Source organism: Crassostrea angulata, chromosome 8, assembly GCF_025612915.1.
Source record: "Crassostrea angulata isolate pt1a10 chromosome 8, ASM2561291v2, whole genome shotgun sequence".
NCBI lineage: Eukaryota > Metazoa > Mollusca > Bivalvia > Ostreida > Ostreidae > Magallana > Magallana angulata.
The window spans coordinates 24,419,919-24,564,097 of NC_069118.1; the positions used below are offsets into that span (position 1 = coordinate 24,419,919).

Here is a 144,179-nt window from a genome sequence, read left to right on the forward strand (position 1 = left end):
CCTAATATTGTCCGATATTCATGCCGATATGGATTTTTGTTTTTGTTTGTTTTTGTTTGGTTTTTTTTTTCCCGATAGCAACAGTTTGTTATTAAGACTAAGAACTCTGTCTCTTGTTGTTAAACTGTGTAGATAGAGCTAAAAGGAATATATGTCAAACAAAATCGTCTCAAGCCATGGTCCGGTGTCCGTTTATATATATATATATATCTCCACCATGATCGTTCATGTTGACCGTGGTTTGCTAAGATTGTCAAACCAATACCGGCCGTTTATGTTATATTTCCGGTAAATCGCTTCAACGTTAATTTATTTTGAGAAGTCATGATAATTAACTGACAGCACAATTATGAGCAGTTTTCATATTTTTATCAGACAAGTCGCGATCAGTGATTATTTAATTAATTCAACTTAACAATAACTTTTCTTAAACTTGCAAGATTAACAAAATTATGATTAATAAGCTACTTATCTTGATTTGACAGAAAAAAATATTGTGTTCAATACAGATACAAACACTACACAGAAACTTTTTCGTGGGTGTGTTTAGGGAGTATTGGACATTTATGACGCATTCGCCGGCGTAACGAGGAATCTTGACCCGGGTTGAAATTTGACCCGGATATCATTTTTCAACGTTGAAAAATTGATACCAAAAGTCGTGAAATTATACCTGGGGTCAGTTTTCAACAGCTTGAAAAATATTTTTCAAACTTCTAAGGACATCGACACGTTGAAAACTGACCCTGTTGAAAATTGACTCCGACTTCAGAGTTTTGAACTGTCTTTGAACAGAAGTGTAACTTCCTCTTCACAGTTTAATTGTACATGTGTGTACTTAAAAGTTTCGGTTTCAAAACTTTAACTCTTTCATACTATCCGCTATATTTGCCGTCTTGGGTAATTTGACATTTCAAAGGTTGATTTTTCTGACTTCAATCAGCGGCGTAGCGTGACCCAAATATAAGTGTAGGCAAAAATTGAAGCTAAAGGCTTCATTGACGCGCGAAGCGCGGAAGGGGGTAGGTGCGGGAGGGGGTACCCCCAGGGTAGAGCAGGGGGGGGGGGGTTAGGGGGGCCTCCCCCTAGAAATTTTTTTTAAAAAGGACGCAAAAATACCACTTTTGAGAGTAAAAAAATGTTAGTTTCAACAAATTAGTTATGAGTGTTTTTATGGAAAATCGTTAATTTTTTGCATTTTCCCTCGAGTTTAAATGAAATTAAATCCGAAGTATAATTCTAATGCTAATTAAAGAACCGACCCTGTGCAAGTATGACTGCTTTCGATTTTTTTAAATGATTTTTTAACTAATCAAAGTTGATGACAAATTTAAAATTTTGCTTTACAAAATTATGTGTAGGCAATTGCCTTTTTGCCTTATAGTACGCTACGCCACTGTCAATCATTTAATATTTCATTTGACTGAAAACGTGGTATGTAGCAACCTCTTTTATTATACTTTCATGTTAAATACTGAAATCTGATTGGTTTAGACGCAGTTGATAATTTGTTCTATTACCCTCAGCGTTAGCAACACACTTGGCAACGGGTAACACAACGAATTGTTACATGCGCGTAAATTATGCGCGTACAGTTCGCCGTAGAATTCACGTCATTTCTATACAAAAACAGAAAAATTTCTTTAAAATTAAGACATTCAGTATAATAAAATAAATAGTGCCTATTTGGGAGGATAACAGTTGAAATTGACACCCCTCGAAAACCATTGTCAACCTCCGCTTCGCGTCGGTTGACAATGGTTCTCTCGGGGTGTCAATTTCAACTGTTACCCTCCCAAACAGGCACTATTTATATAATCATACACTGTCCACTAACGATATAATGTTGCATTAGTGGACAGAATGTTGACCACTAATGATATAATTTTATCAAACCCGGGTCAATTTTCAACCCGGGTTAACATTTTTTGTTACACCGACATAATCACCATTGTTGAAGTAGTTTTAATTCAACCAACATTATTTCATATTCTTTGTTGTTCTAAGGTATAATTAACAAACCCACATATTCAACTTAACAATAAATTAGTGATTCAATTGTGCTACAGACCATAATAGCAAATAGTCTTGTGTTGTCTATGGTTTAATTTTAAAATTCTTCAGAAATATTTTTTTTACAAGCTAACCACTTTGAGTTTAATATACCCGGTAATCATTTTTGGTACAAGTTAACTATATCTGGTCAATCACTCACTTCCTGTCAGCCTTACTGACCAGTCCGGTCTCACTTTGTCAATCGTCTTCAATCTTGTTAGATGCGTGCCTCGAACCACTAAGTAAGTCTTTTTTATTGAAGTAATTGCTCAAATTTGTTAGTATTAAATTGTATTTTTGAAGTATAGTTACAGATGGAAATTTATTTTACAGATAAAACATTCTTAAAAGTATGGCACACCATTATAGTCTTTAAAGTAATTTACAGTTAAAGGTATAAAGTTAAATTCTATATTTTCCTATTTAGTAATTTGTTATTTCTATTTGTTGTAGTTTTTTACCAATATTATTCATGACGGCAACGTTTCCACACAAAATAAAATATGAAACCCGTGTGACTTTTGTTTGCGTTGTGCAAGGTTAGCTATCTGCCTGCACCAGGCAGAATAAGTCTTATGAATTGGACCTTTTTCATGTTAATAAAATCCCGCTAAAAGTTTATCAATAATGTTTTAATATCGTAAAATTGCTTTTCTTCAAACTTTCTTCAACTAAAAATATTTAGCACAACTCCTTTTTGATTAATGATAATCAATTTGGATCTTCAAGTAAACAGACGAAGTCATAAATGGTATGTATTTTGTCTGTATGCGACTATTTCAGTTCAAGTAAAAAGGCAAAATATCAGGGTAATGTCAGAATGGTGTATTTTAAAGGACAAAATACATGTATATGATCAAATAACGCCCCCCCCCCCCCCCCACCAAAAAAAAAATTAACCAATTCTTATGCAGTATCGTATGAAAATCAAATCAAATATATATATATATAATTTTATATTAAATTATATCATATTATATCATTAAAGGTTGCAAATCCATCCACTAATGCAATTAAAAATGTGTGCAAATGTGTATCATTAGTGGTCAAGGTAGTCCTTATTTCTCATTTGTTTTCCATATCATTAGAGGTTACGGTTTTTGACCGCTAATGATATAAATCTAAAATTATATCATTAGCGGACGGTTAGGTTGTTCGTTAATGATAAAATTATATCATTAGTGGTCAACATCCTGACCACTAATGCAACATTATATCATTAGTGGACGTTGTATCATTAGAGGTTGCTACAGTGCCCCTTCTAACATTGTATTTCTAACATTTCTTGATGATTTTACTAAGTACATTCGATATACATACCTTTACAACCAGTAAGACAACTCTGCTGTACGTATATGTTCGATAACTCAATAGATATTCGGAAATCGTTTATTGGTAGCATTATTGTAATATTAGGAATTATGGAAGAAAAAACATTGACTTAGCCTGGTATTGTTTATTTGCTAACCATGGCCAATATTCATCATTACATCTGGCTTAGTGGTATCACTAAAATTAACATATCAATATATTATATTACATTATGAATAAAGTTAGGATTCTAACCGCTGTTGCACCGTTCAGAAACCAAATTGCAAAAATCTCACATTTCCATACATTCGCGTTTTATCTCAGCTAGACACATTTGTCATAACTTTTTCGAAATGCCCAAATACTATAAAAAAATCATTTTCATTTCGATACATATGAATTTATAGCAATATCTGAGTAATTTGTGGCTTGCTAACGTTCAATTACTGGCCTTTCGGTGATCGAGAATCGAGAATAATCTTTCTGTATTTGCTGTTTTCTTTTCTGGAGGTCGTTGACGGGCAAATGTTACACTCATTTGAATACTAAACAACTACCATCATGAAGACCCCCTGGGTAATTTGAAAATTGACTTGAATCATTAAAAACTGCATGCACATCACGATGATAAAATCCATGATATTACTCTGTACATAACAATAAGTAATGCACACTTTTATCTAGAAGGCAAAAGACAAACCAAATACATGTATTACAATTTAAACACATGTACTGTTTAAAAGTGCTATGTATATCATATCCACAACATTTTATAATTTTGCTTAATTATTCGATTTTTTATTACAAAAAATATAAAGGTCAGAGCTAATAAATTAGTTTAAAATATAGTTTATAAACAATGTGTGATGAATTCAGTGAAAAACACTTAATCTGATAAACTATACCAAATAAACGATTGATGCCCCCGGCCTAATTTTTTGACGATTTTATTTAACATTTCAATGTTAAAGCACTATGCACAAACCTGGGATTGCCAATAATGTATCCTAGCGGTTTACAGTAAAAATACATCATCACTCATAATCAACCTTCAAGCATTCATTTTTATGTTATTTTGCTTTTTACAAAGTGCTGTGCAACGGAGGCTTCCAGAAAAAAGCCAAATGTTGACGACGGTGCAATCTCTACAGCAAACCTGTCACGTTCAACACAGATAAGAGTATTGTAACGATCAAATCCTATTTTACTGACGGTAAACTTCTTTTTGGTTTAACATGGATAGCTACATGTACTTGTTGCTATTTTTAAGCCTTGTGATTTTCACTAAAGGCAGTGAAACTCTGAACAGTCAGGACCGCTGCCATGGAGATGTGAATTCAAATGCAAAATTACAATTGGACATCGCAAAATTGTTAGATTTTTCGTCTAAATTAAGATCCGTGTCGGGGACTTTATACGGTGAACACTTGGCTTTGGTATCTTCTGCGGTGACCTCAGTAGGTGTACCTGGTAAGGCGCTTTATTTCTTTGACAAATTAGACAATAATCCATTCACATTTATTTTAACCTAAAATTTATGATATGATTTCTCATTATTTGAAATTCTGTAAAATATTGATTTACGTATTTGAAGCATCTGACAATTAATTTTAACAGTTATTTTTTCATATTTTTTGCTGTATATCACAAAGATGCATAGCGGATATTGTGGTTTTTTGTCAGTTTCAAAAGTACAAGCGGTATGTCGTGACCACCCATTACTGGTATTTCCTCATGCGGACGAATGTCAGCTGTATTACAACTGCTCCTTGACGTACTCCGATGTTCCTCCTCACTTAGAGCAGCACATGGTGGAATGTCCATATCCATCTCTGTTCTCCACCAAGTCTTTAAGATGTGAGAACTTTACAGAGGTATGCTGTGGAATGAGAAAAGAGGTGAAGGATAAATGTAAGCATTTAACAATTTTTGACTTGTTGTTGTTGTTGTGAATCTATACACATCTCATTGCTTGTGCATGTATATTTTTATGTATTAGTCAAATCACAATGCATACTTATAGGCGAATATAGGATTCATTCGGGGAGCACCTCCACATGCGAATGGCAATATCCAAGCTGTAGAGGCAAAGCGGACGGTTATCATCAAGGTTACCAAGGTATCAACGCGTATTTCAACTGCTTTCAGGAGAGATTAATAAATACGGGCACGTGTGAAGACGATAGTTTGTGGAACATTTACAAGATACCGTATCATGGCCAATGCACCAATCCGTTCGAAGTTCCATTCCAAGATGGTGGATTCCTGTCAAGTTGCGAAGGAAAGGAAGACGGGAATTACCGATTTGAACATGATAGTTATTACAGACAACAAGGAGATTACTTTGGAGTCGGGAGACAATGTGATGCTTATTATCGTTGCCAAAGAGGCGTAGCGAGCGCTGTAAAATGTCCAAATGGAACCGTGTTCGAATCAGTAAGTAGAAGTTGTAAGCCTGGAAACCACTCCATTGAGTTAGGGTGTCAGCTTTATTGCAATCCAAATTTTAAGATGTGGAACGGTTTTCCAAATAATTTAGCAGAGTGTCCGTATCCAGAGCAGTTCTCTGACGTAACTCATCGATGTGAAAACTTTACAAAGGTCACGTGTGGATCGCGTCCACAAGTCAAAGACTATTGTGAGTACTTATTACATTTTATAATTTCTAATTGCAAACATATTATTTCGCTCTGTCGATCACATCATGGACAAACATTTTATTTATCAATTACTTTTTGAAATAAGTAATGCTGAAGTCATGTACATACACCCTGATAAAGTTACAAAACATAAATGAATGGATAATTTATTAGTCTGTTGTTTTTCATTTTCTACGATACTGTCTGTGTATTTTTAATGAGAAAAACCTTTAAAGTCTTCTATCTTATTCTAAAATGTATATGTATTTAACAAGGCAAGTACTGGGTTCAACTCTTCATGAATCGACATATGGGGAACTGTCAGGCTTATCACTTTAGCTGCGCAGGCTTACCTGACGGATTTAATGAACATCCGGTTAAGCGTCCTGGTCCTTTTTACATCATCTGTCTCCAAGAAAGAGTTATAGCTGAAGGAACCTGTCCGAGAGACACCGATTGGCAGGCGCAAATGTTTCCTTACAACGGCAAGTGTACACATCGATTCGCTATTCCAATTTCCTGGTTCAACATTGGACTTCTTCCGGACTGTTCCGGAAAAGCTGACGGACATTACCAATATCCTACTAGACCTTGCGACACCTACTACAAATGTGAAGGCGGGGTTGCAACCGCGGTGAAATGTCCACCTAATACAAACTTTGACACATCCACTAGAGTCTGCAGTGTCAGTGCGTCTTGTTCCTCAGCACAATTATGATATCGATTATTTTGATTGCAATAAAACACGATGTAGAGTTTTAGGAGTCGCCAATTCCACTTTGTCAAAAGCAAGGAAATGTTATCAAGATAGCATACTTTACAGGAGGGGTGTGGGTGATGGAGAGAGGTCCGAGGAATAATTGTGTTTTCCGGGGGGGGGGGGTCGGTACCTATCTTCGATAAATTTATCCTGTGAATTTAAATAAGTTTGAATTTTCATGGGGAGGGGCTTTTAGTGTTGTATAAAAACATTAAATCACGATGACTTTGTAATATATATTTTTTTAAAATATTCACATACTTATGGTAAGCATATTACATGTAAAATAAAAAAATTAATGTTCAAGAAGAGGACATTAAGTTTGATAAAACACATTTTATTATGTGACACTTAAAAGCACAACCAGTAAACTTAAGCTTATTATTGTAAAAGTGTTTTAAACAAGAGGCCCATGGGGCCACATCGCTCATCTGAGCAACAATGGGCGTTCAAAAGATATTGTGCCATATGGCCCTCGGTAGAATAACAAAAAAATAAATATTGTAAAGTATTCGAATTTTACACTTATTTTTGCATACACGTAATCTTTGACATTGTACCTTCATGAAATACTGTTTTTACACAGAATAAGAAAATCATACGCAAGATATAGAACTAAATATTTGGTAGGGGTACACTGTTATATAACTTTTAATTCCCTGTATTTTCGTTCTGCCCCCCTCCCCTACTTGATAAAGCGATCAAAATATATGAGAGCATATAGGTACATTTTCTTCCTCAACTACTTACTAGTTATTGTATTTTTTTTTTAATATAATAGTTATTGTATTTTATCAAAAAAATCCTACATGTATATAATTTATGTGAAGAAGAAAATTGCACCTCAATGCGCTCAATTTCTCAAAATAAATATATTCAATAATTTAATTTGTCTTCTCCATTATAATTAAATGACTGTTGTTTACCTCGCGTAAACTCGTGACTTTTATAACTTTATTCACACTTGATTGATGAATACACTGGAATGAAAAATGTTGTCACGTGACATGTTAAAGAGCTATAAAAATCAATGTTACCGTATTGACAGGCACATCACTCTAATTTACTATGGCCCACCCATTATTTTCATTTTTATTAAAAAATAACAAATGGCTACAAACCAGGATAATTTTCCGCTGTAACATTTTCTTAGGAATAGCGATAATTCTTTTATCCCCGCAACAGAAATGTTTCAGAATTATGGAAACTGTTTTAACGATGTCGTTTTTATTTACTCACATTTCACATTATTCATTGTATAAAGAGGGGGCCCCAGAGAGTAGTTATATACAGCATATCATTCTTTATTTTTTTTGTGTACAAGTATTTAACATACTCTTATTCATATAAAATTTCTAATGATCAACCAAAATTTCAGCGTCAATCGTAGAATTATAAGCAAGATGAGCTCAAAACTTTGCTAGGTTTGAGTCATATTTTGTTCACATGAGTTTATTACATTCATGCAGCTTAAAATTTTTAACTTGGTATTTCCTATTCGGCATTTAAAATGGAAAAAAATGAATGGCCTCAATTCTGTGTACAAACATTGAATTGTGAGGAAATCTCTGTATCTTGCATATAATTCAAAGCTTAACACTCAAATATGGTAAGTAAATAGAAATTGTAAACAACATGCACTATAACAAATAAAGAACACAATTTATTTTTCAAAATGAATCATATACATGTATATACCTACATATTTCCGTCAGCGATATTAAACTCTTTCTAAACTGAATAAATTCGAGAAAATGTCGAGTATCTCAACAAAACATATTGCATTATTCTAACATTACGCAGAAGATTATACCGAATTAACGATAGCCTGAATGAATTGCATTTTAGTTCTTTCTTAACACATCAGATGTTGCTTTTGCGCAGGTAAACAGTAAACTGTTTGATTTACCGAAGTCACTGTTTGATTTGATACATAAAAATCAGGAAATACAAGCGACAGTTCCCAGGTTAACGCAAAGCATAAATGAAAACGAAACGAAAATCACAAGCTTAAACCACCATCATATGTGAAAACTGTCAACGCATTGAAATATTTAGCCTCAATTTACTTCACAAAATCGGCACCAATGTATTTTGCATGTTTCAAAGATTCCCTTCGTACACGAACTGTTGCACAACAAACAAATTCATCATTGTCAGATCGACCCGTTTATCATATAGTGTCATGGGTGCTTTAAACAAAGAACCTCGTTTTAGAATTATGGAATACGAGGTAAAATGGGTATGCAAACCCGGGACGTGGCTAAATAAAAGCCGGGGCAGATCGGCAATCGTCAATTCCAAATACGCATTATTTCGCAGCAATATTTACAGCGAATACAAATATACTGGCCCATCAAATGTCCTGAAATTGTAATGAGATTGGCAGATTAATAACTGCCAATCTTTTGTTTTGCCCAGGCCAAGTCTTGCCTACCCATTTTACCGGATGCTGAACCCGAAGCTATTAAACTGATTGAAACACGCCTTTCCTTTATTATTATTTTCGTAATAACTCAGATTTGAAACAGACTTATCATTTTATTTTTGCAATTTATATTTTCCTTCCCATATGGATTATTCATGCTAAATTACGTTGAATATGCCTCAGTAGTTCTTGAGAAGAAGATTTTTTAAAATGCACCCCCCCCCTTCTTTTTTTTTTTACAGTTTTGAGGTTTTCTCCGCTTTCAATGAAAATTTTTCTTTCATTTCTGCAATTTATATCCATCTTTCCATATGAATGCTTTGAACCAAATTTGGTTGAATTTGGTTAAGTGGTTTTAGAGAAGAAGTTCAAAATGTGAAAAGTTTACCGACGGACAGACGTACAGACAGACAGACGGACAGACGGACGACGGACAAAATGTGATCAGAATAGCTCACTTGAGCTTTCAGCTCAGGTGAGTGATCTGATGTTTGGTGCATACTATAGAAAACATGAAAAAGCTGTCAAAGTGCGGCAAACCGGATTTTCATTTGTGTGAACAATATCCATAATCCAATAGTCAACCCTGAATTGATAACACTACTATTCAGAAAAATTCGGTACTCTATATGCAATATGCAATATTTTGCCAAAAAATAACTTTAAAAAGTTCAACGGTGGTATATTTTTTCATAAATTAACAAAAATAAAAAAAAGTAATACGCACATCTCTGATATAGGGGTATCCTATTTGCAATACTATGCCAACAAATAACTAAGTTCAACAGCTGGTATTTTTTCTGAAATACTAAAACATCAAAATCCAAATAATATGCACATCTCCGATATATATATACAATTGATCTCCAAAAACAACAATCTCCTATCTTTAATACTGTAGGAGGAGTTATCCACGCAATCGAGGTACTCTGATTGTAATTTTATTCCAATAAATGACCAAGTTCAACAGGTGGAATTTGAAATGAAATTATCAAAAATCAAAATCTTAGTAATATGCACATCTCTGTACAATTGATCTACAAAACAACATCTTACTATCTTGAAAACAAAGGAAGATGTATCTGTTCAACAGGGGTAACGTTTTGGTTGCCACCCACCCATCTGCCATTTTTACCATTTCAATAACCAGATTTTTCCTTTGTAGAACCCTGTTAAAATATGAATCTTTTATGTACACTCTGTGTCCTAAATTTTGTTTAAATGAGGTATTCTGAATGTTAGATTAGATCAGGTAAGGATGGCTCACTACACATTGAAAAAGTTTATCAAATCAGCAGAAAATTACTTGACTATGAAAGATAACATAATGAATAAGAAGTATAAGAATAAAAAAGGCGAAAATATGCAATTTGGGATAAAAAAGTTGATTAAAAAAATGATTCGGTAAACCAAGGCGGATTAGAAGTTGCCTTGGTGTAGTGAATTAGGCCTATCTTAAAGTAATAGAAAAATTGATTGGCAACGATTTTCGCGACACAGTCATGTAAATAAAGGAACTTTGATTTATCAGCACTTATCCTTTGTTGAAAATACAAAATTCAAAAATGCATTTCTTGTATTATATATACAGTCATGTATATAAAACACAGTTTTCCGTTACTGTACAGATGATTTCTGTGCTTTTAATTTTACACCGGCAATCAAATAGATTACAATAAATTTTATATATTGCACTTAGTCTAATATGTTCTGTCACACACACGCACATACTAATGTATTCAGTGTGTAAATAAATTGGCAATTCTCTCAAACTACATGGATAAAGAACACACTCAGGTAGAGATCCAAGATTTTTTAGCTTTGTCTTTTGAAATTTCTGATGAGTTCTAATGTATCAAGGGCCGTAACTTTAATGAGCACTCGGTATGTAACAGAACTGCCTCAGGTGCGACATGGGTTGTCGGCGTAATGGGATATTCTGTGTTCTTTTCACCACATCTTTGCTCATATAACTTCAGAAAAGTTAACAGTGAATTCTCTCAATTCATTTTCATCTGGTACTGCTGGATGTTGATTATTAGCCTCCCCGATTTTAACGTTTACAGGTTGCTCTTCTTCATTTTCTTTACCGCTGTATGTAATAATTGCCTCCATCTCTTGGGCTGTTTCCGAATGAGAAGTGTTATTCGCAGCAATTCCAACTGCAATTACATCTGATACAGAGTATGTACTTTTGAAAACGTTTATTAGTATAATTTTTCAACTTTCTATTTAGTTCTTTGAAATATTGTTTTTAAAAATTAAATATAACAAAAATCAGTTATGTAAAAGCAAACAAAATATGGCACATAAAATCCCAAAAATGAATACACGTCTAGTATTTCAACACCACTAGTGTTTTCAAACTTTTTATAAGACATTTCATTAATAATGAGTTCTTTTTCTTCAACAACCTGTGATAGGTTTTCATATCTTTCCTCACATTGCTTCAGCATTTGTACACATTATATTCCGCCACATTTTGAAACATTAAAATGATTAATTGTTCTGTCATACACTGTTTATTCCTTTCCATTACGTTATGGACATGCGTGCACACTCTGCAGTGAATTTTGATTGAATTATACCATTCAGAGAGTAGGGTTTTCAGGGATAAACTCAGGTAGGGCACAATTTTTCAGAAATATTTTGATAAGGAGTGCATACAAAAATTGTTTTCATTTAAGTGCTATGCAATACATCAGAAACATTCAAATCATTGCCTTCACATATCAAGTCTTTAGTCTGCACCATGTAATTTCACTTTCATGGCGGTATATTACTTCTGTTTCCTGCCAGAAATATGCATCTCAATAAAACATAGGAGTCACAGGTCTAAGATTCTGGAATATGCAAATCAGCACAAGAACAGCAGCATGTGGCCAAACCGTGGCATGACAAACTGAAATAATAAAACAGCATACCGAACATATTACAATTTTGGTAGAATAGCAAATACCTGTAAACCGTGAAACCGAGTATATAGCTATTTCAGAATATAAAAGACCATCTATTCTGATAGTTTTCTACATATTCGGTAAATGGTGTACAAAGAAAAACAAAACCTATTTTCAACAGTAGTAAAATAACAACAAATATATCACCAATGTTTTACATTGCATAACAATGTATCTGATAATCATAATGTACATCAAGGTTATCAAGGTACAAGATGTCCTCGGTCGAAGAGACACACTGTGCCTATCCTATCTAGCTCTAATGTAAGATAGATCACCTAGTGCTTGCCCTATACTGACTACTGAGAGGCAATACAAGGAAATGTAACAAAGTACTCGGAAAAAGATATTTTCATACTCATCCATCATACTTAATTAGTTACATTTCACCTTTTATCCTAGGGCAGTATTGAATCATCATATTTTTAGAATAAAGCACCCTTGAAGAAAAGTCATCGAAGGATATTCATTTTTAACTTATGATTCACTCTTTATAACATAACTGATGTAAGTGAACAATCGCGTTTGAGAAAGATAACGACTAGATTTGAATGTACCAATTATTTTGTTTTAGTGTAAAATGAAGAAAAGAAAATAACAAAAAATTGAATATCAACTTGAGAATTTGTTTGCATGTATATCAAAATAAATGAAGTACCCGTCTAACGCATATTGTCTTCAAACAACGCTTTACATTTTCTATCAGTAAAGATATGTATCTGTCATATAATTATTCAGATCTGGTAGAAATTGGGAAATCATAATAGTTACACCAATAATGTCTTAAAGATAGATATTACATAATGACTTTGAAATTATTCGTAGCTTGGTACAAACTATAGTATATTTTAAAATAATTTTATTTAGAATATTTAATTCTAATCATGATTTGTATGAACTTATACACTTTCAATTACACCGAAATTTAATTTGATATTAATTACACTCAATTACCACTACAAATAACAATAACCCAATCCCTGATTATGAAGTGATCACTATGGTCGAGCGTGATGATATTTAAATAAATCACGCCCGACCATAAACCCGACAGGGTATTTTGTTGACCTATATTTATCTGCAGGTTACGATTGAATTCAAACAATACTGATTAATCAAACAATTAATTATCTAAATCTTACTGTTTAAAATCTTAACGTTAACCCTCAACAACCTCCAAACATTACAAAATGAATACGAATAAATTTTGAATACAGTTTTGTAAATGTTAAGTACGGTACACATATATGGTTCATTCGTTGTTTCAAATGTTTCCCTAGAGAGAAATGAGAGATTTAATGGATATTTTATTTCGACAGAGTGGATTTCCAAGAAGTATTCTGGTAACTCTAATATCTTGTTTTAATAAATTTCCAAGGGCAGTCCGGAACACCAGCCACTCCTCTAGATCCGCACATGTTAAGAGTACATTTAGTTCAAGCTGTAATAAAATGTAGACTTCATTCAAACATGTACCTGTGTTTGCCTCGTACTAATGTTTTACAACAAGAATTGGAAATACATTCAAGTACTGAAAAAAAAATCCATTTTGATATTTATTAATCATACTAATATAAGTTATATTTAAACTACTATCATCGAGCAGAAAATATATTAACATGAATGGTTAATACAACTAAATGCTTAGTAATCATACTAATTATATTATACAATTATATTATATTATACAATTATATTAAACTCCTATCCTCGAGCATAAAATATATTAATATGAATGGTGAATACAAGTAAATGTGGTTTAACCCTTTTATTACGGCATCACTCCATCGTATATATAAGTAGAAGTGATTATGAACATTAGTATAACGTTAGTAGATGACAAACGCAATGTTGTCGAATCACTTGTTTATGATTCTCCTCTCCATTTGTATTTTAAGTTTCATTTGCAAAACTGCTCATGGCCGTTGTGAAGGTAAAGGTGTTTGTGAATGTGATCAATCCAGCGATTGTGGTGAAAATACCAATTGTATAGAGCGACAATGTGTATGTCAGCCCGGGTTTTACGACTTCCCTCCCTTGACTGAAGCTGTTTCGGACGGCTGTCTCGGTGAGTTATTTTTTTAAGAATACAAAATATGCTTAAATAAACTGATCATTTTTTAAAATGTTACGTTACATACATTTTTATGAACAAAAATGAGATAAGTAAGGCTAATAGCTCTCTCTCTCTTTCTCTCTCTCTCTCTCTAAAAAAATAATGAGTTTGGTGCAATTTTGACTGTGTAACTATGAAATAGAGCACGATGATGAAAACGATTTTTCACAAAAACTTTTTACCTTGAAAAAAAAAAACAATAAAAAACTTTGGGTTTTACAGTTCATACATGTAGTTCGATCTGAATATTTTAGGTGAGTGTGATCAGTTGGGAGTTACAAATCAGTGCGAGGGAATTACAAAGTGTACCCTATCCCCACAGGGATTCGGAGTATGTACATGCCCTGCGGATACCTTTGGACCACCTCAATGTCTTGGTAACGTTTTTTCACTTAAGTTAGATATCTCGTGTTTTGCTGAAATACGAGAATGTATTTTTCCTTTTTACTATTTTAGATGACTGCGAATCGAATCTACAATGCAATTTCCGTGGTAACTGCGAAAAAGGCAAATGTGTGTGTTTTTCGGGATTTCAAGGGAAAAACTGTGAACTTCAAGGTAGAATAAAATAGTCTTGAATTGGTTTATGAGTTCATAGATTTTTCTTTCAAAGAATGCTGATGAATTAAATTAAGTAATTAAAAAAACATAAATGATGCTGATTCTCGTTAGTCTGAAATGCATCCCATTTAAAATTTTTAACACAGGATAAAAAGTACAATTTTTTAAACGTATACGAAAATGCATTCAGACTTACATATCAAACACAAATATCTTAATCTTTTATTGTTTTGGATCGGGCAATGCACAGAAATATCCCAGTGAAATGTAATATAATACTGCATTAAAAACGACATCGCATTTTCCAATGTTTATTTTCCATGTAATGATTCAGTATGCATTATTTTACAGAATCGCTAACTACTCCAGAAAGCGTAACAAAGAAACCTTTGAAAAAGTTACCCCTGTTGATTGGAGCTCTGACTCTTCCTCTCTTGCTTCTTTTACCTGCTGGTTTGGTTAGCGCCATAACGTCGGTCTAATAAATATAGAGGATCATTGCACGAGATATGCAATAGCATGTCTGCAAGGAATAAAAATGAACAAAAATACGTGGTTGTCTTTCATTCAATTTTTTTTTCAATATTCACATGCATAATAGACATTTACAACAACAAAAAGCCTGAATAGATAGTGTTGCTAATAAATAGACCAATATCAATTTTAGTTAATGCATATCTTTTTCTTTTGATGATCATTTTTTTTCATCACATAAGAAGAAGAAAGCAAACCGAAGCAGAAAAAAAAATCGCAACAATATACCCCCTTTCCATCAGAACAGGTTATGACTGAAATGTATAATACATGTACATACCAGTTTTTATATATAAAAAACGATTCATGACAGGATTATGGTATGGAAAATCTAAATAAATTAGTTCTTACATCTAATATAAAATATTTATTATTGAAATGATACCAAATAGAGGTCTGAATAAAACTCCTAGGGTCAAAGGTGAAATTTTGCTTTTGCACACCCTCCACCACAGTTAACTTTTTTTAAAAGTGGAAAACCTTGCAAAATTAGAAATTCTTTCAACAAATTAAATTTTGATTATATAACACAAAGTTAAAGTTGATATCCTAGTGGGATTTTTATTCTTTTCCGGTGTAAACAAGTGTTATAAAATGCAGGATTCCACAAAATATAGATGTGTCTCAAATCCATGGTAACCCTGTTTTCAAAGTCATAGGGTTTATACGCGATTCGAAGCATTGTTAGTGTTCTAAGGGAGGATATTTAAATACTGAAAAAAGTGAGGCTGGTAAAGTCTATATATAACTAGGTTACAAATCTAGGTTTGCCGTAGTGGGAGACTAATCTGTAAAATACGTGACAGCCAATCAAAACATCATACACAGTAACCATTAAAAATGAGAAACAGTTCGTGGGGAAAAAAGATAAGATAAGTTTATTGATAAAAGGCAAAATAAAATCAATTTGACATATGTCAATGCTATTCTAGAGGTAATTGTTGCATTTCCTGCAGATATATATATGTGAAATATTTAAATTCATGGTACTAATATATACATGTAATTTATAGATGCCAAAGGTCGGTAAGAACGTCGCGTCCATCCTTGCTCTGATGAAAGATTGCTCTCCTTGTGTTTTGCTTTGAACTAATATACATACATGTACATTTTTTATAATCACTGTCCACGTCCGATCAATTCTGATCTAACTTCTTTGATTCTCAGACAGATCTTTTCTGATACTCATCTTTCAAGCCAAGCTGCATTTAAAGTTTTAATCTTAAAGTAGAAAAGATTCACCAAGAATAAGAACAAGCGACCAACAGATAGGAAACGTAATTATGATACGAACATCGGATGAGTTCTAATGTATCAAGGGCCGTAACTTTAATGAGCACTCGGTATGTAACAGAACCGCCTCAGGTGCGACATGAGATGTCGGCGTAATGGGATATTCTGTGTTCTTTCACCACACTCTTTGCTCATATAACTTCAGAAAAGTTAACAGTAAATTCTCTCAATTCATTTTCATCTGGTACTGCTGGATGTTGATTATTAGCCTCCCCGATTTTAACGTTTACATGTTGCTGTTCTTCATTTTCTTTACCGTTGTATGTAATAATGGCCTCTATCTCTTAGGCTGTTTCCAAACGAGAAGTGTTATTCGCAGCAATTCCAATTGCAATTACATTTGATACAGAGTATGTACTTTTTAAAACGTTTATTAGTATAATTTTTCAACTTTCTATTTAGTTCTTTGAAATATTGTTTTTAAAAAATTAAATATAACAACAATCAGTTACATGTATATAAAAGCAAACAAAATGTAGCACATAAAATCCCAAAAATGAATACACGTCTAGTATTTCAACACCACTAGTGTTTTCACACTTTTTAAAGGATATTTTATTAGTCCCCAACCGGTTTCACAGGAGGGGACTATAGCTTTCCTCTGCGTCCGTCAGTCCGTCTGTCCGTCCGTCCGTCCGTCTGTCTGTCTGTCTGTTCCACTTCAGTTTTCCACGCTTTTTTCTTTATGCGTTTGAGGAATAACATGAAATTTGCTGAACAGCTTCAAAATATCAAACTACAGATCAAGTTTACATTTTTGAAGCGTCTGGTTGACATATTTTCGAGAAAATTAATTTTTTATATTCCAATTTTTTAATGTTCGGGTTCGGTATCGGGTTCGGTGTGTATTGAATAAACAAGGAAAGTAAGTAATAATATTATGCATTACTTGGACCCTTCCTTTTTATTATTTCTAACAAACAAATAAGTTCTATAAAATAGTTTCAAGTATTGTGTGGTTAATTTAATCGACAGGGTTTTTTGTATAATTACAATCGGGTTCGTTATCGGGTTGGTCTGTTGATTCGGGGTACAGAAGACGGGAAGAATGATATTCTGCATAAAAGTGCATTGTTTTCACAAATTTCTACAAACCGGTATTATTCAGTATATAAAGATCATTTATTCTGATAGTTTTCTTCATATTCGGTAAATGATGTACAAAGAAAAACAAAAACCTATTTTCAACAGTAGTAAAAAAACAACAAATATATCACCAATGTTTTAAATTGCATAATAAGGTATGCCTATCTGATAATTATAATGTACATGTATAGGCCTATGTATTTGTTATCATTATTCATGTTTTTAATAAGAAACACCCAAGACCTCATGGAACATCTGTCAGGCATTTGCTCTCCCCACTTTATCTTTCTTTCTTATTATATAAAGTATTTCATAACTGAAATGCTAATTCACTGCATCTGAATTCATAATATATTGTTGTGTTAAGATATGTGTTAAAATATTGTTACATGTAACCTATATGTTGTCTGTAAATATAAAACAAAACCTTGGTTGAATGATGCACATGAACACAAAACATTATTGTTTTTTTTTTTTTTTTTTTTTTTACATAGAACTGTATGGCGAGTTTAAGATAATATCTAGTTATCAAGGTAGAAGATGTCCTCGGTCGACGAGACACGCTGTGCCTATGTCCTATCTAGCTCTAAGGTAAGGTAGATCACCTAGTGCTTGCCCTATACTGACTACTGAGAGGCTATACAAGGAAATGTAACAAAGTACTAGGAAAAAGATATTTTCATACTCATCCATCATACTTAATTAGTTTCATTTCACCTTTTATCCTAGGGCAGTATTGAATCATCATATTTGTAGAATAAAGCACCCTTGAAAAAAAGTCATCGAAGGATATTCATTTTTAACTTATGATTCACTTTCTATAACATAACTGATATAAGTGAACAATCGCGTTTTAGAAAGATAACGACTAGATTTGAATGTACCAATTATTTTGTTTTAGTGTAAAATGGATAAAATAAAATGACCAAGAATGACCATCAACTTGAGAATTTATTTGCATGTATATCAAAATAAATGAAGTACCCGTCTGACGCATATTGTCTTGAAACAACTCTTTACATTTTCTATCAGTAAAGATATGTATCTGTCATATAATTATTCAATCATAATATTTGCACCAATAATGTCTTAAAGATAGATATTACATAATGACTTTGAAATTATTCGTAGCTTGGTACAAACTATAGTATACTTTAAAATCATTTTATTTAGAATATTTAATTCTAATCATGATTTGTATGAACTTAAACACTTTCAATTACACCGAAATTTAATTTGATATTAATTACACTCAATTACCACTACAAATAACAATAACCAAATCCCTGATTATGAAGTGATCACTATGGTCGAGCGTGATGATATTTAAATAAATCACGCCCGACCATAAACCCGACAGGGTATTTTGTTGACCTATATTTATCTGCAGGTTACGATTGAATTCAAACAATACTGATTAATCAAACAATTAATTATCTAAATCTTACTGTTTAAAATCTTAACGTTAACCCTCAACAACCTCCAAACATTACAAAATGAATACGAATAAATTTTGAATACAGTTTTGTAAATGATAAGTACGGTAAACATATATGGTTTATTCGTAATTTCAAATTTTTCCCTAGAAAGAAATGATAGATTTAATGGATATTTTATTTCGACAGAGTGGATTTCCAAGAAGTATTCTGGTAACTCTAATATCTTGTTTTAATAAATTTCCAAGGGCAGTCCGGAACACCAGCCACCCCTCTAGATCCGCACATGTTAAGTGTACATTTAGTTCAAGCTGTAATAAAATGTAGACTTCATTCAAACATGTACCTGTGCTTGCCTCGTACTAATGTTTTACAACAAGAATTGGAAATACATTCAAGTACTGAAAAAAAATCCATTTTGATATTTATTAATCATACTAATATAAGTTATATTTAAACTACTATCATCGAGCAGAAAATATATTAACATGAATGGTTAATACAACTAAATGCGTAGTAATCATACTAATTATATTATACAATTATATTATATTATACAATTATATTAAACTCCTATCCTCGGGCAGAAAATATATTAATATGAATGGTGAATACAAGTAAATGTGGTTTAACCCTTTTATTATGGCATCACTCCATCGTATATAAGTAGAAGTGATTATGAACATTAGTATAACGTTAGTAGATGACAAACGCGATGTTGTCGAATCACTTGTTTATGCTTCTCCTCTCCATTTGTATTTTAAGTTTCATTTGCAAAACTGCTCATGGCCATTGTGAAGGTAAAGGTGTTTGTGAATGGGATCAATCCAGCGATTGTGGTGAAAATACCAATTGTATAGAGCAACAATGTGATTGTCAGCCCGGGTTTTACGACTTCCCTCCCTTGACTGAAGCTGTTTCGGACGGCTGTCTCGGTGAGTACACACAGAAAGTGGATATTAAATTTCCCTTTCAGAATTTCAGAGTTATTTTCTTAAGAATACAAAAATATGCTTAAATAAACTGATCAGTTTTTAAAATGTTACGTTACATACATTTTTATGAACAAAAATGAGATAAGTAAGGCTAATAGCTCTCTCTCTCTCTCTCTCTCTCTCTCTCTCTCTCTCTCTCTCTCTCTCTCTCTCTCAAAAATGCGTTTGGTGCAATTTTGACTGTGTAACTATGAACTAGAGCACGGTGATGAAAACGATTTTTCACAAAAATTTTTTACCTTAAAAAAAAAAACCAATAAAAAACTTTGGGTTTTACAGTTTATACATGTAGTTCGAACTGAATATTTTAGGTCAGTGTGATCAGTTGGGAGTTACAAATCAGTGCGAGGGAATTACAGAGTGTACCCTATCACCACAGGGATTCGGAGTATGTACATGCCCTGCGGATACCTTTGGACCACCTCAATGTCTTGGTAACGTTTTTTCCCTTAGGTTAGATATCTCGTTTTGTTGAAATACTAGAATGTATTTTTCCTTTTTACTATTTTAGATGACTGCGAATCGAATCTACAATGCAATTTCCGTGGTAACTGCGAAAAAGGCAAATGTGTGTGTTTTTCGGGATTCAAGGGAAAAACTGTGAACTTCAAGGTAGAATAAAATACTCCTGTTTTTGTTTCTATTATCAGTCTTAAATTGGTTTATGAGTTCATAGATTTTTCTTTCAAAGAATTCTGATGAATTAAATTAAGTAATTAAAAAAAACATAAATGGTGCTGATTCTCGTTAGTCTGAAATGCATCCCATTTAAAAATTTTAACACAGGATAAAAAGTACAATTTTTTAAACGTATACGAAAATGCATTCAGACTTACAGATCAAACACAAATATCTTAATCTTTTATTGTTTTGGATCAGGCAATGAACAGAAATATCCCAGTGAAATGTAATATAATACTGCATTGAAAACGACATCGTATATTCCAATGTTTATTTTCCATGTAATGATTCGGTATGCATTATTTTACAGAATCGCTAACTACTCCAGAAAGTGTAACAAAGAAACCTTTGAAAAATTTACCCCTGTTGGTTGGAGCTCTGACTCTTCCTCTCTTGCTTCTTGTACCTGCTGGTTTGGTTAGCGCCATAACGTTGGGCTAATAAATACAGAGGATCATTGCACGAGACATGTAATAGCATGTCTGCAAGAAATAAAAATGAACAAAAATACGTGGTTGTCTTTCATTCAATTTTTTTTCAATATCCACATGCATGATAAACATTTACAACAACAAAAATCCTAAATAGATAGTGTTGCTAATAAAAAGACAAATATCAATTTTAGTTAATGCATATCTTTTTCTTTTGATGATCATTTTTTTTTCATCTCATAAGAAGAAGAAAGCAAACCGAAGCAGAAAAAAATCGCAACAGTATACCCCCTTTCCAATAGAACAGGTTATGACTGAAATGTATAATACATGTACATACCAGTTTTTATATATCAAAAACGATTCACGACAGGATTATGATATGGCAAACTAAATAAATTAGTTCTTTCATCTAATATAAAATATTTATTATTGAAATGATACCAAAAAGAGGTCTGAATAAAACTCATAGGGTCAAAGGTGAAATTTTGCTTTTGCACACCCTCCACCATAGTTAACTCTTTTTAAATGTGGATAACCTTTCAAAATTAGAAATTCTTTCAACAAATTAAATTTTGATTATATAACACAACGTTAAAGTTGATATCCTAGTGGGATTTTTATTCTTTTCCGGTGTAAACAAGTGTTATAAAATGCAGGATTCCACAAAATATAGATGTGTCTCAAATCCATGGTAACCTTGTTTTCAAAGTCATAGGGTTTACACTCGATTCGAAGCATTGTTAGTGTTTTAAGGGAGGATATTTAAATACTGAAAAAAGTAAGGCTGGTAAAGTCTATTTATAACCAGGTTACAAATCCAGGTTTGCCGTAGTGGGAGGCTACTCTGTAAAATACATGACAATTAATCAAAACATCATACACAGTAACCATCTGCGCATTAAAAATAAGAAACAAATCGTTGGGAAAACGGGATAAGATAAGTTCATTGATAAAAGGCAAAATAAAATCAATTTGACATATGTCAATGCTATTCTAGAGGTAATTGTTGCATTTCCTGCAGTATATATATATGTGAAATATTTAAATTCATGGTACTTGTATATTCATGTAATTTATAGATGCCAAAGGTCGGTAAGATACGTCGCGTCCATCCTTGCTCTAATGAAAGGTCGCTCTCCTTCTTGTGTTTTGCTTTGAACTAATATACGTACATGTCCATGTACATTAATTATAATCACTGTCCACCTCTGATCAATTCTGATCTACTTTGATGCTCAAACAGATCTTTTCTGATACTCATCTTTCATGCCAAGCTGTATTCAAAATTTTAATCTTCAAGTAGAAAAGATTCACCAAGAATAAGAACAAGCGAAGAACAGATAGGAAACGTAATTATGATACGAACATTTCTCGGAAAGTCATAATTTTTTTTTATTTTTACTTTACATGGTAGTTGATAATACATGACGTCAATATATGTACGATAGAATCATCCTGTGCCCTGCAATCAGCTTTTTTTTTACAGTAACAGATAAAGATTAATTTTGTGGGTCATGTCAATGAAGGTATCTGCTACAAAAACAAAAAAAAATAACCATGTTAATGTCTTATGTTAAGATGAACAATGCACTTTTTTGGAGTCGATTTTAGTCATCAACTCTCCTATGCAGTTAGTCTGGCAAAACGGAAGTTAAATCGTTGGACCTAAGCACAAATCATCACCGCTGACAAGATTTAGTACTTGAAATAATCGTTAATTTCGATGTAATGTATTCTCTGAGAGAAGCATTGTTTTTCAAGAAAACTTTTAAATATGTAACATTGAAAGTTGTCAGATTTTAAATGGTACGAACTATTTAGATATTTTTGTAGTCCTATGTATATTCCTACACTAGTAATTCGCTGTCACAGTCGTAACTACTCGGACATTTCCGCTGGCGAAAAATAACGTAATTATTCAAATTATATATATATATATATATATATATATATATATATATATATATATATATATATATATATATATATATATATATAAAAGAACAGACATGACTGGTTAACTACATGCACGGCACCCTTATCAGACATAAAGAGGTGCGTTGGATTGCCATATATATATATATATATGTTTTTGGGGTGACTCCAAACTTATCATAGGGTTGGAGAGCTTGGGAAATTAAAGTACATTAATGAGTTACATGTACACTACCCATTGCTGTTTTAAACAAAAATTTGTAGAGAGAAAACTAATGATCAGTCCTTTGTGAAACAAAATACCTCTTACATCTTAATGTACTTTTTCATTCTTTTCCCTAAATTGATGTGAAAAACAGACCATTCCAAACAATCACGCCATTACATATGCAAGAGTTTTTCCATCTAGTACATGTAAGTCAAACAAACAAACTCGAATGTTTGAAAATCGAATGTAAACTATTGTGGATTAAAATATGTGCACTGTCTACAAGTAGGTCTTTCAACAAATAACCCAGCGAGATTAGTTTAAACATATTGATTTAGACAAACAAATCACGAAAATAATTGTTTTTATTTTCAGTTTACGAAGACAAGTATACAGTTACTAGTTTAATGTCTATAAATTAACCATATACTCAAAAGCTGTCTGAAGTCCAGCGCGTACGTTCAAATAGAAATTATTTTACTCCCAGAAAAGTACGTGTAGAATCCACCATGGAGATAATTGGTTGGAGTTTGAAAAATCTTTATCCATACTTTATTTCCCTTTTTGAGTTCGTAAAGAAGATGGCCTGAACTGTTGATCCATTTGCTCTTTTGGTTGTCTATGCAAGTAAATGCGTGATTAACATCGTCTACGACAGCAGCAATGTACACTGTACTCCCAGTTTTCGTCAGGATTGACCAGGCAAACGAAAATACTCCGTCCTCAGGAGCAGTGAAGACCTCCTGTTTTAGGATCGTAACCGTTTCCTTTGTTTAACTGAACATTTTCGAATTTCACTGCTGAGCCAACAGTAAGGTTTGTAAGGCTAGTTTTTAGATTTGCATGAAAAGCAATAACGTTGTAAGCAGCAACACAGTCTGAAAACCAAATTTATAAATAAATAGTTTGAAAATATTTTTTTTAGATACTTTATACAGGGTTATTTTCGCCAAGTGTATTTTTCGCCCTTATTCTACACTTGGAAACAGTATCGCCCAATCTTGAATTCGCCCAGGCACAGTTGTGTTTAAAAAAAAATTAATTGAAGACATCTGAATTCGCCCGTTAACAACGAGGGCGAAAGGGGCTAAAATAAAACTGGGGCGAATATTTTCCTGTACATACAGTAATATAAATATCAAGAGAAATAAATATGAAAATAAACATAAATAGAAAGACAAAGTTTGTGGAACAAAAAGAATATATATTATTCTAGTTTAACGTCTACGTACCTTGTTTTGGTTCCCAACCTATCGACCTGCATGCACTTCTATACCCAATAATATCGTCCATAAATTGGGATGGAGATGTCGCATGAACGTCGTGCATGAGCACATAAATGCAAAATGCGTATACTATGTGATTTAATACGCCAAACATTTCTCTGCAACATCAACAATTATTTTAAATACATAATATCTTTAGGGTTGTAGATACATTCAAACGTGGTTCACTATGCATATAGTTTACCTGTAGATTTGTGTAAATCGCAGTCTAAACTCCTCTGATATTGTCAAACGCCTTCTTTAATAATTTAAGGTTGAAGACAGAAAAACTTTGAACATCAATATTGTTAGTAAACGAAATTGTTTGGTATGCTAATAAACCTAATGAATACGTTTGTATGGCTATGAATATTAAAAGTATTTAAAGCAGTTTTCAAGTTTCCTAATGTACAGATTTAATGTTTTATCTCTAAATTTCGTAAAACAAATAGAGGAGGTCTGTATAGGTATGTCTATATCTATGAATGTTGATCGGTAGATTGTTTCATAATCAAAGGCAATGCCATGTTTTCTTAAAAAAAACATTTATAGTCGTACAACTCTATTGATAATATAAAATAAACGAAAGAAAGAAAAACAGCCTCCAAGTTAACGATAAGTTAACGGTAAGGATTCAAATAATAGTCCCTACCTATATGTCGATTGCTTCTTTGATTGCTGAAGGTGGTAAATGTTGGAAAATATAAATGTATACCAAATATAAATACCGTTATTTCTCATAGTTAACAAATCACCTTAGAGAATAATTACCATATTTTTTAACAAATGCTACACAAAAATGCATCACGCATAAAGAAGATGCATCAACCAATTTTTGTTTTTTAACAAATGTTACACAAAATGGCATCACGAAAAAACGAACATACATCACACGAAAACAATGTTATTTGCATACTATTAATAAACAAAACAAAATGTATGTATTATTGTATGAAATAAATGTTTTACTACGTTTGTTTAAAAATATCAAATATGCAAACAATTTCATTAACTAATTGATCGGTTAATGCATGTAAATGCAGGTGGTGTTGTATTAATTTTCCTATAAGCGACTTTCAGTAAATTGGTTGTTTTGTTCATATCTAAATCTGAAAATGAACATGTTAAAACTGCAAGATTGTTCATAGAATTCATATCTTTGGAAACATGAGAAAACTCGTAGCAATTCTTAAAATTTCAAGATTTTCATAGAATTTATATCTTTTGAAACATGAGAAAACTCTTAGCAATTCTTTAAATTTCAAGATTTTTCATAGAATTCTTTTCTTCGCGTGAAGAGCAGATAATTATCCCGATTAAGGTATCCAACTCCTTAGTGTTCTTGTACATGTATCAAGAATTTCTTTAGAAGTACATCATTGAAATCTGTAGCTAAGACATACTAGAAAAACACAAAGATAATGGGAGGTCAGTGTTTATCCCTCTGAGTTATGGCTGATTTAATTTGACATATTTGCACTTAAAATGCGATTTCATCCGGATTAGAATTTGTTGTCAGTATTTTTTTTTTTTTTGTTGATTTTTGATACTTTTTTCTTGAAATATCATTTTTGATAATGCACAACGGTCACATTGAATAGAGGGATTACGAGAAAAAAATTACGAGGCTGCATATTTTTTGTGTGACCTTTTTGCACTTAAAATAGAGAAATTCTATAATAGTTACAATTTGATTTGAAACAAAAACATTTTGAATATCAAAAATTTAATAAGATTAATCCAGTTTTGTCTAGATATGTTTTCAGTATAATTTCAATTGACATAATAAAACATTGGGGTCGCTGTTGTCAAATTTTAGATTTAAGACTTCAAAGGTTAAAATCCCGCAAAATTTGGCTTCAAAAAATTCAGACGTTTTCTATATATTTGCAGAATTTATGCTAAACCTCTTTCATTCTCTCAAAATTTAGTTTTGTACAAGTCCCACAGGGCCTATAAAACATGTCACAAAATTACCAACTTGGGAAAATAAAGTCAAAATTAAATTCTCAAATCTTTTTACTTTAATCAATGCCAAGTGGTTTTCAGTATTAAGAGTCTTCACCTCAAACCGAAGCTTGAAAAAAACTTGAAAAAAATATGGCGGAAATGGAACCATGGAAAAGGCATAAATGAGGGGAAAATCATTTAGCAATTTTATTTACGTATCATACACAACAGTTAGTTGAGTTTGATAATTTGATTTGAATAAGATATAGATGTTTCCTCCTTTATTTTTGAATTAAACAAAATGATTATAAAGGGATTATGTGAGAACCGAGTGCCTGTAATGCATTTAAGTGGTATACAAAACAAAATATGGTACACACATCATCACTCATAATTAGTTTGCAAGCACCTGACTTTGATGATCAAAGGAAGCCGCAGGCAAACTATTGTTGACAACAGTGTAATTTTTATACAATTTTTCTTTTTCATACAAGTCACTTTTAAAAATATCTCCACCAAATTTTTTGTACAACCTTTTCGCTTTTCTATAATTCTGTCGAGCATTCTTACAGTCCCGAGTAAACCATGGTTTCTTATATTTGACATTGAATGTTTCACTTGTATTAGAAAGAACTGGCTTTCTACCGAATACATTTTTGGCACTTTCGACCAGTACAACACTAATCTTTTCAACAATATTATCAATAAATTCTAGTGATATGTTTTCAAGCATAGTGTTACTTAGTTCATTTTCTCATGATTTTACAATGTCTACTTTATCTTCTATATAGTTATGATATACTTCAACTTTTTCGGGATTCCATTGTTTACCAATTTCTTGTGTTGGCTTTTGTTGATATATGGATTCAGTGCTGTGCTGTCTTTCAAGTGCCAATACTATCTCTATAGGGTTATGAACATCAGATAAAAATGAGGAAAAAGGTAATATTCCCACATTGTGTACATATCTTAAAAACTCAGTGTTTGAAATACAATAATCTACGACACTTGATTGTTTACATGTAAACTCACCATTTTGGTCACCCATGGATCTACCATTAAGTATTATAATGTTACAATGTTTACAAATATCAATAAGTTTTTTTCCATAGCAGTTAACAATGTTATCTTTAGATTTCCTTTCTATGGAAAAACCATATGTTTCAATTGCTTCTAGGTCTATTTGATCAACAGCCAAATCAAAATTACTGTTATTGTCAGCACTGTTACAAAAATGTGATAGAGAATCATCAACATCAATATAATCTCTCAATGTGGATACTCTACTATTAAAGTCACCTAATAAACATATACAATCATTTTCTTTGGACAAGTTAAAAAATCTCATTCTCAATATCGTCAAAAATTTCAACTGATGAAAATCTGGAGTTTGATGGCGGTATATAAACAGTTCCCATCAAAATATGTTTCTTAATACTAAATGTTTTATAATTACCTTCTATTCTAATCCATAATATATTGTCACTTGCGTTATTAATAATGCTACAGAATTTGGATAAAGAATCTCTAATATAGACTACAATACCACCAGACTTCCGAAATGACAGATTTGATCTATGTTTGCTAAATACACTGAAATTTGGGATATCAATATTGTCAGCTTTATCTGTTTTTGTCTCTGTGAGGCAGATTATGTCATATTTGCTAATAACATCAACAAACTCAGGATTTCGGAGCTTAGAAGCTAGACCGCAAACATTGATAGAAACAATCCTCGCATAAGAAGTGTCTGAAGATGTGAGAGAGTTACATTCGGTGGTTTCGTTCTTGAAGAAAAATGCTATACATGTTGGATACGCTACAGTGTTGACTATCCCAATAATAGTTGGTCACTAATTAATCACGCTGCCCGTCGTTGGGCCTTTTCGGTCTTAGCGGCCTGAGAGCTGGTACGTGTGAGATTACTAGACAGATCATGCAGCGCATTTTTCTGTTTACAGGTTATCAAAACTGATAGCCCCAAGCTGCAGCAATATACTCTGACACGTGCTGGTCTTCTAGGCTGCATTTTACAAAAGTACTTACGACTAACGACCAAATTAATGAATGCTAATTAATCACAAACAAATCAATGTTTTACTCTCGTTGCGTTCAAATATTATCATTGACATCAGAATATTTGAATATATATGGTTTTGTGTAAGTTTTGCTAATTAAACATCATTCCGTGACACTAAAAATATTTACGACTTTGTCGTAAGTTCTTTTGTAAAACGCAACCCTGAACCTTTTCAGGTTGTGTTTAAGGAAGATCTGTTCGCTTTTGCAGTTACTAGTATGTTGTGAATGCGCTTGTTCCACTTTAAGGTGTTACTGATGGTAGTACCCCTGGGTACTTGCTTGAGTCAATCAGGTCTAGTTGATGGTTATGCAAGATGTACTTGACGCTGATGACCATTAGCTTAGAAGTCACCTGGATCCTCACACACTTCTTAGGATCAAACGACATTTGCTACTCCTATTCCCATTCTTCAGAGATGCGATGTTGTTTTGTAGAACTCTGTTCTCATGTGGTAGGTGTTCTAAGAGGTCATCTGCAAATAGTCCTGCGTCTGACTTTGTCTACTTCTGGCAGATTATGATGAAGGTAAGAAACACATTTGGCCGGGGACTGTCCCCTGTGGTAATCCAGATAAGACATCAACTGTGGATAATGCATGATCATCTTGAACGACTCGTTGTTGTCTGCTGCCAAGGAAGTCCTTAAACCATCTTAGAATTATATCCAAGCTTGTGCAGAAATCTCTGGTTGAGGATTTTGTCAAATGCTTAAGAGAAATCAAGTAGAATGGTGTCCATGCTGATGGGCTGTCGGGATCTAAATCTATGAAGTTGACATTCGCCTAGAATTGTGTGGCGGACGAAATGGTCAATTTTCTGGTTGTAAATCATATGTTCAAGAAATTGAGGTACTTGTAAGGGATTGGAGGCCTGGTGTTTTTGACTTTAAATGATATAAAACTTACGTTCAAAGTTTTCTTATATATGTAAATAACGAGATCATGCAAATTATGCTGTTGAATTTTAAGTTACATGTACCATAAAGAATATATATACTGTATTTATTATAAGTGATAAAACTGTATACTTTTTACACCAGTTTAAAACAAAAACTTTCAATATTTTGCTTAATTATATATAGGTGTATTCTAAAAATCAAGGCGCACAAATCATCACTCTTAATCAGTCTACACGGAATAATTTCTTTTTCTCCTTACATTTTGTTCATCAAGAGAGACATCAGACAAGCAATCTATTCATAAAAAAGAAAAAGAAAAAAAAAGAACTAGTTCAATTTGAAAAACAGCAAAGGTGTCATGATTACATTTAAAATGGTGTAGCTATTTTATTGTATGTTTAATTGAAAAAATGAACAGGTTAAGATTATTTATTCTATATGTCCTTATTTTCTTCAAGGACGGATTTTGTAAAAAAATTCAAACAGTCAAATCCAAGGCAATGGTGATGTGAATTAAAGTAAAAAAAACGCAATTGAAAATTGCAAAACTGTTAGATGTTCTTCTAAATTAAGTTCTGTTTTGGACGCTTTGTACAACGAATACGTGACTTATGCTATATGTTACATCCGTGGTGACAGACAACAGTTAGTGTGCAAGATGAATTTTTATTGATCTACAATGAAAGAAACTATAGGCTATTTCTGTATCTTTTATGATATTCAATGGGTTGTAGATGGAAAAAAATATATATTAACTACTAAATCCACATACACAAATATATGTCTAATGCAATATGACGGTTTATAGTAATAACATTGCACTGTATCGCAACTTAAAGAAGAACCTTAACATATTGAGTAACTTTTGCATAGTGCATGACTACATTGGAACGTTGCATGGCATTATGTGTAAGACGTATGTAGACAAAGAAACTTGTTTATGTTTATGGTCGTTGTATTACAACGTGTTTATATATAAAAAGAACAGATATGACTCGATAACTACATGCACGGCAACCTTATCTGGCATATGTTTTGGGGAAGATTCCAAACTTATCACAGGGTTGGATAGCTTGGGAAACTAAAGTACATTAATGAGTTACATGTACACTACCCATTGCTATTTCAAACACAAGTTTATAGAAAGAAAACTAAGGGCCATTCCTCTGTGAAACAAAATACCTCTTAAATCAAAATGTATTTTTAAAATATAATTTGTTTTCAAATTGATGTGAAGAATAGACACATTCAAAACAATCACGTCATTACACATGTATAGTCAGCTTTTCCATCTAGTACATCAAACAAACACAAATGTTTGAAAATCGAATGTAAACTTATGTTGATTAAAATATGTGCAATGTCTAAAAGTAGGTCTTTCAACACCACCATTCGTTAAAAATTAACCAAGCGAGATCATTTTTAAAATATTGATTTAGACGAACAAATCACGAAAATAATTGTTTTTATTTTTAGTTTCCGAATACAAGTATACAGTTACTAGTTTAATGTCTATAAATTAACCATATACTCAAAATCTGTCTGAAGTCCAGCGCGTACGTTCAAATAGAAATTATTTTACTCCCAGAAAAGAACGTGTAGAATCCACCATGGAGATAATTGGTTGGGGTTTGAAAAATCTTTATCCATACTTTATTTCCCTTTTTGAGTTCGTAAAGAAGATGGCCTGAACTATTGATCCATTTACTCTGCTGGGTGTCTATGCAAGTAAATGCGTGATTAACATCGTCTACGACAGCAGCAATGTACACTGTACTCCCAGTTTTCGTCAGGATTGACCACGCAAACGAATATACTCCGTCCTCAGGAGCAGTGAAGACTCCTGTTTTAGGATCGTAACCGTTTCCTTTGTTTAACTGAACATTTTCGAATTTCACTGCTGAGCCAACAGGAAGGTTTGTAAGGCTAGTTTTTAGATTTACATGAAAAGCAATAACGTTGTAAGCAGCAACACAGTCTGAAAACCAAATTTATAAATAAATAGTTTAAAAATATTTTTTTTATAGATACTGTATACAGGGTTATTTTCGCCAAGTGTATTATTCGCCCTTATTCTACACTTGGAAACAGTATCGCCCAATCTTGAATTCGCCCAGGCACAGCTGTGTTTAAAAAAAAAAATGAAGACATCTGAATTCGCCCGTTAACAACGAGGGCGAAAGGGGCTAAAATAAAACTGGGGCGAATATTTTCCTGTACATACAGTAATATAAATATCAAGAGAAATAAGAAATATGAAAATAAACATAAATAGAAAGACAAAGTTTGTGGAACAAAAAGAATATATATTATTCTAGTTTAACGTCTACATACCTTGTTTTGGTTCCCAACCTATCAACCTGCATGCACTTCTATACCCAATAATATCGTCCATTAATTGGGATGGAGATGTCGCATGAACGTCGTGCATGAGCACATATGCAAAATGCGTATACTATGTGATTTAATACGCCAAACATTTCTCTGCAACATCAACAATTATTTTGAATAATATATAATATCTTTAGGGTTGTAGATACATTCAAACGTGGTTCACTATGCATATAGTTTACCTGTAGATTTGTGTAAATCGCAGTCTAAACTCCTCTGATATTGTCAAACGCCTTCTTATGCTACAATAATTTAAGGTTGAAGACAGAAAAACTTTGAACATCAATATTGTTAGTATGCTAATAAACCTAATGAATAAGTTTGTATGGCTAAGAATATTAGAAGTATTTAAAGCAGTTATCAAGTGTCCTAATGTTTTATCTCTAAATTTTGTAAAACAAATAGAGGTGGTCTGTATAGGTACGTCTATATCTAAAAATGTTGATCAGTAGACTGTTTCATAATCAATGGCATGTTTTCTTAAAAAAAAAAAAACATTTATAGTCGTGTAACTCTATTAAAATTATTAAAAAAACGTAAGAAAGAAAAACAGCCTTAACGACAAGTTAAGTAAGATAAGATAAGTAAGATAAGTTTACGATAAGTTAACGGTAAGGATTCAAAAAATAGTCCCTACCTATCTGTCAATTGCTTCTTTGATTGTTGAGGGTGGTAAATGTTGGAAAATATATATGTATACCAAATATAAAAAACAGCTATTTCTCATAGTTAACAAATCGACTTAGAGAATCATTACCATATTTTTTAACAAATGCTGCACAAAAATGCATCACGCATAAAGAAGATGCATCAACCAATTTTTGTTTTTAACAAATGTTACACAAAATGGCATCACGAAAAAAAGAACATACATCACACGAAAACAATAGTATTTGCATACTATATCAAAACGGCATTGTTTTATAGTTCTCTCAGAAGTACTTTAAAGATATCTACGGTATTCATATCACAATGCCTCCCCTATGTCTAGTTTAAGATCATCATCATAAAATGACTCTATATTTCTGATATCATGTCGTTTTTATTTTTGACTATTCCTAGCTATTTATAACCAAAATAAATTTGATATCATCTATTTTGAATATGGATAACATTTAAAAACATGTAACATTTTCTTATTCTTTTGCTCATAAAAAGACATTTCCCATTTGACTCTGCGAAAATCTACCAAAATGTTTAATATGCTCAATTTAGTGTTGTTTAAAAACTGGTTGGTCGCAATTATATCATTTATGTCAATTTTTGCGTTTCATTGAAAGATTAACCGATGATAATGATTATTATACATATAATTTAAGTAAGATAATGAAATCTGTACTCTTAAAAATAACGTGTATTTATAAGAACATTCTAAATATAAACAAAACAAAAAGTATGTATTATTGTATGAAATTAATGTTTTACTACGTTTTTTAAAAAATATCAAATATGCAAACAATTTCATTAACTAATTGATCGGTTAAGACATGTTAATGCAGATGATGTTGTATTAATTTTCCTATAAGCGACTTTCAGAAAATTTATTGTTTTGTTCATATCTAGATCTGAAAATGAACATGTTAAAACTGCAAGATTGTTTATAGAATTCATGTCTTTGGAAACATGAGAAAACTCGTAGCAATTCTTAAAATTTCAAGATTTTTCATAGAATTCTTATCTTTGCGTGAAGAGCAGATATCCCGATTAAGGTATCCAACTCCTCAGTGTTCTTGTATATGTATCAAGAATTTCTTTAGAAGTACATCATTGAAATCTGTAGCTAAGACATACTAGAAAAACACAAAGATAATGGGAGGTCAGTGTTTATCCCTCTGAGTTATGGCTGATTTAATTTGACCTATTTGCACTTAAAATGCGATTTCACCCTGATTTGGATTTGTTGTCAGTATTTTTTATTTTTGATACTTTTTTCTTGAAATATTATTTTTAATAATGCACAACGGTCACACTGAATAGAGGGATTACAATAAAAAGGTTGCATATTTTTTTGTGTGACCTTTTTGCACTTAAAATAGAGAAATTCTATAATAGTTACAATTTGATTTGAAACAAAAACATTTTGAATATCAAAAATTTTATAAGATTAATCCAGTTTTGTCTAGATATGTTATCAGTATAATTTCAATTGACATTATAAAACACTGGGGTTGCTGATGTCAAATTTTAGATTTAAGGCTTCAAAGGTAAAAATCCCGCAAAATTTGGCTTCAAAAAATTCAGACATTTTCTATATATTTGCAGAAATTTATGCTAAACCTCTTTCATTCTCTCAAAATGTAGTTTTGTACAAGTCCCACAGGGCCTATAAAACATGTTACAAATTTATCAATTGTTAAAAATGTGAATAATGAATAAACTATAATGAAAAGAAAAGTAAGTTGAAAATTCTTTAAATTGCTTGTTTCTGTCATTTTCATCTAAAACAAACTTCCTCACGAGAAAATACTCCCCCCCCCCAAAAAAAAAAAAAAACTTGTTGGTTTCTTGAATTCAAATGGATTTTCTTTATGAATGTTGTGTAATTATAAAATTATGAACTTTCTGTAAGGATTGAATTCCTAAAATCATATTTTTTAAAAATATAATCAACATCTGCGCAATGAAATCAAAACGTGAGGAGTGGGATACCTTAACAAAATGAAAAAAAGCAAAAGTTAAATGATTGTGGTACATGTAATTATCAAACTGAAATGGAATTTTCTTTTCTTTCTTGGATTTGTTTTCAGTGATTTTAATTGAAGAAGCCGTTTAAATGACAATGACTCTTAAATATTCAAATCATCATTTGGATGTACAGTGTTAAAGTAAAGTATCACGAACACACAATTAACACACCATGTAACATTTATAAAAATGTTTGAATTACACACGTGATACATTACACACATTGATATCAATTTCAACTTGGGAAAATAAAGTCATTATTAAATTCTCAGATCTTTTTACTTTAATCAATGCCAAGTGGTTTTCAGTATTAAGAGTCTTCACCTCAAACCGAAATTTGAAAAAAAAAATATGGCGGAAATGGAACCATGGAAAAGGCATAAATGAGGTGAAAATTATTAAGCAATTTTATTTACGTATCATACACAACAGTTTGTTGAGTTTGATAATTTGATTTGAATAAGATATAGATGTTTCCTCCCTTATTTTTGAATTAAACAAAATGATTATAAAGGGATTATGTGAGAACCGAGTGCCTGTAATGTATTTAAGTGGTATACAAAACAAAATATGGTACACACATCATCACTCATAATTAGCCTGCAAGCACCTGACTTTGATGATCAAAGGAAGCCGCAGGCAAACAATTGTAGACAAGAGTGCAATTTAAACACGAATCTGTCACCTTCATAACGTATGAAAGTGGAGAAACGACTATATCCTTTAACGAAATAATCTTTTCGGTTTAAAATAAACAGGTTCACAATGTTGTTCCTAAAAATTCTAATTTTCTTCAAAGACGGATCCTGTAGACAAAAATTAGAACAGTCCATATCGCTGTCATGGAGATGTAAGTACTAGGGTGGATCCAGAATCTGAAGTTAGAGGGGGCGCCAGTTTTAACCAAGGGGTCTGGGCAGTCCTGGTGGGGACCCAGGGGACATGTTTTAATTTTTTAAGCGTTTGTAAATATAAGACCTGCAAGAATCAATCAAAACCATCTACATGTACCATACAGAAATACAAATAAACATTTCTTTTTACTTTCTCGTTACGAATGGCTGAAATTAATCAGTTTAAAAAGTCAATTTCAATAAGACAATGTTCATGAAGTTGAGAAAAATATAACCATGCCAGTTTTTTTGTATATTAAACATGGGTGAGTCGTTTTAAACACCACTTAGTATAATCAATTGACTGGTCACATTTGAACTCAAGAGGAGGGTCGCATATGAATCGCAAGTTGTTAATTTCTTTGTCAGAAGGAGTATGATTTAACTATATTTTGAGAACTTGAGAGAGGGCGCACGCCGGGTGCGCGCCCCTCTGAATCCGCCACTGAGTACAATTACAAGATTACAACTTGACATTGCAAAACTGCTAGATTTTTCTTCCTTAAAATCTCTTTTGGACACTTTATACAATAAACACGTGACTGTGGTTACTTCTCTAGTGACGTCAGTAGGTGTGCAGGGCTACGCGCTTAACTGTCCTTTGACAAATGAAACTTACATTAGTCCATCAAGGCATACAGGTACATGTATATCTTATACCAAATTAAAGCCTTGGTTAAATGGTTTGTCTTAAAAGGTTTTATTATCTATGAATGTGTTATCTTATGCAATAATCTAAATAGTATCTTGCAAATTGAATACATTGTATTCAAATTTCTCTAATGCGGTACAATATTACGCTGTTTTTGGTCAATTATAAAAGAACAAGCAGTATGTCGTGACCACCCATTACATGTACTAGTGTTGACCCACATCGGAACTAATGGCAACTGTATTACAACTGTTCCTGTACGCCAGTGTTCCTCCTATTTCAGCACATGGTGGAATGTCTATATGCAAGTCGGTTCTCCACACTATCTTGGAATTTATGCATTATACTGCTGTGAAATGAGAAAAAACATGATGAAATGTCTATATGCAAAACTGTTGTCCAGATTGTTTTGGAGATTCGAGCATTTTAATGCTGTTGAATAAAAAAAGAAAGAGCTTAAGGATATGCCTGTTAATGTTTACGTGGTTCCTTTACATATTTTATTTTTATATATTTATTTATGTATTAGTCACACAATATTGTATTATTATAGGCGAATATCTTGTGAAACATGAAAAAAACTTGTAGGATAAATATGTCTACTTTTTAAGTCACCTGAGTAACACAGGTTACCAATTGCAATTGGTCCTCTTCCGCCATCGTGCATCGTCCTTTGTGCGTTATCAATTTTACATTTTCAATTTCTTGAAAACTACCTAACCAATTGTTACCATTTTTGATGTGAATCATCTCTATGGTAAACGGATTGGAATTCAAGGCTCTACTACATGTACACCCGAGGCTTCATGATCAGAGCATAGTATGCAAAAAAGGCCAACGTTTAAAAAATCTTATTCTCTACCCCCACAGATGTGGGGAAAAATTAAATGCATGGTTATGGTGTCCATAAAGCCCTTTATCGAAATTGTGATATGCTTGGCCTCTGAATTAGGTAGAGGGGGCAATATGGTCATGCAGTAAAAATATTTTTAATCTAGAAAAATCATCCTCTCTACTTTAACTGCATGATTTTAACGATATTCTCTACTTAAATTATATAATTCATGGTCCCTGGTTCTGGGGTTTAACCCCTAGGATGGGGAAAATACGGACAGGCAGTGAAAATATATTAAAAAGCTTCCTCGCTACTCCTGTATATATCTAAAAAAATAAATGCCTGATTCTGCTGTCCATGAATCAATCTACCAAAATTATGAAATTCATGGTTCATGGGTCAGGAGATCAGGAACTAGGGTGGAGCCATTATGGCCACATAGTGAAAATGCATATTTTAGTAATATATTCTTCTATACTACCGTGCAGGGAAATATTCGCCCTTGTTATATTTCGCCCCTTTCGCCCTCGTTGTCAACGGGCCAATTCAAAACTAGGCGAAACACGATTTCTCAAACTTAAAACACATTATTTATGTCTGAGCGAATTCAAGACGGGGCGAAATTGTTTGCAAGAGTAGAAGCCGAAAATTACACGGGGCGAAAATTATCCTGTATACAGTACTTCCGTCGTGGGACATAAAGCCCTACATTGTTTATATGTTTATGTTGTCCTAATGTTAAACTGTAAAATGCCACGCGGCAGAAGTTTAGGCTTTTCATCGATTTTGAGATTTTTAAGGTGATAAAGTTTAACATTAGATGCCAAAAAATTGAAAGCAAGTAAAATAAGGTTGTTTCATGATGTATAGATAGTCGACAAGTAAAATCATGATATATGCACCATCATTTTTTTATTAATCATCTATATTTGTTAAAGATTGAAGGAAAGAAATCATTCTAAAATCATTATTGGACAACATTTGTTTCATAAAAAAAATTTTTTTTATGTATATAATCTTTAAATTATCAAAATACCCGATACCACTCTTCATCACTTTGCAAATTATACGTATCGACCATATGGAGTTGAACATTTTTTTGCGGCATTTACTTTCTTTAAAAGCTTTAATTTTCATTTTGCTAAGTCATATTAGTAACTCTGCCCTTCAGGAAAAAATAGAAAACATCAATGTAGATTTCACCAATATTTTAATAACAACACAGATAAAGATCGTCAAAGCATAAGCAAATCGTCGGGTCAGACACTGATTCCTTCTTTTAATCTACAATAAAAAGTAGTGCGAAATAAAAAAAAAATGATGAATAGATGTGTACATTGCAGTCATTCAACTCCAACATTATATGTTCAACTTCTTATCGTCTTACTTAACTAGTTTAGTTATTTAATTGATATTTTGTTTAATTAGAATATATAATAATAGTTTACTAATTACCTCTTCAAAATTTACCATTCTCCATCACCTCATTCATTAATATCTCTTCTTATGCGTGTTCCCTTTCAGTTTGTAATCCTTCTTTTGTGTCATATTTCCGTATAGGCCTTTATAGGAATCTAAATGACCTGTTGGATACTGTCTGGTGTCATGATCAGGATATACACTACCAATATGCGTCATATGATATTTGCTATCTTTCTTTGGGTAAGTGTCATACTTTTGTTCTGTATTGTATTTGTAAGCATTTTGGTAAGTGTCATACTTTTGATCTGTAGTGTATTTGTAATCTTTGTACGGATAAGTATCATACTTTTCACCTGTTCTGTATTTGTTATCCTTATAATCTTGGTAAGTATCATACTTATGACTAATGCTGTCTTTGTACCCCTTATTATGATAAGTATCAAACTTGTGCTTTTTGTGCTGAACACCAGGATACTTCTCAGGAATTCCTTTTCCTGTATAAGTCGGATGGATGTGGTTGTGTCTCCCTCTTGGGCTCAATGGTCCTACGTCCAATAAACCCCAACCAATGCCAGCTGAATGGTCAGAAATAGACCCTGAGAAAAGACCCCCAGTAAGTAAACGGTAACGTTGATGACTAACAACGTCATCGAAGTCTCCGGCGAGATCCATGGGTCTATTTTTTCCTGTTACGTCAGAAACAGGAAGTTCGAATTCGAACTGTGAGTCGGTGTCGCCTCGTCTATTACGACGAAAGTTAGGTCTGATCTGCTTTTTGTTATACTTATCGCGAGGATAGTCCGATTGAGATGCTTTATAGTGTCCATCTGGATATTTATCAATTGGATATTTGTCAATATTGGGGTAACCGTGAATGCTCATGTAGAAGTTTTCATTTGGATACTTCGCATTAGGGTAATATTCACCTTGTTTGCCGTTTGGATATTTGTCATTCAAATATTCTTTAGGGTAAGTTTCTTTATATTTTCCACCATAGTATTTATCTTCTGTTTGGTAATCATGTGGTCTTTCATCATGAAGAGGGTGAGCGTTAATACCAATGTATTTTCCATTTGGATATTTATCATTTGAGTAAAGATCAGTTGGATGCTTATCGCCTTTATAATCCTTTGGAAATTTGTCACGCAGGTATCCATTTGAATAGGTTTCTCTGTATTTCTGACCAGCATTTATATCACCTGAGTATTCTGTAGGGTACTTGTTGTGGGGAGGGTCATGGTGATAATCTTTCGGATGTTTGTCGTGATAGTATCCAGGTTGATAAATAGTATCTTGAGAATATTTATCATCTGTCGGATATTTGTCAAGCTCTTTGTACGTTCCTTCCGGATAATTGCTTGGATATTTGTCTTTGTAATACCCGTCCGGATACTTGTTGCTATGTTTGGTTGGTTGATATTTATAGTCGACCTTCTTCTTCTGAAATTTGTTGTAATGGACATTATGAAGATTAGCAACACGTTGCCGAGCCCTCAACGCCCCTTTTCCCACGTTCTGGTTGTGCATAAGTGGGTATCCAAATTGTTGATTTCGGTTGGCATAATGAGATTGATAATAGCTCAACAGATTGCGATAAAAATTTGCGTATGTGTTTCCTACAACTCCCGGGGCAAATTGTGCGAGTCCAGTTGCAACACGTGAGGCTCCAGGTGCTAGTTGTACGAGTCCTCGCGCAACTTGTGCAACACCAGGTGCAACTTGTTCGACTCCAGGAATCATGTGAACATAACCATGCACAGGAGATACTCGTCCGAATGTAGAAACCTAGATTGAAAAAAAATATTCATATTTATATGATAACACCGCTTTTTGAATATAATGTAATAATATATACATGATTTATTTTCAACGTTTTTGCTTTGGATTTGGCGTTAGATGAGCAGAAAAATCATCAAAAGGCACGTTTATAAAGATTTAATTATACTTCTGCAACTGACGGCAGCTATTATAGCTACGACGTTAAAAAATAAGTCATAGAATGCTTAAATTTACATATTCTTTTCGGATTCAATAAAATCATTTTTAGTGAACGTTGTAAAAAGGTTGCATATAACAGTGAAGTAGAACAGGAACATCCAGATAAAGTTGTTTCACATCCGGATTCAACCAATATTTTTAAGACTGTATAGAAGTTTGATGAAAATGTTTACAAAATTTTCATTGTAAGTCATACTTTAGAGATAAATATGAAATCACATACTGTTATTAAATAAGATATGAACAACTCTTGAATTAATTCTGCTAAATAAAGTGGTGAAAATTTTGCATTTTAATAGGTTTTTTTAGTCGAACCTATGAACAAAGATACTTTTATTTGGCTTATTATAATAAATGTATTTAATTATTGTTATGTTTTTAAACGATTTTTATCACTCCATTTTGTGCACGCCAACTTTCTAGAAGTTCTATGATAATTGAGTTCGAAGTCTTTCAATGATTGGTTGTCTTATTTTTTATTATTTTGATAATTGTAGAAATGTTCATTTTTATTCCAATTTTATAATCCTTTAAAAAAATTATTGTTTCTTCTTCTATTAAGTAAGATTTCGTCAATTCTGCTTATAAAACTGTTAACTATATCCAAAGATTGGTAGCAAAACTTTCCTTACTTTATATCTGTTACCAAATAATCTTTGAAATAAAAGTTTCTGGTATCCATGAATTTTTGATCTAATTTTCTGAAGAAAAAAGAACTAGAAAAGAAATGTTTCCCATAGCTATGCATTTTAAAATCTAATTTATCCAAAAAAAAAAAAAAATCACGTGAAATAAGACTGCAGATAAATGATATGAGATGTTTGACTTACCGGTAGTAGAATGCCCACAATCACCAGAAGAGGGAACATCTTTGTGATCGGCCACCGATGGTTGAAGGTTCTGAGGAAGACCGTCGTTCTTTTATACTGAAGTCCAGAATAAAAAGATTGACAACTGTGTGGTAATATGACAAATTCAGTTAATTATTCGCTATACTTTTATGTGCTATTAATTTTGGTTTATTTTTTTTTCTATTTTTTAATTTTTTGTTTTGTTTTGTTTTCACAATTAGATGATAAGCTTTAAATATTGCATACAAATCTGCATGACTGACATAATTACAGTGTTTAATGTATCAATAATCAGCGTACGCGCATCTTTTAACCACAATGAACCGCAATGAACCACAATGAAACACAATAATACCACAATGAACCACAACTATCTTTATTAGGATGATCAATATTATTTACTCTTGAGTAAGACTAACCATTTATTTCCTTAATTTATATTTTCTAACTGGGGGGGGGGTGCTAAAGTTATAGCTTGGATTAATTTATGTTTTGAATGTCAAATATTTTATATATTTGAATTTAATCATTTCTGTTTTTGGTTGTTTTCATGTTTATTGTTATCAAATTAATGTTCATGCGTGATGTATAGATTTTTTCCCTATGTCCTGTATAAACGATTGAAGTTTATGTTGAAACAAACTAATTCTTATCTTATGTTTATGAAAATTACACAAATAAAAATTTACCTAGAATATGAATTAGGCGTTAATTGTTTCGTCAACCAAACCAAAAGGAAAATGAAATACGTAACACCGATTTATTATTCTCGTAATAATTATTTTGACAGTACAAAAGGTTATTAAGTGTTATTTGTGGAAAATGTAATAATTCTATTTTCAATATTATCCAAAAAAATGTTAACACTCTTCCTAACTTTATTTGAAATGTGTGGATAAAAACAATATATTTTACTGTTATTTATAACAAACAAGAGAAATTAGTTTACGTCATATAAGAAAAAGAACCTTATCAATTTTGCTACTCAAAATTGTATGTGCGCAGATTGCACTGTTTATTTCTAAGTTCATTTTATGATAAACAATTTCTATCAAACACAAATTCATTTTAATATATTAAGCATATAACTGAATATTATAGATTTTAATCATTTTGAAAGTAGGAATCGTTATATTGTTAATGCAGGGAAAGAATATCTTTATTACAAGCTTTTTTCTTTGGAACTTGTTAAATTTGGTGTCATATATATTTAAAAGAATAAGAAAACTATAAAGTTCAGAAGTATAAAGACAAGAATTAAAAATGCCCATATTATGTAATTTTTGATTGATAAGAGTTTTTTGTAAGTTGGTTTGATGTAAACAATGACACGTACCATTTTATTCAATTATTTAGCACTCTTAATGAGGTGTTGACAATATCGATATTCAGTGTATCATTCTAATGGCAATGTATGAAATGTCTCACGTATGACAATTCTCTTAACCGCAATGAAACAGATTGATACCACCAGTAACTGATATTGTGTAGTAAATCGATTCGCCTTGTAATTATAATCTTAATGATATCTTGAAAATAAAATAACTAGACGTACTGTACGATGTGTATTCTCGGAAGGTAAATGACAAAATTTTAAGGACTTATCTATTTCATAAACTTCTTAATGTCTCTCAGAGAGAGAGAGAGAGAGAGAGAGAGACTGAGAGAGACTGACTTTCTTTATGCTACCCTATTTCGCTAAAAGATATATATTCCTTCTCATCTCCAGTTAAGTAAACATATAATACATATGTGGAGGCTTTATCAAACATGTTGTTTTTAACAGACCGCGTATACATGAGAGCTACCTTTGGTGATCGAGTGTACACTTACAACAATACAAAGGGGTGTCATAAATAATGTGAAGGAATTTTAAACTTCCATTCAATCAACATCTGTGAAGCAAACAGAAAGTGCGTTTATGAACAGTAACATTTGTCATATTTTCAATGTTGATTTTTGTTTAATTTTAAAAGCAACCAGTCAAAAAAGTTAAACTAAGTTAAAAGTAACAATAGGAAGACGTGTTTTATTAAATCATTTTTTTAAACTTACGCGAAGTGATAATATTTATTTTCGTTAATCGATCCTGATTTTACTCTTATACTAATAAAATCGGGGCTACAAGGTTGTGACCAAGTATTGAGAAAATTTTAAAAAGTACAATTAAGATAACAATTAAGATGCCATGGTAACATTGACAATTACTCCCTTCTGGTTTTTGGGGATAAATTTAAATGAGACTTTTTTTAGAGTCCACTACGAAAGCCGAGAAGGATCATTCGAGATTCGAGATTCAAAATACGAGATTCGAAATACGAGATTCGAGATTCGAAATTCGAGATTCAATATCTAAATTAACCAATCAAATCATGGATCTGAAACCTGTATCCTAGCAACATCAAACTGTTCAAAATAAAGATCATTCGTACATGCTCTTTCCTACAAATAAATGTCTTAATAGCTCTTATATTGTGGTTATAAAATGGTTAAATTAACATTGATAAATTGACCCCACACAGGATGAACAATTAAATTAGTGATAACACTGTGGGCTTTGCAAATCTATGTGATTTTGTTTGTCCTGTATGTACCCCCCCCCCCCCCCCCAAAAAACCATTTTAACCCGTTGTGTATTCGCCCCAACTGTGTAAAAATCGGCTCGCGAAGAAAGATCTGTTTAATCTAAATAATAAAAACTGAGTGTGGTTTTAGCTATGAAACGAAATTCAATGAAATAATCGACATGTCAAAATATAGGTTATCATAAAGTTTTAAACCATAGAAGATTTAATGATTTACAACCTCAACGACACCATTCCAGATAGGAATAGTGTATTGTAGGGTATCAGTGCCATTGTCGATGAGAGAGAGAGAGAGAGAGAGAGAGAGAGAGAGAGAGAGAGAGAGAGAGAGAGAGAGAGACGGACAGACACACATAGAGAGAGAGAGAGAGTCAGACACACAGACACAGACAGACGATCAGACGGACAGACAGACAGACAGAGAGTTTTGTAGTGTCAAATTCAGTTTTGATCTAGAATTTGAAATTAATTTGATTTGTTACAAGCATATATAGACAATAATTAAGCCTCTAAAAGGAGAAAAGAGAGGAGGTAGCTGGGGTAGGGCAGACCAACTAGCAAGCTTTAATTTTACATCGACTCTCTCTCTCTCTCTCTCTCTCTCTCTCTCTCTCTCTCTCTTCTCTCTCTCTCTCTCATCACCTAGCATTTCCTTTTCCGTGAGGGGGTTTGGGGGTATTTGTGATGTCTTGCATTAGCTAGCGAAAATGATTAAAAAAGAAACATGAAATGTTCTTTAAATTGTGTGCGGATGTTGTACTCCAATAATCTGTTTTCAGTATATACATTTCAAGAGGGGGGGGGGGGGCTCTATAGTCCTAATTAGTTTGCCAGGTATTCTGTCCCCACTTTGTTTTCTCTTCGTTTTCCAGGGTTTTTTTATTTGGCTCGGCAAATTAATATAAAACTTTCTGTGTAGCTCCATAACGATGCCCTGTAGATAAATTATGAGTAGTTTTACTTTTGATAAACAGGTACATATCCGTACTTGATTTTTAATTTGACTCTTATAATCGGAGTTAATATTCCAATAAATATAGGGTAGGAAAGAGTAGACGGGACTTTTTTGCGCATATCCTACTGTACCATTCATTCAACACATGTATTTGCACTCATCGAGTTCGACTTGCTTTCCTTTTTTTCATCCACTGGATTTAAAGCTATTAACTTTTGAAAATATTTTGAATTTATGCCCTGATTATATATAAATTAGAGCTGCGCTGGTGCAACTATTTACCCAAAATGGACCAAAATATAACCAAATGAATCTAAAAATTTTGACAAAATTAGTTTTAAACGTACGACTCTTTTTCAATTCTAATCGGGTATGTCCTTTAGAAAAATCTTGAACCACACACATTTTAGCAAATAAAACGACAATTGTTTCATTTTTTTTATGGGGAGGGAGGTGGTGCCGGTAAAGGACATGTATTGCTTGTGGCAGTTGTGCTATACTCTCATTTGTTATAATAGGTAAGACTACATATTGATATAAAATGAAAGTTTCCAATTACACTATACATAGCTTCTATCATGCATTTTGACCCGTGCGATAGCTTAAACAATTTTCAAAGCATTTAATGTAATTCAACCGATCATTTTTGAAATTTAATTTTCTGGATCCCCGCCTGATACGTCCGCCTTCTTGTATATTAGAATTACATGTACGTTGACCATATGTACACATTAACGGCACTCTTGCGGGAGAGCCACTATACGATCCTCCATACGATCTGGACTTGTACCAAATAAATTATTGGAAAAGACATTTGACTTGTCTTATTGGCTTACAATCCCTACCTTTATTTGTAGAGAGTAGGTATCCTTCTATATTGAAAACAATTCCAAAAGTAAGACTCATGATAAGTTGTTTACTGAGGAAAAGGAAAAAATATTGTATTTATTAATAATTCCGTATGATGTGATAAAATCTCAATGATTTGTTTATAATCATAGTACTAGTGTATCACTGTATGCATACATAAAGCTTATATTTATTAGTGAAACAGGACAGATTATTTATATTTAGATTATTTAGATACATGTACTAATCTTCATGCGAGGATCTAGAAAGGAGGGGGTCAGGGGATCTGGACCCCCTCCTCGGGAAAATTGGAGCTTATTAAATTTACATAGTAAACATTTTTAAAATTGGCCTAGGACCCCCTACAGAAAAAAATAGCTACGCTTATGAAGTTCTCTACCATAACCGCATTTTTACACAAAAGGGGTGAATAAACCCGGGTTTTAAACTATTACTGGTGGTGAAATACCCCAGGGTTCAAACGCATCAGGTGGACTGCACCAGGGCAAACAAAATCACTTAGATCCGCGAAGCACACTGCATTATTACTAGTCTACTTAGATATTCTGTGTAAAAGTAAATACAAATAATCATTTAGTTAGGTAGGGAGAAGTGAACATAGCATTTATTTGTAGGAAAGAACATGTACGAATGATCTTTATTTATAACAGTTTGATGTTGCTAGGATACAGGTTTCAGATCCATGATTTGATTGGTTAATTTAGATATTGAATCTCGAATTTCGAATTTCGAATCTCGTATTTCGAATCTCGTATTTTGAATCTCGAATCTCGAATGATCCTTCTCGGCTTTCGTAGTCCACCGTTGTATTTCACACCTAAGCACACGGATTTTATTCAAATAAGGCAAAACAAAATATAAATCAGAAATGTAAAATTATCTATCAGTTAATCAAACACTTCCAAATGTCATGTGAAGTGACTGATGGCTATTGGTATCATTGCGGTTTTCTGCGGTTTCGTGTGGTTAAAAGACGTATACATGGCTTTTAAATATCAAACGCTGTATTAATTCAAGTTACGCAGAGTTATATGCAATATTGAACGCTTATCATTTGAATATTACATTGTAACTCCCCCCCCCCAAAAAAAAGACAAATTGTAAAAAAGTAAACCAAAATTAATAGCATATAATGATTTGACGATTCCTTAACTGCATTTGTCAAAGTACCACACGGCTGTCAAACTTTTTAAGTCGGGCTTCGGTATAAAAGGACGACGGTCTTCCTCAGAACCTTCAACCATCGGTGGCCGATCACAAGGATGTTCCCTCTTCTGGTGATTGTGGGCATTCTGCTACCGGTAAGTCAAACATCTCATTTTATTTATCTGCAGTCTTAATTCACCTGATCTTGTTTCTTTGAAAAATTAGATTTTAAAACTCATAGCTATGGGAAACATTTGTTTCAAAGGTCGTTTTTTAACAAATGTAAATCAAGTTCGAATTTGCTCCTTATTATTGAATATTGTTAACAGTTTCAGAAATTGAAAGTTAACAAAATCAAACTTTAAAGAAAATATCTATTAACAATTCTAAAGGTATTATAATATTTGAATAAGGTTAAACAATTCCACAGTTATTGATTAAACATAGTATGTGCAAAATTTTATAAATGCAGCAGTATTCATTTGAAATGTTTGAGTTTAATATTTTCGGTTTCATGATATAATCTCTGTTCTTTTGATATATTGTTAAATGAATTATTAAACTAAGCATGTAAAACAGACTTTCATTCTCCATTTAAATTCCACCCTTTCAGAATAATAATAAAAAACCCACACACGCACCAATCGTTTGAAGACTGAATAGAAGTTCTAGGCACTTAGAGTGTTCTGCCCCTTGATATATAGAAAATCCATCGTGCATGTAAGTGTAAGTTTCGAACATTCTTGTATCATAACAAGACAAATAAGGTACGAATAGAAATTTTGACACATTTTGTTGTCTTAAAAGAAAGGAAAAAGATTTTTCCATTGCATCTTCATTATTCTAAAACATCTTGTCTTTTTTTTTAAACCTTGTGTTTTGAAAACAAACGCATACTAGAAGCCGTGGTATTTGAAATGGGTTTCAAAATTTTGCATTCCTTTATTTTTCCTGTAACTTTCGGCTGAAATGCCGATTATAGCGCAATCTAATCACTACATTATTAAAAAAGAATTCATTTCAAGAGTTGTTTCTATTTTGAATTATATTAGTGTATGATTTCATGTAATAGATCAACGACATATTTTCTACTTTTAAACTAAATCTTTTATCAAACTTATATACAGTCTATAATATCGATTGAAACCTGATGTGGAGCAATCTTTTAATTTCTCGCTGTTGTTATTTTATATTTTGTTTGCAATATGCAACAATTTTTAAACGTTTACTAAAATAGTCTAGTTTATCCGAAAAGATCTTCGCAATAATAGTTGCCCGTTACTTGCAAGAGTGTAATTAAACTACAATAAATGCGGTGACGTGCGCTTTGATAATTTATCTGTTCAATTAATGGCAAAGTATATGAATGTTGATTACCCAGAGTTTAAATTGTCTAAGTCGGATTGTTATAAAGTTTAATGCCATAGGTAAATTTTGTTCTAAACGCCAAAATGATTTGATCTATGAAATAAATCATTATTGACATTACATTCGAAAGTTTTACTACATTTTAACATTTTGCAATTAGGCTAATACAAAAATATAATTATTACAAAACAGAGGAAATTCTGACAAAATTTTTAAGATGTATTTTTTCCCTCTTAAACATTTTGGGCAGTGCTACTATTAAATAGGTTGAGGTTTAATTTCTTGTCATTATAATGTTGCATATTTTTGTTGGTTTTATCTCACTTATTCTTTAAAAAATCGTATGGCACGCAATTAAAAAATTGACAAATTGAAATATACATAAAAACCATCAAGAACACTCACTGAATATATTTTTTATCTAGGTATCTACAGTCGGACGAGTAATTCCTGTGAATGGTAATGTTCATAGAATACCTGGAGTCGCACAAGTTACACCTGGAGTCGCACAGGCTGCCCAAGAAGTTGTGGGAAACTCATACTCCAATTATTATCGCATGCTAATGAGCTATTATCAATCTCTTTATGCCAATCGAAATCAGCAAAATGTAAACCCTTTTTTGAACAACCAAAACCTGGCGATAGGAGCATGGAGGAATCGACAACAAGTTACCAATCCTTATTACATGCATGTCGATTTCAACATATTTCAGAATAAGAAAGACAACTCTAAATATCCAACAACGAAGACCAGCGATAAGGATACAGCCGGGTATTACAAAGACAAATATCCAAGCGCCTATCCGGAAGGAACGTACAAAGAGCTTGAGAAATACCCGGCAGATGATAAATATCCTCATTATCATCAAACTGGATACCATCACAACCAACATCCGAAGAATTATTATCATGATCCTCATCACAGCAAGTATCCTACAGACTACCCAGGCGACATATATTCTGATCAGAAACACAAAGAAACCTATGCAAATGGATATCTGCATGACAATTATCAAAAGGATTATAAAGGCGATAAGTATTCATATGATCATTACCCTAATGATAGATATCCAAACGAAAAATACATTGGCATTCACGCTTATCCTCATCATGATAAAAACCCGCTTGATTATTATACAGCTTATAAATATCCTGGTGAAAAACATAAAGAAACCTACCCTATTGGACATTTGCATGACAAATATCCAAACGGTAAAAAAGGTGAATATTACCCTAATGAGAAGTATCCAAAGGACAACTACATGGATATTCAAGCTGTTGGTCATCCGCTTCACAGTTCACGAGCTGGAGGTCTTTTTTCGGAGCATATTCATGACCATTCAGTTGGCATTGATGGAAATTTCTTGGGCGTAGGACCATTCAGAGGAAGAGGAAAGCACGAATACATTCATCCGACTTTTACAGGAAAAGTTGTGCTAACTGGTGTAAAGTATCCTGGTCTCCAGCATAAAAAGAACAAGTATGATACTTATCATACTAAGGATTACAAATACAGCACCGGTCAAAGCAACATGTATGACCCATACCGTAATAAGGATTACAAAGACAGCACTGATCATATGTATAATACTTACCAAGATTATAAAGACAACAAACTCAGCGCAGATAATAAATATAATACATACCCAGATTATAAGGAAAACACATACAGCATAGGTCAAAAATATGATACTTACTCAAACAAAGATTACAAACACGCTGCAGGTCAAAAGTATGACACATACCTAAAAGGTTACAAATACACTACAGAACAAAAGTATGACACATATCATAAGAAGGATTACAAACACAGCACTGGTCAACAGCATGATACATACCCCGATTTTAAGCATCACAAATACGGCATAGGTCTGAAGTATGATACTTACCAAAACAAAGACTATAAACACACTACAGGTCAAAAGTATGACACATACCCAAAGGGTTACAAATACACCACGGGTCAAAAGTATCACACTAACAAAGAGAAAGACTACAAATACCCCAAGACGCACGTTGGGAGCGTATTTCCTGATCACGGCACCATGGATTATCCAACTGGTCGTTACGGTTTCTATAAAGGCCTTTCCGGAGATATGATACACAAGAAGGATTACAAAGTTAAAGGGGACACATATACAAAAGTGAAGAGCAAGACGACTTATTGATGAAACCAGGTGATGGGGAATGATCAATTTTCATTGAGGTAATTAGTTAATTATGCTAACAAAAAAAAATCAATAAAATAACTGAACCTGTTAAGTAAAAGGTTATGCATTTCAGTATATATGTGTTCGAATTGAATGACTTTACTGTTAACCGTGTAAGTTTTTAATATTTTGAAGGATATTTTATTGTAGGTATGGACGGTGGAGTCAATCTCTAATCCAAAAATTTGTAAATTCTTAAACGATCTGTGTTGTTATTAAAGTATTGGTGAAAATTTTAGGAATGTTTTCTATTTTCCTGAAGTTTATTGAGTTGAATTGTAAATTCATTTTGGTAATTAAAGATTTCAGTAAATGCTAGCAAAAATGTTCAAAAGTAGAACTCTTTATTGATGATGCGTATTATCTGCTATGTGAAGTTTCTAAAGATAAAAAAGACAAAACACAGATTGTTGTGGAAAATTAAATGTCAACAGATCAATATTTTACTTTTTTTCAAATGCAAAAGATATTATCTTCACATGATATAATCTTGAATTGTGTTCAACGGCTTTTTTCTGTATAAATATATTACGCCCTTTCAAACTTTATAAATGATTAAAAGATATGTTTAAAAATAATAAAAATAAATTCAAAGATATGTTTGAGTAACAAAAATAAATTCCTTTCATTATTCATCCGGACTTTAGTCGTTTGATCAACGTTCAAAATTTAAAAACAGTCTACTATTTTGTGCAATCCGTCAAATTGGAATAAACAATTGTATTTTCCATTCAATATATTTTCTTGTGAAGTTATCTCGCCTAACGAACAGTACCGGTACCTTAAGTGATATAATTGCGTGGGAAGACATAAAGTTCAGTGATTAATTATTTAGATTCAGTAAAAGTTTCCGAATAGGTCTGTTAGTGTATATCATGATTTCAAAATGATTTCTTTTATTAAATCCTTTACAATTATAGATGATTGATTAAAAATTGCACCAGACTTAGAAGTTGAGTAACCAACGTATACAAAATGCAACCCGATAAAAAAGTATAAAGTTCAAAAATATTTACAACACATTGTTTAAAAAATTGGGGTTACTAAATAAATGTAAGTGCTATTAATAACGGCATAAATGCCAGGTCAAATCATCGATACAAACATTCATCCTTATACTTTACTTATTTTAAATTACATATTTGTAGGAAAAAATCACGTGCATTTTGTTTAATCATCTTAGATAATATTATGTAGCGCTAGGGCTATTGTATTATAGTAATCCAAACCCTTGTCTGTCCATATGTAATAAAATACTAAAAAATGGCTGCAAAATCAAACCAGTTTTTAAAAGAATGATTTTAAATGAATGTCATTAATGTATCATAGTCAGTGGTAATTGTCGACTATCTATAAATTCTGGAACAAGTTCATTTACTTTTGAAATTGTTTTAACTGTGTATAAACATCACAATTCATACAAAGTAGTGGACGCCCCTATTTGAATACTTGTACACATTTATCTCTGAAGATAGCATTAAAGTTCGGTAAAGGATTTGCATGTTCTACAATATTAAACGATCCATAGATCGAAAAAGCTGTGGTTGTGGTTCAGCAGCTAATATTACAATTGCAACGCCTGATGCTATGTGTATGAAAAATTCCCTTAACAGTCGACATATTCAAACGCTATTGATTAATCGCCACTTAATAATGGAATTGTATCATTTTAGGCGTCACAAATGCACGACAGCCCTTAAACTCAAAGAAACAACAAATCTCGACACACTCAACCGATAATGATACAAACTTTTTCTCATTAAGTGTTGCAGTCTCACCCTTGAATGTAACATAGTACTTTCATGAAAATACACATTTTCATTTACACAAATCAAATTTGATCACCATTAGTAATTTTTTTACTATTACATGTACATGTAGCTATATTGTTTTTGTATAAATTCGCATTAAATGATAGAACTTTGTAAAAACAGAGATGATGACAGACAGACAGAAAGACAGACAGACAGACAGACAGACAGATAGATAGATAGATAGATAGATAGATAGATAGATAGATAGATAGATAGATAGATATAGCCCTAAGCGGTGTTGTATCAATACCGTCGTTCAAATCATATTGTTCTACATTTGGAAACTGTACTTCAGTTTTTGTTTTCATACATGTCCTTAATATGTAATTTCCAAATTTATTTCAATACGTGCAGATTACAATTGAAATTATAAAATGACATTAGCACAAAAGTTACTGTCATCTGAAGCTTTAATTAAAATCTGTTGTTGGTCTCTATATATATTGACATGTAATTAAACGGTATTTGTTAATATAGTGTAAATATATTTTTAAAATGCTCTCCACTTGACATAACAAGTTAGCTACATACACAGTTTTAGCTCATTTGAGCTAAGAGATCAGCCGAGTCTTTTTGGTTGTCGATTCTGTGATTGTCTTGTCACATCTTCGACTTTTTTTTTTTTATCTATATGGCAAACCTGGAAAACAGCATTTTTGGTGAAATGTCTTGTAAATTTGATCTATTTTCAAATAAAAGGGTCACATCCTCTTTTAAAAAGAAAATTCAAGAATTATTCAAATGTTTAAGAATGATGTTCTAGAAATCTTCTCCAAAGCTCTTTGCTAAGAGAGGCTGCACTTGTGTTGAAGAAATGCATACTCAAACAATGTAAATTTAGGTTTGTTTACACCATGATCCCTGAGTGCAGAACTGGGCAACAGGCGGGGTCTCCATCCTTTAAAGAATATAATATTGGATGATATTCTTGACAAATGTTTACCCCTATACTTTTCATGTTTTTGCAGTTAATTGTGTGAAGACCGTCAATTGCATTTCTTCGTCATGAAAAATATTGTAAATAACTTAATTATATTAATCGGTAATCTTTTATTTTCTTATGGGGTTAATTACTAGCATTTAGCATAATAAAATTTTGAAATCCTGAATTTAAACCGGAATAAATTAGGACTTTGTCAGACCAATGCGACCGGGTCACATAGATTTTAGTAAATGGAGTGGATAAACAATTTACGGTTTTGAAGTAAACGAGTTCTACAGAAACAAGAGATTTTTGTAAAACACTTATGCCCCTCCCCTTTTGGAAACACCTGGGAAGAAAATGAATAGAAACCGCTAATACTGTACATCCGGTTTTTTTTCGCGTGTCACAAAATGTGCGAAAATGGGGAAAACCTGTAGCATTTTTAATTTGCGAAAGTCATTTTGCGATTTTAAAAGTTTCTTTTAGAAAATAAAATAAGATATAATTTCTACGTATTCAATATTTTGCGAATTGAAAGAGATCTCAAAAATAGCGAGAATTAGATCATCGCGAAAATAACCGGGTATACGGTAATTGAAACATCTGCGAAGAAACAGAAACTGCAAATGATTGGATTTCTAAGTCCAAGGCACTTAACTTTGTCAAAAACTTGTCAATCGTACTCAGAACTACACTTGACCTATATACATTATGTATAATATGTACACCAAATTCCATATCAGTAAGTACAACCGTTGCAAGGAAAAGAAACAAAAATGCAATTTTTTTAAGTCCCCGAGGCATAACTCTATCGAAAATAACCCCATCGTACCCAACACAAAACCGTGATCTAGATAGTATCATGATAAACCTTTATTCCAAATTTTACTGCAATATATGTATCCTCTTTGAAGAAAATGAACAAAGATTCAAATTATTTTTTTTTTCTACGTCCAATATTTGTATGCTCTACGAAGAAAATAAACGGAAACTGCAAATGATTTGAGGTTTTTTTTTTTCGTTCAAGAGGCATAGCTCTATCAGCAATTATTCAGTTGTACCGAACATCGAGCTTGACCTATATATTATTATGATAAACCTGTATTTCAAACATTTCAATATGTTCATCTTTTGCGAAGAAAATGAACGAAAACTGTTGATTGACAGACCAACCAACCGACTGATAGAAGCAAAGCTATTTGCCCTTCCTTCCAGGTGATATTGTACCATGCCAAGTCTATAAATATCAATTTACTTATGTGATATGTTGTTCATAATGTCATAACATGGTTATATATTGAGCAGATAAAAAGTGAATTTTGTACAAGTCATTAATTTTGAGCCTGATACTGAACATGAACTTATAAATATGTAAAAGAGTGTTTTATGTTTGAAACATTTGCAAAAAATCTTCATTTAGCTGTATTTTTTCAAACATAATGTTTACATTTCACAAAGTAATGGTCATGATAATGCGTTACTTTACTCATGTAATGGTAATGTAATGCATTACTTCAAGAAAATAAAGTAATGGTAATGGTAATTTAATGCCCAAATTCATGAAGTAATGATAAGGTAATGCATTACCTTACAATGTTATTCGCCCCAAGCCTGCTCCCTTCTTAGAACTAGGAAGGGGGACATAGATATTGGTGTCGATCAAAGATCACTTTTTTTCCTTCAAATCTTTATTAAAAATATCTTTATATTCCTATGTTATTTAAAGCCGAGACAAATGCACTTAGTTTTTTATGTTAAGCATCGAGAAAACAAACATATCGAAATGAACAAATGTCATTTATTGAAGTAAATGACGAAAAAAAAAAACCCCACAAACAAATGCACTTAGTTTTTTATGTTAAGCATAGAGAAAACAAACATATCGAAATGAACAAATGTCATTTATTGAAGTAAATGACAAATGGTTTTTTTTTGCATAGACTAAAAAACAACTTACTACTTTGTAAAGTCTTTGGCTGTATATTGCATAATATCCTGACCCCCAATAGTAAAACATATCAAAAATCAGGGCGATAAAATAAAAAGATCCACGCAATAAAAAGAATCATACTATACTAATACATGAAAATAAAGTGAAAAAAATAAACATGGCAGAAGAATCTTGGCTCAGAGATAACACCAATTAGTTACATAATCATCAGACGCCCAAGTAGAAGACACAATAAATGTTAACAAATATCATTTGTGATAAAACAAGAGGAAAACATATATCACATAAAAGTCATATCACGAAACATAATAACTACTTGTATTTTCAATTACTTTTAAATGACATTTCTATTACTTTTTTCAAGCTTAAAGTGTATAAGGTTTTTTTTAATGATTCATAGTTTATATGCCTGGTTGACATGGGCTTCTGTTCAATGTTTATGCAATAATTAAATGCATTATAATGTTTCTCTTGTTTAAACAGCATGCTGCTGCCTTGTTCAATATGTTTAGATGTGAACTCCCACACACCAAAGGACAAAAATATGGAATAAATATTCACTATAAAAAATAACCAAACATGAAGTAATAGAAAATTAAACTGCGCCGAAAAAGCTGACGGATATTACTAATATCCCACTAGACCTTTTGACGCTTACTACAAATGTGAAAGGGGGTGGGGGTCGAAATTGCTGTAAAATGCCCGCTTAATACTTCAAAATCCCTTGTCAAAAGCTAACGTAAGTTTAATTCATTTCTAATAAAATAACGGGAACCAATACTGGTTTATTATGAATATTCCTTTCATTATAACACCGTGATACTACCTGTGCATTAAATGTCGCAACATTTAAGTTTTGGATCGGTTCAAACGTAATGGAAAGTATTCAAAAACCGAAATGATATATGAGTTTGAAGTAGATTGTAAATTTTAAAATGTTGATAAGAACGTGCCCAATGCAGAGGGTACATTTCATTACTTTCAATAAGCAAGATAAGGATTGTTCATTATAGGTGCAAAGCGATCAACATGGTGCATGTGCAGCTTTTTAAGATAGTCTGTCTAACATTGATGTGCTTGCCCAGCACCTGTTCTCAGTCATTATATGAAAATGATTATAGGCAATATCAAACTTTTAACAGAGAGAGCAGAGACTGTTCCCTTCATTATTCACTTGATATTACGAGGGTTCTTCATAAAAAGACAGGGTTTAATTTGAAAGAATGCAACGGCAGACACAATGACATTTTAGATGCCTACAATATCTTGATGGGGATGTATAATCAAGGACTCAAACCTAATGGTATGTATTCAAGAGTAGGCTAGTGTTTTGCACATTTTTGTTGCATTTTATATTTAATATATGTAATAATAAATTATATTGCTACTAGATCAAAGATCAAGGGCACAGTGAATTGTCCTGTGTGTCACTTTTTAGGCATCAAATGGCTTCTTAGTTATTTTGTCACTTTAACATAAACCTTTCATATAGTTTTTGAAAGAAGACAGCTTGAGACCTTATTTTGGTTGTACATATGAGAACAGAACGTTTTTTGTAAAAAGGAATAAATTTCGTCCATTTTTGTGACGGAAATTGATTTTTTTCTCAAATCAATACATTGTCGGGGTCCGTATTTCCCATGTTCTTGTTTTCTTGGCGGACATATTGCAGTATAAAAGAAAACGTAAGTTACTAAGGTATGTTTTGAAGTATATTGGTATTAAAAGCTTAAATATATATATATTGCATGTAATGTAAATAATTTACGTTCATAAGATTGATATCATAAATTTATCCCTTTCTATTCATAATAAATGTTACTGTTAAAATGTAGAGACATAGACAATGCAATGTCTTCAACCTGATGGCCAAACATTTCTAACATTTTGGATGTTATTTAGCTAAAATTTCATCATGTTTTAGTCTATAGCTAACCAGATCTGTGTTAGGAAAGAAGGGAGATGTCAACCTGAGAAATTACAACCAGATGCTGCAATGCTATTTCTGCAATGATCAAACAAATAAATTACAGACATAAAATACCTCCCAGTTTACAAAAGAAAAATCAATTTGATATGAATGAATTATATAAAAAAGTTGTCTTTATCAATAAAGTATACGTATGTATAAAACACATTAAAGATCCACACTGGCTTTCAAGTTACCAAAACATTTAAAGAAGTACCATACACAAACTATTTTTTGTCGAAACATCAACTATTTTTGTATAACATCACGTGCCATTGATACGTTTATGCCCAGCTGCATACTTAAATTGGTCCAGTTTACTGTAAGCAAATGCTGAAAAGTGAAGAATAATATACCATCGCATGTAATGCCTTTCGTTACTAATTAAGTCAATTGGGATTACAACCTTGTTTTCGTGTTCAATCTATTGAATTCAGCGTAGTAACTCTGCATCAACTAAATGCATATGCACATCCATTTGTAATGTTGTTGCTGTTATTGTTGTGTACTTATACGCGCTGTTTCAATAATTTTATTTACATTTTTGACGAAAGACATTTTACATTTTATGATTTAAATTTTTTTATTATATCATAAGAAATGAATTCCATCATTGTTCGATGTGCCAAAAAAAAAAAATCAGAAAATCTGTTTCATCAATGCCCTTTGCCCATTGAGAAAGTTCTCCAGTCAATTTTCTTTTGATGCATCGATCACCGATCTTTATATGCTAGTTTATAATTAAAAACAATCTAAATTCTTAATATATGTCTGAGTGGGTAGATATCAGTAAAAAAAAACCAAACGTATTGTTTAAACGTTAATCTCTAGCACTTTTGCCCTGCGGACTCATCAGTAGATTTTTACGCTATAACAAGTTACATTTTGGCGTAATTCTTGTGTAGCGCAATAATAAAAAAAAAACCCGATACATCGATCAAAACAATTGATAAATCCATTTCTTATCATTTTATAGAACTTTTTCAAACCAAGTAAGTAAAGAACCATTCATTTATAAGTGTAAATTCTGTAATTGTAACACCAAATGAAAGTTGTAATCTGAAACTGCTGAATTGGAAACGAATAGAAATACATGCGATGGCTTATAATATTCTTCTATGTGCAGCAATACTTTTAAAAACTGGTAATGGTGAGTTTATAACTGTTCAAATATAAAGTTCTACTGCAAGAGACCTTAAAATATTTTTTAATTGCTGATTGTTTTTATGTTAATCACTCAAATGAAACTACTGAAGACTACACTAGTCAGGTTAGTTGATAAACACAAAGTTGCTAATGCAAGTTAGTTTGAATTGATTAGAACACGGGACAGTTGTTGACGTTAAAAAAAAACACATGTACTAATGATTCGAAATTAAAATGTTTGATAAATGCTGCTTAGTGACAGAGAAATTCAAGTCTTGGGAGTTATTATTTTGGTAAGCTCTTGTGTACAGAAATATAACCAACTCTTATTGTTTTCATCGTGTTGTCAGGATTAGTTTCCTGATAGCTAACAATATCTGAAGTATTATTAGCAACATACCTACAGGTGTTTCCTTTGTGTTTTCTAAATTAGTCCACATCAATTTTAAAAAAAAATTGGGAAGGAGATATAATGATGTGGTATATACAGGAAAATAGATCACTTAAGCGTTGAAGCAAGAGGCTGTGTCAAAAATAGTTCAGCAATATCATAAAGCATTACCAGTTGATAAAGCAAAGGTCTACCATTCGGGTATTATACACAACACGTATGGTATAAATTAATGTAACTAGTATTCTTAGTTTATCTTTTTTCCATTTGATTCTAGAATTGACTTTGAATTGATTTGTTGTATACTTTTAGATTCTAATATTGCGGAAATTTGTGTTCGATATCCGAATCTTGTTGTTGGAAGTTCCAGTGATTGTCACAGATTCTATGATTGTTCCAAACGGAGCAGTTTATACCACTTGATGTCAAATTGGAAGACACCATATCTTCACGAGTGTCCTTACCCTTTTATGTTTTCAGAGGAAACACTACAATGTGAAAATTACACAGAGGTCGTTTGTGGGACACGCTATGAGCCAAAATGGGAATGTAAAAAAACATTAATATTTACAAATACTGAATTACGGGTTATTTTTACTGCTGTGAATTCTTATGAATTTATAGACAAACTCACTATTATACATCTTTACGAATTTGAATATGCGTTAAATTGATATCAACCAGTAGTATTAACTTTTATACAATTTTAAATAAATATTCCAATGAATTAGTATTCGAAAAATAATCGGTGCATTTTTTTCTTTTTGCTGTAAATAATTAAGCGTTTTAATTTTACGGACTTGTTAAACTTGTAAAAATTAGCAAAAATAGCAGCATGTAAAATGCTCGTCATATTGTTTGTAAATTCATTATTTATTATTTATCCATCTCTTATTTTGTACAGAAAACTTTTTAAAACAAGATTTATTCCAAATTGGTGTTTCATTCTGCAGGCAGGTATTTCTATCACCTATGCAAACTTGCTCACTGCAAACCATGCGAATATCGTTTCCCAAAATGCGAAAACAGAGAAAATGGATTGTGGGCCCAACCAATGAAAGGGAATCTCAGTTCATTTTACATGATTTGCCTGAACAGGAGGACTATAAAGACCGGGGATTGTCCAAAAGATAAAGAGTGGAATGAATATACCTACGTGTACAAAGGTCAATGTGTTCATCGTTATGCTATACCTTCCGAATATAATTCCTTTGGTTATCTGCCATCATGCAATGGAAAAACAGATGGAAATTATCAATATCATCAAAGATGTGATGCTTATTATAAATGTGAGGATGGTGTAGCTTCTGCAGTTAAATGTCCCAATGGTACTGTATTTGATGCTATAAAGAGGTCTTGTGAAAACGAAGGGTCATGTCCATCAGTACCATAATTTAAATTTAATAGCAATATTTATGCACTATCCGTTTTCTACGAACCATTTATTTAATCTAGTAATTATGTTGGAAACAAAGTCTTTTATTGCTTGATATTTATTTTTGTTATCATTGCACTATGCTTGCTTGCTTGCATAATCATTTAACTTCAACTTTACATCCCGTTATTGCGTCTTTTTTTTAGCTTTTCGATTTGATCACACTTGTGTCTTCTTGTTTCAATCTTTATGAAAACCTTTCTCTGCCAGGTGACTTGATTTTTTTCCATGCAGGTTCCATAATTAAGAGTGACTGTCGGTTGATAGAATGTCTCAGCTTGCTTAATATGTAATTAATCGCCATTTCTTTTCTTCCGAATTTGAAGATCTATCGGATGTTGATTTGTGGTTTTTCTTCTCAGGCCTACTTGGTGTTAAGGATTCGCATCAAACAACTGTTGATCGGGACCCATAGTGTCCTTGTGGGCCTTTTAGTTGCTATCGATCTATTGAAGCCGAAATCGACTCGTAACAGGCATTGTCCACCATAGTACACTTTCATCGCCGCTTTTTCTTACAGTCGATTATATAAGCCACAGACATCTTTAAGTTAAACAGTTAGAGCATTTATTGTAGATGTCTCAACTCTACTACGGCGAGAAAAAGTGAATAAATTCGATTGTGCAATTAAGAATTTCGTTTGAACGATTCTGAAAATCGTTTGTACAATTACAAAACATTTTTTTACGATTTTGAATTTTTTTGTGTGCAATATAATGTAAAATATATGTTTAATCATTCAATTATATCATTATTTTGAACACATGAAATAAGAATTAGCTAGCAAGATTGTATAGTCCTTAAAAGTACAAGACCAACTCGAAACACTTGTAAATTGTACACACAATATGTACATGTATGTAGGCTTCACTTGGAACAAATGTACACACGAATTTTTACATCGGTTCAAACGATCCTCTAAAGCGTCACACCTCCCGTTACGTTTTCGTGTTGAAATTATTAAATTTCACGCACGTCTCTGTTGTTAAGAGATAGTAAAATCAAACACACATGTTAATGCATTATTTTCAAACAAAACGTGCTCATAAGACAACGATTAAACGGACAAAATCTAAGACTTTGAGAGAATACATATATTCAACACGTCAGCTACGAGCTTTAGGTGTTTCACCGAATGTGATGAAATCGAAAGTTGTATATTCGCATATGCCGGTGCTTATTAATGAGTTGTGTTCATCTTTTTGCTATATGCCTTTTACAGTCCTAATTTACTTTTCAGTATCATGCTCAACTTATATCATTTAACAAGTTGGATTTTGTTCTGGCTCTTTTTTTAATCCTGGTTTTGGTTTTTGTATGCCTTTTTGTTGATATGATAAACATCATTTTATTTCTTGTGATTTACAAATATGCAACCCTAATTTGAATATAATTATATATATTTCAAGAGAATTTAACATAGAAATATTTTTTTATGAAAGGGAATATTCACTACCATAAATGACATGAAACTAATGTACATGTACATGAATAACAAAAAATAAACTCTCTTCTTTAAGTTTTTTTTTCTATATTTTCGGAGTTGATTTTAATCAACTCTCCTATGCAGTTACTCTGGCAAACCGAAAGTGAAACAGTGTTTGGACCTAAGCACATATCATCACCGCTGACAAGACGTAGATCTTGAATGTAATAGATACATTCGGTGTACTGTATGCTGTACCATTGTTTTTCAAAAGAACATATTTATAAATACCTTGAAAATAGTCAGATTTTATATAGTACGAACAATTTAATTGTTTCTTGTAGTTGCATGTTTTCCTACGCCAGAGTTAAATATAGTCTCGTTCAACCAGACGGCTGTCTCCGTAAATCTCCGACAGGCAGAGGTTGTCTGATATTAACAGAGACAGCCGAGCGTCTGGTTGAACGAGATTAGAGTTCAATATTGCTTGCAAGTTGGATCCAGACGTGTACAATTTTTAGAAACATTTCGATTACTGATAACAGTTTGATGGAATAAATCATATCTTTAAACATTACACAACATGATTCATACGGAGTTTTCTCGAAATTCTTGTCGGAAAATTTCGAAAATTCATATTATAAAAATGTGCGAAATTCAAATACAGATTATAAACTACTTGCCAGGCAAAATTACATAATTATCGTTAATTTTTAAAATTGATATTATTCAATAAATCAACTCCCGACAGTACTTCAGTACTTTGATTTCTAAGTGACAGCGTCAGAAAACATAATTTGTTATCAGGGAACAATGTTTGTTGTTCATTTACATACTATTTAATGGTAATATAAAGGCGATAGTAACTAAATAATATCAAAGAAGGATTTGCATGTAATGTATCACTCATAGAGCAAGTTTTGTTTCAATTCGTACTACTACACAGGCGTGTTTAGAATGGCAAAATGCAAAAGGTATGTGATTAAGTGCCATAAAATATTAAGTTTCCAAGTTATTACCCGCGTTTAATTACTTTCGTAAATTAAAAAAAGAAAAAAAAATGCGTTCTAACAGAACTTTAAAATATTCAATTGAATAAGTACATTTGTCATATACTATAACAAATATGGATTTTATATTACTATATAATATGTGTTAAAGTATATGTGCATTTTCTATTCAGTATGCAGTTAGAAATAAACGTATTGAAAGACGGGCTTCTTTTTGTTAATTGAAGGTATCGAATTATTTTCAATTATCTTTATTCATTAAATTTTATTCAATTTTGGCTACTAAGTGTATCTACTTTGGCAAAAAGGTATGTACTTAATTCTGAAGTAAATGAAACTGCAACAAAAATACAACGTAATTAGTGATGTAAATTAAAAATGATATAAAAATCTTAGCATTCTTTGTTATTCGAATTGGATGTAAGTCAATTCTTCATTCATTTTTAACCAAACAATAATATTCAATGTATCGTTTTAAGATACATGTATAGCCTATATTACTGTATAAAGAGGGTTATCATAACGGAAATTATACAGAAATTGGTTAAAGGACATGCGGTAAATAGATAACGTCTGTTTATTTAGGTTCATGGAGAAATGTGTTATTAAGTCCAGTGATGAGCCTGTCGATGCCGGGTCAGAAATCTAAATAAAACGCTTCTACTGACCACGGTGCGTCAGATCATTAGTATGCACCTAATCGCATTTACTTATGAGGTCCGGAGATCGGAGGTAGTGTCCGTGCGTATAAAAAGGAGGTGCGGGGAAAGCGGCTCTCCAGTAGTCAACTGGAAGCTGTCTTTTGCCTCCTCTTTTTATACAGGTAAGATCATAGTAAGATACTTGCGCGGTTTTAATAAAAGTTAACAAAAATGATTCAGAAGGTTCAAGTAAATATAATATCTTATTTTCAGAGTTTTTGTAATCAATGTTTATTGTTATTAATTATACATTATATTATATTGTGGAATTTGATTGGAATGTTTTATTAGTAAACTTGAATAAAAGTAGTCGTCAACTGGAAGCTGTCTTTTGCCTCCTCTTTTTATACAGGGAAAGGGCTACTCCCCAGGTTGAGGAGGAGAGAATTCTGGGTTATATAACGTGGCACAGACAACGCCAGGTGTCTGGTCAAGGACGAATAAGATCCCGAGGATCAAATTAACGGAAATATCGTATTAAGCAAAATCCTAGTACGATATAGTGGTGGAGAATCCGGGTAAATCGATATAAATGAGAAACTTTTACCAAATAATTATTTGCAATCGGTGAAAGGCCAAAACATTCAAAAATATTACTATAAAGCAATTAACTAAATTTATTTATTACTGTAATGTTCACTTAGAATGTGAAACATGATTATATTTATCAACAGTTGATTACATTTGCTGATTTTTTTTGTTTTGATTTACTTTTTACCTTATTAGAGGAATATACGTTAACACTCAGTAAAGGAACAACCTTTGACTTACTCGTTTTATATTTTGAATGTTTTGGCCTTTCACCGATTGCAAATAATTATTTGGTAAAAGTTTCTCATTTATATCGATTACCTAAGCAATTCATATTCGACTTAATTTTGGAGGATGGATTTATACCTCTGCGATTTAGAAAAAATAAATTAAAAAAATCGGTGAGAGAACAATTAAGGTCATCTTGGTATGATCAACCTACGGATGATAGGTTTAACATTCATTGTGCTGTGTGTATGTTTGGTTGTCCAGCAACACAGCTGTGTGCAACAACCGAATGCTGTTTTGCACGGGTGCACAGGCAGTGTCTAGACAAAATTAACGCAGACACGCCGTGTGCATTCTGTGGGACGGTACCCTTCTGGCACCTTATTTATCATGTGCCAAGGCCAATGCTCAGGACAACGATTGTTTTACACAAATCAGAGTTTTTAAAATATCATCCGGACACTGTTCAATTTCCTGACCTTGATCATTTTTATTTGGAAAATCTATTCACGGAATCTTGAGGACAAAATTTTTTTTGTTAGTAGGGGGAACTTATCATAACGGAAATTATACAGAAATTGGTTAAAGGACATGCGGTAAATAGATAACGTATGTTTATTTAGGTTCATGGAGAAATGTGTTATTAAGTCCAGTGATGAGCCTGTCGATGCCGGGTCAGAAATCTAAATAAAACGCTTCTACTGACCACGGTGCGTCAGATCATTAGTATGCACTTAATCGCATTTACTTATAAGGTCCGGAGATCGGAGGTAGTGTCCGTGCGTATAAAAAGGAGGTGCGGGGAAAGCGGCTCTCCAGTAGTCAACTGGAAGCTGTCTTTTGCCTCCTCTTTTTATACAGGTAAGATCATAGTAAGATACTTGCGCGGTTTTAATAAAAGTTAACAAAAATGATTCAGAAGGTTCAAGTAAATATAATATCTTATTTTCAGAGTTTTTGTAATCAATGTTTATTGTTATTAATTATACATTATATTATATTGTGGAATTTGATTGGAATGTTTTATTGATAAACTTGAATAAAAGTAGTCGTCAACTGGAAGCTGTCTTTTGCCTCCTCTTTTTATACAGGGAAAGGGCTACTCCCCAGGTTGAGGAGGAGAGAATTCTGGGTTATATAACGTGGCACAGACAACGCCAGGTGTCTGGTCAAGGACGAAAAAGATCCCGAGGATCAAATTAACGGAAATATCGTATTAAGCAAAATCCTAGTACGATAGGGTTTTCCGACCTCGTTTCATACGACAGAGAGAGAGAGAGAGAGAGAGAGAGAGAGAGAGAGAGAGAGAATGAAGTTTCCTGTTCAATATAATGAAATTTTATATCAATTTATTACAATGTTTGATTAATCCTTGAATTTGTCATTGAACTGTAAAATGGAAGAGTTTGGTCAGCTTATTCCTAAGCTTGTTAATATGGAGCCAAGAGCAGTGTGTGTTAACTCTAATTAAACGGTATAAAAGCTGAAAGACGACGCCATGATGAAAAAATGTGTTTTTCATCCAATTTCCTAATGTGCTCTGTCAGTTGAGCATATGTACTTAATTTTATCAATTTTATTTTGATGAATAATTCCTATTTTAACTACAAAACTAATCTCAGGCGCGTTGGGATTATGTTAATCATATTCAAATAAAGATTTACATGAAGCATTTACAATAACTCAATTATAAGAAAAAGTGGCATGATGGATTTACTTTACCTATCTTTAATTTGTTTTTACTTTTGGTGAAAAAATATCAACACACACTATTTCATTTGTCTCTGTTGTGAACATTGTTATACCTACTATGTCTCTCTCTCTCTCTCTCTCTCATTTATTATATGAATTAAGATTCTATGAATAATCTGTTGCATATAAGGTTTTTCTTTTTTCAAATTATCATACTAATAAAACTTGGGTCTGGATTAACACATCGCAAAATAGTATTTAATACGGACAAAGAGTCACGAAGAATTTCAAAAATTATTTTAAACCTTTTTAATTGATCGCATAAGTCAAAACTGTAACAATAAGTGGCTAAGGTAGGTCACGTCTTAAACAAATATTAAACTAAGTAATAATCAATATTGCAATGTGTATACACGATGGCACCTATTTAGGACTTCACAACATTCCATTATTTTAAATTGTATTTGACAAATCACTCATTTGTAATCTTAATAACATGTATACTTAGCGTTCCGTTCTATATTAACTTGTTGAGACTTGTTATAGAGTGTAAGCCTTAAAAATGTCTACTTTTCATTTCGACTTCATCCGGTTTTCATCTTTTGTTACATTTTATTGCACCACTGTTTATCAATAATTTAGGTACTTTCGTTTACTTTTGAAATTTGCAAGCCTGTGGCCTTATTTTTAAGGAAACAGTTATTTCATTAAAATGATTTTTCCATCATTAGATACTTAAACTTAAACATAATAATGTTCTAATTATGATTTGAATAACTTTAGTATTTTTTAATGTATCTCAAATTCCTTTTTTACAAACCCTTTTCAACCTAATTGCTATTTATTTATTGTCAAATTTTATTAAGATTTAACAAGATTTTACATTGTGATTTCTACTTGGCAAGCTATCCTTTACTTAGTCTATTTAATAGTGATATGCAGCATTTTGTAGTTTAAGTTGTAGTTGTGGCAAAGCTTGGGCATATCTTATCAATTTGTGATAACTCTCTGCATAATTTACTGCTAGGATCAGCCCTTGGACCTTTCTTATTCATATATCAGCCTTTAGTTATCAGTTGCTTAGAATATCAATGTACGATAATGTTAAGGTACATCTTAAATAAAATAGATTTTTGATTGATCTAAAGATTATTAGACGTAAAAACGAAAACAATTTTTGTTCATAATATTATCTTTTGTAACAGTTTTAAACGGCAATTATTTTATGTTTTAATTTTAACAGACGTTAAAATAATATGCTATTATAACTGATAATAATTATTTAACATTTTCTTTTATTGTTTATATCAAATGTTTATTAATAAACAGGTTGTTAGTAAAATAAGCACATAATAAAAGATTCCATGTGTACTTGTAAAAATATAAAAATCTTGATGTGTACAATTTTCAAAGTACAATTTTCCTTTTGTTCAATCCCTTATCCAAAACATTTGTAAGCAGACTGGTAATAATGAAAGAATCGATTTAAACGTTAGGCATCAGATAATATATAGGCGCAATAATTCTCCAGTTTCGAGTAGATGGTAAATAAATTTGTCTACACCGCTTGTTATAGGACCAGTTAATAAGAACATACTCGCAATGCGTTAAATACATTACATAACGGAAAAGAAAATATAAAGAATTCTCAAGCAAAGTAGACTTGTTCATTTTTAGGCACAAATGAACAACATGGTGCATATACACCTGTTAAAGACAGCCTCTTTCATATTGTTTTGTTCGACCAACATCCATTCGCAGCCATTATATGAAAATGATATTCAATCCTTCCATACCCTCGATGGAGAAAGGAAAGAAAGCCCAGTTCAATCTTTACTGAATGCAACACAGGCCAATTTGAAAACAAAAGTGCTTACTTTGGAAGAATGCAATGGCAGATACACTTCTATTGTAGATGCATACAAGCATTTGCTGGAAATGACCAGGAAAGGACTGGTTCCAAATGGTACGTGTTTAATGTTGTTTGATACATTACACTTTCTATTAAGTTCCGATTAAATGTTTAAGTGCAATTCATGAAAATGGTAATTCTATAATCATATTTTTGTTTCTTTCATCATGAAAATTGATATTTTTTAATGATGTTAATTCTCTCTATTACTGAAGAATTAAAAGAATTCATTTGCATTTCAATATTTTGCGAATGTTTTATCCATTGCTAAAAGTTGCACGACGTTCATGTGAAATATTATTTGCTACAATATACTTCAAATTTTATACCAATATTATCGAAAACATGCACGGACATATTGAGTCCATTTATTCAAACCTAAGTTCATCAACTTCATGGTTAATGGCTTATATACAAGTAATTGGTTAAGATGACACCAAGACAGCCTCCTTTAAACGGAATTAAAATAAAAATACGTTCTTTGGATGAATTCAATTTATTTCAATTGATAACATAAAGACAAAAAACTATTTCAATTATTTGTTAATGCCAAAGTGAACATATTTGTTGATTAAAGTTTGCACATCCATGACACATGTAATTAATTGTATCGATGAACATCCAGCAATGAGGTGGTCGATCACTACATATTTTTTCTGTCATACATGTATCTTCCCATTATGGCTACTAAAGTTGAAATGTTTGCCGAAAGACTCTTTGGTTGTCTTTGATGAGTAGGTTTTAGCTATGGATGAAATCAGAATAAGTATTGCATTATGATATTAATGAACAACTATTTTAAACATTACGCACAGTAATAACTTTAATGGGTATCTGGTGTTTACAGTCATGTCATGCACATCTTTTACAATTCAATGCTATGCTATGGTATGCGATTTAAATGATTAGCTATGAGATTTCAATGCAATTTTATGAAAATTGTATGCTATGCTATGATATATTGAAATGAAGTGCTTAACGATATGGTATGTTATGCTATGAGATTTGAACAAAAACATCTTCATACACAGAAGAGTTCAAAACTGTTTGAAGCTGATAAGAATCCAAAGTTAATAATTATCCTCAATATGAATATTGATAATGCTTAATAAAAGCATTTCAAAAAGAGTTAAAATCGATTGGTAAGGTATGCTATGGTATGATATGACGAATGAGAAACACTGAGATTGTATGCGATTCCACACAATGGTATGAGTTTCCAATGCTATGCTATGAGATTTCAATGCTATGCTATGCTATGGTGTATGTTGTAAAAGATAGGCGTGAACTGATCTGTTAGTAAGTAGTTAGTTAAATTCCATAAAAATGTTTACATTTGTATCAAACAGACAAAACTATTGATGAAATATGCAGCCGACAGCCAGGTTTGATAATGAAAAGTGCCAACGATTGTCACAGATATTACAACTGCTCTGGGGAAGATTTTGAGCTAAGCAATTGGGTAGAAATGTACAAGTTTTGGCCATCAAAGTACAAGCACGAATGTCATTATCCATTAATGTACTCTGAAGAAACGATGCGATGTGAAAGCTACTCTGAAGTGGAATGTGGAACAAGATATAAGCCAATTTGGGAATGCAAGTACACTATTATTTTAATATCAACATTGACAATTCACTATACAATGTTTTCTGTCATTAAAAACTACCTCATCATAGATGATGCTCTTGCATTTATATGGCGTTCCTGTCCTAAAACAAAAACAAAAATCAAAACACGGATAAGGATGCGATAAATTTTCGTTTATTTGGACATGATCACTAAAAATTATTTTAAAAATCTTTGAAATGAAATACTATAAAGACTGACTAGAGTGTCCCTTTCTTTAAAAACACATTGAACAGCAGATACTACAAAGCGTAGTAAAAATCTAATGTAAATGTAAATTGTATGCTTGGAAAAAGGATGTGTAACTCGAATTTACTAGCAGAGTACAATACAACACATACATGAGCTTAAACTTTGAAATGAAATTAAACATAAAGAGAACAGTTATTATACCAGTTTATTCTTAGAATTATAATTTGTGCTCTACATATTTTTCTAAGATACTTCAATCGGATGCAAAATTTAATATATCATTATAAGGCTATTCCATGATATGTTCATAATGCTGCTTTTCTTTTTTAAATTGAAGGTCGATATTTTCGATTGACATGCAAACTTGGAAAATGCAAACCATGTGAACAGGAATATCCATCATGTGAAAACACAGCAGATGGTTTATGGCCCTGGCCTGAATATTCACACCGGCCTACTTATTACATGCAGTGTAAAAATGGTCGACGAATAAAAAGAGGCGATTGTCCCTACGACCCAGTATGGGGAGTTGCGTCTTTTCCTTACAAAGGACAATGTGTCCATCTTTTTGCAGTTCCAAAAGACTACAATCCACATGGAGAACTTCCATCATGTCTCGGAAAAGTAGACGGCAACTATCAGTATCTCGTAGGCTACTGTCCTGGTTACTACAAATGTGAAAGCGGCGTGGCTTCTGCTGTAAAATGTCCTTATAATACGCTCTTTGATACTGCCAGCAGAACTTGTAAGATAGGAGGAAAGTGTATATATTGACCACATGTGTAGTCGTTAAAAGCCGTTAAAAGGCGTATATATCTTTAAAAGAGAATACTTTTTTCTTATTTGTATTTCTCAATTTTTCCCTTTCTTCTGATTTACTGATTTTATGACAATTAACTGCGCTTTTACGGAAAGTAATATGCTATTTGTATTTAATGATACATGGAATCTATGATGTGTACATATACCAAGGTGCTCTTATTTATTAGCCTATTTCAAAACAATCAAAAATCAAATCATATTTGTAAGGGTTCTACAACAGATGGATACAAGCTGTTGTGAAATGCCCATTAAGGTAATGGTCCACACCCCACTATATAATTAAAATGCGAACAGAATTTTTTCATATTTTTCAAACGTGTATCTGAGGAAATGTTCTTATCAAATTTTACCCTGTTTGCTGGTCCATCGGTATTATAAAAGCTAGGACCGTTGCTAAAATTAGAACCGATTGCGGAAAATGGCGCTTTTCTCATACATAAAGAATATAAGCCTAAGCCTGTATTTTGATTTCACAAAATCATTTTTTGACTTATATCCTATGTAAAATATAGGAATTATTATTTCTAAACAAAATTTTTGATGTTACACTTGCTTGTTTATCAAAAAATAGATAAATCTGCATACAAATTAGATAAAATGAATAAATTTTCAAAGAAAATTTAAGCTCTTATAATTTTATTTACGTACAGAATTCTCTAAAATTTTGATATTATTTAGACCTTAACGCCCTTAATCAACTGGAAATAAAATTACTTAACGGACCGGCCTTTTCAGGATCACAATGGGCATATTTTTGGTAAAATCATTAAAATATATATTTTGAAAAAAGATCCGTAAAAATAAAACTGTGCATAGGTTTATTATTTCATAACTCTAAAAAATATGTTTTGATTATAATTAAATAGAAAAGATGATTTAAACAAACTGTTGATTAATCTGTATTTATTTAAATCGCAAAAGATGGTTTCTTTGGATATCGGTAAGTATTATGGATCGAGATCGGTATTTAGAAATTGCAGTCACATGCGTGGATAATGCTAACTACCTGATATATGCCTTCAAGACAAAACCTCTATTCAAACCTTTTTTTACTGGTTTTAAAGACTGCTCTTATAATGAAATAACTTCTTTTCAGCGCATGATTTTAATTCTAAACCAATTTCTTTTGTGAAAAATAAATCTATGCTCGTTGCTAAGCGAATAGGATAAAAATGATATATGTCAAATTATTTCCCCTTGTGTTTTTATCTCCCTTATGCACTGGGATATATATCTCGGTCAGGATTTCATTTTGGATGAATGTTCAAAGAATTGGATTAAACTCAACCTTATAATGGATTGATGTTTATGCAGGACAAAAGTAAGCGGTCTAACGTTATATTTTCAAAACGAGTACGCAATCGACACAACCCAGTCATTTTATTTCGCTGATTAATACCCTGGTAGGCCTAATTGATTGCAGTTGTCAGTATTTTTGATACATTTGTTTTGAATCAATTTCTATGTCAGCTTGAATTCTTTGTTTTGAAATACACCTTTTAACGTTACATGTAGGTCTCAATTAGATCGGGCACGGATAAGACGTAATAACGCGTGAATTACGTCAGACGTTGTTTTGTGACGTATGGACCATTATCTTAAGGTCAAGATCTAGTAAATGATTCCAGAGTGTCTTTTTGGAGCTAAAACCATTATGACGTCATTATTGATTTGATGAATCGTTTCCCGTTCTTTACGGCTTTAAGGTATCCGATGTACAATTGAGCCAGAGAGCTCGGGATTTTCCGGGATGAGCTCGGTAGATAACGGAGCTTGAAATAAATTTTCAAAAAGTCGCACTATTTTTGATCTGACATAATAAACGATAAATAATAAACAATTGATGCATAAACTAAAGCAATATTTTTTTTTTCTTAATTTTAAAACGAGTTATTTTAACTTTTCCCCCTTACGTTGATTGTGACGTTGTAGCAGCTTTACGTCATTTGCCGTTGTATGACGTTATTTTTTTCCCGCGGCGCTCTTGCAATAACGTGAAGAAAAAAATCCTTATTTATAGAGTAAATGTTGCAGTGCACAAGTCACGTATTTCGTCGAAAAATACTGAGTAGGTCGTTTTAATCATTGATTTCGTAGATATTGTGACTGTGCATAACTTGCATTGTTAATTGTTTGTGAATCGTATGGCCCTATTCAATCTGTTCAATTTTTTGTATAACTAATTTCATTAAACATACAGAGTGTTGCGGACCTAACATTTGTATAACGGCGTATTTGCTACTAACTATTTTTAATAAGTACTATGCATACGGATTTCGTGGTTAAAATGCTTGTACACGTTTATTGTAATTATTGTGTTAAAACATCTCCTTGTTATTTTCCGTAAATCAAGTTAACAAGAGTCAAATAATGAAATTTCTAATCATTGATTTATTTTTTCATCAGGATTCCAAACAATTTTCTTCTCTCGCATTTCATATCACAAATATGTGAATAAACGGTACATTTTTTACTCTTTTTCAAAATCGCTGGATTTTATATCATTCAAATAATACTATTAGATACTGATTCCGACTGCTTTAAAGTCAATTCGTTTCATTTTGCTGTTTACATAAAAGAGGCGCGTCACCATCCAATGAAATCAAATACTCGAAATTTGATTGACAGGTTCATCCAGATAGCTGATGTTCGATGCATGTTATGTGTGGTATTTGTACAGAATCTTATCGTGTAAAAATGCATGCTTATTACAACATCACAGCGTCATTTATGGTTGATTCATATTTTGTTATAACTGTGAAAAGCATGTTGATGTATTGTGCATTCCACAATTGTACCGATACGGAAACATCGTAGTCAGACTTTATCGACAGTCTCCATTTTAAAACTGACTTAATTTTTTTGTTAAAAAGGATACAATTTTGAGTAAAAGATAATACAATATATATTGTTTTCTACGAGTTTGGAATGAATTGGTTTGGAATGAATTCTAATAAAACATTTCACACGGTTCTTGCACGCTTTGTTCGTAACGCTTTACACACCTGATGTGACCCGCAATTCACGACTTCGTTGTATTAGTAACAATATTTTTTGTGCTAACATTTTGCTGAATGAAAAAAAACTGAACAGTTTAGATTTTTAATTCTAAAATTACAAGTTCTAAATGGTAAAGGTATAGAAAACAGGAAAATTACCAGCTAACGGGAATATGCGTTGGATTATGAATGCGACGGCTGACGTGGGGGGGGGGGGGGGTAAAAATCGCGGGAGTCGTCATGGTCATTGTAAAAAAAAATTCGAGAACATAAAAAAAGATATTGATAAAGGTAATCAATTTATTTAAAAACTTTATTTTTATTAAAATATGTTGGCAATTTTTATTTGATAAATATTATTAATGATTCCACATGTTTTCGTCAAAGAAAAGTAGTATTTTACCATGCGTGATTTGCAGAGCTAGAGTTACTTCCCCATAGTGATTTGGCGGGAAAAACATCTATTTTTAGAAACTACATATCCTTACCTAACAAACGAGTACATTGAATATATACCTTACCAGGCATCATTTTTTGGTCAATTGTACGTCAGATACCTTAAAGGAATTATGTAGAAAATAAAACAATATTTTGACATTCTATATTTAATCACGGGAAAAGTAGTCCCGGTACCTTTATTCAATTTGACATCATTTTAAAGAGCTTGTTTAATGTCGTTTATGGAGAGACTGTAGGCATTCCAGATATATTTCATTAGTCAAAAACTTGACAAAACTCCAAGATTTGTTACTTTTATCCTTCATATTTCATAGAAAATGGTTATTTAAAACATGATTTTTCATTGTGTTTACAAAAACTTTGAGCCCCGTTACACCCTATGAAACAAAGATACTGTTATGAAGCATTATTAAAAGAATTTATATCTTGAATTTCATAAACCTGTGGGCACCTTTCATTTACTAGATCTTGACCTTGAACTACATGTATGTGGCTTGGTACATGTATCAAAGTTTTTTTCTTTATTGAATCTGATCCTAAAAATTATAGTACATTTCTGACTCAGAGACACTATGATTTATGTTAATTTCACAATAGATTATTATCGTTTAATTATTTTAAATTAAACTAATTTTGGGATTTTTTTTTATTATCATCTTGTTCTGCTGATCTTATATTATACTAGTCAAATTTCTAACGCCAGACAAGTCCTTGTATAACACCATACCTTTATAAAAAAAAATAAAGGACAATAACAAACGGTAACCATCTCAAAAATCCATAAAACGAAATACAAATTCAAAGCAGAGCAACACGGACCTCCAAATAGATAGAAGTAGGATCGGTTGACCATGACAATAAATATAATGTGGTCAGTTCTGCTAAATCCTGATGCTCAACACATTTAGGTTTATCTCGTTCCATACATACTAGCAATAAAAGTACTAAAAACCGTACCGTGTAGTTTCGCGTGCTGTTTGGTGTGTATCAGAAAAATGAGGTCTTCAAGGTAGGTCGTCAACTTCCGGTTGCATTGAATTTCGGGACAAGAGTTAGAATGATTTAGTGGTGTCTGTTAAAAAACTGGCGATCTGTGATGAATATAATAGATATAGAGTAGCGGTTTTATTTGTTAAGGAGATCTTTTTATAGGTTATACGTAAGTTAAGCAAATATTGTGAAAGGGATATTCAAGTTCAAGTTCAGTTTATTCACTCAGACCAAATAATTTGGTACAAGAGGAACATATATATAATACATACAAATACAAATCGTCAGAGGTACAGACAAACAGGTACATTTTCATACAGGGAAAAAATATAAATAAAAAGAACAGACTATAGAATCACTACTTATATTAGATTTTAGTATAAAGGATCATAATAGGAAAACAACTAAGAGGAGCAGACAGCATCAAAAATTTTTGAAATAAATACACATAATTTTCTTAGCGATTTACAATTGCAATTAGTCATGAGTTCAGAAAACTTAAAAAAATTTGGTCTTTTCCAATATTTTGTGTTTATGTATTTTTTCCTTATTTCTTCTAGTGCCGAACATTCTAAAATATAATGAAATTCATCTCCAATAAGACCTTTATTACACAAAAGACATAACCTCTCATTCAAAGGAATGTTATACCATCTGCCTGTCTCTACAGGAAAACGATGGTTTGATGTACGAAATTTAATGAATTTTTTTCTTAGTTTTACAGGTAAAATATCAAGATACTTCTCAAAGCCAAAATATGGTTTTAAAATTTTATACACTTGACCTCTGGAAGAACAATTTATATCATTTGACCATATTTGCATAAATTGGTCTTTTAATCTTTGGTTTACAGTAGCAGATAACCATTCTATATTGACAAAATTATGGTTCTGCCAGACATATTGTAGCCCGCACAAGTTCAAAATTCTTTGAATACAATCAATCCATGGGCTTTTACAATCGCTATTAAAATGTTGTGAAAATAAATATCTGTACACTGTATATACAATTTTGTTCTCGGGGCTTATTAGCATTTTCCCCCAATATGTAATTATTCTTGTATAAACATTAATATACAACGGGTAGCGCCCTGTTTCTCCATATATAATAAAATTCGGTGTTGTGCTTCTTAAATTAAGTACTGTTTTCAAAAATTTCAGATGTACACGTTCAATAATATCTAGATTTTCAAAGCCCCAAATTTCGCAGCCGTACAATAAAACTGGTAAAACAACCTTATCAAACAAATCAAATTGACAATTTACTGGTAAATTAAAATTTCTAATTTTTTAGGTCACCTGAGTCACTCAGGTGACCTATTGCTATTGGTCTTCGTCCGTCGTCGTGCGTTGTGCGTCGTGCGTCGTGCGTCTGTGCGTCGTGCGTTAACAATTTTACATTTTTAACTTCTTCTTGAAAACTACCAGGCCAATCGTTACCATTTTTGGTGTAAAGCATCTCTATGGTAAGAAGAATCTAAATTGTGAAATTCATGGCTCTACCACCCCTGAGGTGCCACAGGCGGGGCCAAATATGCAAAAAAAGCCAAATTTTCAAAAATCTTCTTCTCTACTCCCACGCATGTGAGGAAAAAACTAAATGCATGGTTATGTTGTCCATGAAGCCCTCTACCAAAATTGTGAAATTTACGGCCCCTGGGTCAGGGGTTCTGGCTCTAGGGTGGGGCCAATGTGGCCATATAGTAAAAATGTATTTAATCTTAGAAAATTTTCTTCTCTACTACCATATACATTTGTCAAAAACTAAATGCATGATTATGATGTCCATGAAGCCCTCAACCTAAATTGTGAAATTCATGACCCCTGGGTCAGGGGTTCAGGCTCTAGGGTTGGGCCAATATGGCCATATAGTAAAAATGTATTAAATCTTAGAAAATCTTCTGCTCTATTATCATATATATTTGTCAACAACTAAATGCATGATAATGATGTCCATGAAGCCCTCAACCTAAATTGTGAAGTTCATGACCCCTTGGTCAGGGGTTCAGGCTCTAGGGTTGGGCCAATATGGCCAAATAGTAAAAATGTATTAAATCTTAGAAAATCTTCTTCTCTACCCCCATATATATTTGTTAAAAACTAAATGCATGATTATGATGTCCATGAAGCCCTCTACCAAAATTGTGAAATTCATGACCCCTGGGTCAGGGGTTCAGGCTCTAGGGTGAGGCCAATATGGCCAAATAGTAAAAATGTATTAAATCTTTGAAAATCTTCTTCTCCACTCCCATATATATTTGTTAAAAATTAAATGCATTGTTATGATGTCCATGAGGCCCTCTACCAAAATTGTGAAATTCATGACCCCTGGGTCAGGGGTTCAGGCTCTAGGGTTGGGCCAATATGGCCATATAGTAAAAAAAATTTAAATCTTAAAAAATCTTCTTCTCTACTCCCACACATGTGAGCAAAAAACTGAATACATGGTTATGATGCCCATGAGGGCCTCTACTAAAATTGTGAAATTCATGAACCCTTTGTTAGGTGTTCAGGCTCTAGGGTTGGGCCAATATGGCCATATAGTAAAAATGTTTTAAATCTTAAAAAATCTTCTCTACTCCCACACATGTGGGCAAAAAAAAATGAATGCATGGTTATGATATCCACAATCTCCTTGACCTAAATTGTGAAATTCATGGCCCCTGAGTCAGGGGTTCAAAACATGAAGGGGAGGTGGGGGCGCAATATGGCAATATAGTGTTAATGCATATAATGTTTAAACATTTTTTCTCTATTCTCACACATCTGTATAAAAAAACTGACTAATAATTATGTTTACCAGGAAGTCCTCTACTGAAATTTTAATTTTCATGTCCCCTCAAGGATGGGTTTTGACTCTAGGGCAGGGCCAAAATGGATGTATAGATGTTAATGCATATAACGTTAAAAAATTATTTTCTTTACTCCCACACACCTGAAAGGAAAACTGAATTCATGATTTTGTAGACCAGATCTTTTAGTTTTTCACCAAAATAATAGGTTTCACAGTTCTTTTTGAAACGTGGTTGTCATTACAAATTTATAATTTTTCTACTCAAGTATGAAACCTAATTAATTAGATGCATATATGAGACTCCATGACAAGTTTGTGTATGGGATATATGCTACTCAGGTGACCGTTAAGGCCAATTGGCCTCTTGTCTTATAACACCATACATAGCCTTTTGAGCCTGTTCACACAAATGCTTTCTTGCTTTAATAAATGAACCAGTTCTTGACAGAACGATACCCAGGTATTTGAATTCTTTAACATTTTCAATAACTTCTCCTTTATAATAAAAAAGCTTTTTCGATGTTGGACCTTTGGAGAAAACCATTATTTTTGTTTTATTAACATTGACATTAAGTTTCCATTGAGTACAATAACTATAAAATTCGTTGAGGGCGTTTTGAAGGTCTTCTGTCGATTCCGCCATTATGACGGTATCGTCAGCGTAAAATAAAATAAGTAGTTTCAAATGTAATAATAACTCGTTTTCGATTTTATTACTAATGCTTTGTAAACCTACAATATTTTTTTCCAAAAGAAAGTTTTCTAAGTCATTAATGTACAAAGAAAATAAGAAAGGGGAAAGGTTTTCTCCTTGTCTAACACCTACATTACATTCAAAAAAATTAGAAGCAATACCATTTAATTTTACTAGTGACTTTATACCCATGTACATGTTTTTAATATATCTAAAGCATTTCCCGTTAATTCCATTCAAAATAAGTTTACTCCACAGGCCGGTCCTCCATACAGTATCAAACGCCTGTTTAAAATCGATGAAAGCACAAAATAATTTCTTTTTTCTTTTCATGAAAATATCACAGAGAAATTGTAGTGTCAAAATATGATCTAAAATTGAGTAGTTTTTTCTAAACCCGGCTTGGTTTTCATAAATAAGATTTGTCTCAGTGGCGTATGCTTCCAGACGATTGGCCAAAATACTAGTGAAAAGTTTACCTAGACAACTTACAAGAGATATCGGGCGGTAATTTTCCGGCTGAGTAGGATCCCCCTTATTTTTATAAATTGGTTTGATAATACCGATTAGCCACTCATCTGGAACGAACCCACTACAGAAAATAGTATTAAAAAACTTCTTATACACTGGTAAAAAAATAGACAGAGTAGATGAAATGTGTTCATTTACAATAAGATCATACCCAGCGGCTTTACTATTTTTAAGTTTCTTAACTGCCGCAACAATTTCTTCATCAGAAATTTCACCGTTAAGAATATCGTCATACATACATGTACCAATAAAATCAGGGTTATCAATATTAGATTCACCGTTCTCACAGCCCTCATTCATATCCTTTAAAAATTGAAACATATCGTCAATGCTAACAGCACATTTTTCATCCCGTCTTGAACCATGTAAAATTTTCCAGTAGTCTTTCGGGTTAGTAGAACGCAAGTTGACAAGTTTCTTAGTAATGGTTTTCTTATAATCTTTGATACAACCATCCATTGTTCTCTTGTATTGCTTACTTAGTACCTTCAGATTTTCTTTATTAAATATTATGATATTAAAACATATCATAAACCGCGCTCTGCTTGGGTAATGCCAATTAATTTGGTTCTTGGGTAAAGACACGCCACGTTTTATCCAATTAGTTTTATGTTTTTATAAGCAATTAAAGGCAGGGAGCCAATCGAATCCAGTTGTTTTAAAAACAAACACCCCCAAACAATTCAAACACGCGATCCATGCTTTTCAATAAATACGTTTATGGTCGAGCCATTATGTACATGTAGTACTCAGTTACCATTTTTTAAATGAACAGGTGAGCATTTTAAAGAGCAGACGATATTGGCAACGACATAAATTGGTGTTAAAGTTTCTTTTTTTAAATTATAGGACATTAAAAGTAGGGTGTAAGAAATGTTGACCAGTATACTTAGTTCATTTTTGCAAAATGAATGACATAGACAAACACTTTAATGATCATCTACTTTTTTGTCTCTGAGTTCCTGTATTGTCTAGGTGTGGCCACTCTATGAAACTTCTAATTCTGTTCTGCATTGTTACAGTTCTTTATCATCATTCGTGTCGTCTAATTAAACAAAAATGACATTCAAAATTACTTTGTAAGATAACAATCATGCAGATTCTAACATTTATTATGTGTATAAACATTCATTTTTATCATCTTTAAGATCCTATAACAGTAATCATCATTAATATAATGTTTAAAGAGGAAATAATATAACACTATTGCCTTGTTGAATTTAAGCAGCATTGCTTTGCAGTGTTGATAGCGAGAATTATTGTAAGTCTTATAAACATACCAGTGTTTAGTAAAACGACTTATTATAGCGGTATTTAAGATTTTTGATAACAAACGCATTTTATTTTCAACCGACGCGATGTTGAGTTTGTTTGTTTATTTTGGCAAGTTTATATCAAATAAATGTTAAACTTCCCAATTACTGTACTAACCGTTGATAGTCGGCATTACCATTTTAAACAAGGGAACAAATTAAATCAGGACTTTAACTGTATTACAAAATTGTGATGAAAGACGTCTGTGTTGATATAAAATGAATTTCCGCTAAGGAATCCAGAGCAACGTTTACTCGCAAATCAGCTTGAAACCACACAATTGGCCTTCATAGTCTGCAACAGCAAAGCAATTAATGTTATAGGTAAACATATGATCAGAAAAAAATTAAGAATTTGACTAAAATTGTAAACATGCCCCTTTAACGGTATTCAAAGCATTTGTATATCAATGCATGCATATCTCAAATTCACGATCTCATATTAAATTTTAAAACTTGTCTTTGGGCGTAAAAAACACATTCATAAAGTTTTGCCGTTTATAGTTTTTCTAAATTTTCAATGTACTTATGTTAAACCGAAAGGAGAATTATTGCGCCTCAACTCTGACATTATTATGTGACAATTCATGCATGAAAATTAAAAGTTCGTTTGTGACATCATTCTTTTGTTTCATCGCTCTATTATGTTAAGGAATATATGCATTTATACGTAGTTTTCTTTATACTGTGAAGATAGAAACGTTTCATTCCTATGACACAAATTCCAATGGCCCTTCGCCTGATTTTAATTAAAAATGCATTAAGGTGGTATGGAACACCCACCAATATAATTGTGGATAAAAGTAGATTACAATCAAAATACTTTTACAATTTAAAATGTTTTAAATATTACAATATTTGACAAAAAATATATTTTAAAACTTAATGGAAAGGTTAACATTTTGAAAGCCTCTGCGGAATTCGAACTCATGACTTACAGAATTAACCAGGGGTTCGTAACATAAAGCATGCTAAGATTTTGACTTAAGTAGGGTTTTAGGTAGAACTTAGGCGGAATCTTAGGACCTACATAAGTCATACTTAAGTATGTCTTATACCGTAACATAAAGCAAACTTAACAATGTCTTAGCCAAGTCATGCTTATGTTAAAAAGTAAAAACGAACTGTTCATTTCTTTTATCGAATTTGAATGTATTGGTAATAAATCGTTATCTTAGGTTGATATCATGTTTATTTATAGATACATGTGCTTGGTATTTTTTTATATCAGATGGGGTAGAAGTAAATGTACAGACACAAAAATTCAAGGTGGCATGAGTGTAAATATATGTACCTAACATTTTAAAAAGCTCAAAGCAATGGACCTCAGGCAATGCATTCAGTCTATTGTTGTTACTTCTTTGTTTTGACGAATATTCACTAGTCGTTATCGAAGATTGCCTGTGGCGTAATATCGCGATGCCGTTTGAACTTGATAGAATAATATAGTCGATTTCTATTTATTGTTTGATATACATACGCCAATAAGGCAATTCACTTACTCTGAGTATAATTTCTTCATTAAAGCTGCTTGGTCCGATTTTTTTGTAATTACAGTATCAACATTTTTTCATACAAATCATTTATCTTAGAAAGCTATGGACTTTCTCCTATTTACACCAGCAGAACCAGTCTCCTTTCAAAGTTAGAAATATTCAAAGTAAATAAAATAATTTCTCTTTGGGCAAACGAAAAAACAAACCAAAATGCATCACGGGAATGTTTAGAAAAGGAAACCGCTTGGTTTCGTCCCCCGAATGATTGGGGTTATTCAACCCGCATGCTATGCATCGATTGTAAAAAAGCAAACTTTAGAAATATTAGCGAACAAAACGTACACATGTTTATTTGTAATTTGTCTGATCATTTCGACCTTTAATTAAAGCGATGTCAAATTCGTAATACAGCCATACCCGTCTCGTCGTCAGGGGTGAAATTTAACATGAGGCGAAATAACGCGGTACCTTTTAATGTCGTTTGTTTTGTTAGCAAATTTTGTACGTATTTTTCTTCATTTAAATTTCGCATAATTGACGTGTAAAACTACTGCAATGTCTATTATTATACATATACTAAGCATAGCCATTGTTTAAAAGCGTGCATAAAATTTGATATAAGATCGGACCAAGCAGCTTTAAGACAATTTACTGAATTGAGGCAATCGTCATCTTTAAAATCACTGAGGGTTTTTTTTGTCTTCAAACGTTCTTTTTATAATTTCTCAGATTTCGCGACTTTACATATATACATGTAGTCACAAGTACTTCTTGTAAACTGATTGTTACGTGTTTACAACCTATTCAGCAGCCCACTTGCTAGCTGCAGAACTGTAGCTCTCCGGGGAAAAAATGTTGACAGACCGGAGAGCTACAGGTCCACCCATTGAAAAAAATTGTATATTTGTTGCGCAGAAAAACGTCCGCTAGTTTTCGACTAATTTACCATATTTATACGCAAATTCTGTGAAAACAATTAGTACCATTAAATTCTTCATGCAATTTACTACTGCTATCGTCTCTTCACTTGCCTCGGATAGTCTTTTAAACACCATCACCAGTCCCATAAATACATGTGGTGCACTTTGTTTACATGTAAAAATGGCGACTCTTGATCTCGATGTAAATTCAACAAACTTGATTTTCCGAGGTCGGTATGGTGTTTCGGAGAAAGTCTGAGGCAAATAAAGAGGCGATATCAGTAGTAAATTGCATGAAGAATTTAATGGTACTAATTGTTTTCACGGAATTTGCGTATAAATAAGGTAAATCAGTCCAAAACTGCCGCACGTTTTTCTGCGCAATAAATATACAATTTTTTCAATGGGTGGCTCTGTAGCTCTCCGATCTGTCAATATTTTTTCCCGGAGAGCTACATTTCTGCAGCTACCCACTTGCATACTATATGGAAAATGTTGCAGCTTATTACGACCATTGTTAATGTTAATATCAATTTAGCCAAAACTCTGATATTGGTGAATATCAAGATATTAATTTGTTTAAACTAACCCATTAAACTACGCCGCTAAAGCGGAACACCGCTCGTGAATAGGAACCGTCACACAGGTACCTGGTATATAAACCCTTCGATTTCGTTACACCCAATTTCACGCCAGAAACTCTTGGCCGACGTATAGTATTTCTTTCGTGGTCTTTTGATTTTATTTCTTATTTATGTGCATATTTTGTTTGTTAATAGTGCATTGACCAATTTATTTGATGTTGGTATTTTCCTGGCTTGAGAAAGTGCAGAAAATTTGATAATTTCAACGCGGTCGTATATCACAGCGAGGCAAGATGAACGTCAACACAGGTGAGCACTCTACAACGAAGTACGTTGAATTGTTAAAAATATGCACCTTATATAGGGGTTGTAGGGACAGCAGATATGAAAGAGAAATATTGCGGACAGTGCCTATTTACGAGCCGTGTTAACTTTAAGTAACAGTTTAGGGAAAGAGAAAAGTTTATAAAATTATGCTTAATTTAATTGCTTATTTCGATCGGAAGTACGTCACAATATGGAGGTAAACATAACACTTTTATCTTAGCAAAGCATTACTAAGTTTTACCTTGTATCAGCCAGATACCTTTCCACACACGCTCGACATATTATATACATGAAAGAAATGGCGTCAATTGGCCATTTTAAGGATAAATACGGCGTTTAATCTGTCTCAATAGAATAATATAGGCAAGCTTACCCAGAGTAGTTTGACTCTGGTCAGGGATACAAGTAAAGAAAAACTCTATATGAAATAAGAAAATGGTTAGAAACGTCCACTCCCTCCATTTGCTACGCCCAGACTGAGTTCTTAAATGCATGTGGTTAGAACCCGCCCAGTTAAACCAGCTGAGAGAACTTTAAACTATGGAGAGCAACTCGATTATAAATTAGTACGTTATAAACGTTCAACAAAATATATATGGAAAGTAAGAATGGATGTTGATTGTGACAGTAAACAAGAACAGACATAGCTGATGAACTGTATGCACGGTATCCCGAACTAATAAAGCTTAGACTGTCATACGTGATCTAGGGAAGACCCCCCACTTTAAACAGAGGTGTATTAAGTCTAGAAATCAAAATATAACGGTCAGTTACATTACTGCTGTTTTCAAGCCAACAGTTATATCAAAATAAAACTAAGGATCATTGATCCGTGGAACAAAATACTAAACCATTAAATCAACTACTTTTAATTTTTTCAATACCAACTTAACAAAATTCAAGCCTAAGAATTAAAAAAATATGAGGAATATATGAGCTTATGACAAAATATCGAACAGGACTACCCTTCTACGATCTGTGGTGATATTAGAAGAATAAATATTACAATAGCTTTTTTAATTTATTTGACTTACAACTCTTTGTTCAAACAGTGTTCTTACTTTATATCAATCGTCTCAGATTAAAATGTTTTTCAGCACGCAACATTATACTATTGTAAAAAGTAGTGTCTGTGTGTTATTGATGCACTGTCTATTTTTTAATTTCAAAATTGTGACAATACATAAAATTATCAAATTCATACTATAAGCATTATTATTCCTTTATTGGATACCAAACGGAGAATGAGTGTCGTGATTATCGTGTTTTGCTTTTGCTAACCCCTTTGCATAATCTGGTTCCACGGCATTATGAGATATAGTTTATAACACTTGTTTCAGTTTAACAATCAAAATTCCTAAAAGTTTATTAAGTGTCATGATTTTCAAAAGCAAAGTAAGGTTATTTACATGTATATGCTGTAAAAAATTGTGTTGCTGATGGCCTATGCATTTAGGGAACGGTAAACTTGTATATTGTTCTTATTTACAATGCTGCACAGGTATATGCATGTTAAAATATTTAAGGTAATGGTCCATACCCCACTAGATAAATAAAATGCGTACAGAATTTTTTCATATTTTTCAAACGTGTATCTTAGGATATGTTCTTATCAAATTTTACCCTGTTTGCTTGGTCCATCGGTATTATAAAAGCTAGGGCCGTTGCTAAAAATAGAACCGATTGCGGAAAATGGCGCTTTTCTCATACATAAAGAATATAAGCCTAAGCCTGAAATTTGATTTTCAAAAAAACATTTTTTGACTTATATCCTATGTAAAATAAAGTTATTATTATTTCAAAACAAAAGTTTTTATGTTACACTTGCTTATTTATTTAAAAAAATGATAAATCTGCATACAAATTAAATAAAATGAATAATTTTTCAAAGAGAATTAAGCTCTTACAATTTTATTTACGTACAGAATTCTCTAAAATTTTGACATTATACTTACACCTTAACGCCCTTAATCAATTAGAAATAAAATTACCTAAGGGACCGGCCTTTTCAGGATCACAATTGGCATATTTTTGCTAAAATCATTAAAATATATATTTTGAAAAAAGGTCCTTAAAAATTAAACTGTGCATAGGTTTATTATTTCATAACTCTAAAATATATGTTTTGATTATTGTTAAATAGAAAACATGATTTAAAAAAAAACTGTTGATTAATCTGTATTATTTAAATCGCAAAAGATGGTTTCTTTGGATATCGGTAAGTATTATGGATCGAGATCGGTATTTAGAAATTGCAGTCACATGCGTGGATAATGCTAACTACCAGATATATGCCTTCAAAACAAAGCCTCTATTTAAACTTTATTCAAACTTTTTTTTTTTTGACTGGTTTTAAAGACTGTTCTTATAATGAAACAACTTCTCTTCAGCGCATGATTTTAATTCTAAAAACATTTTTTGTGGAAAATAAATCTATGCTCGTTGCTAAGCGAATAGGATAAAGATGATATAGGTCAAATTATTTCCCCTTGTGTTTTTATCTCCCTTATGCACTGGAATATAGATCTCGGTCAGGATTTTAATTTGGATGTTTATAGACTTTCAGGGATTAATGTTCAAAGAATGGGATTAAATTCAACCTTATAATGGATTGATGTTTATGCAGGACAAAAATAAGCGGTCTATATTTTCAAAACGAGTACGCAATCGACACAATCCAGTCATGTTATTTCGCTGATTAATACCACGGTAGGCCTAATTGATTGCAGTTGTCATGATTTTTGATATATTTGTTTTGAATCAATATCTATGTCAGCTTGATATTTTTGTTTTGAAATACACCTTTTAACGTTAGGTCTTAATTAGATCGGGCACGGATAAGACGTAATAACGCGTGAATTACGTCAGACGTTGTTTTGTGACGTATGGACAATTACCTTAAAGCAAAACACGCAAGCAAAAATCAATAGTATTTTAAATAAAAGTAAATAAACTGAGCATTGACAATTCATTGTTGAGTCGTCAATGCAGTTAAAATATGGGGCTTTTCCGGAGTTTAAGGTCAACTTGGTTAACCATCTTGTTTTGGAATAGCGTTTGTTCCCAGTTGTATGAAAATAATAACCAATGGAACAATCAGTTGATAAGTGATAGCAACGAGGCGTCAGCACAATTGTCACAGGAGAGGTTAGAGGCTCTTCTTAAAGAGACGAAACTTGAGTCGGAAACTTGGAGAAGCAGATACGAAACACAGATGGAATCTTTCAACAGATTACCGACAGTATGCAAAGAACATGTCCATAATGGTTCGTTTAATTTTTCTAATTCAAAGTTATAACTCAATAGATATATTATTAAAGGTGTTGACTAATACTAAAAGAAAAAATACCGTGACAGTTCATTTCATATTTACATAAATTGTATTATAAATAGTTTAGTTCAAACTTTAAACGATTTATTAAGAGAAGCTATTATTTGATCATTGTATTATATGATTGTGCTATTTTTATTTTTATTTTATTAATTTTTTCCTAAAACACTTTAAATTCTTTTATTTGGTCTCAGACCGGTTCCTTTGCAATGTTTTTTGCTCTGCAGTGTTTTTCCATTGATAATATATACGTTATATTAAGATGTCAATCAGATATATTACATTACAGAATAAAATGCTTTTTCGTTAAAACATAAAATACACAGATATACAGTTTCCAGTCGATTTACGGAATACTATATACATGCATACTACATTAAACTGGTCTACTTGATATATAAATTTGCAACACGTTTAGATACATACATGTATCTATGAAATATGCTTTGATTTTCTTTCCAGTTCCAAAAGTAATAGATATCTGTAGAGACGACCCTTCCCTGGTATTTTCTCATCATGACGAATGTCAGCTGTATTACAACTGCTCTTTTACGTACACCAGTATATCCTCCCACTTAGAGCAGCACATTGTGGAATGTCCATACCCAAGTCTGTTCTCCACAAAGTCCTTTAGATGTGAGAACTTTACGGATGTATGTTGTGGACTGAGAAAAGAGCTGAAGGATAAATGTAAGCATTTTCTCTACTGATGATTTTTCTATTTTAAACTTTGTATCATGGGTTGTTGCATAGAAACTGTACTTTTATCATATGTACTCATTATTTATCTTTAGATAAAATGGACAACCATATACATTGAAAAGGGTGCGGTTATGTGATGTCAAAAGAATTGACAATCTTATCGTAAGATGAACCATGTGTACCTCTATAGAAGATAATTGATATAGTTTATTAATTCGTCAATGATCTTAATGCAAGAAAAAAATTGTAAATATTTTTGTTGAAAAAAAAGTTAATGGCTTTATTCACTTCAGAATTTAACAATTAACCTGCGCAAACTCCATCATCTCAACACTAAATCCACCACCTCTGCATCCTATGAAAGAATTAAGAATCAACTCGTAGTATATCGCTAATGTGGTTTTATCAAAAGCCAGTAAATCTGATGATTGGCCTTTAATGCAGCCGTTGATTTTCAAAATGTTTCATTTAAAACACGTTAATGGCCGATGTCGACACCGCGCACAACAAGAATTGATGTGACATCACATATGATGGTGGATTAACCTTAGTATGATTTTATGTATTCAGGCAGGCGCTCACAAGTAACAGAAATCTGTGCAAGTTCTGGGAAAGCGCTTGAAAGAATGATTAGTCCATTAAGTTGAAAGTTAAAGCTTGGTGCGAATGTAAGAGAGTGATATCTTACGAAACAGTGACCACAATATAAGTGCTTGACAAAATTCCATGGGAAGTAAATTATTGTCTTTTAAGAAAGTCTCTGACTCCTTTTCCTAAAAAGTGATATTTATTCATAATAGTCAGACGCAATAAGATTTATATACCAATTCATTTTACTGTTTAAAGTGTATGGGTATATAAGAAAAATAGCTGTAAGAGTCTGAGAAACAATTTAAACCTGGTTTCCCATGATCATGATATTGTGGTTATGGATTTGTTTTTCGTTAATTTATTGACGGTATAAATGCAAATCAATAAATAAATGCATAACAGTTTTATGACTCGTTTGCGTTGAATAAGAGAGCTTATACATTTATCACCGGGAGACAATAGGGTATATATATAGATCTGGCGACAATATGACTAAACTAACGTGCCAAAAGTATGTCAACTTTTCTTTTTTCCCTATTTATTTCATTGAAAAACAAGACATATTAAATAGGGTTTTTGCTGTTATATTTTGTCAGATTTTGAAAAAAAATATTAATTAAAATAGATTCAATATGCACTTTTTGACATACATCGAAGTAATTTGTTGACAACTCATTTGTAAAATATGATATTTCAAACACAACACAAAGGTATTTGTAAAATGCTTTACTATGTATATTTCATATTTTGCAATATGCAAGCCAAACATTCTCATCTTGGATTGGGAATATCAAATCTCAAAGAACTGGAAGTTGGAAAAATATTACAATATGATGCAAAAAAAGGAAAAATCTGAATTTATCGATCCAAGTCTTTTAAAAATATGTTAAGGGGTTATCTTTTAACGAATCTTTGAAAAATGTTGGTTTTCAATAAAATCTCTATTGAAAAGAAAAAAAATGACATACTTTTGGCACTTGAGTGTATGTGCTTTAGATGATTAAAACATCTTTATTTAAGGATATCTTAATTTCCAAGAGTGTTTACATGTGATACAAGGGTTTATTTTTTAAGGAATATTTGAACCTGTTGGTTTTCAATGAAATCTCCAGTGAAAAGAAAAATATGGCAAACTTTTGGCACTTGAGTGTCTGTGCTTTAGATGATTAAAAAACATCACTTTTTAAGGATATCTTTATTTCCCAGTGTGTTTATATGTGATAACTTTACAAATCGTAACGTAACGTACTGTTCACAATAATACACCAGTGACGTTAATGGCCTACTGTTCGGTAGTAAGCAGGGTTTGCATAATTAATACTTACTTAAAATTTGTAATCTTCTTCTTGCATTTTTACACAGACTATAAACTTCTTAGATTCAATCGTTTTTTGCCAAACCGCAATAATATAAAAATGCCAACGTTTAAAGTTTACTATAGTTACATTTAATTTAAATCCGTCCAAAAAAATAATGATAACATCTGCTTATATGTTCCTATCATATCCTACCTGCTTTCCTGTTCCTCCTCAATGTGCCAATTGACTTTCCAGGCTGCCTTTTACCAAGGGGAGTCTATTTTAAAGATCTTATGCAATGTTCTTCTCACTCGCCGAAGCATATGTCCCAGATATCTCTAGCATATATTGCATAATTATACGAAAGGATATGAAGAAAACATTGGAATGTCCATATTTCATCAATTGTTCGTCCAATTGCTAAATATGATATAACTATAAGTACAATATAATTATTCTTTGCCTACCACGAGGATACTTACCGTCAGTGTGTCATCAAATCTATCATCGGGTTTTTTTATTCTTTTTTTTTTTTTGTTTTTTTTTTTGGGGGGGGGGGGTTTGTTTATTGGGGGGGGTTGTTTATTTGGTTTTTTTGGTTTTTTTTTTTTTGATTTCACAACACCTCCACCAAATGATCACCACACAATTCGTATAGAATGATACTATTTTGGTCCTTATTTAGATAGGTTTATAAATTCAAAATTACTTCTGGATATTACGAAACTTTAGGTCTAAAATGATAATAATATACAGAATGTCAGATGCACAAATAAGAATTGGGAACAATTATTCAGTAATTTGAGCCATTAGCAAAAGTAAAAATTGATATTAGGTAAAGTGACTCAAATAAATGAAGTCAACGAAGTAATAGTTAATTGAAGACAATTACAATGAATATATAGAAATTAACTTTTTATATGAGAAAACGTGATATAAGAATATGAATTTGGTAACACATAAATGAAATGTCAATTTAAGAATTCACGCTTAATGTGTTAAAATAAAACTGTAAAGCTGAATACGACTCAAAATCAGCATCGTCAGACACTTGGTATATAACCCTTCGATTTTGTTACAACCAATTGCAAACTTTAAACTCGTGGCCGTTTATGGTCTTAATGTGTTTGCATTTATTTCTTGTTTTCTGTGCATATTTTGTTAAACGTCGTAAGTAATACTTATTTGATGTAAATGTTGTTTTACTGGGTTGGAAAAGGTGCGTAAAATTTATAATTTCACCAATCAAACCAAGTAGTACGGCAATGGTAAGACCTTTATAACAATATTATTTCAACTGTTAAGAGGTCTGGGATAAAGGCATAAACTAAAGGGATAACGGAAGTGACTTTAATAATTTTTACATTTCCGAAATATTTTTTTTTTAAATTTTAAAATTTTGAATTAATAAAAGGATCTTATTAGATATTATTATCGACAGGTTTCCCATAATATCTTCAATGATATAGATGCATGTGCTACAAGATTCAATTTTTAAATCGATCTTGTTTGCAAAATCATAACACCGCGGAACATTAACTGGCAAGATTGGAAATATACAGCTTACGTCAGTTTCACTTGTTACAGTCAAAACATTTGAAATGGGCGGGAACAAATTGACACGGACGTCTGAGAAAACATTGGATTGAAACTGTAGTTAAAGGAAATGTATTTTCAATGCACTTCAGCATTTCTAACTTGCATACTAATGTAAAGCGATCGAAAAACATTTTAGTATCAGAAAAGCGGCTGAAAAACATTTTATTTCATCAATAATTATATAATCAGCAAATGTGAAAAAATACCAATTCGGAGATATCATACGCAGGGCAAAGCATTGCCCGATGACTTCTTATATGAAACATTTTATATATTCTATTATTGGATATTATTTTAATCTTATTAATGGGAACTTTGATTGTTCTTTTCTGTGAATAAACCCCACTTAATATCAGACTTGTGACGACTGATTCTCTGAAGTCATCGGACGATGCATTGCCTTGCGTATTATCTCTCCAGAACTCTCCCGAATCTATTCATATTTGCTGATTATATACTTATTGGTAAAATAATTTTTTTTTAAATCACTTTGTTGATACTAAATATAATGTTTTTCGATCGCTTTAATTAACATGTATATAGCAAGTTAGAAATGCCAAAGTGGATTGAAAATACATTTCCTATAACTACATGTACAGTTTCAATCCAATGTTTTTTCTCAGACGTCCGTGTCAATTTGCTCCCGCCCATTTCAAATGTTTTGACTGCTACAAGTAAAATTAACGTACGCTATATATTTCCAATCTTGCCAGTTAATGTTCTGCGGTCTTAACTCACTTTTTTATCCCTGTATTTTATAAGAAATATAAATGATAAAGTTATATGATGTGATATAAATGTGGATTGGCTTTAGTGATAATTGCACGCGACTGAAAATATAGAATGAAATAATCATAGTCAATACCTGTTCAGAATGTTAAGTGTATGTAGCTCAGAGTTTTCTTGGTTGATAATATATACATTTTTTTTATCATTATTGAAATAATTTTAAAAAAAATGTACTCCATCTTTACTATTTACAGGCGATTATAGGTTACTTTCTGAGAGCCCCTCTACATGCAAACGACAGTACCCTAGTTGTAGCGGGAAAACCGACGGTTACCATGAAAACAACAATGGACCAAACTCATATTTTAACTGTTTTAGGGAGCGATTACTCAACATGGGAACATGTGAAGACGATAGTTTATGGAATATTAACAAAATAATATATGATGGTCAATGTCGCAACCCCTACGAAGTGCCTTATAAAGATGGCGGTTTTCTTTCAAGTTGCGATGGAAAGATGGACGGAAATTATGCCAATGAGCATCCTGATTTTTATTTTGTAGGACATAGAGATTACTTCAGAGTAGGACGAAAATGCGATGCTTACTATCGATGTTTAGGGGGAGTGGCAAGCGCTGTCAAATGTCCAAATGGAACCACATACGATTCACTGAGTAAAAGTTGTAAACCAGGGAACCATTCCATTGGATTGGGATGCCAGCTTTATTGCCATCCAAATTTTGAAATGTTTGGATTTCCAAACAATTTGGACGAATGTCCATATCCAGAACAGTTCTCTGACGTCACTAATCGTTGTGAAAATTTTACAAAGGTCACGTGTGGATCGCGTCCACAAGTCAAATACTATTGTAAGTATTGCTTTTATTGTAGTGCGAATTGCAAAAAAAAAAAAATCCTGCCCAAATAAATCCCGGAAAATAAAAGATGTTATCATTTATACAATTTTTTATGAATCGTCTTAGGACAAAAGGGTTGCGTCCGTAGTGTTTTCAACTAACCAGGAATATGCAATATTGCTAAAATTATGTATTTACTGAATGTTTTTCAAAGCATTAGTTATCATTATTAATACTAAAATTTGCACGTGTTACCTGGAAAATGTAGGTAATTTTACACTTTTAAATAATGTTCAGCTGTAGGTATGAAAGTATCCGTTTTACGTTTCACTTTTATATAATTTTGATAAGGTTCCTATTGGATTACACTCTACAAGCATCGAAATTTGGACTCTATATTGCACTGTTGGAAACAACACCTTAATTGCACTAGCTTATCCGATGGAGTTTATGAGCATCCTACTAAACGCCCTGGTCCTCATTACGTTATATGTCTGCAAGGAAGAGAAATTGGGGAAGGAACATGTCTGAGAGATACCATATGGCATGAACAAACGTATCCCTTTAATGGCACGTGCACGCAACGCTATGCTATTCCGATTTCTTATCACGGAATAGGACTTCTTCCAGACTGTTCTAAAAAGGCAGATGAACATTATGAGTATTCAAGTAGACCTTGTGATGCTTACTATAAATGTGAAGGTGGGGTAGCGTCTGCAGTTAAATGTCCCCCTAATACTAGCTTTAACAAAGACACTGAAATTTGCATGACAGGTATACCTTAAACAGTTATCAAGACCAGATTTAAAAACAATAAATTTTCACAGTTTCTAGTATTTAGGATACTTTTTATCATTAACAGGTGAATACTTTAAATTACTGTGCAGCCTTTTGCATTGCAAACACTGTGAACAATTGCATCCAAGTTGCAAAGAAGAGGGAAACGGATTCTTTCAACATCCTTTAAAAGGTTTGTCGCCTTGGTACATTCTTTGCAAAGATAACCGAACGATCGAAGAAGGATATTGTCCAACAGACAATGAATGGAGAGCTCAACAATTTCCTTACAATGGTCAGTGTGTCCATCTTTTTGCTATTCCAAACGAATATAATTCTGTTGGTTTACTCCCATCATGCAATGGTAAACCGGATGGAAATTACCAATATCCAGAACGACCATGTGATGCTTACTACAAGTGTGAAGATGGAATGGCTTATGCTGTAAAGTGTCCCGGTAATACGGTTTTTGATTCTTCAAATCGAACCTGTAAAATTGGCGGAATATGGAATGAATGATTTTCTAAGACCTATTGACTTTAGATATTTATTACTCGCACTCAAAGCTTGTTATACATAAAATAAAATAAAATCGTTGAACCGCTTTTTTATATTAAAATTTTAAAATACACACATTTGATTTACATGTAACCTATAAATTGTTTCTAATAACATGCATAACAAATGGTTTACTACATCAAATGCTGAGGTCTAAGAAATACTTCGAACATTATTTTCTAATACAATATAATCTTCTAATGTTGTCAACGGAATTGAATGTACCCTTTGTGGACTCATCTATGTTGGTTAAACTAAAAGCTAATTTAACAAACAAGTATTATGTCAATAACGGCAGTCAGCAGCTTTTGTACGTCAAACTCTTTAATTGTCTTTATCAGTCTGTTTTGTCTATGAAAGAATTCTAAAAAAAAAATGCCATCATGTCAAAATCCAATTGCTAAGTACGCCATTCTGAAAACAACAAGAACTCTGTAAAAATATACTTGAAAATTAGGATTTCTCTTTATGGATGCAACGATAATGCTGAAAGTGTTGGAATCTTTAAGTCTTCAGTGTAACAATTTTAATGTAACGGGGTTTTTTAACAATACCAAGAGACGAGGCATATTCGTGGACATCGGTCTTATACTGATGTGTCCTTTTCCATGCATAAAGTTATTAAAAAAAAACAACTAGTTCTCCTTTACATTTGCACCAAACTTTATTCTGTTCTTTTGAAAGTGTTAAAAAAATCTTGAAAAGGTCAAGGAAAAGCCTTTTTTTTAAAATATTTTTCCCACAGGAATACAGATTTGGGTCCATGGTTATGGATATTGCTTACCATCCGTCTCTTAAGCCTTAACAAACCCATAGCGAAAATACTTTTCAATGCATGCACAATATTATTTTTTCAACCTGCAGTATGTCAACAATCAATGCAGTTAATATGTGTAATATTCCTATTCACAACAAAGTTCAGTCATTCCAACGTATTTCAAGATTAAGTCAACTCCTTGTATTTTGTAAAATTATGCTTCAAGCATTGCCCCAAAACAAAAATAAAACATTGTTGATGATGTTAATATATAAACAACGAAGTCCTAAAATAATTATGAAAGGATCAAAATTTAGGTCCTTCAATTGGCGTCGTATTTATATACATATACTAAACTTTGTTGACGATTACTCCAAACGTTGGGCATAATTCGAAAAAGGAGACCTTGTCACCTTGTCCGAATGGTTAAAAAGCATTTGGTGCGTATAAAAATCTCGTATTAAACGACTGAGATGCGAAATAAAAACCGTCTTCATTTTTTTTTTTATAAAGCAGAAATGAGAAATGAACTAGATGGATTACACCATCAGTATGTACTGGTCCCTGCTGACAAGGCAGGTAACAACATTGTCTTTGTAAGGCATATCCTTTTAATTGCATTTTAAAAGAACGGGTTTAATTCTACATGTGGTAATCCGACTTAAGCCCATATATTATTTTTTAAACAGGAAATACTTCAAAATCATTAATCGGCCAAGAATATGTTTAATATACCCAATAGACAAAATTAATTCAATATACCGTATTTATAATGGATTCCAAAACGCCACGTCAAACATCCTTACTAACAAAACGATATGGCAGGTTCCAGTAAATGTTGTACCAAGCCTCTTTCTTTAATCCTTTTTATAAAATTCTTACATGCAGTAGTGAAGGAAAACTTCAAGAGTACTGTGCAACAATATATTCCAGAGGTAGTGTGAATTAGATGTGGATACTTAGATTCTCTAAAAAATTATTAGAAATTTTGAGGTCACAGAATCTTACCAAAAAACAATAATATCAAAACGTAAGATTTTACGTTTTATGTAACCATTCCCCATGACAAATTAAAATCTAGGCTTTTTTATATAAATGACATTGTCATTGGCAATCTACAAAATTATTTTGTTAAAAACCATTTTGATTGCACACAAACGTACTCTAAAGTTGACATTATAAAGAAGCTTTAATTTCTGACAGACAACATCTATGTAGTTTTTGGAGACAAGGCCTTCCAACAATCAGTCAGGATTACCATGAGCACAAATTGTGCTCCTCTATTGGCTGACTTATATTCATATGAAGCAGAATTTATCCAGAAGTTTGTGGTGCAAAAAATAAACATAATGTTTCTGACTATGCATATGCAAACAATTGTTTCGTTTGATACGTATTTTAACGATCACTCTTTATACTTTCTTACTACTGATTTCATTTGTTTGGTTTAAGGGCATTGACAACTAAGTGCTCCGGATTTAAAAAATCCGCTCCTGCATTTTCTCTTTTATACAATGAATTAGAGTTACCCCTCTTGAATTATTTTCCAACTGGGGGTAATCTCCCGTAATATAATCTCATTTAAATATTATGGTAATAAAGCAGTGTTTCCGAGGTAAACAAAATATGTCATGTAATGGTGCATAAAGATGAAGCGATATTTTTAATTATATATAGCGTTCTGACAACAAACAGGTTACATGGGCCTTAGAAAAGAGAGGAGCAAATTTCTATATGGCAAACATTGTGAGAAAGATTTTAAATGACCTTTCGTTTTCTTATTTACTACTGACAATTGTCAGACAGACGACCGAGGAAGGGGGTCTGACCTACCGCAACATCTTCAACATATTGAGGATCAAAATAAAAACAAAGAGTAAACCAAACATTGATTAACTCCGATACTCTTTAACAAAAGACAGTAGACCGAAAGTCTATCATTCATTTATTTTCATACCTATTGTTTTGATATCATAGTACAATACAGACATATATATGCATGAAATAGTATATACACACAAACTATTCATAGCTACTTTATTTTGTGTACAATGAGATTATTTCTAAATTAAACTGACCTCATTGCTAAGCCAGAATTATCAATGTCTCACATTTTAATCATTAATTTGTAAAAGAGACATTTCTGACAATAAATAATGGTGTGCTACTTTTGCTCTCTTAGAGCACGCGTAAAGGTTAACTAGGAATTCAAAAATATTAGAACCTTCTTTTTTCTTGATACCTCAAAGATAAGTATAAATAATTGTTAATGATCTTTATTATTTACTGTGTGTGTACGGTGACAAAATCAAGGACGGTAACTCTTGAATATGAAAGAGCAAATTGAGGTTCACACTTTTCTGAAAATATTGGCCCTATATTTCATTATCAGTAGGATATCACATAAAATCGATTTACAATAATATGTATCATTTAATTTATAATCACATATCTTACTCATCAAAATATTGCTCCTTTCAAATATTAATTATTGCGATGTGTTCCTTGAATTACATTGAAATCAATGTTAAATGCAAAATTGATATTTTTGGAAATGTTTTTTTTTTTTAACAAGGATGGAAAGAGGGTTCTGTAGTGTCTGTTGTTGTCTATATAAACACATATAAATTCATTTAAGAGTTTGTGAAAAATGTTGTCCAGAAACCAGGTACGTTGCCATTGCCCTTAATCTTAACAAATTATCTTTAGTGACCGTTATAATCGAAGTGTTCAGGATGGTTTAGAAAAGATCACTGGTTAAAGCAATTTTTGTAGTAAATTCAAATGCATCAAGTCAATACATTTTATAAAGACCAAACTATGACTTATATTGCCGATATATTCTTTGTATCTTTGGTCAACATTAGCTATCGTGGGTCGATATATTTACAAATTAAGCTAAATTAAATTCACTTTAATGCCGTATTTGATTTTGTGCTCTTACATTTTGCATCGAGAAGAACGCAAAATGTATTAACGCAAAATGTAATAACAGGGGATGCAAAATATGACGTCACACAAAACGGCAAGTAATCAGAAATCCACATAAAAAGTAATTCCCAATTGTTATGGGCGCGGAAACATAACACTACATTAAAAAATACCTCTGCGTTGCACCTTTGTAGTCTAATGGAATTATTTGTTATTACGAGTGTGGGATAGTGAAATTCCACAGAGGGGACAAGATTCACGGTATAGGACCGTAAACTTTGGCCCTGAGGTGGAATTTCACTATCCTACACGTGTATATAATGAATGATTATTTTTCTTGCATTATTTTATATTACAAAACGATGTCTGACAGCTTTCTGAAACGACCATCAAAAGATTACTTTCGGTTTTATTCGTCCGCGTGCTTTAGATAGTGCAAGTCAAAATAAGAGCATTACATGTATGACAATTTTTTCCATTAAAATATGATGAATTGAAATCGATTAAGCAACAGAAATACTTAATAGATAACCTCAATCAATCTCTTTGCATTTCCCGACAGCAGACAACGTTTGTTTACGTTTTAAAACATCGTAATAATACACAGTGTAAGACAGTAAAATCTCTCACTGCTGTCTCACACCGGACAAACCGATCTCACACCGATGAAAATGCGAGAAAAAGGTCCAACAACGTTAAACACAAATAACTGACTGATCGCGATGCGATACACTTGTCGATGTGACGTCATACTGTGGAATTTGACGCTATGTCTTATGTGTAAAGAGAATTTAGTTATTATTTTTGTATTTTCCGTCTACAGATGAATGTACATTGTACAATCAAAATACTGTTCGCAGCGCTATTTGTTCTCTCGCTTCGACAAACATCACTACCTAAAACTGTACACTTACGTTCCTACAATGTGATATGTGCATGTCATCCCAAACATGCATTAAAGAAAAAATATTAAAATAACACAAAATATAAAACTATATTATTCTTTTTGAGAAAGTACAATTGTTTTCATCAGCCCTTAGATTTGATTTCGTTGAATAGAGTTCGTAAGAAAATATTACGGGAGACAATATATGCTCTACCGTTATAATTCTACGGGCTATTTATACGATATACGATCTTATATTATATTTACAAAGTGACGTAAACATGATCTGAACAAAAAAGAAATTATCAGTCACTGTGTTTTTGATTAAGCCTTTCAATATGTCGGCGATATCCACCGGTCTAAGCGGTGTTTGTCTTGTAATTTGTTGTTTTATTGTTTTCTATTTTCTCCCCTTTAGTTTCTCTTTAGTAAATTAATGCATAGTTAAGTTTGTTAAAAATAACTAAATAAAACAAAAAAAGATTGTTCTTGAATCCTCCATTTTTTTTTTTTACATATATATGTATACACCAGGTGTTACACGTTGTTGAGCCGTGTCGCACCGTACGTGTTCGTAAGCTGTACTGTATGCATGATTTAGAATCAGTGGAACAATATTTAGGGCTAACAGAATTATAGTAACTTATCAATCTAAAATGCATTCTTCTAATCAGCTTCTCACTCAGCGTCGATAGCGTTGTTGACGTAGATAACAATAGATAAAAACGTTATTGATGTCCGTAAGATATAATTTTTTGTATTCATTTTCTAAAAAAATCATATTGTTCACACGTGACAACCAACACCATTTTAAGTGTATGAATAAATAATGAAATCATGAGCCGGTACTATAAAACTATAAAAGTGGTTGTCGCATGTGATTACAAGTATACCATTAACGTAAACAAAGAACATGTATATGAACCCCCTTTTTTTATTACATTATTACAGTTATTGAATATCAAATTGGAAAATAAAACAAATATTATCAAACAAATGTTTAAACTTTATACTACAGGAATGAATTAGAGTAAACATTAGATAAGATCAGGTGTCAAATATCAGACCATAAACATGTCAAATATCAGCAGCAGACTATAAGCACATTGCACTTTACTTAAATATCATATATGTTTGTTACAAAACAACTCCACAGTATCATTTGCGTGATTATGCTTGAATCAAAATGATAATTATGAAAAAAAACTTTATATGTATATCAGTACAAAGAAAGCGAAGCATGAATATAAAATGATGATGTTCATTTTTGGGGATCATTCATTTTGGCCCGTTTCATATAATTATACAATCATGTAGTGCTTAAGACGAAAATATTTACTCAATGTTATTAGGAATTGAGGATTACGACGACTTACATATGATGAAAATCCCTGTTATTATAAATGTAAACGACTGAATTACATAAGTTTATATCCTGTCGTGATTTATCATCATATTGGTTTACGTAATAAGGAAAACAGATAAAATTCCTATACTATATACGTATGGAATATATGGAAGAATTTTTTGTTTTAACATAACAACTGGGTAATCTATAAGATTGTCGATCATTGTTCATAAGAAGACTATTTAAAATAGTTTGTGAATAGTATGATGATTCAAATTGGTAATCACCTAGTATCAATCATACATTTTCAAGTGATGAATGTGGAAACATTATTTTAATACAAGTGGCCACACATTTTGTTTTCACATAGAAATCTAGATTACCCGATCGAATTGTTGAATTTTAATATAACCCACTGCATTCTTTTTTTTTTTTAAATACATGTAATGTTTTAAGTGTTAGTGTTTTAAAACAGCTCCGGAGTGAAAGATAATGCAAAACCCCACCAACATGCTCTTTATGATTCATATTTCACTATGGCAAAAAAGCGTCAATGTTGGTTTAACTTGAAAAATTTGTCCATGTTTAGAATAACATATTAAGAATGTCCTTTTGCGCGTCACGTGGACGTAACGAATAATTTCGGTGCATACACACACACACACACACACACACACACACACACATGGAGAAAATGTGTGCTAAAACGTGTATTATTCACGTCAGAAATAAAAGAATTATTTGCTATATCAATACAATGGACACATTTTAGGACTCTCATGACTGATCAGCATATCGATAACTATTCGATAGTAAACTAGTAAACTATATAAAAAAAAATATAGTTCGTTAAAAGTATAAAGATACAAAACGGTAATCATTTATTTTCAATCATAGACATTAACAGGTAAGGAATGTGGAATCGTCAATTTAATGTATGCGGCCACATATTTTTGTTTTAAAATAAAATTCTAGATTACCCGATCGAATTGTTAAAATAGAACACACTGCATTATTTTTTTAAAAAAAAAACATGTAATATTTTAGGTGTAAGTGTTTTGAAACAAATGCGGAAATCCTCACCAATATGCACTTAATGGTTCATATTGCGCTAAGTGTTAGTGCTAAGTGTAAGTGTTTTTTAACAGCTGCGGATAGAAAGATAATGCATGTACGCATGTTCGGGATAGCAAGGTCTTGTCATTTCTCTTGTCACGTGGACGTGACGAATGCTTACGGTGCTTATAAACAACACTAGTTTGCATTATATTCACAAGATTTACTGTACTGTATGCAGAAAATTAATACTGCAGAAAAGAGTTCTCGGGTAAACAACGAACATACTAATGAATACACTACAGTTCAAGACAACCTGTCTTACATTCAGTTTGGTGTTTTTGACTTGCATCTTTTGCCAGAGGTTATATAAAACTGATTATCAGCAGAACAACATTCTAAACAGAGAAAGTAAGGACGTTTCCCTACAATGTTTACTTGACGAAACAGAGGCTCTCCTAAAGAAAAAGACGTCTGATTTGCAAAACTGCATTGACAAGATGGATGCTCACAACGAAAACCCCTGTTATGGTAATGTTAAAAATATTCGTTTTTTCCCAATATTTTATTTTCTTTTTTATAAATATTACCTCCCTACCTTTTTTTTCTTCATTGCTATTGAGAAGGGGGTTCAACATATTATAGCCGCGAAATATTGAACCCCCTTATTTTCCATTTTCACTGAGAGAGGGTTCAAACATTATTGCTGCTAAATATTTATTACCCTCAACCCCTCTGATTTGATTGCTATTAATTAGGGAGTTCAAAACATTATGAACGTGAAATATTGAACCCCCTCTGATTTTCATTGCTATTGGGGGGAGGATTAAAAAAAATTTATGGCCGTGATAAATTGAAACCCCCCACCCCAACCCCCAACCCCCCCTCCATATTATTTCCAATTCCAGGGTGTTAAAATATTATAACCGTAATAATTTGTAACTCCCATCTTTTTCAATTACCTTTGAAGAGAGGGTTTAAAAAATTATGACTGTGATACATTGAAGCATTCTCCTTTTTCCAATTAAAATTTAAGGAAAGGGTCAAACTTTTATGGATGCAAAATATTAAACTCCTTCCGATTTTCATTGTAATTGGAAAAGAGGTTCAAATTATGATGGCCGTGAAATTTCGACCCCCCTCCCCTTCTATTTCCATTCCCAATTGGAGAGGGGGTTTTAATATTATGGATGAAATATATTGAACACTTCTCTTATTTTCTTTGCTATTGCAGAAGGGGGTCAAAATATGATGGCTGCGTTACGTTATATCCCCTTTCTATTTCCAATTCCAATTGGAGAGAACGTTCAAAGTATTATTGCCGCGATACATTGAACCCCATCTATTTTCTATTTCTAATGGGGAGGTTGTTTTAAAATATTAAGGATGTGATATTTTTATCCCCCTTCTGATTTTTACTGCTGTTAGAGAGGGGGTTCATATTATTATGACCGCGAACTGAACATCCTTCTATTTCTAATTCGATTTTAGAGGGGGTTTAATATATTATGGCTGCGATATATAACACCTCTTCTTTTTCTTATTCCAATTGAAGAGGGGATTTAAAATATTACGACCGCAACATATTGAGCCCACTCCTATTCTCCATTCCCACTGGAGAAGGGGTTCAAAGTATTATTGCTGCAAATATTTATCCCCGCCACACTGTGCTCATTGCTTATAATAAATATTGGTTTAATACATTATGTCTGTGTAATATTGAAACCCCTCATTTTCGAAGTTCTCATTCTTGAACCTATCCTTCATCAACCCCATCCACCCCAACTGTATGCATACACACACCATTTTATCAACTTAATTTGATTCAACGTATATTTGTGGGGTATGATGGTGTTTTGATTGTCAGTTTGTAATAAATTAAACAAATGAATTAAACACATATTATTATTTTGGTTATCATTTTTGTTCCAGATAAAATAGGGTATCAGTATCCTTAGAGGTTACTCTATGGTCATGAACTCAGGTGGGAGAAAAAAGGGCTAACACCTGACAGTCTGTACTCCGTATAAACACGGGTGGTAAACTTTTAATCGGCTCCCTTCATACGAACTTGGGATCTAGCTGACTGCACATGATATCCCTATTATGTAATACAGAGAATTGCATATGAACTTTCCCAATATGAAGGTTGCTTACCTAAATAAACTGGGGCCCGTTTTACTAGAAGGCGTACGCCCGGCGTAACCTTACGCCTGTCGTAAGTCTGGACGTAAGTCAAATATTTGGACTCAAGACCGTTTCACTGAAAGGCGTAACTTTGCGCCCGCCTGAAGTTAAGACAAAAATCTACGCCCAGCCAAGGGTAGTCGTAACTTATGGCGTAAACATTAAATGATTGCTAATTCTGTTGCTGAGAATATCGGTGCTGACCATACTGTTAAATTGTACAATGTGTCATGTAAATTTTATTAATTTCACATGAAGTTAAGAAAAAAGAGAGTTTTGATAGGTGGTACCAATTCTCGATTAGAAACTTTCTTACCATGTTTTATGCACATTCTTTATATTTGCACTTGCCGTTTACATGATTGTTAAAATGACATATTTAGACAATCGAGATATAATTTTCATTCCATTATTTTTATTCAATAATTTGATTTACGTCTCATATTCTTTTGTAAATTGGGCAATGAAAAACGCAGAAAATATGCATACATGATGCACATGTAGTACAAAGGTATATTTGTATTAGAAATGTCTAGCATTTCACCCCCCCCCCCCCCAACTTCCACGCAAAAATATGTGTGAGCAGCGGGATACTTTGAAATTGAAAGCTCACTAAGTGAATTATTGACTTTTATATTTTCCTCTTTTCTTATTTCATTTTTGGTGAGTAAAAGGTGTTAGCTTAGGTTGTTAAACTAAGGTTAATCACAAAAGTATTTTCAGTATTGTTAAAATGTAAATACCAAAATATGATGAAAGCTTTTTTTTTAGATATTAGATAATGTATTTATCATTCAACCGATGCAAAACACTGACTCCAAATTAAATAGATTTTATTTCGTAGGTTACATACTCCTGCTCTTTATTAACTTCAAATTTATATGAAGTCTCGTTCAATATACTAAATACGCATGTAAGTTTACTTGGGTAGTTTATGTTGAGTCCATCACACGTCTGACACATACATCTGTACCTTGGATCTGATAACTTTGGTGAAACATTTACAAACACGCATTCTGAGAGTATTGCATAAGCAATACACGTCCCCTACCGGTTTGTAGAAATTTGTGAAACCAATGCACTGTTATGCAGAATATTATTTCTTATCGTCTCAACAGACTGACCCGATAACGAATCCGATGGTAATAATACAAAATACCCTGTAGATAAAATTTACAGCACAATGCTTGACACTATTTAACAGAACTTATTTGTTTGTTAGAAACAATAAAAGGAATGGTCCAAGTAATGCACGATATGATTACTGACAACATACTTTCCTCGTTTATTTGATACACACCGAGCCGGATAACGAACCCGAACATTAAAAAATTGGAATATAAAAAATTAATTTTCTGGAAAATATGTCAACAGACGCTACAAAAGGGCAAACTTGATCTGAAGTTTAACATTTTGAAGCTGTTCAGCAAATTTCATATTATTCCTCAAACGCATAAAGAAAAAAAGTGTGGAAAACTGAAGTGGGACAGACAGACGGACGGACGGACAGACGGACTGACGGACGCAGAGGAACGCTATAGTCCCCTCCGGTGAAAACCGGTAGGGGACTAATAAACGTGCAGGCACTTATGATTTGTATGTACCCGTTCACTTAACTAATTCGGAAAAAAAACTAACTTCGGAAACAAATTGTTTAAAGTGATAGTGTCTACGGTTGTAGTATTTTTTTTTAGACTTGGAATTCATCAATTATTTCCTAGGTCATTTTTGCTCCACATTTTACATTGACACAAATCTTAATATGAAAGTAATAAATATATTTATCCAAACCCCTTCGCTTTTTTCGTGTTTTTTTTGTTGTTGTTGTTGTTATTGGTTTTTTTTTTGCATGAAATATTAAAATTTCGTTAGTTTAAGTATTTGTTGTATGGTTTTTCGATGCTTGCTTAATATTGTCCAATTCATGGATAAAAAGCTCAATACTACATAAATTCGCTATATTTTCTATTTTTAAAAAAAATCACTGATTTTCTTTCAATGATATAGCAAGAGGAAACCAGAAAACTAATAAAAAGATATTAATACTCGGGCCATAATTGACTCATGATCAAAAGAAAAATTCCAAGGGTGTTCGAAGCATTGTGACATCACAGTAGATATCGATAACAAAATAGTTCTGTTGAGTTATTAATTTTGAATGGACATATCCTACATGCTTCATAAAATATATCTTTCAAATACAACATTTTAGCAAGTTTTGCTGTGTGATTTTGTCACTTAACAGTATAAATATGCCAGAATAATTTACGGTTCTCTCTCTCTCTCTCTCTCTCTCTCACGCAAACACAATTGACAAGTTTCTAAATTTTTATCTAAACAAAATCTTTCTAAGTATATATCTATATACTTATAAAATATTCATCTGTCTGCGCATGTGCATAAGCTCGTTGTCAAGGACGTAAGTCTTGCCTTAACTTAGTCCGATACCTTCTACAAAAGAACTTACGACCTAAGACCAAAATAACGAATGCTAATTAATCATCAACTAATCAATGATTTATTCTTATGGCTGGAAAATATAATAATTATTATGGTAATTGAAATATTTGTAAACAAATGGTTTTATGTCAATTTTGTTCTTTAAAGATAATTTTACGAGACTGTTAATATTTACGACTTTGTCGTAAGTTCTTTTGTAAAACGCAGCCCTGGTTTTCTACAGATGAATTCATTTGTGACTACATGAGCCATGGACTTAGAAAGTACTATATGACATGTTTAATTTCCAAAAACTCCAGAATAATTAGCAAAGAAAATGGCCAGGTTTTGTATTGTTACAGTTTAACCTGTAATCATTTTGAATTAATTGATGTTCCGTGCCCACATATGTTTATTTACTTCTTGTTGAGAAGTAGGCTTAATCCATTAGGCACATTATCTTTACAATGTCAGCTTCCAGCTACATATTTAACTGTAATATGCAAAAATTGCAAATAATGTAAGATTGCAATATTAAATGATTTGTTTTGTGTAAATACACTTCGTTTAATTTGTGACGATATGATATGAAGTAAACTTGCATTTCGTTTATAGATTTGATTGCAATTTTATTCCACCAGTTTTACTTTGATTTAATCTCATTAAAATATAATTTCATATAAACAACTAAATTTCAAATACTGTTCATTCAGGTAAAAATATACATGTATAAACCATCGCGGACTGCAGCATGATTTATGAAACATTTAAAGTTACATGAAAATGACTAGGATATTTTTGAACCTAATGTGAAAAATTAAGGTGCATATCAACTACAACCCTACATTTATATGCATATGTTCATACTTAACTCATTGTATTGAAAGAAGACGTTTCAATTCAAAATAATATTTATTCACTCTTGTTTTAGAATTATCATTGGTTACAATAGACAATATGTCAGAATTTTGTACAAGGCACTTTTAAATATCACGTGCCTTCAAATATCGCTAAAGTATCACCAGTTGGGGGAAACTTAGCGATCAGAAATGAAATCCATTAAATTACAACTTACAAATAACCTATTTTCATAAATGAAGGTAAGTGGCATATAAGTGACGTCGAGCATGTTGCCAAAAAATTCATGTTACGTGACACAGACGAGTAATATTATGAAAGGTTAAGCGAGTTCACATCTGATAAACAATATCAGTTTATAAAGGGGAACTAATGGGAAGCAGTTTATTAAAAAAGCGTAAATTGTCCTAAATTATGTAATACATGTACATATTAATGTTTTATAATAACATAAGTAAAAATTGAATTCATTCCTCATAATCTAATTTTCTACACCTCATATCAGAAAAATAAAGGACGACATCTAAAAAGCTGATGTTGAAAATTTTGAATACATTGTATAACGTCAAGCAGATTGATACATTTTGTACTCGCGTCGTATTGTGACGTAGACAAGTTTTATCATAGATATAAATTAATTGGTTTAGTCAATCAAGTGAGGCGTTACAACCAGAATTGAAATATTCTAACGCGGGTATGATAAGGCAACTCTCACAGTAAAAATTGCTCCGACCGATATGACGTCACAATAAGCAGTCATATTTTACTCAGAATTATTTAACGAGGCCGAGTACAGAACGAGTACGCACGCTTTCGCGCAGCGTTTCATTTGTATTGTGACGTCATCTTTTTGCTTGGTTGACGCCATGGCGTGATAGTTTCAACTGCAGATATTCAGCGAAAATTGTTGAAAAAATCTCGTTTGATGCTTAAAAAGAATGTTATATTGTGGAATAAACAGAAATGTCTCGAAGTATAAGCTATATTTGGGCTCGGGTCGAAAACGTGAAGAGGGTTCAGCAAGCCTAGCCCTCTGTCATGTTTTCTTAACCCGCCTAAATATAGCCTAATTCATATATTTCAAGACAGTAACCATGTATTTTATATTGATGACCCTTAATATGTGATGTTATATATTTTTTTTATTACTTAAATATGTCTGAATGTTTTAATAATACTATATAGATCACCTTTTCCGCCTTTGTCAAATAAAAAATAGCCATTATCTGACGAATCAGGGAAATTGGGCATACAAAAATCAACTTTGATAAGACCCCTGGAACAAACAAGAAGGTAAAAGGTTTTTTTTATTTGACCATTTGATGCCTTTAAGCAATAACTTTAATATGCAGAACAGAAAAAGAAATCCCTAGGGCAGAAATTTTGAAAAAAAAGTAAAAAAAATATGCAAAATTGATACATTTCAAGCAAAATCCCATAGGGTCCTATGTTAAAGATTAACAAACTTTGAGATGACCCCCTAAACAAACGGTGTGGTAAATGTCTTATTTTTTTTTATCTTAAAATAATAATTATATCAGTAGAAATTCATGTAAAAAGTTTCATCCAAAAATCTAGGGCAAAACAAATTAGACCTGGCCTCGTTAAGAAATAAACAACGTTATTTAGTGAACATGGCGTTATGAATAGCAATTGCTCTGCTGGCATATTCCATGCGCTAGCGCATCATGGAAAATATGCCAGCAAAGCAGTTCACTAAATAATCGTTGTTTATTACTTATATTTGCATTTTACCACTCGAAAATACCCTGCATTAGCCTTAACCTTGACATTTAGCTATTGCATAAAAAAATAAACGTTCAGACTGTAAATGTATTTTTTTTACTTCACATAGATTTGTTAACAAAATCAATGATATGTTATACCAGTAATTCCTTTAAAATGTTAACAGCGAGCGAAGCGAGCTCTAAGAACCAGTGTGCGCGGGAAAAAGAACGAGCTAAACCTACGTTCATCAAACAAAATTTTTTGTCTACGTCCCATAATGCTCTCTAATGTTTTCACCCGTGGTGCTATGCCAAAAATGGCCGACTTTTAACTCGTAATTTACGGTGACTTAAATTTTTAAGACACGTATATTAACGGTATATGACCTAAATTACTTGAAAAGTGCTGCTAGAATCATGTACTTCGTTGTTTTAAATGAAAAATGCGTAGTATTTTGAATGAAATTATAGAAGTTGAGAGGGTTTCCGATAATTATTTAAAATATTTATTTTGTGCGATTAACAATAGGATTCTAGCAGTAATACTAATAAACATGAACTAATTGACGATCGAATTATTGTAGCAAACATAAAAATAAACTCCGAGGTAGTGTTACACTTTTTGGTTTTTTTTTGTAAAGGTAAAAAAGTGATCTATTTTTAACTGTCACGTGATACCATGGCACAGCAGCTTCAAAGATCAAGTCGATTCCGAAGTAGAAAAGTAATATCTAGTTGAACACATTTACTAGGTATTAATATTCCGCACTGTTTTCATAAAAATAAACAGTTTTTAAATTGGTCATAAATTTAACGGTCATTAAACTCGGAGTTGCCTTAACCTACCCGCGAACATTATGAATTTTATTGTTACATGTAATGACGTTATCAAATGTAACTATAAAAAGGGTAGTGTGTGCGTATGATTTTATCTTTAGCAGGCGGTATGCAGATTCTTTTTTTACGTTCTAAATCTTATTCATAAAAGGGAAACCGTTAAAAAAAACGTATTTGAAAGTAGAAAAAAGCACCTAAAATATTGTTTTCCATTAAGGCAGCGCACAAAAAGACGAAAGCAGAGAAATATACAAGCAAGAGGTCGCCGACATATTAATTCATGAAATGAATGAAATTCATTGGAAGGGAAGAATGTGTAAACAGATAGCCATGCTATGACCTTAAATTGTTAGTATTACATATTGGTCACTATGATACTTAATGTGTATGACTAGGTACTGCGCAATGAATTGTGGTAATGATAACCAACAGAATGAACTCTGTGAAGTTTGTAGCACTGCGTAGTGTTCTTAAATGATGTTATGAAACCAGGTGCATAATACGGGCATAATAATATCCAAATTGAGAGTTTATAAACAAGTTATCAACAAATTGTCATATTTGGCATCCTGTGTCCGTAATAAAGGCCCTGATATTGCACGTTAGTCCTGTAATGCTATTTAACCTTTGTAAACTTTATGCCATGTATGAATGAATGTATTATGAGTAAGTGATGCCTCATACCTAGGTGGGGGACTCCGAGACTCAAATCCTGCATTCGTACTCTTTGATTGGCAGTTTGGACAGTTTTGTTACTTTATTTAGAAATAAAACATTAATCTGAAATATGAACACTAAATGTTCACTCATGATCGTCGTAGATGGGCCGAACTAGTCAGAACTGTCCATCATAAGTAAAATGTTATATATACCCATGTAAAATGATGTTGACTAGGTTCTTTGATTTGGGCTGCTTTTAATTGTTGTAACTCTGACTATACGATCACGCTTAAATAAAACCGCTTGTGAAAGAAATACTGTACTTGGTGATTACTAAGTTTGAGCTGACCCCCAAGTGGATCCATAAGACAGAAGGCTTACAGATGCCTGCACACTGCGATCCTGTAAACTAGTAGAAACGGTGGCCGATGGAATATTTTCCTTCACAGTTGTCATAGGATGCTTAAATGGAGTTGGTGCAACTGGCATCATTGAGCGCTTGTTCAACACCTTAGATTTTTGAGTGTGGACGGGATCAGGTCTCGTTGGTGTCCTCTGTGTCATCTTTGGAGAAGCTGCAGAAGCTGTTTCACCCACAACATCCGAGAGAGTCCCGGGATCCAACTGTTCTCAGTCTTCTTCACTCTCGCTGTCAATTTAGCGTATCCGCCATGGCGCGTCCAGCAATGCCTGTCCATGTCCCTTTTTTTGTTGGTCGCATGTTAACAATGACTGCACTCAAACAGCTTTTGTCTCCGTTTACTACCACACTCTCCCACTCCGATTCTTCTTGAACCCGCAATGAACACATGGGACAAAGGTGTCCTTCTTTTCTCTTTGTGGTTCTGGTGTTTGCCATGATCTACAAAATACAACCATCAATAATCATCACAAATGATTTCTGAAAACTCAAATAAAAACGATAAGTCTCTGCTTTAAACAATACTTTCACGATCAAACAGTTTAACACTTACACTCTGCAACATAATCATCATGCCATGCAGGTACATTTCTAGTGCGCTTTGGTCTATCTAAAACGCTATTGCTTGTGTTTCCGCTTATTTCAGTGTGATATTCAATTTTATGAACTTCAAACATTTCTGGAATTTCATATTCCTCACTGTTTTCACTCTCTAGTATATCAACATCATTTTCCCGGTGTAGTGTCTGCGCTTTACACTTCCGCATGCCATCGCAATGAAATACAGTGCTTTTCTCTTTCGTTCCGCATGCAACCTTATATAGGACATCAGACAATTTTTCTTCAATTAAAAAGGCCCTCTTCAAAACGATGTCAATTTAGGAGAACAGCCACTCTTTCCTTTGGGAAAGAACACATATGCCATTTCCCCGGGTTTAAATGAGGACCATGACAGTTTTGTGTCATGGTATCTTTTTGGCGCAACATTACACCTGGTATGTTTTCGCGGACCAGCTTATGTGCCGACTCTAATCGTTCTCGTAAAACCCAAACCCACTGACTAACTGGTATATCTTTTATGTCGGGAGGCATATCATACATTACACCCAATGGAGTGGTCGCTTCGCGTCCCAGCATGAGCATATTTGGTGAGAAACTAGTGGTCTCGTGCTCTGTAGAACAATAGGCCATAAGTATGTAAGGAAGGTGCAGATCCCAATCACGTTGGTTTGCATGTACATAACCCGTCGGGTTTTGGGTGGTAGGGCATTGTGCGGGTCTTCTTGATCCCTAACATCCGACACATCTCTAGGGAGAGTTTGCTCTCATATTGCCTTCCTTGGTCCGAATGAATGGTGAAGGGAATACCAAACCTTACAAATACTTCCTCAACAATAGTGCGAACAATTGTCTCTGCGTCAATATTGCAGAGCAAATGCCTCCGTCCACTTTGTGAAGTAGTCGGACACAACCAAAATGTGACGATTGCCTCTATCCGTTTCAGGTAGCTCACATAATATATCGGTCGCAATTCTTTCCATAGGCACACCTGATCCAGTAATCTTGGATTTTTATGCATAGTGCATTTGTCACAACTTGTAACATACGGATATACGTCCTTCTGAAGTCCTAGCCAGTAAGATCTTTGGCGTATCTTAGCCAACGTTTTTTGTCACTCCCAAGTGCCTTGAGGTCTAATTGACATGACACATTTCCAAGACGCGTATGCGCTCCTGGTCAAGTATAATGGCTTGAGGGGTTTCTTTATTTGAGGGAAGCAAAGACCACTTGCGCATTAACAGACAATCTTTCATAACTAGTCTAAGAAATTGATTCCACAGAGGCTTTACTAAATAACCATACATAGAGATATCACCGTATTTTGGGCGCTCACCTTTTCCGACCCAATCATTTACAAGCTAATGTCTTTATTCTGCTCTTGAGCTTCCTAAAGACAACTATCAATCTGGTCGCTTTTAACCTCTGATTTCTGCACAGTTCTCACCGAAGATTCAGTGGTCAGTGTGTGGTTTTCTGAAGAAGGATCTAAAACCATACTGAGTGCATGGCACTCTACTTAGCGGATCCGCATTTCCGTGCTTTTTACCGGGTATATGTTTTATTTCCATATTGTAAGTACTAATGACTTCCAGCCACCTGGCTAACTGACCCTCCGGGTTTTTAAACCTTAAAAGCCATTTCAATGATCCAAAATCTGTGCGGAGGAGAAACCTTTCACCACAGAGATAATGGCAGTAGTGGTTCACAAAGTGAACGACGGTTAACCGTTCCTTCCTTGTCACATAATATTTTCTCTCTGACTTTGTCAAGGTACGGCTAGCATATGCTATAACGCGTTCTGTACCATCAATGTTTTGAGACAAAACGGCACCTATTGCCTCGTTGCTAGCATCCGTATCTAATACAAATGGTTTTGTAATATCAGGAAGGGCTAAAATTTGCGCTGTTTTAAGTTTATTGCGGAAGACCTCGAACGCTTCTTGTGCCTCTTTTTTCGAAAGAAATTTCATGCCTTTCTCTGTGAATCGATGCAGTGGTTTTGCAACTGCGGCAAAATTCTGAATAAAACGCCTATAATAACCACAAAGACATCAGAAAGATCTTAACTCAGTCACAGTAGCAGGAACTGGCCACTTAGCCACTGCTCTTACTTTCTCTGGATTTGTCGAGATGCCATCATTGGAAAAAAAATTGTCCGAGATAGGATACCCTCGTAGCTAACAAATTACATTTCTTTGCCTTCAATTTAAGACCGGCCAGGTGCAATCTTTGAAAAATGTGTTGCAGGTTTTCAATCATATTTGCTAATGATTTGCCCACAACAATAATGTCATCAAGGTATACGAGACATTTATCCCGCTGGAGTTTCCATGAGTCTCTCAAACGTAGCAGGCGCACAGCACAAGCCAAAAGACATTGCCTTAAACTGATACAATCCTTGACGAGTTACGAATGCAGTTTTGGGCTTGTCGCTCTCTTCCATGCTGACTTGCCAGTATCCGCTGTTTAGATCAAGGGTAGAAAACATCTCATGTCCTGAAAAATGATGAAACGCCTCGTCAATTTTTGGCAGAGGATAAGCGTCCTTTATGGTTACATCATTCAGTCGACGGTAGTCTACACAACAGCGCATTGAACCGTCTTTCTTGCGTACTAGGGCTACTTTGAGGGTTCTATTACATTTTTCTCGAGCATTTCCTTTACTTGGGTATGAACCACTTGGGTCAAATGAATAGGAATTCTCCTAGGAGCTTGCTTAATGGGTTGCTTGGCCTGTCACAGGGCGAAAAACAATCTTTAAGCAAGTCCTTAAAGGTGGCTTAAAGGTGGCGTAAAGGTGGCTTAAAGGATATACAATCTTTAAGCCACCTTAAAATCACCTTTAAGCTGAGCTTATAGGTCCTTAATGTCCAAACTTCTTTAAGTCACCTTTAAGCATCTTTAAGTGGCATTTACGCTCCCTCTAAGTTGTCTTTAAACCGTCTTTAAACATATATTAAATGCAAAAGCTCTTTTATAGGGATGGGAGGGGGTCATCCAAGTGATAATATAATTTCCAAGGAAGGGGGCGGGGGTTGTGTTCCAGGCGGTTTTAATTGTCGCTCCATTAAACACAGATCGCTATCATCAACACCGCTCCGATGGACACAGATTGCTGTTATAAAATTCTTTATAATTTTTGGGGGGTTTCTAAATTATTGTAGGGGTGAGCGCAGTCTCTGTATCTTAATCTGTGCATGAAACTTATTAAAGTATGTTTGTTTCCAATTATAAATTAATCGGTGAAATCTCTCTCTCTCTCTCTCTCTCTCTCTCTCTCAGTTCATCCGGTTATTATACAAAGTAATGATTTAACAAATGCATGATTTAATTTAATAATCGGTTTAAGGTTTGTATTTTTTTTTTCAATTTTCATTATTTCTAGGTCTAATTCTAGATCTGCTAGATACATGTTAAAGATGAAAAGACTCTAAACTGCCTTTGTTATATCGTTCAGGATATTACTACTTTGTTTGTCTAGACATAGTTATGTTCGTTTGTGTATATCTAATTAGAGTCTGTTGTTTGTCCAACTTAAGAAAACCTTTGGAACTAACACAGAATATACAAGATATACACAACAGGTGTGTCGTGTGCCAAGGTGCAAGTCTGGGTTTTTAAAGGCACTGAAATCTTACATGTAGTATGTACGGGTATACGATAAGTCTAGTGAATAAAAGTTTTTTTACATTTGTAATTCATTTTCAAAGTATTATTTCCTAGCTCTGGGTCTCAAAACTGTTACGTCTACAAATTAACGATACATGTACGTAAGAGTAAAATCCTGAGGTTAATTAATTAATTAATGTACCGGTGATCATAAATAGGGGTTAATTATTTAAATATATGTATAAGGGTAAATATGTCACATATGTCACCCGGCCTGGTACATCATACAATTGTATGTACAAGTATATGTATACATCATTTGCAATTGCCACATGCAGTAATTTATACGTTACCGGTAATTGATAATATTGTTTGTTATAGAATTGATAGGTTAAAAATCATGTATAGAATTAAATATTTAAACATTCTGGAACGGCACCACGATCATGAAAACCGGAAAATTGCGGATAATTGAACAAATACCCCAATTGGTTTACTGCATTTAATAAAAGAAATGATTTCATTTTCTTTCTTACATTTTTATAGCTATAAATTAGATGAACGTATATATACTCGGTTTAAATTTATTAACTAAGAAGGCCTACTAGTGAGCCTAACGGTTTCCATATAGGTATCCATGATATATTTTTTTTCATTGAAGACCAAGTTCCGTATTTCATTCTAAATACATGCATGCATGTAATTTATAAATTAGATATAATTGGTTGTTACAAACTGATTGGTTTGTCAAAATCTTTTCAAATAAACACATTCAATACATTGATTCAATATCCACTGATATATAAGATATAAAAACACCATGAAGTTTGGAAGATGCCGTGGCGCAGAGGAAGTGTGGTGATGCTATTAAACAAAGGGTACCGAGTTCAATTCTCGCCGTGGGCGTTTTTTTTTTTTCATTTTATTTTATAGAACAAAAACCGTTTTTAATACCTTTTCTTTCATAAAGATAATACATTTTGTTGGTAAATTAAGCACAATATTGAATCAAACATTTTTTAATGGTTTAAAGGTGGCTTAAAGGTAGCTTAAAGGTTGATTTAACAAATGCATGATTTGATTTAATAATCGGTTTAATTTTTGTATTTTTTTTTCAATTTTCATTATTTCTAGGTCTAATTCTAGATCTGGTAGATACATGTTAAAGATGAAAAGACTCTCAACTGCCTTTGTTATATCGTTCAGGATATTACTACCTTGTTTGTCTAGACATAGTTTTGTTCGTTTGTGTATATCAAATTAGAGTCTGTTGTTTGTCCAACTTAAGAAAACCCCTGGAACTAACACAGAATATACAAGATATACACAACAGGTTTGTCGTGTGCCCAGGTGCACGTTTGTGTATATCTAATTAAAGTCTATTGTTTGTCCAACTTAAGAAAACCCTTGGAACTAACACAGAATATACAAGATATACACAACAGGTGTGTCGTGTGCCAAGGTGCACGTCTGGGTTTCTAAAGGCATTGAAATCTTAGTATGTACGGGTATGCGATAAGTCTAGTGAATAAAAGTTTATTTACATTTGTAATTCATTTTCAAAGTATTATTTCCTAGCTCTGGGTTTCAAAAATGTTACGTCTACAAATTAACGATACATGTACGTAAGAGTAAAATCTTGAGGTTAATTAATTAATTAATGTACCGGTGATCATAAATAGGGGTTAATTATTTAAATATATGTTAAGGGTTAAATATGTCACATACCCGGCCTGGTACATCATACAATTGTATGTACAGGTATATGTATATATCATTTGCAATTCCCACATGCAGTAAATACGTTACCGGTAATTGGTAATATTGTTTCTTATATAATTGATAGTTTTAAAATCATGTATACAATTAAATATTTAAATAGTCTGGAACGGCACCGCGATCATGAACACCGGGAAATTGCAGGAAATTGAACAAATACCCCAATTGGTTTACTGCATTTAATAAAAGAAATGATTTCATTTTCTTTCTTACATTTTTATAGCTATAAATTAGATGAACGTATATATACTCGGTTTAAATTTATTAACTAAGAAGGCCTACTAGTGAGCCTAACGGTTTCCATATAGGTATCCATGATATATTTTTTTCATTGAAGACCAAGTTCCGTATTTCATTCTAAATACATGCATACATGTAATTTATAAATTAGATATAATTGGTTGTTACAAACTGATTGGTTTGTCAAAATCTTTTCAAATAAACACATTCAATACATTGATTCAATATCCACTGATATATAAGATATAAAAACACCATGAAGTTTGGAAGATGCCGTGGCGCAGAGGAAGTGTGGTGATGCTATTAAACAAAGGGTACCGAGTTCAATTCTCGCCGTGGGCGGTTTTTTTTTCATTTTATTTTATAGAACAAAGTTAATACATTTTGTTGGTAAATTAAGCACAATATTGAATCAAACATTTTTTAATGGTTTAAAGGTGGCTTAAAGGTGGCTTAAAGGTAGCTTAAAGGTGACTTAAAGAAGTTTGGACATTAAGGGCCTATAAATTGTCCTTAAAGGTGGCTTAAAGATAGTCTTTAAACTGCCTTTAAGCCATCTTTACGCTTTCTTTAAGCCACCTTAAAGCAACACATATGGCTTAAAGGTGGCTTTAAGATCGTTTTTAAGCTACCTTTAAACACCTTTAAGCTATCTTTAAGGAGAACTTAAAGATGGTCATTCATCCTGTGTGTTCTATGATGATCTTGTGGCGCACTACGTTTGTTTGTCATAAATTGTAGTTACATTGTAGAAGCTGCAAACAAATAATGATTTCTGCGCAGAAACTCCTCAACCTTTGACACTTGCTCAGGCAAAATGTTACTCATACTTCGATCTAGCAAATCCTTCAAATCACTGCGCAGTTATCCACCCGACTGCTCAGCAAAAGTTGTCAAATTTAGATTTTCCTCAACTGCGGTTATTGTACCTATCAAAGTTCCTCTGTAAATCTTCTGCACATCATCTGTGACGTTCATCGGCCGAAGAAGTACCTTATCATTACCTTTCATCAGAGTGCGACCTACCAGTGCACGCCCTGTCTCTAAGAATTTAGGTTTTGGCTCTACCAGGTCTACCAGGTAGCCCGCTCTTCCGTATTTTTTTCCCGTCACACTGGCTGGAATAACAATCTCTTGGTGGAATGCAAATGTCATTTCCTGCTGTGACCCTGTAACATCCTAATGTGCCTTCCCAGGAAAATACACATTCTTCATCATCAATATTTCCATTACATTTCTTCATCATCTATATATATTTCCATTACATTTCCTAAGAAACTCAAGCGCAATGATTCCGTTAACATATATATCTGCAACAATTGCGTCTAAAACTTGACTCGACACAACAGAACCACTTACATTTAATATTCGCTGCGCTCTTTCTGTTAACTCGGGTCTTTCCTCTGACAATTTTTCATAAAATCTCCTTGGAATAAGAGTAAAAGATGCCCTGGTATCACGATTTTGCGCTGCTCCAATTCTAATTTCCCTGAACAAATATGACCTTTGATATAATGCGCCTACTGCCGATCTGACATGCGCTTCCGCTATCTTTATTTGTTGTATTGCCCCTCTTCTCTTTTTCCTTATCTCTGTTCTTCAATTTTGCTCAATTCTTTCTAATGTGCCCTTCCGCATGACAGTAATAGCATTTCACACTGTAACTTCTTCGCCCTCTTTGATGATTTTGATAATTACTCTGAAAGGTTCTCTGTTAGAGTTAGTATGTGTATAAACCTGTTTCTCCAACTTTTTTAGTTTGTTTTGCATTTTCTGCATCAGCGCATATTAATCAACAGAATTCGCAGTCTCTGCACGCGCTTGTTCGTGAGAATCACATCCACGAATGTGGCTTCTTTTCCCTGTTTTGTAGTAAGCGTCGAGCTCCACTGCCAAGCGTATAGCTTCATTCAGAATCTGAGGCCGACTCTATCCTATGCGCAGTCTTATATCGGAGTCAATCAAACCATCAATAAAAGCCCCTTTACCAAGGGTTTCTCTTATTTCGGCCGGTGCTGAAGGATAGCCAAGATAAGTTAATTTTCTACCCGCTTGGCCTAACTCGGTCAAATGAATGTTTCCGATGCGCGTTGCCGCCTTTCTTTTAGTTGTTCATGGTATAACTCTGTTTAATAAGCGGGCGCAAAATTTTCCTCAAGCGCTTTGACTAGCAAGTCATACTGTTGTCCGGTTTTTGCAGATACGTTTTCTTATATCCCTTGTTCCGCTCCTCTTAACGACACAGCTAAGTATTGCGCATTTGCTACATGGCTCGCAGCCCCCCTCTTCTTTTGCGCTCCGGTTTTCCTTAGACTTACTCCATCCGAATTTTCAATGATCGCCGGACTATCAGATTGTCTCATGCCAAGCAAAACTACTGTATCCTCGGCAGCTGGCGAATGCGCATCGTGATATCTACCACTTGCGCTTGCCATAGTCTCAATATCCGAGTTGCGCACTCGCGTATTAGCAATCGGAGTCGACCGATTTTGTATTTCTAAGCGCAATCACTCGCACCTCTCTTACAGAAAAAAATCTCTTCATCAAACATTCTATCCATGATAACTGATTACAAATAAAAATTGAGATTTACAGTAAGAATCAACTCGCCGAATCCCGATAAGCTGCCACAAAATTTAACGTTTTCGAGTTCTTTTTAATTTGGCTGCTCTACTTGAGCAATGAAATTATAAATCAATTTTATCACAATTTTTAATCAACAATATATACACTATCCCTTTCTTCTCTCTGGAGTGCGAGCGCTTGCTACTGCGCTCTGTTGTATTACCGCACTATAAAAATGCGTAATACCGAATAAAATATAGGTAATGCCAAGTCGACTATCTTATAGATACAGAGCTTTATTTTCAGGTCTCGAAAGCCTTATTCAGGCACGTAAGACCTAGCTTTTACTATTACCTTATTTTCCTAAGGTGGCAGGGGATAGTTTTTTTGGTCGAGGATATGTGAGGCAAAATAGTGCTCATATATGTGATTTATTTTTTCAGTGGATTTTTAAATTTGCTTATATTGGTTTGCATGCAGGGGACACATGGTCCCGACTCTTGAGAATTTTTAAACATTTCAAAATAAAACAAGTACAACTTACATATAGCACTATGTAGAATAGCCAGGGACGGTCTCAAAATTTTCTGATAAATTGCCCTTTTTTCACATTTTCACGGGTCCAGCAACACGCTTCAGTCCCGAGCAACTGCCATAAACTACCACAGTATTGGTAGCTTAATGTATACCCATGCAAATAATCACCAATTGATGGGGGGTCAATCACTTTCTTTTCGAGTGACATTTCGTGTTCTGAACCCACCCTACTTTTCAAGCTCAAAACCGAAAGTGAAACTTTTGGCCACAGTTTCGCATTTTCATTCCATATCTGATGAAAAGTGCTACCAATATTCAAGTGTCATATATCAATGAAATTGACATGAGCTCCTCTATCCAAAAAGTGAATGCAATAAATATTCTAGCAATTTATACCCCTCAAATAACCAGCCAAACCCAAGGTTATTCCTTTATCTCAAAATTTTGACCGGGTCTTTCCTTCGAAACTATCCCCTGCCACCTAGATGTTCACCAGTCGACTTCAACTCCAAGACTGACTATCAACGTTCTGTCTCCACTTTATATACCCTTATGTCACGTGACAAAAGACTCGGAGAACAGTGCGGAGTTAAGAACAGGAAGTCATCAAACATACTCTAGAGAACAGAAAGGGATTACTAATTTTCATTAACTACTTCCGCTTCACTACAAACTAATATGTTCTCTTTAATACCAGCCAATCATAAACTAGAAAATGAAATATTTAAGGTACTTTTTGGAAAACCTTTGCGCGTAGAGGATTTTTAAATGAGACTTTGAACATGTAGAAAGGTCATTTGTTTTCCTTTTTAATGCAGAACAGAAACACAGTTAGACAAATTGTCTTCACGTTCAGAAGAATACATTTTTATCCATATCTGATAATGTTCCAAATTAACAATATATTATCAATATTATCCGACACTATTGTGCCTATTTTTTATACAAATAAAATGACAATTAAAATCTGATTTGATTTGATTTGAACATATTTTTATTGTACAAAAAAACAATTGGGATTGGACACAAGTTCCATAACTTAGACCGCCCTCTCCCAATACAAAGGTATAATACAATATATGTGTACACAACATAAATAAAGGTCAGTGGATAGAATGGACGTATACATATATGCAATTGACATGTATATAATAAACAACGGTGTACTAGTTGATATAAGATCAGTTAAATCTTTCAGTATTTTTGATAAAATTATAAACTTATGTAAATAAATGCTTGTTTTCATTGTCACTTATTGAACTGTCACCCCAAAGTAAAACATGAGTATTGACAATGTTAAGATTAACAATTTGAAAAACGTCATTAAATAGAACATTTCTAGCATCTTTATATTTATTACATGTGAAAAAGAAATAGTACGTATTTTCTTTCTTACCACACGAACAGAGTGGACTGTTGATAATATTACATCGAAATAAATCATTAATTAGTGCACAATTGTGACGAAGTTTAGTATAAATGATATTCAATAATCTATCCCCATATGTAAAAAAATTAGGTCTAGTTCTACATGTAAGTACATTTTCATTTTTGACAGAAACATGTATTTTTTCCTTAAAAAATGCGAACAGAGTCGCTTCCACGGACTTCTGTTGAAAGCGCATTCCATTCATCAACAACAGTAGAAACAAACAAAGATTTATACAATTCCAAACGACATTTTGGTATAAAGTAATTTTGTGCATTTCTGGTAGAATAGTTAGATACATTAGCACGATTATTGGAAAAATATCCATTACATAACTGGGTAAAAGGTTTCGGTCAATTTTATACATTGTTTTTAGCCTGGATATTTTCCTTCTACTATAAAGTGTTTCCCACCGTGTTTCAAAGTAAAGAGATTCCCGAGATGCAAAAATAGGTAAACCTGTAACAATTCTTGCTGCAATCAATTGTATTTTTTTCTTATTTGTCAGAATCATTTATAGAACATCCGCCCCAGACATCAGATGCATATTCTAACTGAGGCCTTATAAATGAAGTATATAATAGTGACAGTGATTTTCTATATAGTTTAAATTGAAGTTTTTTCATTTATCCCAATTTGTTTTGAGCATTTGCTATCATAGAATTTATATAAGATAACCAGGAAAGGTCCTCAGAATTTAACACCTAAGTGTTTATGGGTGGGTACGAATTCCAAATCGCATCCTTGAAATTTTAACGTAGGGGTTACTGTGTTAGGTTTATTACTGAAATAAACAGCCTTAGTTTTTGAAGGATTAAAATTTAAAAGCCATTTCTCAGACCAAACCTCTAAAGTTAAAAGATCCCGATTAAGATAAGATTCCATATCGTGTACATTGATTGCAGCATGTTGAAGGCTATTATCATCTGCAAAAAGTCTGCAAAATGTTAACATGTTATCTGCTATATCGTTTACATAAATAAGAAATAACAATGGACCAAGGACAGAGCCTTGAGGCACTCCGGCATTAATAGACTTAATAGACGACAGCACCTCTCGATATATAACCCTTTGATTTCTATTTACAAGGTAACTATTAAAGGGACTTAGACACGATTTGACTTAAAATTTTCAAATTTTATTTTTCCATTTTCAATGTTTATAACGATAAATATAGAAGTTTATAATGCAATGTCAAAATTTGGAAGTCAAATATCAAATTATAAGCAAGATACAGAGTTCATAATTCTTTGTTTTGAAAACAAAGCTCGAATATTGTCATTTTTACATATGTGTTGTATTGGTGCAAGTGTCAATCAAATGTAACTTTTTTTGTTGATAATAGTATTTATGAAGATATTGAATTAGTTTAACTTGTTTTTTACATGTCATTTTTTAACATTCAATATGTTGGTCAATCATTTAAAATGCACCAGTAAACCATTTTATACATAAAAAAATAGAATTATTTTTTTTTATCTCAAATCGTGTCTAAATCCCTTTAAACTATTTGAACAGATTTCCAGTAATACCATAGGTATGGAGTTTAAACAATAAACCTTTATGCCAAACGCGGTCAAATGCTTTTGACGTGTCGCAAAAAATCATACAACAAGATTGACCTTGATCAATTGCTCTTAAAATATGGTCGTACGTTTCTATTAGCTGATTAACAGTTGAGTGACCCGAGAAAATCCAGCTTGATACTTATAAAAAAGATTATTATCATGAAAAAAGTTGTATAGATGTCTAAAAATGATTCGTTCCATTATCTTAGAAACACAACTTAATAAGGAAAAAGGTCTATAATTCGACATTTGTGATGAGTCGTCTTTCTTATATAAAGGTAAAACATTGGATATTTTCCAAGAGCTTGGAAATGTACAGTTTCTTAAAGAACGATTAAATAATGTACATAGAGGCTTTGCTATTGTATACATAGTATTTTTAAGCATTTTATGACTTATGTTATCTGACCCCACGCTTTGTTTACTTGAATGATTGAAATACTATCTATCACATCTTGTTCAGAAATACATACATCACAAATAAAATTGTTGCATTCAGAGTTGAATTCAGGTAATCTAGCGTCTTTGTCGTCTAAACATGAAATGGAGGAAAAATAATCATTAAGAACCTCAGCCTTTTCTGCATTGGTATAAGCTATGGATTGATTACCGTTTTTTAAGGCAAATTGCAATGGGGGAATTTCGGTAGACATTTTAATATCAAAAACATTCTTCAATAATCTCCAGTATAATTTGGAATTATTTTTACTTGAATCTAAAAGATTAATCTCTAAATTGTTAAAATAATTGTCAATTGCACACTTTTTCATATTGTTAACTTTATTGCGTGATTTTTTTTTAAACTTTTGCATATATAAAACGGTTCTAAAATTTTTTGCAATCATCTTTAAACGGTTTCTTTGTCTAATATCTTTCCATAAGGCTGAGTCAAACCATGGTTTATCTTTGGGTCTGATAGTAACAGTTTTTTCGGGAACAGAATTCCTAATATACGATAAAAATGTTTCTGAAAAATTGTAGGCAGCTTGATCTACATCATCGGCCCCCATTATTGATTATTAATGTTTCCCAATCTGTGTGTGTAATAAGACAATTAAGTTTATCACAATCCGCATTTTTGCAAAGCCAAACTTTGCGCTTGTAAGCACTGTTGAGATTTAAATTACTTTTAACATAAGTATATGTAGCTTTGTGGTCTCTAATAGTATGATGCACATCTAAAACTCCAGAGTCGAAAAATGAAACGTCACGTGTTACTAGAATTGGGTCGATGAGTGTGCTCGTGTTTTGTGTGACTCTTGTCAGTTCAGTGATTGTGTTTTCTAAAAAGTGACTGGATAGTAAATATTTGACCAAATGAGTGTTTGGGATATTTAAAAAATCAACATTTAGATCTCCAACTACAATAATCTTGTCAGATTCATCATAAGCTTTTTCAATGGACCAAGACAAATTTCTCCAAAAGAAGTTATTGCAATTTGGAGGCCGATATGTACAAGAGCAACATATTGCAGGTAGGGTCACTTATTTCAACCCAAATGCATTCAATATTTGTTGGTTCTAAATCAATGCGTCTTTTCACTCGAAGTGAGTTTGATATATATACAATAATACCCCCTCCAAAACTATTCCTGTCTCTGCGAAAAATTGTATTAAAACCATCATTAAATAAATTTCGGTCTGAAATGGAGGAGTTTAAGTGAGATTCCGTAAAACATAAGACATCAAAATCTGAGACTAAACTTAGTAAGCTGTCTAATTTGTTTCTAATACTTCGAATATTAAGATGAAATATGTCTAAAGTATATTGTGTACCAGTGCAAGGCCCAGGGTTTGTCTCAATATCTCCTGATAGAAATAATAGCATGAAAATGACTTGAAAAAAATTATTAATAACTAAAGACTGTTGCGAAAAAACACATCAACAATGTTTTATACAAGTTTCCAAACCACAGTAAGTATTGAAGTAAACATTTGAAAAGTGCTCTTAATTGAAACAGATTAAGATAAAAACATTTTTTCACACACCGTACACAACAGTAAAACAGCCCAATCGCGGCTCGGTATTGTTCTATTGTGTCACCCGCCATAGAAAAACATGTTGATTAACGTTATTGAAACTATGAGAGAGCACTGCGATTGAAAAGACAGGTGTGAATTCATACATGTACTGAACGACCATGACCTTCGTTGCGTAACATCAAGACAAAAGTTGAATGTAAAAACACAGTAAGCAAACACTTGAAAAAATGTATGCAAACAAATAAAGAATGCAAAGTGAAAAACAAGAAAGGAACAAATGAGCAAAAACAAGAAAATGTAGAAAAAAAGAATAAACATTATGGCATCAAGTACAATATTGGTCAAAAACCAAATTGATTGGCATTGGAGAAAAAATGGGAAAGTAAAAATTCATAGGTTTACAGTTATAATACTACTATATAACAAAAAATAATGTAGCTATGTAAATTTAACCACAACTATTAGATTGGTTGTACATATAAATACAAATTATTTTCATACATCTGCAAATACATGTATCTACTTTTGAAGACACGATACTTAGAATAACACACATAACTAATTGAACATTGTATTTAATTTATACCATACATTGCTCACATGGGTTTGTGGTTCAGAAGAGAGTACGGAATTTCCGTTTTAGCCTTGTTGTGCAGTTCACTGATGGATTTGATCAAATATTTTGGACAATTTTCGGACAGTTTAGTGAAAATTCTCCCGTCGTTGGTCCAGAAAGAGTGAACTTTACGCAAGCGTTTAGCAGCTGACAGTTCATGGATGATTCCTTGTCGGTATCTGGTGAGGTCCTCGGTCACAAAGATATCGGAATTTTTTAGTTTACTCTTTGCTTTGGAAACGACAAATAATTTGGATGCCCACATGGTTGTTTCTGTTTCCAATGGGATGGGAACGAAAATATCATTTTCGGTTATTTGGATCCCCAGTTTTTCTCTGCAAATATCTTTAATAATACTGTCCGTGCTGTTGTTGGAATTTGGTTGGGGACAGTTGTGAAATCGTAATGAAGTTCGTCTACTATATTGTTCCAATTCATCCATTGATTCTTCGAGACCCCATATTTGTTGTTGAAGATCTTGATTTGATTTTTCAGCATTTTTAAGTTTGCCGTGTAGTGTGTCTATTTCGCGATTTTCTTTATCAATTGTTTCGGACTGACTTTTAATTGTATCGTTTAGTGACTGGAATGCACTCTCTATGGCACTTTTTAATGTTGGCATTATAGCTTCAGCCAATACAGGGACGAGTTGGTTCACTAGGTTTTGGTTTTTGAATACCCCAAATATTATGTCCGGTAAACTAAAAGTCTTCCCCTGGGCTTGGAGAAAGGGTGGCTGGTCTTGGGTTGACAAGTTGGGAGTATTAGGACTTGACTTGAAGAAGTCGGACTGGCCATGGCGGCTAATTATAAGTATAACTGAGGTTCCCTAACAGAGTCACCTAAGACACTAGAAAATGTATCTGATTCACTTAAATCAGGAAGAGACGATGACAGAAATCTTCTCCGTTTGGAGTTGGAATTTTCAACAGGGCTCGTTTGTTTTCGTTTAGAGCTAGACCTGGGGTTGGACTGTCTCGATATTAGCACTTTTCACCGTGCAATAAAGGATCACAAGTTTTGCCAAATTTTGCATAATATCCTTTTAAATTACAAAAGTTCTTATAAATACACTAGTAGCAGTTACTCACAATGTCATTTTTATAATGGTAGCATAAATAACACACACAGATCTACAAACCACCCAGATTTTCTCTCCCGATACAACTATGGACTGTCACCTGACGCCATATTGGAACTTGTGATCATTAAAATCTAATTGCAATAGATGATTTTGTAATAACATAATATTGTAAAAAAAAATATGAATAGTTGATCCTTTCTCCGCATAATTATTTAACAACAAAATAATGATAATTTAACGACTCATAAAATTAACGATGTAATTACATAATTTGTAAAAAAAAAAAAACAAACAAAAAACACTCGTTGTGGTCCGAAACCGCCAGACAACTCAAATAAAGCAAAAACATACAAAGTACAGTTCGAAGGAAGGTGGAGGGGTGAGGGTGGTTAAAATGCTATACGTTAATGACGCACGCACAATTTTCCCGCGAAAGTATTCCATTGCTTACACGCTGCGAGATCACTTTCGTAACCATATATGAACGAAGACAGTACCGAACACCTCATCGAAAGACAACTCATCGAAGGTCAACTAATCGAAAGTAAAACTCACCGACGCAACATTTCAACGACAGACAACTCGTGGATGATGAAAACTCATCGATAAAAACTGAAATGAAAATAAAACTGTTTGAACACTTTTCAGGTTATTGTTTTCTTTTTATTTTCAGTCACGATGTGACTGGGAAAGGTAGCGATTTTTCTTCTATTCCTTCGCAAAGGAATGAAAACATTATATTTTCATTTACTGTGTTTTTCCAATTAAATGTTGTGATCTTTAAATGCGTCTAAATGCAACAACGAATCACTGCGTAAGAATTTACATGTAATTTACATAAGTTGTTCTCAAACAGTAATTTCTATGTTATCGGTCAAAAATGTATTGCGTCCATGTTGTCAAAGCACCATGTTTTACAATTCTTTTACAAAAAAAGTTGATTTTATTGTTAAAAACTCAAGAGTTATTTCTCATGGATTATATTTGCATGGTCATCGATCTCAACTCAACAGTCTTTGTGGTAACCAGTTTAAATCGGTTTTAATTAAAAAAACTGTTCTTGCTGTTACTAATTCACCCTCTCCGTGATCTGCATAACTCTTACAAACTAGATAGAAACATTATCTATATAAAGCATTTTAAGAAATTTCAAAAAAAAAAAAAAATATCCGTTTCATATGGTCATTGTATTGTAATTTATTTCAAGTCATCATTTAAGGTGGAAGGCTACATCGACACAATATGTCTGACATCCGTTTGAAACGCCATTTTGTTCCGGATTGATAGCATTATGTCGTGGTACAAAATAGTTGTACACCATTCAATTGAACTCTTCTAACGAAGGAGATGAGATAAGAATGAAAGCACCAAAAACGCTTAAAAACATCATGATGTCAGTTCCCTTCGTGATTAAAATTTAAACATTGATTATCAGCCGTTATGTAAAGAAAACGTGAAATCGAAATAATATACTGTTTCCCTGCTAATGGCAATACATATTTGGCATGTCATCTACAACAGACGATCATAAATATGTGACGGATTATCGATAAAGGTGAGCAGATAATTTTCACTTGAACCCTATATGCATGATTAATATAAAACTAAAATTCCGTATAACCATCTCTTGTATTAATTGATTCCATCTTCCCAAATTTAAAACACTTGCATTGAAAGTTTGAAACTTAACTAATGTATTTTAATTTAAATAGATATAGCTAGGTAGGCTAGCAATAGCAGTGGAAGCCGGATTTACAAGCCAAATGAGGGAACGACAGAATCTTGAAAAAGAGAATGTTTTTAATTACCACACATACATGTGTATCACTATGGACATCTAATGTATGTATAAAGATCCATATGTCTGTTTATAATTTGTATTGTATATAAAAAAGTAAAAGGCAATGTTACTACTAACATTTTGTTTTAAAGAGTTAAATTATATAAAAAGAATGCATTCATAAAAAATATAAATTTTCAGATTCAAACATTATCATAAGCACTACTAACCTTATTTCTACATTTTAGCACATACTTTTACCCTTTTTTAATTTTTCTTCGTGATTTTCTTTTAAATTAGAAAATTGGTCCCAAACTATTTGAGACCAAGTAAAATCAAGAAAGACAAATCTTAGACAGGATTTTTCAAACCAAGATTTTTGAAATAATTCAGTATATCATTTAATTTCTTTTTTTCGTCTCATTAACCAACGAATATTGTTTCTTTTTTCAGATTTTTGTGAGATTTCATCCAGCAGTTTGCCTTAAAAGAATTTTTAAATATTTTAGTTTCATATTTATGTGGATTCCAATAAAAATCATACAAACTTCATTCATGATTATTTTGTTTTTCATTTTCAAACTTTATAACATTTCACTTTCATTAGAGTTTTAAAACAGAAATGTTTAAAAATTTGACATACATGTATAAGGGGTTTTCTGGAAGCAGACTGATATTTTAAAAATTCTCTTAAAAATGGAGTATTGTACTTTGAGGTCAATTATTGTTGATTACTTTGCCTATTATTAGTAACAAATGCATGCAACGAAAATCTCCTAGACTTATTTGGTGTAGACATCCCCCTTAAATCTACCTTTCGATCTTTTGTGACAGTTATGTCGGACATTGCATTGGGTAAACCTGCCAAACAGTCGTCAACGTTTAATAATAACATTGCTAAGTATGCAGTAGATGGCAATAGAGGTACAGACATTATTGAAGACACGTGTTCACACACAGGTGGTGGCGATTCAAATCCTTGGTGGATGGTGGATCTGCAGGCTGTGTATTACATCAAAACTGTCAGAATACTCAACAGGGGAATGGATAAGTTTGGAATAGGTAGTAATAGGCGTCAAAATACATGTAAAACGTCATTAAAATATCGAATACTAGTCATGTAAATTAAAAACGGAGGAATAAGATTAATTTGATAATGCAATATAGTAAGTAAGTTGTTTGATCATCTTTCAGATGTGTCACACTGGCTACAGAACGTCACAGTCACTGTAGGGGTGACTGAATCAAATGTCAACACACTCTGTGGTTTCTTTCCTGGTCCAGGTACCTTAGCACAGCTGCTGGTCGTCATTGACTGTCCGACATCAACAAAAGGGAAATTTGTAAGGATCTCCAAGCCAACTAAGGCTCTCAATCTTTGTGAAGTTGACGTGTTTGGAGATTTATTATAAATCATATGGAGATATGCAGGATTTTTAAAATTTAATTTAATTCTTTAATTTTTTTTTAAAAATAATATTCCCGACGCAAAACTTGTCCACAATCATGTTCTTTTACAAATTTCATTTAGCATGAGATAGAAAGGTTTGCAATTGAAACTAGAAGTAATAAATGTTCCTCCGACATTTTAAAGACAATCTATTTAAATTTATTAACGAAACGAAATGAAAGAGAAGCAGGAGTTGAATTTGATAAATAATAAATGTGAATGGAGTGTTCATAAAAGATCGGTGGTATTTAATTGCGTTTGTAATTTTGATTGGGATTATTTGGTTCACTGGACATAAACTACAACTGAGATTTCACTACTTTGTAATTGTAAATTAACGTTTTGTGACGCTTTGCAACAATGTCGATTTGTAAACACGATCCTAAGTCATGATCATTTATCATCACAATTGTTTTAATTTGAAATGTGGAAAGTATATGAAAGACATCAGTAATAAAATTCAAAATATCTTTTGATTGTGTACTAATTTTATTAGAATATTCATTGTTTAACTTCTGTTCGAAGAATAAACGAAAAAATTACAGTGCACCCCACAACAATATTTTCGCAGTGTGTTGCCAAAAAAAAGAGGAAAATATATGAGAAGCAATATAATGATAATGTTTAAATATGTATTGTTGTTTGTTGTTAGATTTTGTAAACTTTCTGGCTTAACATTAAAGATAGCAAAAACACTCATCAAATTCAAAAAGGTTTTTTAAATGATGCCAAAGGATTGTACCCATTCTACGAAGTCCTCTAGCAACACAATGCATCACTCATACAATGTGTTTCATTAGAAAAATCACCTTGCAACAACTATTGAAAAAAATTTATTTCAATAGTGGTTGGGGACGTATTTCATTAGAAGAATCATGAAATATGCAAGTCTTTAGTACCTTAATTGTGTACTGTAAAACTAGAAAATATGGCGCACTACAAATTTTAGCGCCTTTGGCGCAACTGCCTCTGAGCGCTAAAATAAATAGTGCGCCAACGAGTTTCCATATGTATTAAATTTCTTCAAGTTGCAAAAGAATAACGTCAGTCCATTTTTAAGGCTTTATAGAAGTGTTCATGCTGTCGGTTCTGTTTGTTTAAACAATTACACAAGTAAACGGTATGGGTTATCGGGTATGTGCCTAAAGATGGATTAATTATTTCAGTTTTAATTGGTTTTAAATGTCTCTAATCAGCACCTTGAAAATTGGACTTCTCCCCATGCCACTTCCATTTAGCGCCTCGAGGTGAAAATGTGATTAAGCGTGGCGATCGTTAACGCTGACAGTACATAATTGATCATAATTTCTTTGATCTCTGATTAGTGGATATAAAGATAACAAGACAATACCTATTTTTGTGTTTTGTAATGTAATATTACTGTGAAAAAGATTCTCTCATAGTGATCGAAACTCATGGTAAATGTAGCATTCCATTTCACTTTTAGTTTCGGGACTCTTCTAGTGTTATCCAAGTCGACACGTTAAATTCAAAGTCCGATAACTCAAATTTGTTTACCAACAAAATTTAAACATCATCGCCAATAAATGAAGTTCTCATATCTATCTACTGACGATTTACACAAAAGTAAGTGTATTGTTCTCAACGACAGTTTACCGTGCATGTGAGATAGAGACCAAAGTCGTTGTGTTCACTTGCTTTTGCGCTAAAATATAATTGCGCTAATGTACTGGCACTTGCGTTTGCGCTAAAATACGTATGCGCCAAATTTTCTCGTTTTACAGTATTTGAAATTGTGTTAGATAAAAACAATTGTATATGCATGTTTATGTGCAAGAATTGGTTATTTATTTCTGCACAGCAGTGAAAATTGTAACATAATTGTGTATTTGAAATTATTCATTAGATTTCTTGCATTTCTAAATAGTTTGCAAATATAATATACAAATTCTTTCATTCCAAATGTGTTGCAATAGTGATAACATAGATATATTTATAAAGAAATTCATTCCCATCTACGATTGAAAAAATGAATTTAATAGTAGTTGAATTTTAATGGTGTCTGTAAAGTAGCTCTTATAATGAAATACGTCCCTAACCAGTATTGAAATAATTTATTTCAATAGTGGTTGTATTTCAATACCGGTTGCAACATCTGATTGTAAAACATTGATGCCCCCCTCCCTTGGAAACATCTGCGAAGAGAATGAACAAAAACTACAAACAATGTGAATGTTTCTACGTCCAAGGCACATAACTCGGTCAAAAAAATGTTTGAACGTATCCAAAACTAAACTTGATCACGACTTTTCGGTTAGTCCCCCCCCCCCCCCAACCAACTTATTCTCAGATTTACATCGGAAAGCATAAAATAAAATGAAATATATCAAATTAACCCATATTGCATATTAACAGAATCAAGTATCATTCAAACAGGCATTTAACCATTTCAGTTAAAAAATATATACATGTACATGTATATCTAAAGTTTCAGTGCAAAGATCGCGCTCATTTCTGATTGCCATCTGGGTAACTCAAACAAGGAAGTTGTTAGTTTGCTGGTGCGTTTTAGACAAAGCAAAAGCTTTTACCCCTCTAAGGGTGCACTAAACACTAACACTATTAAGCATTTTAAGAAAGATTTTTTATAGTTCCTCCAAAAAGCATGCACTTATGAACGAGGATTTTTAGAGGAATTTACTACACCGTGGGGGGGGGGGCAGCCCCCCCCCCCACCCCATTTTAAGCATTTTAAGAAAGATCTTTTATAGTTCCTCCAAAAAGCATGCACTTATGAACGAGGATTTTTAGAGGAATTTACTACACCAGCCCTCCCCCCCCTCCCCCCACGAATTAGGATGTTGAAGATTTTGGGAAAGTGTTATTTGCTTTTTTTTTTTTTTTTTTTTTTTTTTGCTTGTCCAGATTTTTTGGATGAGTCTGCCCCCCCCCCCCCACTTTCAAAAACGATGCTACGTGCCTGACTTTTCATACTTGTCACGATGTTTGCAACGATATGTCTTTTCAATTTTGAAAGTAACAGATGAAAATATAACTTTTTTTTCTTTTGTCATCACAATCAGTAATTTAAACAGTCACATAAAATAAATCGATCAATATAGATAGGAATCATAGATTAACCGACTGCGTTTTAACTGAAAGTTTCCATTATTTATACTACAGAAATAAAGAGATCATTTCCTAAGTTAAAGATTGCACAAGTCCTTCCCACATGGTTGACACGGTCCGTGTGATAGGGGTGTTGCTAAAACGTGGAACGGAAAACAGGCCCCGAGGTTATTAAACTTTTTCCATACTCGTACTCCGTACTCTGAGTATGTGCTCCACTGAGTACGGCTATAAAAGCCGAGGTTATAAAAGTTTTGGAGTACGTTCTCCGCTGAGTACTATTTGGAATATGCTCCAAAAGCCGATCGATGCATGTAGGCAAAGTGTACATGTATTCAGATTAATTATTTATCAACAAAATGTTACACATCATTTACATGTACATTTAACTTCTTCATCTGCAAGCATGGAGATGTGTCTGCATCTATAACTTATGAATTTTTGAACACATGTTGTAAGAAACGATATGAATATAAAAGAAAGACGTAAGAATTTACACGGATATGAAGAGATCTAGAATATTTCAACATAGAATTTAGTTCGATATATCGTATGTTTTCCTGGCTTTTTAACTATTTTGATATTTAACATGCCAGGAAAAGGTCAGAAACGACGCCAATACAAAACTGGAAAGTCACTGACCCCAAGTGGATATATCTCTAAAGATATTTAGTGAGCAGTTTCTGTATTAGGAAAAACAGGGAAGAGTTTAATTCAAAAATAGAAACATAAACTTGGGAAAAACAAAAATACTGAGAAAATCCGTTTTTTTTTTACACTCATATAGTATACGTACACTAAGGAAATTATATGGGTATTCCAGTTTAATTGCAACATACTATATTTGCCTTAATTCTTGTGAGAAAAAAAACATCTAATATCTTGAAGAGATGGGGTGGGGGTGGGGGTTGGAATTGCATCAAAGAACATATGCCAAAAGCCAAGGACACACGTAAAGTTTCTCATTTTAATATTTTTGGGAATGTGCACGAGAGTTTAAGAAAATTCACTAATTGAAATATTTTTGAAATTTCCAATATGAGGACCACGTTAAACCGAAACAACGTGTTCAAGGAAACTGTACTAAAGTTGCTGTAACCCTTTTTGTGGGGTTTTGTTGATGGTTCAAGTTTTTCTCACTTAGTCAAGGCTTCAAAATGTGTGTTTAGAATTTATACATACACGTACTGTGTAATTTTTAACCTTAAGTAACGACATTTGATATTTTTGAGCAAGCCTTTTCCTATTCATCTTTAAAATTCCGAATACATGTGTTAATTTTGATGCATTTGACATAAAAATTTGGTTACTTTAGATAAAAAAGGAATAACTATATGAATTATCTAAATAGTTACTTGCTAATAAAGTAAAACAATTTAAGAGATGAATATTCCCACGGCTAATCATATAGAAAAAAATCTCTCACAAGAAAATGCGAAGAAGCTATTTTTTCACAAGTACATGTAGTACACGTATTTTCAATCGATTGTATAAAATAACGATAATCCTCTTCATCTCTCTCTCTCTCTCTCTCTTTCTCTCTCTCTCATAAATTCTAGCTTCTGTCATGCGGGTTATGATTAATTAAAGTGTTACCCTTTTTTTTTTTTTTACATAAACAAGCTTTTAATTAACTGTAAATTACCTGATTCTCAAGTAGAATATATACGTTGATCATACTTAATGTTTTTCCATAACTGTGTATTTAAGAATAAATTTTGATGTCATAACACCGAATTTTATTTTTAAATATTCATTTGTAGAAAGATACTAATATAATACTTAAGACTATGGGGTCACCGGGACCCACCATCCTTATATTCGAGCGTTGATAATCAAATGTTAAGTCAAACAATGCATTTCACCTTACGTATACTTAGACATGTCTATGCTCTCGATGTTGTAATTTGAAATAAATAATAAAGATCGTAAGGTAGGTGATGTTCCATGGTAAAATTTCTTTGATATTTGGAAAATAAAAATCAAATACTGGTAGATGGTTCGAAATGGATACCCTACCTTCCCGCGGTAAAATTAAAAAGAAGTTGCGGCCTATATTAGACAAAAACACATCTAGATCTCTGCAGCTACATGTAGTATGTATGGTCACCTAGGAAGCCAAAAATGACCGTCATAATTTTAAAAATATTGGCAATACAAAACTTGAAGATTCGAAATCTTATCTTTATGTTTACATCTAATGCCCTTTAACCTGCGTTTTAATTACTTACTGCTGATTCTTGATTACTTTCTATATTTCCAAGTAAGATTGCTTTTTGTTAACTTTCAAAATAGGTTTTTTTTTATCTTTAATGGTCGTGATATTTCGAGATAAAAAGAAATGAACCTTGTTCAAAATTACTCTAAATTTTACAGCGTTTTTGACACTACATGCAGAGGAAAGGCGATTTATAAGCCAATATTTTCCACATGCAGACAGTAGCTGTTCTAGGAAGTAGGATTCGACCCCCCCCCCCCCCCCTCACACACACCAGCACCAACTCCTCTTAAAAATATTTAGTTTCAGGGGTAGATCCAGAAATTGAAGTTAGAGGGGGCGTCAGTATAAGACAGGGGGTCTGGAGGCCGCTTTGAGGCCTCCAGATGGTCCAGGGCAAAATCCTGTTGGTGACCTAGGGGGCAAAGCCCCTGTAACGAAGAATATTGACCCGGGTTGAATAATGACCCGGGGGTCATTTTTAAACGTTGAATATTGACCCCTGGGTGCTTTTTTAATGTTGAAAAATGAGACCAAAAGACGTGAAATTTACACCCGGGGTCATTTTCCAACGGCTTCATATATTTTTTAAAAATTGCTGAAGACCTCAACACATGGATATTGACCCTGTTGAAAATTGACCCAAACTACAAATTATTTTTGTTTATATATCTTTCATGAATATTGATCTATGAGACTGATGTATATCTACTGTCATGTTGCAAATTTTGAATTTAATGGATGTGTGTTAATACAAATAAAATGTAACGACGCTTCTTATCAAATATGAAATATAAAAGTTTATTTTCCCAGAATGTTAATATAATTTCGTCTGATATCATCCAATGTTCAGCAATACACGGTTTGTGGCCATATGGTGTCAATGACAATGTCAGTGCTTTTAATTTGACAACATTGATCGGTTTTGATTTTTGCGCTTTGATAATGATTCTTTATCGAAAAAAATAATTTATGGAATTTTTGGACCCGCACATGACACAACTACTACGATTTGCAGCTTAAGTTTTGTGCATCAAATGAAATTCTTGCCTCTTTGTAACTGATTTATTTTCTTTTTTAAGCAGACAGCCCTTTCGAATACCCCTCTCTAGCTCTGAGTCAAATGATTGTCCCCCAATTGAAATCAACTTGTCAGTATATATTACAAGTTGAAATACGAGTCCAACATACATGTATTTTAACTGGTAAAATAGTAGACATTCTCGAAAATATCTATCTGACAGCATTATTAAAGACAGGCCTGGGGATATTATTATTCGAATAGTTGTTAGAAAGTGATGACAACTTGTCTGATAATGTGTAGATTGTTGGAAAATTTAATGTCAATTTGATTCTACACATTTTCATGGAGATCATATAGCACGTCCACGTCAACAAATGCCATCTTTTTAACAGATAGATATGTCTTTGCAATCCTTGCCACAGTAATGGCATACCTGCGGCAGTTATACAAATGTAAACGGTATATATTCTACAGAAGGCCAAGAATAGTTTATAGTACAAGTTACCAATAAACAACTTGTCTTTATGCATTTAGTTCTCATAGTCTGGTCAACTGAATACAAAAATACTGTAGACAAAGAGTTCACAGGGAAGCCCCTTCCAAAAAAACCTTTTACTTACATATCTTAAAAATTTCATAAACAATTTAACGCATCGACGGTTTAAATTTTGGGCTTATGTTGCGAATAAACATTTTCATTACCGATAATGTAAATAAAGTAATTAACTATGATAAAAAAGCTGCTTTTATTTTCTTGTCAGTTATTTCACTTTTCAAAAACGATTGCTAAATTGCAGAGATTTGAAGTACTTTAATTAAAAAAAACAATCATTTTGCATGACCCTAAAGTCCAAACATTTTTAAAAATAAAGAAAATAATAAAACAAAGAGGCGTTTTTATATGAAAAATAACAAAAAATGTTTAACTTCCTTATATACACTAAAACGTTTTATTCAGATTTTTTTTCTATTTGCTTTTCAGTCATATTTTGATCGAGACACAGCTTTGATTTCAAAATCACCATGGTCACAAAGAATGTTTTAAATATTTGCATCCATCTCTTTAGCCATTTCAATCATTCCGGGGATATCATAAGCTTTGCTCGTGAAAGGTTTGACATATATGGTTTTGTAAGATCCAGTGTTTTGCAAAACTTCTTCGTCTGCATGGTTGTCCACAAGAGATGCATCTAACAGGTCTTTGGAAAAGTATTGATGATACTTTTCAGGCAGGAAGTTTTTTAGGGCAGAGTAAGGCTGTTTCCGGAAACAGGTACCAACCTTTTTTACATTCCACTTCAAACACCGATTCAAAATGAGCATGAACATTCTGTAAATAAACATGGCACTCTGAACTGACCCTAGATGGTTTGCCAATAGGAGAATAGCAATACCATCCCATTTTTGGCAAATTATGGCAAGTGCCCTGTTGGCAATATACATAGACACAAACGTCCATCATTGTGGCTAAGGCAAAAGTTCCTACTTCAGTCACCCAAGTTCCGACTTTTCCCATTTTAATGTTTAATGTACTGATTTACACTTCTCTTCTCGGCAATGGAAGAAAATTCTGCGTCATGAAATTTCATATACTCCAAAAGGTAATCTCGAACAATGACGTGGTATGTTTGTGAGCCAAAGAGAATGTAACTTAGGGCTCGAAATAAACAATTACCTTCTCCTCGCATCGGAACCCCTTTCGAGGGTTTAGCGTCATTTGCCATTTCATGTATTCGTGATTGGCCATGCATGTTTTTAACATTCACACCAAAATGTTTTGCATGTTGAATCTGCCATTTGCTACATTGTATCAACGCATACAAATGAATGCTTTAAGGAATCAGATTCTCTAACAGTGCATGTTACCAAGTCCTCTTCACCATTTGACTCATCCTTAAAGTTTTCGGGGGGTTTTCTGACCTCTTCCTCAGAATAAGAGCTGGTTTGCTTTGCAAAAGGTTTTTCATCATCCGATGATACAAAAGTTCGAAAACTTTTGTTTTCTTCATCTTCATCTTTACAGGGGCCTTGGGATTCTTCTTTGTAATACAAGATGGTGTCATCACTTGACTACTCTGTGCATTTGTCATCAGAGGATCTGTATTTTTTCAACCTGCCTTCGTTGACAGCTACCTTCAAACCATTCAAATTGTAAACGCACACGCCATTTTTCTGAACTTTTACATTACTTATCTGATATGGCCCTAACCATTTCTTTTCAAGTTTCCCACCCTTTCGACTTTCCTTGTATTGTGAAGAAGAACATTTCCCCCGTCATCACTTTTTGAATTAACAACGTTGGCTAGCATAGTGCAAAGAGTTCTACTTAACCTTTCTATGTGACCACAAGTTTGCGGGTGGTAAGTTGTTGCAACTTTGTGCTCTATTCCCATTCGCTCACAGAAAGCATCATTTATTTCGTTACAAAACTCTCTGCCTTGGTTGGTAATGAGGATATTTGGTACACCTTTGGTAATGAGGATATTTGGTACACCTTGTGCGCAAACAAATTTTATGAAAACGGACATGACTGATTGCGCACTTTTGTAAGGAATACCCTCTGCTTCAACCCACTTCGTCAGGTAGTCAGTCAGTACTGCAACATACCAATTTCCTGAAAACAGAAGAAAAATTTGAATATTCCCATTAAAGTAAAGTATTATATACCATTTTTTGTTGCAAAATGATTAAAATTTACATGTAGTGAAAAGAAAATAATGTTTGAATTTGGCATTGCATAGATGATATACACCCCCTAAAAATGCATTGATATGCAGAAAAAGTGAAAAAATATTTGTTTGCTTCTAAAGACAAGTGAAGGAGAAATAACTGATACCTATTTCGCACCTTTCCATTTTAAGATCTATGGTACAGCTGTTTTAGTTCAATAAGTTTAATCACCTAAGGTGGCTATAAACTTGCAATAGCTTCTCAAATCATCGGAATATTACTTGATTATGATAGATGTCATGATAAAGACGAGGTAAATACGTTTAATAGACAAAAAATGTAATTCTGGATAAAAAAAAATATGCTTTCAAAAATTCAGTTCAGAATAGAAGAGTAAAAACCCCAAGAGGATTCGAACTCATAATCTGCGGTTCACAGACTCGATACTTATTATAACCACTGAGCTATGACGATATGCAACCAAATCAAAAATTAGAAAAACAATTTTACAAACATTTTAATCACCATCTTGTGACGTAGAGTCTTAAAAAGTATATGTACATGTATAGGTGTTGTGAGGTGCCTTTAAGTTAACGTTTTTGAGATCTGGCACGGACAAAATCAGAAACGACATCTCAATCAAATATTCGAGATACCTCGACTGAAAAAAAATCTTCAATTTTTTAGGATTGTTTGATTGTCTTAAATAATGATGCTTCAATCTCTCAGATTGATGATCTTTTTATGCACAACTTTGTTTCCGTGGTATTTCGTTTTTGTAGTTTTTTATCATATGTATTAGTTATTGCATTTTTGTGGCTGGGAGACCCCTTTTGTTCAATATAATTTATTTTTTAGTGAACAATTTGAGGGTCTTCTAGCCACCTTTGGTGTAGTTAATAATGTTTTGTGTTTAATAAAGTTTTGTGATCTATTTCTATATGAATGAAACTATTACGAAATGTAACTGTCTGTTACACTAACGAGAACATGGAAACAAACGATCCTCTATGATGCATTAATCGGTCGAAAATAAGTTTTACATAAATAAAATTTAGATCAAAATTTAAAAAATCATAAAAAGATAAAAAAAAAAAATTCACAACGTCGATTTTTTCCCGCTTCCGGTAACGACTAGAAAAACAAACGACAATCCCATAGTTTATCCTTCGTAATTTAAACGGTTTTACATATTTTGCTAGAGAAAATCACTTAATTTTAAGAAAGCTGGATAGTCAACAAATTATCTATCAGGTCTTCCTTAAATATTTAGATATATATGTTTAGCCAGTAAATAAAAATTCCAGATACTTAAGCTTTAAATTTGTTTTTTAAATTATCGTTATATTGAACTCTTCTTCTTATCAAGAAGATTAAGGAGGATTGATATTCAACAATTTAATCATCAGATCTTCCAAAAAAAATCAAGATATTAATTTTTAAGTTATAAACTATTTTGTAGGCCAAAAAAGTCATTGTTTTTACAATGAAAAGTATCATTTTTCAATAAATACACGCATTTTCACTTTTATTAATGTATTTTCATTTGTCATAGCCGTAATCGGAAAAATCATTAATAATATAAGTTAGATAAATGCTCAAAATTTTCTAATTTTCCATTAATGCTATAACCAGTTAAATTAATCAAATTACAAAAATAATTGATTTGCTGAGCGCAATAATTAAATTATAATCATCTCTTATTCTATAATTAAAATAATGCATGGATTTTATTACACGAAAGTGAAAAGGAATTAAATGCTTGATCACCTTTAATTATCAAAAAATCATAAGGATCATTATGAAGGATGCGGGGCTAGGCAAATTTATCATTTAAGAAAGCATCATTCTTTTTCATCATACGTGTCTCAATTCTGTTAAAGGTCATGTTTACACCTTACAGCTATTTGTTAAATATAAACAATTAGGATGGGCATTTTTGAGTGATTAAAACATTTCAAAGTTTAAGTACAATTATAGTATATTCGCATTTACAAGCACATTGAAGTAACTAACATATTAAAAGCAAAATGCTCATTTACTTAATTCTACATAATTTGAAAAATAAAAATCATGATACCTTTTTAAAGTTAAAAAATTAACAAATATAATAATTGTTACATGCGCGTAAATTATGTGCGTACTAAAGAATTCACGTCATTCCTATATAAGATCAGAAAGTTTTCTTTAAAATCAGGACACTCTGTATAATAAAATAAAAAGTGCCTGTGTATAGGGTCAAGGGTCACCGAGCTAGCAGGTTGTGGTCAGGAAGAGCTCCGGTGAAAATCTTTAAAACGTTCTATAAAATCCAAATACTTTGGATACTTATGAACAGAAAAGTGTGTACAGGGTATATTGGATACAGAGGGACCTGAAAATCCCGATTGACATTTGTTAATGTGTACTAATTGTGAAAGTTTTGGAGACTCTGAAGTGGGAGCACTCGGTGAGTACAGCTCAGCGGAGCACTGTCGTCTATAGCCAATGATGTATATATTTGTACTGTTTTATACTCCTTATGCGTACAGTCTGTATATAGTGAATGCACAGTCAACATGTCTAAAGATATTTCTGATTGTACCAAACTGGTCACAGAGACTCATGCTATTACCTATGGTGACACAAATAAAGGACCGAGCGACAACAGTGACGGAAATAGTGACATCACACTAGCATCTATCCACAAAGTTCTGATACAGCTTACACAAATGCAAACACAGATGAACGTTAAACTCACAAATATTGAAAAAAAAACGCCGGCCTGGAGTCTCGATTAGCTGAAATTGAAAAAAATATCAACAAATTCGCTGAAATCAATAATGTGGTCAGTTCTTTGAAATCCCAAGTGGAAGTGCTTACTGAAGATGTCTAATTTGTGAAAACCAATTCTAACGACCTAGAATCCAATATGAGATCGCTAGGAAATATTTTTGATTCGGTTAAAGCCATAGCGGATTCGAACACAGTTGCAATCGCATAGAACCGAAAAGACATTGACAAGTGCGCTCAGCTTCAGAAAACAACGGACCCTAACGTAAGGAAAGAGCTATTCGAAATGCGTGAAGTAAATTCAAACTTACAAGAAAGCACTATTGACCTGAAATCCCGATCAATGCGGGACAATCTTGTGTTTTCTGGAATTCATGAAGAACGGGGAGAGAACACAGAGGAGATTTTACAAGAATTCATCAAAAGGAAATTCCGCATTGACTACGACGTTAGCTTTGAACGGGTGCATCGCATGAGAAAGTGGTCTGAGCATAATCTATACCCCCAGGAACATTGTGGCTAAGTTCACCTACTTCAAAGAGAGATAGCTGATCCGGACGCGTGCCCCTCAGAAATTAAAGGGGTCTAATGTGTGCATCAACGAGCAATTCCCGCCAGAGATTGAGGAAAGGAGGAAGAAGCTTTACCCGATCATGAGATTAGCGAAGAGGGATGGAAAGCGTGTGCGACTGGTCAATGTATTGTTATACATCAACGGAGAGTTATATGACCCAGAAAAGGACGTATCCACCCAGCCGGAACGCCTGCCTTACTCCCGAGTAGTAAACACTAGTAGCCGCCAACCGCAGAAAAGACCGCGCCACGGATCAACGCCTGACCGGGTCAGATAGGGACGCGTGGAAGATCAGACAACAAAGCCTCTAAGTTATCTTTCCCTTAACGTCTGCGGACTCAGGAAAAAATTACAGTATCCTGATTTTGTTACTTTTGTTTGTTAATACGATATTTTATGCTTTACTGAAACGAAAACCGACAATACTGATGTTATTAATATTCCAGGTTTTGTTGTATATGTAAACAGATAGCCATGCTATGACCTTGAATTGCTAGTATTACATAATGGTCACTATGATATTTATGTGTACCTAAATGCTGCGCACTGAATGGTATTAATGATAATAAACAGAATGAACTCTGTGACTCTGGTAGCAATGCGTAGTATTCATAAATGATGTTATGAAACCAGGTGCATTATACGGGCATAATAATATCCAAATTGAGAGTTTAACAACAAGTGACATATTTGGCGAAACTGTGTCTGCAACGATAGCTCTAGTACTCTCTATTGAGTCATGTATTGTGTATTCTATATATTAACCTTTGTAACCTTTTATGCCGTGTATGAATGAACGTATTGTGAGTAAGTGATGCCTCATACTAGGTGGGGGACTCCGAGACCCAGGACTCGGAGACTCAAATCCTGCACCCAGACTCTTTGATTGGCAGTTTTGTTACTTTATTTAGAAATAAAATATTAATCTTAATTTTGAACACTAAATGTTCACTCATGATCGTCGTAAATGGGCCGAGCTAGTCAAAACTGTCCATCATAAGTAAAACCTTATATATACCCATATGAAATGAGATTGTGCAGACTCCTGATTTGGGCTGCTATTAGCTGATGTAATTGTAACTATACGATCACGCTTAATAAAACCGTTTGAGAAAGAAATACTGGACTTGTAATCACTAAATTTGAGCTGACCCTCAATTGGATCCGTAAGACGGAAGGCTTACATGAACTTTCTTGGTGCCAGTGACCAGGACTGAGCGAAGTTCAATACAGAATAAGGTAAGAACCATTTCTATATGTCTCTTATAGCTATCTCGAAGTAAACAACTTTGTCTAAGCAACCAATATGGCGACAGCTGATGGGTTTTATAAAAAAGAACTTAGAAATCAAATGGAGCAATTAGAAAAACAATTCGCAGGGTTGGGTCAGAGCAAAGAAAACAAAGGGCAAGAAACAGGTCAAAAATCTTCAGAAAAAGAGCAGATTAAACAAAATACTTTTGAAACATATCATGATGCTAGGCCGTTTGAAACTCGTGAACCTCGACACCGAGTCCCAGATCAGGATGAGGATAAAGATTTTTTCATTGGTCAAGTTAAAGCTATAACAGCCGCACTCTCAGTGCCCATATCTTCTGTGATAACTCCTTTTGAGGGAGATGCTCAAAAATTTAAACAGTGGATAAAGGAAGTTGAAAAGTACAGTGTTATGTCTGGGAAACGAGGTCATGAGATCCCCATGCTTGCATACATAACGAGTAAGGGTTCAGTGGGGGATTATATTAAAAGGTATTTAGATGAAACGGATGCGTCTGAAGAAATCCCATCTTGGAACGATCTTAAGGAATCCCTTAAAAATAGATTTGCAGAAATAACAGATCCCCAACACGCGTTAGCAGTAATGCGTAAGACTCGACAAAATTCAAATGAAAGTGTTCAGTTGTTCGCCGAGAGACTATTACAAATCGCGGAAGACGCCTACAGTAATGACAGACTAAAAGAGCCTTTGATACAACAACAGTTAGTAGATATCTTTTGTGACGGGTTGACATTCGACTACCTCAAAATGAAAATTTTGCGAGAAAACCCTAAAGATTTAGAATCCGCAATTCAAATAGCAATGCGAGAACAAAATCTGAGACAGAGGCTAGCGATAAGAGGGTCAAATATGACAGAAATTGTACAGAGTAATGACAACAGACGAACTCTTTCAAATTTTGATACTACTCTTCCCTTATTAAAGGATAAAGCAGATAATCTTACCTCAGTAGAAACAAGGCATGTAGAACCAATGGAAATTGACCATGCGCGTAATAGTAAGTGTTTTAAATGCAAACAGACGGGTCATAGGGCTCGATTTAATATAGAGCAGAAACCCCGTTCACCTCTGCAATGTTGGAATTGTGGTTAAGTAGGTCATGTGCGTGCAGATTGTTGGGGCTCGCATATGTATCAAAGGGCGCAGCAAAATCGGGGCAGACCATCAAATCGTCAAGGCCGAACATATGAATCTAGCGACCAAGTAAATAGGGGATCGTCTCAAAATTTCAAATCGCGCCCTTATTTTGACAAACAAAAAGAGGAAAACTAAGACGTTCTTCCTTCGTTGAAGCCCGAAGAAAGAACTTTAAACAAAGACCTACATATGAAATTAATTTTACTAACAACCCCAGTAGCTGTTTATTAAAAGTAGGTAAAAATAAATTTAGAGCTTTGGTAGATACAGGTGCAGCCGTATCTCTAATTAGTAAGAAAA

The 144,179-nt window shown here is 32.9% G+C and overlaps 8 protein-coding genes and 3 pseudogenes across 8 annotated transcripts; 7 read left to right on the forward strand and 4 right to left on the reverse strand.

Moving 5' to 3' along the window:
- The first annotated feature begins 4,528 nt into the window (after positions 1-4,528).
- On the forward strand, positions 4,529-6,766 carry LOC128159837 (uncharacterized). The gene is made up of 4 exons (XM_052823040.1): positions 4,529-4,836; positions 5,050-5,277; positions 5,390-6,004; positions 6,281-6,766. The coding sequence occupies exons 1-4, from the start codon at positions 4,602-4,604 to the stop codon at positions 6,721-6,723; spliced, it is 1,521 nt and encodes a 506-aa protein (XP_052679000.1). The 5' UTR covers positions 4,529-4,601; the 3' UTR covers positions 6,724-6,766.
- A 4,392-nt stretch (positions 6,767-11,158) lies between these two features.
- LOC128160827 (uncharacterized) lies at positions 11,159-12,821 on the reverse strand (annotated as a pseudogene).
- A 1,173-nt stretch (positions 12,822-13,994) lies between these two features.
- LOC128160576 (tenascin-like) lies at positions 13,995-21,354 on the forward strand (annotated as a pseudogene).
- Positions 21,355-23,890: 2,536 nt separating this feature from the next.
- LOC128160828 (collagen alpha-1(X) chain-like) lies at positions 23,891-29,114 on the reverse strand (annotated as a pseudogene).
- A 2,072-nt stretch (positions 29,115-31,186) lies between these two features.
- Positions 31,187-32,055, reverse strand: LOC128161741 (collagen alpha-2(VIII) chain-like). Its single transcript, XM_052825119.1, has 2 exons — positions 31,959-32,055; positions 31,187-31,602 (listed from the first exon to the last, which is right to left on the reverse strand). The coding sequence occupies exons 1-2, from the start codon at positions 32,053-32,055 to the stop codon at positions 31,187-31,189; spliced, it is 513 nt and encodes a 170-aa protein (XP_052681079.1).
- Positions 32,056-38,571: 6,516 nt separating this feature from the next.
- On the reverse strand, positions 38,572-41,405 carry LOC128158297 (uncharacterized). The gene is made up of 2 exons (XM_052821073.1): positions 41,331-41,405; positions 38,572-40,287 (listed from the first exon to the last, which is right to left on the reverse strand). Exons 1-2 carry the CDS (start codon positions 41,367-41,369, stop codon positions 38,572-38,574), a joined length of 1,755 nt encoding a protein of 584 aa, XP_052677033.1. The 5' UTR covers positions 41,370-41,405.
- A 5,618-nt stretch (positions 41,406-47,023) lies between these two features.
- LOC128160829 (uncharacterized) lies at positions 47,024-50,443 on the forward strand. Its single transcript, XM_052824147.1, has 4 exons — positions 47,024-47,062; positions 48,701-49,796; positions 49,902-50,093; positions 50,268-50,443. Exons 1-4 carry the CDS (start codon positions 47,024-47,026, stop codon positions 50,441-50,443), a joined length of 1,503 nt encoding a protein of 500 aa, XP_052680107.1.
- Positions 50,444-56,183: 5,740 nt separating this feature from the next.
- Positions 56,184-61,577, forward strand: LOC128160274 (uncharacterized). The gene is made up of 3 exons (XM_052823569.1): positions 56,184-56,478; positions 58,994-59,230; positions 59,635-61,577. Exons 1-3 carry the CDS (start codon positions 56,205-56,207, stop codon positions 60,072-60,074), a joined length of 951 nt encoding a protein of 316 aa, XP_052679529.1. The 5' UTR covers positions 56,184-56,204; the 3' UTR covers positions 60,075-61,577.
- Positions 61,578-67,351: 5,774 nt separating this feature from the next.
- Positions 67,352-71,966, forward strand: LOC128160421 (uncharacterized). The gene is made up of 3 exons (XM_052823737.1): positions 67,352-67,670; positions 68,966-69,214; positions 69,775-71,966. Exons 1-3 carry the CDS (start codon positions 67,388-67,390, stop codon positions 70,209-70,211), a joined length of 969 nt encoding a protein of 322 aa, XP_052679697.1. The 5' UTR covers positions 67,352-67,387; the 3' UTR covers positions 70,212-71,966.
- Positions 71,967-86,363: 14,397 nt separating this feature from the next.
- Positions 86,364-93,768, forward strand: LOC128160830 (uncharacterized). Its single transcript, XM_052824148.1, has 5 exons — positions 86,364-86,631; positions 87,159-87,386; positions 91,870-92,484; positions 92,824-93,246; positions 93,335-93,768. The coding sequence occupies exons 1-5, from the start codon at positions 86,364-86,366 to the stop codon at positions 93,766-93,768; spliced, it is 1,968 nt and encodes a 655-aa protein (XP_052680108.1).
- A 7,193-nt stretch (positions 93,769-100,961) lies between these two features.
- Positions 100,962-129,570, forward strand: LOC128157983 (fucolectin-like). Its single transcript, XM_052820654.1, has 3 exons — positions 100,962-101,316; positions 128,500-128,727; positions 128,860-129,570. The coding sequence occupies exons 1-3, from the start codon at positions 101,076-101,078 to the stop codon at positions 129,075-129,077; spliced, it is 687 nt and encodes a 228-aa protein (XP_052676614.1). The 5' UTR covers positions 100,962-101,075; the 3' UTR covers positions 129,078-129,570.
- The last annotated feature ends 14,609 nt before the right edge of the window (positions 129,571-144,179 follow it).

Coding starts and splice junctions, on each gene's coding strand:
- LOC128160829 (XM_052824147.1), top strand. CDS start 47,024: ATGTTCCCTCTTCTGGTGATTGTGGGCATTCTGCTACCG. Junction 47,063..48,700: donor TTGTGGGCATTCTGCTACCG/GTAAGTCAAACA, acceptor TTTTTTATCTAG/GTATCTACAGTCGGACGAGT. Junction 49,797..49,901: donor GGATTACAAATACAGCACCG/GTCAAAGCAACA, acceptor AACTCAGCGCAG/ATAATAAATATAATACATAC.
- LOC128160830 (XM_052824148.1), top strand. CDS start 86,364: ATGGGGCTTTTCCGGAGTTTAAGGTCAACTTGGTTAACCATCTTGTTT. Junction 92,485..92,823: donor TCCACAAGTCAAATACTATT/GTAAGTATTGCT, acceptor AATTTTGATAAG/GTTCCTATTGGATTACACTC. Junction 93,247..93,334: donor CACTGAAATTTGCATGACAG/GTATACCTTAAA, acceptor TATCATTAACAG/GTGAATACTTTAAATTACTG.
- LOC128159837 (XM_052823040.1), top strand. CDS start 4,602: ATGGATAGCTACATGTACTTGTTGCTATTTTTAAGCCTTGTGATTTTC. Junction 4,837..5,049: donor GACCTCAGTAGGTGTACCTG/GTAAGGCGCTTT, acceptor GTTTTTTGTCAG/TTTCAAAAGTACAAGCGGTA. Junction 5,278..5,389: donor AAAAGAGGTGAAGGATAAAT/GTAAGCATTTAA, acceptor GCATACTTATAG/GCGAATATAGGATTCATTCG.
- LOC128160274 (XM_052823569.1), top strand. CDS start 56,205: ATGGTGCATGTGCAGCTTTTTAAGATAGTCTGTCTAACATTGATGTGC. Junction 56,479..58,993: donor TCAAGGACTCAAACCTAATG/GTATGTATTCAA, acceptor GTATACTTTTAG/ATTCTAATATTGCGGAAATT. Junction 59,231..59,634: donor CTATGAGCCAAAATGGGAAT/GTAAAAAAACAT, acceptor TTCATTCTGCAG/GCAGGTATTTCTATCACCTA.
- LOC128158297 (XM_052821073.1), bottom strand. CDS start 41,369: ATGTTCCCTCTTCTGGTGATTGTGGGCATTCTACTACCG. Junction 40,288..41,330: donor TTGTGGGCATTCTACTACCG/GTAAGTCAAACA, acceptor TTTTCAATCTAG/GTTTCTACATTCGGACGAGT.
- LOC128160421 (XM_052823737.1), top strand. CDS start 67,388: ATGAACAACATGGTGCATATACACCTGTTAAAGACAGCCTCTTTCATA. Junction 67,671..68,965: donor GAAAGGACTGGTTCCAAATG/GTACGTGTTTAA, acceptor TGTATCAAACAG/ACAAAACTATTGATGAAATA. Junction 69,215..69,774: donor ATATAAGCCAATTTGGGAAT/GCAAGTACACTA, acceptor TTTAAATTGAAG/GTCGATATTTTCGATTGACA.
- LOC128161741 (XM_052825119.1), bottom strand. CDS start 32,055: ATGCACGACGTTCATGCGACATCTCCATCCCAATTAATGGACGATATT. Junction 31,603..31,958: donor AGGTTGGGAACCAAAACAAG/GTATGTAGACGT, acceptor TTTGGTTTTCAG/ACTGTGTTGCTGCTTACAAC.
- LOC128157983 (XM_052820654.1), top strand. CDS start 101,076: ATGAATACACTACAGTTCAAGACAACCTGTCTTACATTCAGTTTGGTG. Junction 101,317..128,499: donor CAACGAAAACCCCTGTTATG/GTAATGTTAAAA, acceptor CTTTTGTGACAG/TTATGTCGGACATTGCATTG. Junction 128,728..128,859: donor AATGGATAAGTTTGGAATAG/GTAGTAATAGGC, acceptor ATCATCTTTCAG/ATGTGTCACACTGGCTACAG.